This window comes from Girardinichthys multiradiatus, chromosome 14 (genome assembly GCF_021462225.1).
Source record: "Girardinichthys multiradiatus isolate DD_20200921_A chromosome 14, DD_fGirMul_XY1, whole genome shotgun sequence".
NCBI classification, from domain to species: Eukaryota; Metazoa; Chordata; class Actinopteri; order Cyprinodontiformes; family Goodeidae; genus Girardinichthys; species Girardinichthys multiradiatus.
In genome coordinates this window covers 11,526,059-11,646,747 of record NC_061807.1, presented here as the reverse complement: position 1 = coordinate 11,646,747, position 120,689 = coordinate 11,526,059, and the positions used below count along the sequence as shown (strand labels likewise).

General features: G+C 41.4%; 6 protein-coding genes across 20 annotated transcripts; 4 read left to right on the top strand and 2 right to left on the bottom strand.

Annotated features, from left to right (window-relative positions):
• Positions 1-9,027: 9,027 nt before the first annotated feature.
• On the bottom strand, positions 9,028-16,926 carry LOC124880259 (cyclin-dependent kinase-like 2). 10 transcript variants are annotated; one of them, XM_047385237.1, is made up of 12 exons: positions 16,773-16,926; positions 15,923-16,102; positions 15,597-15,791; positions 15,209-15,393; positions 15,011-15,123; positions 14,798-14,937; positions 14,164-14,252; positions 12,188-14,059; positions 11,630-11,684; positions 11,452-11,548; positions 11,277-11,353; positions 9,028-9,513 (listed from the first exon to the last, which is right to left on the bottom strand). In XM_047385237.1, exons 2-12 carry the CDS (start codon positions 16,088-16,090, stop codon positions 9,265-9,267), a joined length of 3,240 nt encoding a protein of 1,079 aa, XP_047241193.1. In that variant the 5' UTR covers positions 16,091-16,102; positions 16,773-16,926; the 3' UTR covers positions 9,028-9,264. The 10 variants fall into 10 exon arrangements, 7 of the variants coding, with proteins under 7 accessions (XP_047241193.1, XP_047241195.1, XP_047241199.1 ...); XM_047385239.1 differs by having other exon boundaries at positions 16,785-16,923; XM_047385240.1 differs by lacking the exon at positions 11,277-11,353 and having other exon boundaries at positions 9,321-9,513.
• A 522-nt stretch (positions 16,927-17,448) lies between these two features.
• On the bottom strand, positions 17,449-35,262 carry txk (TXK tyrosine kinase). Its single transcript, XM_047386200.1, has 16 exons — positions 35,117-35,262; positions 25,855-25,903; positions 24,096-24,177; positions 23,895-24,020; positions 23,060-23,124; positions 22,696-22,755; positions 22,551-22,605; positions 22,299-22,378; positions 22,100-22,224; positions 21,938-22,012; positions 21,452-21,623; positions 21,149-21,365; positions 20,753-20,817; positions 18,694-18,812; positions 18,455-18,612; positions 17,449-17,853 (listed from the first exon to the last, which is right to left on the bottom strand). The coding sequence occupies exons 1-16, from the start codon at positions 35,127-35,129 to the stop codon at positions 17,782-17,784; spliced, it is 1,533 nt and encodes a 510-aa protein (XP_047242156.1). The 5' UTR covers positions 35,130-35,262; the 3' UTR covers positions 17,449-17,781.
• A 4,163-nt stretch (positions 35,263-39,425) lies between these two features.
• On the top strand, positions 39,426-79,789 carry tec (tec protein tyrosine kinase). 5 transcript variants are annotated; one of them, XM_047386195.1, is made up of 19 exons: positions 39,426-39,596; positions 52,947-52,999; positions 53,135-53,331; positions 55,891-55,995; positions 56,594-56,675; positions 58,371-58,499; positions 58,783-58,826; positions 58,905-59,137; positions 67,137-67,202; positions 68,746-68,800; positions 69,077-69,159; positions 72,399-72,532; positions 73,763-73,837; positions 74,117-74,288; positions 74,595-74,811; positions 74,925-74,989; positions 75,089-75,207; positions 76,874-77,031; positions 79,367-79,789. In XM_047386195.1, exons 3-19 carry the CDS (start codon positions 53,194-53,196, stop codon positions 79,448-79,450), a joined length of 1,959 nt encoding a protein of 652 aa, XP_047242151.1. In that variant the 5' UTR covers positions 39,426-39,596; positions 52,947-52,999; positions 53,135-53,193; the 3' UTR covers positions 79,451-79,789. The 5 variants fall into 5 exon arrangements, with proteins under 5 accessions (XP_047242151.1, XP_047242154.1, XP_047242152.1 ...); XM_047386198.1 differs by having other exon boundaries at positions 52,947-53,038; XM_047386197.1 differs by lacking the exon at positions 39,426-39,596 and adding an exon at positions 41,932-42,030.
• A 3,650-nt stretch (positions 79,790-83,439) lies between these two features.
• On the top strand, positions 83,440-89,631 carry LOC124880949 (endonuclease domain-containing 1 protein-like). 2 transcript variants are annotated; one of them, XM_047386405.1, is made up of 4 exons: positions 83,440-83,636; positions 87,251-87,641; positions 87,824-87,917; positions 88,017-89,631. In XM_047386405.1, the coding sequence occupies exons 2-4, from the start codon at positions 87,309-87,311 to the stop codon at positions 88,529-88,531; spliced, it is 942 nt and encodes a 313-aa protein (XP_047242361.1). In that variant the 5' UTR covers positions 83,440-83,636; positions 87,251-87,308; the 3' UTR covers positions 88,532-89,631. The 2 variants fall into 2 exon arrangements, with proteins under 2 accessions (XP_047242361.1, XP_047242360.1); XM_047386404.1 differs by having other exon boundaries at positions 87,824-89,631.
• Positions 89,632-105,656: 16,025 nt separating this feature from the next.
• LOC124880153 (tripartite motif-containing protein 16-like) lies at positions 105,657-107,968 on the top strand. The gene has a single exon (XM_047385095.1). It carries the CDS (start codon positions 105,669-105,671, stop codon positions 107,370-107,372), a length of 1,704 nt encoding a protein of 567 aa, XP_047241051.1. The 5' UTR covers positions 105,657-105,668; the 3' UTR covers positions 107,373-107,968.
• A 9,340-nt stretch (positions 107,969-117,308) lies between these two features.
• On the top strand, positions 117,309-119,105 carry LOC124880155 (tripartite motif-containing protein 16-like). Its single transcript, XM_047385097.1, has one exon. The coding sequence runs from the start codon at positions 117,309-117,311 to the stop codon at positions 118,974-118,976; it is 1,668 nt and encodes a 555-aa protein (XP_047241053.1). The 3' UTR covers positions 118,977-119,105.
• Positions 119,106-120,689: the final 1,584 nt, after the last annotated feature.

Here is a 120,689-nt window from a genome sequence, read left to right as displayed (position 1 = left end):
CAGACCAGGAAGCAGGGTCATAGTTTAACACTCCTCTGCAGATTCTGTACTGCTACCCACCCATTACCCTATTAAGACAGTGTCTCACCCACGGCCAAAATTGAATAGATTAAAAAATAATCTAAAATGAGGAAATTAGGAAAATCTAATAAAAATAAGCACAACTCAGACTAAAAAGAAAAATAAAACAATTGAATGTGGCCTACTGAACATAAGATGTCTCTCTTCAAAGACTTTGCTAGTTAGTGACCTGATGTGTGACAATCAGATTGATTTATTTTGCGTCACAGAAACCTGGCTGCAGCAAGAGGATTATGTTAGTATAAATGAGTCAACTCCTACTAATTATTTAAATTTTCACATTCCTCAAAATACTGGGTGAGGAGGAGGAGTAGCAACCATCTTTCAGTCGGATTTATTGATTAGTCCCAGACCAATCAATATCTACAATTCTTTTGAATATTTAATTCTTAGTTTTCCTCATCCAAATTGCAAAGCACTAAAACCACTTCTGTTTGTTGTTTTGTACCATCCACCAGGCCCTTACTCTCAATTTTTAGATCCGTTTTCAGACCTTTTATCTGATTTAGTGTTAAATACAGATCAGGTTATTATAGTGGGGGATTTTAATATTCATGTTGACACTGAAAGTGATTGGTTGAAGCTTAAATATAGCCTTTAATGCTATCTTAGACTCAATTGACTTTCCTCAAAACATTAACAAACCTACCCACCTTTGTCTTCATTCTCTGGACCTTGTGCTGACATATGACATTGAGTATAAAGACATAATATTTTCTCATAACCCTGTCCTGTCTGACCATTTTTTAATAACCTTTGAGTTTAATTTAACCAAGTACTCCACACCTGAAAGAAAATTTTATTATAGTAGATCATTTTCAGACAATGCTGTAACAACCTTTAAAGTATCTGTTCCACTTTTGATTAACTTATTATCACAGAAAAACACAGTGGAGGGCAATAATTTTGTTTCTTCCCCTTCAAAAATTGATTCTCTTGTTCATAGTGTTACTTCAGCATTGGGTGGTGCATTAGACAATGCAGCCCCCTTGAAAAAGAAGGTAATTATTCATATGAGGCAGGCTCCCTGGCTTAATTCAGAGATGCGTACTTTAAAGCACAATGTTAGAAAATTGGAGAGAAAATGGCTCTCTACACACCTAGAGGATTCCTACTTAATCTGGAAAAATAGCCTACTGTTGTATAAAAAGAACCTTCGCCAAGCTAGAACAGCTTATGTCTCATCATTAATAGAAGAGAACAAGAATAATAATGGGTTTCTCTTTAGTACAGTTGCTAAACTTACACAGAGTCATAGCTCTGTTGAGCCATCCATTCCCTTAGCTCTCAGCAGTCATGACTTTATGGGATTCTTCCAAAATAAAATTGATTCTATTAAAAAAAAATTTTTTGACATACTCCGGAAGATGATTACTTCATCCTCAGCAAGTGAGACAACATTGTAAGTAACTATAGAACATGATCTGTGTTTGGACTGTTTTGATCCTGTGAATTATCAGAAATATTAGCTTCATCTAAACCTTCAACTTGTATGTTAGACCCAATCCCAACCAAATTATTTAAGGAAGTGTTCCCTCTGATTACCAGCCCCATTTTAGGTATGATTAATTTATCCTTAGTAAATGGATATATAGCACAAGCTTTTAAGGTAGCTGTAATTAAACCTTTACTTAAGAAACCTTGCTTGATCGAGATGACTTAATAAATTACAGACCTATATCCAATCTTCCATTCTTATCTAAAATTCTTGAGAAAATAGTTGCTAATCAAATGTGTGAGCATTTATACAGCAATGACCTGTTTGAAGAGTTTCAGTCAGGCTTCAGAGCTCATCATAGCACTGAAACAACTCTGCTGAAAGTCACTAATGATATTCTTATGGCCTCAGATAATGGACTTGTGTCTGTTCTGGTTCTGTTAGATCTCAGTGCTGCATTTGATACAGTTGACCATAATATTCTCTTAAAAAGGCTGGAATATGCTGTAGGGATCAGAGGAACAGCGCTAGGCTGGTTTAAATCTTATCTGTCTGACAGATTCCAGTTTGTTCATGTAAGTGATAAATCATCTTTAAACTCCAGGGTTAATTGTGGAGTACCACAGGGTTCAGTACGTGGGCCAATTCTCTTTACTATATATATGCTTCCAATAGGTCAAATTATCAGGCAGCATAGAATAAATTTTCACTGTTACGCTGATGACACTCAGCTTTATTTATCCATGAATCCTGATGAGCCCAACCAGTTAAATAGACTACAAGCATGTCTTGAAGACATAAAAACTTTAAATTATCTGCTTCTAAATTCAGACAAGACAGAAGCTGTCGTTTTTGGACCGGAGTCTTTAAAAAATAAACTGCTTAGTCAATCACTTAACCTGGATGGCATTAAACTGACCTCCGGTAAAAAACCTTGGTGTTATTTTTGACCAGGACATGTCATTTAAATCCTATATTAAACAGGTTTCTAGGATTTCCTTCTTTCATCTCCGGAACATTGCCAAAATTAGAAATATACTGTCCAGGAGTGACGCTGAAAAACTAGTCCATGAATTTGTTACTTCAAGACTGGACTATTGTAATTAGTTACTATCAGGATGTCCACAAAATGCAGTTAAAAGCCTTCAGTTGATTCAAAATGCTGCAGCAAGAGTTCTGATGAAAATTAAAAAGAGAGATCATATTTCTCATACTTTAGCTTCCCTTCATTGACTCCCTGTTAAATCCAGAATAGAATTTAAAATTCTCCTCCTCACATATAAAGCCCTTAATGATTTAGCTCCATCATACATCAGAGATCTGATTGTTCCATATGTTCCTAACAGGGCACTTCGTTCTCAGACTGCAGGTTTACTGGTGGTTCCTAGAGTCTCTAGAAGTAGAATGGGAGGCAAAACCTTTAGTTATCAGGCTCCTCTTCTGTGGAACCAGCTCCCAGTTTTAGTCTGTGAGGCAGACACCCTGTCTACTTTTAAGGCTAGGCTTAAAACTTTCCATTTTGATAAAGCTTATAGTTAGAGTGGCTTAGGTTATCCTGAGTTATCTTCCTTATTTTTTACCTCCATCTTCTTCCCTCCCTGTTGGATGGAGTAAGGGGGAGTCAGGTTTAGCCTAAACCGGCTCAGTTATGGTTGAGGTGCAAACACACCCTCCATTTCTGCTACCTGTATGACCCCCTCTCTTTTCCAATGGTTATGGTCAATCTGACAGAGAGAGGTATCCCAATCCTTGTGGTTTTTAGTATAACAATGACCATCAGTGGGCTGTAGACGGACAAACTGTCTACTTTTAAGGTTAGGCTTAAAACTTTCCTTTTTAATATAGCTTATATTTAGAGTGGCTTAGGTTATCCTGAGCTATCTCTGTAGTTATGCTGCCATAGGCTTAGGCTGATGGAGGACATAATGTCCACTTTTACCACTTTCACCCTCTTCACTACATTCTCACACTACTCTCCAATTTTGCATTATTTGCTGTTATTTCAGCTTTTAACTTTGTTCTCTTTATTCTCTTCCTAGAAGCTACACCTGGCTTGACTATGTGAGACCTTTCTGGAGAGGGGCATCGTCCAAGCTTCCGCTGGCAACAACGTAATGCTCACCCTCTACCGACGATACACATGATCCTGTCTTTCAGTGTTTAACCCTTTCTCTCTCCTAGACATGGCAATTGACTGAGCTTTTACTGTAACTAATTATATGTGCTCTCTTTCAGACTCTAACCTTGAAAACTGGCTCAGAGTTTATCTGTTCTTTCTTTCTAGGTGAAACGACTAAAGGAGTTACATCCATTAACATTTACTTTTCCTTCCCATAGAAAGGACTCCTGGATCAGTGCTTCTTTGTTCTCTTTGTGTCTCTGCTCTGTTCTTTCGAACCCCCAGTCGGTCGTGACAGATGGCCGCTCACACTGAGCCTGGTTCTGGTTCTGCTGGAGGTTTCTTCCTGTTAAAAGGGAGTTTTTCCTCTCCGCTGTTGCTACATGCATGCTCAGTATGAGGGATTGCTGCAAAGTCAATGCCAGTGACTGTCCACTGTCTCTACATTATCATCTGGGAGGAGGGAATGCTGCAAGTCACTGACTGGATGCGATCTGCTGGGTTTCCTTAGATAGAAAAACCTTTTATCCAATTTGAATAAATAACTGAATCTGACTGCACTGTTCAATGGTTAGGATTAATTGGAATTTATGTACCTGACTTTTGTGAAATACCTTGAGACAACATGTGTTGTGAATTGGCGCTATATAAATAAACTGAATTGAAATTGAATTGAACTTTTTATTTTGTAATTTTTGCTAACTGTGTGTGAAATGCCCCTTACCTGCATGGACCTGAAGATGGATTGATGACTGGAGACCAGGTAGTTTTCCAATCTGTTATTGTCCAGTTTGTGAGCCTGTGTGAACTGTAGCCTCAGTTTTCCTGTTCTCATCTGACAGGGACCACACTTCAGTAAGTGGTCTGCACTGCGTCTAGATGCAGTTGCTGCCATGTGATTGGCTGATACACTATTAGTGTTACACTAGCAATTGAACCGATCTACCTAATGAAGTGGCCGGTGAATGTTTATGTTCTGGACCATGCTAAGAAAAAGGGGCATTCAGGTTCTCCCAAACCCAGGCCAGGATTACATCTTTTCCAGGTCAAGAACATGTTTTTCAGGGACCTCCATGTATTTTTCAACAGGACAGTGAAACTCTGCTGACTTTATATAAGCGCTGTTGCAGAAGAAGGGGGGCCGGATACTGGTCCGGTTAGTCTTGGACAGTCTTAACCTGTCTCCAACAAGGACTGTGGGAGAACCTACAAAGAACTAAAACAATGTTGGACATCTTAATAAATGTTTGCAGGCAGAATGGGATAGAATTAAACCAAATTAAATCAAACAGATATGAAATATTAAGGATTCCTGTTGCTTGGAGGTAAAAAAAAAAAAAAAGAACCACTTGTCAGAGAAATGTGGTGCAGACTGGATTGTAGACAATAGGATTCACCACCAGGAAGCTCAAATCGTCTATCTGGCTTTCACACGTGACGTGTTTTGGAAAGCACCTCTCTGAAGATCGAACAAAGCTTCTGGGTTTAATGCTCAGCTAATCTGGGCTGGAATATAATTACACAATCCTGCTGCTGCTGCTGCTGGGAAGTTTAGCAAGAAAATAAAAACTTTAAGGAAAGAAACATTTGGGGATTTTCAACCCTCTTACCATCTCAGATGATGTCAAGTTGAAGGAAACTCTTAAAAAACGTTTTCAAACCCATCGTTTTTCTTCACTAAAGGTGAATATTTTATCTATCTGAAAAAATACGTTTAGGTTCATGTTTGTTTATTAAACATCCAACTGGATGAATGTAATTTGCATCTTTTATGATGTGTATTAAAGCAGAAACTGACAAGTTACAATAAAATATGGTTAAAATATCTCATTAAAAGTGACTGATAAAAACAAGTAAAAGCTAAAGAAAAATTGTGAAACATTCCAGTGATTAAGTGGAGGATTTGATGTTCCTCTCTTGGAGCTTCCTGGGAAAGCAGGGAGGATTCTCCAGGTTTTACTCTGTTGTAACTCTGAACCACAAACCCTTCCAGACCTGCTCTGAGTAAACGTTAAAGTCTAGACATTTCCCTACTCTTCTTCATTTCCACTCCCTCTCTGCCTTCTTCACTCTTCATCACCTTCTACTGTCACTCTGCAGTTCCTTCGTTCCTCTCCTCCTCTGATTTCTCCTTTCTTTCTCCTCCACAGTCATCATGTCTCTCTGTCTCTCTGCTTTAACCATCATTTTCCTGCTGTGTTTCAGCAGTGTTCAGAGCAACAACTGGATCCAGGGTGAGTACACATACACTCATCATAATTTTAATAACACTACTCTGAGAAATATGTTTGCCTTTAACTTAAAGAAACAGGGAAGCTGTTTCTCCATGATGGAAATCCAGCTGTAATTGAACCTTTTATCAAGACTGATGTGTTTATAGCAGCTTTGCAGACAACAAAAGATGGAGACAAAAGGAAAACACACCTCAGAGCTGTTGTTATAAAATATGCAGCACAGACTGACAGATCAGATTGCAGCAATGACACCTTCATACAAACAGAGCAGTGAACCTAGATAAAGAAGAAGTTATGGGTGAGTCCAGTGAAGCTATCTAGGGACACAAACTATTTAGTTGAATAGTTTTGATAGTTATTATCTGCAAGCATTTTTTAATAGTTGATGAAAAACAGGTGAAAAATCACAAATTACCCTAAATGTTGACTCATTGATATGTTTTGATACTTTATTTTTCCTATAATTGTTAAACTCAAAGCTTTGCATCTAAAAAAAGTCCATTAATCTATCTGGTTCTTCCCTGCTTATGGTGTTTGAGCTGCAAAGGTAACAGGTCCAGGAGGGATACCTGGACTTTGCTGTCCTCACCAACACTCTCCAGCTCGTTCTGTGGGATTCAAAGTATTGGGTTCAGCGCCTTGCCCAGGGGCACATTGACATGTGTCTGAGTAGGAAGATGGAAAGAAACCCAGAACTTTCAGACTGTATGAAGAATGCTCTTTTCCCATTAAGCCTCACACCCCAGAACAAGGAGTGGAAAAGGGTTATGAACAACCCCACCCCCTCCACCACCACACTCCATTCCAGACAAAAAATTAATCAGCTCTTGATCTAAACTTAAATGGTTGCCAAAGAAAAAACTTTCAACTAAAGAAGAAACAGAAAAGTTGTAGACAGCTGACCTGTGCTATTAGCTGCTTTTAATCATTTTATTGGTGGACAAAGAAACCAGCATACCTTTAATTTCTCTTCTACAGCTCTGTCTCACCCTTCGTTGTTGGGATTTGAGCTTCCAGAGATTGACGGTTCAGCTGTTGATAACACCTGCAAGATTTTTAACCCAGGTCCAACGAGCTCTACAACCAAACCAACCTCCAGGCCCATAACCAAGGAGGTAAGGAGATGGCCGACAGAAACAAAGGCTTGCTGAGTCTGGTGTTGTTATGATTCTTTGATGCAAATGAAAGCCCTCCAGGTACTGTTACAACACTCCTTGAGGGCCTGTACCTGTTGTACTGTCCGAACTTGATATAAAATAATCTTTATGGCAAACCATGTCACACTGCATAATTTAAGATTTAATTTTTAATTATATTTAGATGTTTCTTCCAAGTATTTTCTGAATTTGTTGTAGGTCATATCTGGTTGTGAGACAGCTAAACCGGCTGTTGGTGAGCCTGTCACACTGAATCACACACGAACTCTGATTCAAGGTTCTGACCAAAGATTTTCCTACGACTGCACAGAATAAACAAAATAAACACTGTTCTGATTTTTTTTTAAAGGATACGTTTCCATACATTGCATAAACAAATCCAGAAACGAACTTTAAATTCAGAAGTACTGATGAAAATGCTGAAATAAGAGTGGGCCAGTAGATAGTGAAAATAAATATAAAGCAAACAGTTTAAAATAGCTGCTTATCCTACTGTGTAATGTTAAAACCAAAACCGTTGTAGATTGTTGGTTTTGGAAGTGTAACTGTTTCAGTAAGGACTTTATAATTCTAGTTAAACACTAAAATGAAAACAGCATAAAGGCATCATTGTTGCTGGGGATCTTTGCATATGCTAGGCAATGGAAGTAGTGGTGGGGTATGCAACGCAGGCTGTGATGTTGGCATTTCTACCAAATCCAGCATTTATCAATAGTGTTAGCACATATAGATACACTATCTGTATGGCTGACATATTGGATCCAGCCAAATACACACATTTTCATTTATTGCTATGTGGGGTTGAATAACAATCAGGCTGTCCATGAAAACATTTTCAATGCCACCAAACATTCATCCATTTTCTATACCCGCCTCTTCCGTACAAGGTTGCAGGGGAGCTGGTGACGATCTCTAACGGTGTATGGGCAAGAGGCGGAGTACCTCCTGGACAGGTCACCAGTCCATTCCAGGGCAGCACAGACACACATACACAGGACAAACAACCCAATTAACGTACCCGGAGAGAACATGCAAACTCCATGCAGAAAGACCCCTGGCCTGGAGTCGAACCCGGGACCTTCTTGCTGTTACCAACTGTGCCACAGTGCGGCCGCCACCAAACATGTTGTCAAAAGAAAAATCAGATGTCCCTGATCTATGATTTCAAGATGGCCACCGTGGAATGAAGGATGGCCAACATTTCTTACTCTAACATCTTATCTACAGTAGCTCAGACAAACACAGTAACCCATTATAAACTACTGTTATGTTTGGTTTAAACATGTCTGTCACTATAACATGCCACTTTTCATTCTGGCTGGAAACAATCTCAAAACTCAAGTTTGAATCATTTGTTAGAAAAAGCATGAACTACTTTCCCAACCCCGATAAGGCCAGTTCATTCTGTAATAAATTGATAAATAAATACTCAGCAACAAATGTAATAGTTTATACTGTATGTCTGTGTTAGATCATCGCTAAGAGTAAACCTTTTTCATTTGTAAAACTTCACAGCAGGTGGTCATCTCAACCAAAAAGCAAGCGGTCCAATCGTCGCCAAGGAAGCCAGTACCAAAAGTACCAGTCAGGACATGGCCAGCTGATGGAGGACCAATATCAAACCACAACACCAACCAAGTTCTCAGACTACTCCACTCTGTTCTGGCCAATAGCAGAGGGCGTCTGGCTGGTTCTCAGCCAACGGAAGGCCTCAATGTGATGTCGAGTAGTGACGAGTCAGTGGCGGCGTGGAAAATTGGTGCCGTAACATCAGAAGACTCGAGTGATGAGTCGTAAAATTAAACCATGAGTACATTTCAGACTTTGTTTTAACTTTCCTTAATTCATTTCAAATTGATGCTAAAGAGGCAAACCAGTGGGAAAGTCGTCTATGTACCCGCCTGCTGTAATGAATTTGATTTATGCGTCAGAGTTTTTTAAGATTTACAGAGAAAGTTTCAGTTTTAGAACATGTAACCAACGAAACAAACCCAAAAATGTTGTTTCACAGCTTGTTTATTCTTGATTCCTTCAGAAAATACTTGCAGTAACCATTTTTTTTTCAACATTTACAGTTTGATTCCAAGTGTAGTGTTTTACCATACAAATACCAAAAAAAATCATTCACTAACAATGTTTAATACTCAGTGGTTGTTTAAAGCTCTATGTAGATTATCATAGGTTTGTTTGGTTAGAAACAATAACTATATATTTGTTTACATTAGCACAGTTAAGCTAAATCAGTGTAAACATAAGAAAACAATTTAAGAATCTGAATTCAGTATTTGTGGTATAGTTCAACAGTTTTTTTTTCACCAAAATGAAATAATAAAAAATCAGGATATTTTGAGGGTAGGAAATGTTACTGCTTTTACTCCAGCTGTTTTGGTGTATTTGTGTTGAAGTTTTGTCCCTATTGTCCGTCTGATGAGACTGGAGTCTTTTCTGTTCTCTGTTCCTTGGTAGCACCTTTGTTCTGTTTGGCTGAGAAGACATTAAACGTTTTATTAACGTTCTGGAAATGTTTGATGTACAGCTGGTATCGTGAATTAAGCACCTTATAAAACACTAGTGGACATTTTATCTTGTTAGGCTCAAACTACATGTGCTGTCTAATAGTGTGCCTTTAAGATAAATTGTGCCTTTTTAAGATCTGCATCTATGTTTTTTTTGTTTACATTTTATTAAATATTATGAAATAAAAACATTAAAGTCATGTTTTTTAACCAATGTATCCAAAGCTGGAGACTCTATCTGAATATATATGTACAGAGGAAACCAGAGTTACATACACTGAGTGAAAAGACACATAACCTTTTTCTTCTTAGTTTGACATTAAATCAGACTAAATGTTTTATGTCAGTTTGATTTACTAAAAGATTATTTCCATTTTCTAAATGCCAGAATAGTAAGTTTGTTTTTTTTTACTTTTTTCAAAATCAAAGGTTTGGATGTATTTCAGTAGTATTTGGTAGTACTGTTGCCTTGCAGCCAAAAGGTCCTGGGTTCGATTCCCGGCCTGGGGTCTTTCTGCATGGAGTTTGCATGTTCTCCCCGTGCATGTGTGGGTTCTCACCAGGCACTCTGGCTTCCTCCCACAGTCCAAAGACATGCCTGTTAGGTTAATTGGTCAATCTAAATTGCCCTTAGGTGTATGAATGAGTGTGTGTGTGGTTGTTTGTGTGTTGCCCTGCGATGGACTGGTGACCTGTCCAGGGTGTACCCCGCCTCTCGCCCATAGACTGCTGGAGATAGGCACCAGCTCCCCCGCGACCCACTATGGAATAAGCGGTAGAAAATGACTGACTGACTGACCTTTTAAACTGTATGAATTGGGCCAAGCATTTTTGGCATCTTTGCCAAAGCTTCTAACAACACTTTACTGGAATTTTGGTCAATTCCTCCTGACAGAACTGGTGTAACTGGTCAGGTTTGTAGGCTGCCTTGCTCACCAGAATTTTTCTATGGCACTGAAATTAGGACTATGTGATGAACTCTCGAAGATATTGAGTTTGTTGTCTTTAAGCAGCTGGTAAGGGTCATTGTCTATTTGGACCCCAGATTTGAGCCCAAGCGATAACTGTCTGCCAGATGTCTTGAGATGTTGCTTCAAGAGTTCCACATAATGTATGAGGCCATTTAGTTAGTATTAATTGGAATGTATGTACCTGACTGTTGTGAAGTGCCTTGAGACAACATGTGTTGTGAATTGGCGCTATATAAATAAACTGAATTGAATTGAATTTATTTAATGAAGTGCCCCAGACCCTCCTGCAGCAAACCAACCACGCAACATGATGCTGCCACCCCTGCACTTCCCAGTTGGGATGGTGGTCTCAGGTTTCCAACCTCCCCACGTTTTCCTCTAAATGTAACGGTGATCGTTATGGCCAAACACTTCAAGTTCAGTTTCATCAGACGACAGGACTTTCTTCAGAGATTAACGTCTCTATCCTTATGTGCATTTGCAAGAACACTCTCTTACCAGGTTAAACTGGCATCTTCCCAGCATCTTTTGCTTTTGTTTTGGGGTTGATATGCAGCTTTCACACCTAAACACGTTCATCCCTGGTGCTCATATTGTGGTAGTCTCCTTCCTGAACAGTGTGATGGCTGGGTATCCCTATCCTGTTTCTACTTGCATATAACTGTTGAATGTCACTGTCTGGCACCAGGAAATGAGGCTTACAAGCCATGACATTCATTGCTTGAAGACAAAGTAATCTTATTCTATGTAAACTACTGACCTTGAAGAAAGTGTTTAAGAATCTCTCATTATTTTGGCTTTTAGCAGATAGCAATAATTTGGGTAATCCGAACTGACCTAAAACAGAAAAGGTTTTGTCAGATTTAATGTCAGAAAGATGGTTATGTGTCTTTTCATACAGTGTATGAAAACACTTTGTATAAATGTGTCCATACCTTCTTTTCCACTGAGCTCCGGCAGCACTGAGCTTCTTACATCTGGGAAATGGACACTGTTTTTAGACCTTTCATTTATAAAACTGTTTCCTGATGCCTGAAACAATGGAAACAGTTCATATGAATCATGATCAATAACCTATTCTGCTGTCAGCCAGACATCAGTGGAAATTATTACCTGAAAGGCGAAGGACCTTGTAGCATGGTTCAGTCCAAATGGTTGGTCTATCTTTCTGGAGAAGATAAATGTGAAGACCAAAAAAAAATGACAAAAACACAAAATGATCAACAAACAAATGCAGTGTAAGAAAAGAGCTGCACATACCTACAGTACAAGTATAGTTTGGTAACATATAAAATAACATCTAAAAGATTAAATCAAATCTCATAATTGGCCAAATACCTACCACCCTATTCCCTCTATCCATTCTCTGGTTTGTCCTCTCGGGTCTCATACAGTAGTTAAGTGCTGCAGGAGTTTATAGCTACAATGACTGAACCTCTTTTATGCTTTTCTGCATAAATAAAAACATACTAAGCTGTATTGCTGTGACTGTCTCTGTCCATGTTGCCAAAGTAAGATTTATAGATTTAACTGTTGGACAAAGACTTCTAATTATTTAGACATTTACATATTTAAACATACGGTAGTCATAATTTCAAACAAATCAACTTCTTAGAGGTGAACCAGTCTTACTTAGGTCAGTATTTCAAATGCAAGCACAGTAAGAACTACCGAAGACTGTTGGTCCCGGTATGAGAACCTCCTCCCTGGATAAGGTGGTCACTGGGAGCAGGGCTGTTGCTACTGGAGAGAAAGATGGTAGGGGCAAGGGTCCTGAAAGATGGAGGGAGGTGTAGACAATTGGCAGCAGGAGCTGGAGGAGGAGAAGGTGTACATGATTGGAGTACACTGTAATTAAATTCATCAATGTCTGCAGTGTCTTTTTCATGAAGAATGAGGCTTCTCGTCAAAGCTTTGTGGTCTCCAGACATTACTGAAGTTAAATAAGTGGACATATGTGTGCTATTTATTTCTAGTTTGTTGCTTTTCTTCTTTGCATCTGGAGTAAAAGTAATATTTTGAGTCTTGGGGTTCACCGAGGACCTCAGGTGGTCACTAAAAGATTGACCCGTTGTTGGATGCTGACTGTGGTGAGAAAGGTTCAAGGTTTTTACATCAAATCTGAACTCTTGGCTGCTATTGTTCCCTCTGTCATTAGCTGACCTTTCAGGAGGCTTTAAGGTTTTATTAATGCACACAGAAATGGGTAAGTCCTCTTGGTTCTCTTTCACTGACACCGTTTGAGCTTTTTCCACTGATAAGTTTTCATCCAACACAGGGGTTGAGGTCAATTTTACTTCTTCAGTGATCACGTTGCTTTGCCAAAAAGCAAAATAAGGCTCTGATGATTCACGATCCCCATCTAAAATATGGGACAACACTATAGGTTTTGTGGGAGTTTCTGTCATTGGATTCAGCTTTGGGTATCTGTGATACTTCCTCATTTCATGGTTCTCTGTAGGTTCCTTGTCTTTCGAAGGTGTCTTTGTAGAATAGGTTGTTTTGGGCACTGTTGAATGTGAGATTCCTCGAGGCAGGGCAGATAGGTTGTAGGCAGCACTGGGTTCTCTGACAGTCATAAATGTCTGACTGGAAAGATCTACAGCAGCCCTTGAATGACTGATGGAGGTGTTGTCGTGATTTTGTTGGACACTAGTTGAGATAATTTGGGATTTCCTGGGGTTTTTGGGTTGGACCTTTGGACATTCAGAGCTGTTTTGCTTTGCATCACCATCCAATATGTCCGTCTGAACCTTTAAAGCCAAACTTGTCTTCCCTGACCTTGTCACATCAAGCATTGTCGGGACAGTATAGTCATTGAAGGATAGTAATGGAAATGTAGGTTCTACACTTGCATCAGATTCCAAAACTGTCTTTGGAGATGAATTTAAACTCTGACCATCAGTGATGGCAATCTTAGACAGTTTAGAAATGTTTAAGCTAAGGTTGCTTAAGCTCCTTACAAACTCTTTGCTTGGCTCAGATTTCAATAATTCCCCGATTAGAAGAATTTTCTCACTGTCCTGGTTACTGTAGTCTATGTCTTTTGCATTGTGAAGGTGGTCTTTTCTTGTATCTGGAGACACGCCCCATTCATGCTTAGGTGTTGCTGCTAGTGAGCTTTTCTTCTTTAAGCTTACTGCTGTCTTGGTAACATCTGCTGACTCAGAGATACAGATTTTAGTTGACTTTAAAACCTCTAACTCCTTTAATCCTGAACTACTTGTTTTTTCTGGTTTCATTGACAACTGTTCTGTGTGATTGATAGCCTTGTTGCTAAATGTTTTAGGTTGTTTGGTCATAAAAGATTCGGTTGTATTATGAATTGATTTAAACAGCTTGGGCGGTTGTTTTCCCTTTGTTTTTTCCATCTTTTCCTTGTTTCCTTTCTCTTCCATTTCTTCCAGTTGTTTCTTGTCTTTGCTTATGCAGTTTTTGTCCTCCCCTTTTCCGTCGTCTTGCAGTGTGGTTTTGGGTATTTTGGGAAGAGTAGAGTTCTCTCTGTGTTTTTTTTGGATTTTAGTGTTCAGCTCATCTAAAAATCTGTGCAGATAAAACGAAAGATGCAGAGGTTTTGAATATATAGAAGACAGACTGTAGCATTTGCGACCTATCTCATGAGGGAAAGGTAAAACACAAAAATATACCTGATGCTGAAAGATCCTTGGGTGAACAGAAGATGGTCTAACAGGTTTGAACACTGTGCTCGTCTTTTTGGGTCCATCTCTAGACACTTCTGTGCAACAAATGAAGGTACAAGTGATGCAAATAATATGGTGACTGAAAACAATGGCAAGAAAGACCTTTTACTGAATTCCTAATTTTTCCTTTTCCTACAACTCCTGCCAGCATTTACATATGGGGCCCATAATACAAGAATATGGGTTAAATAATGGGCATCAGATGGGATTGTTCACAGGTTACTAAATGGCCCAATATCTATTACCTGAAAGGGTTTAATTCAGATAGTTCTACATGGGTAAATAGTGACCCATGTGGGTCCTAAATGTATTGGGAAACTGGACCTGATGTTCTTAATGCCTATTTGAGACCAAACAACCATCCACACAGCATTTCCAACTGGTTTTGCTGATACATGTTGTATTAAGTCAAAGTCCTACGCACAAGAAGCAACATGTGGGCCCAATCCCAGTTATTATTGATCCAGCCTGAGTAGGTCCATATCCACATGGGGCCCACACATAAATGTTGCTAGGTTGGGACTTAAAATTTTTTGGTTAAGCACTTTGCAAGGACTTCACTAACCCAACTATGAAATACCTGTGCCAGGTCAAGGGCAGTTGGCGGGATTGTGGGGAAGCGTTGTTGCAGTGGGACTGTTTTTGAACACTCAGGCAGTTTAACTCCAGAAAAGATGGGATTTCTGTGAAATAACTCCTGGTGATGAGCCGTCAAGTTACCTGGAGCCAAGAAAAAATCATCCAAAAGGCGAAGAGAAAACAATATCTTGATAAGTTCACTGTAAGAGCTTACCAAAACATCTGACAATGTGGTATATCTGGTCAAGGTCGGAGTCTCCGGGAAACAAAGGTTGTCCAGTTAACATCTCTATTAACAGACAACCCAGGGCCCAAACATCCACCGGTCTACACACACAAGCACATATAGCAGTTATTGTTTGGTATTCATAACATCCATCAGGAAACTTGAGAGCAGTACAGAAATACCTACTTGCCGTACTTGATGTCTCCTACTAGCAGTTCAGGAGCTCTGTACCAACGAGTGGCTACGTAGTCGGTATATACGCCGCCTTCAGAGGGCGATGCAATGGTTCGGGCGAATCCAAAATCACACAGTTTGACCACACCCTCCTGAGAGATGAGGATGTTCTCAGGTTTGATGTCACGGTGGATGACCTAGAATGGGGGTAAGATATTCCAAATATGATGGCGACACCTATTTCCACATTATTTTAGTTCCTTTTTCTTTATTTATTAATTTGTAACTTTAAAGCTGTGAGTTTTGGCCAGGAATACTGGTCTGGACCTCTGAACATATGGAACTTTAATGATATTTGATATCCTTAGTGTTAAAAAGAAGTTTTGAAAGTATTCCTTACATTTTGCTGATGACAAAAGTTGGCAGCTCTAAGGATCTGAAATAAGTACTGCTGACAGGTGTTGAGGTCCAACCCGCTTGACTTCTGCTCCAGTTCATCCAGAAGAGTCCGGTCCACAAACTCAAACACCAGATACCAGCGACGACGTCGCTTCCACACCTCCAGAAGGTTCACCAGATTGTCGTGACGGAGTTGCTGTAAGGTTTTGAGGACAGCAGAGTTTTAGATGCGTATAGTTTCTGTTTATCATTATAATCAACAACGCTCAGTGTTTTTGCAGCCCTCCCTGTAATCAGTTATTCATTGACTGGCTGATTGACAGGTACCCTGAGCAGCTTGATTTCCCTGAGGGCGATCTTCTTCACTGTCTTGTCATTGTCTGAATCCACGAATTTCTTGATGGCGACGAGACGACCGGAGTCTCGGTGCCGGCACTTGAGCACGGTACCGTAACTACCCTCCCCAACTGGACCCAGTGACTCGTAGCGCTCCATTAGATTCCTATTCTGAAAGAACAGAAGAAATCTTTCATGTTATTGACTCTAGTGGCTCTTTCTTATCAAAATAAATAAAATTAGAAAACTTTTCCAAAATATATTGGATTTTAGCACCTTGAAAAAGCCATGGTTCACCCCTTATTTCACTCTATATCCTCCTTTAAAGCAGACTTTCTTTCTTGATCAATAGCTCTGCAGACATTCTGAAGATCATCTTTCACTCATATTTAGTTTATTAACCTAACTACATTCAGAGGAATGTTTTTTGTTGTTAGCCAATAACTTAACTCTGACCTTTGAATCATTTAACCATTAAGTCTTCTTAACTCTATAGAGCCAAGGTTGTATCGACTCATGACAGAAACAGACAATTTATTTATGTATGTGTGAGGTTTTATTTTTGATTAATGAACTGATTCTAGAAAATAAAGACTCAAAATTATACTAAAATAAGAAAAAGAAAAATCAAGTTTTGCAAATCTTACTTCTTTCAAAGCAACACAACGAACCCCCCCCCAACCTTAATAATAGTTAAAAAATGAATTTAGACAATAGAGATATAAAATAAGGCTAAATAGGTGAACATGTGTCCTAAAAACTACACTAAGTTCTGCAAACGGTACCATGACGTATTTGTGGACCAGAGCAGAAACAGAGGAAGAAACAGAAACAAACTCACAACGTCTCCGACCTGAGAGCTTGATCCCAGTTTGTCGCTTTAATCTGCTCCATCAACGTAAACACGGAGTATCGGTGTCCCCGACTGTGTGGGAACCTGGCAGCGTCACCTGAGACGGCCATCTAGCTGCGCGTGTTTCAACTGACGCGTTGCCGTGGTAACCCTCCTCGCGGTTGGTGACGTAGATCGAAGGAAAACGCTAGTTCTTCCTGCTGGACGGTGATAAAATGTGGCTGGATGTTTTTTTTTTTTGTTTGTTTGTTTTTCCCCTGTGTTGCAGCCAAGGAAGGACTTGGGTAAAAACGATAAAAAAAAAAAAATCTATTTTGGTTCAAATATTTACAAAAATAAAATAAAAATATGGTGATATTTTCATTTTTTTCTGCTTTGGAGTTGTAAAAGTTCAACTCCCCAAAAAATAATTTCTCCTAATTGTCCAGCAGATGGCAGTGCTGACCCAAAAGAATCTCAATATTTGAGTTCTTTCATTGAAACTGCTGCTTGAGAAGAAAAAACAGGTAAACTAATTTAAATAGAGGTAAATAAGGCTGGACCAGTCTGGAAACCCTGACTTGTTCCCTTATTGTTGGCTTCTGCAGAGTTTAGTGTTAATGATTCACAAAAAGGGTACAATAAAAATTTCGTAAACAAAAAAAGAAGAATCTCACATCATAAATACCCAAAATCACCATTTATTCGATCATTCAAGCTTTATAAACACACCACACACAACTTTGATATTAGTTTGAACTTCACAGTCTGTATATTAATATAAACAGAAGCTTCATATGTATAAAATCAACACAAACAAAAGGTTGAGTTTAAAATGTACAATCTCTTGTTGGTCTTACTATATATTTCAAAATAAATAAATGATTTAAAGCATCAGTACACGTAAACATTTTTTTATACAAAAAATATATTTATAACAATAAAACATGTTTTATTTGTACATAGGAGTTCAAAGAACAGTTTGATATTCAGAGGTAAAATAAATAACATCTTTGTGTTAATCTGGATTTTCTGCCAGTTTTCTGATTTCCTCCAGGATTTCTGTGAACGCCGGCCGACCCTGAGGTTTCTACAGCACCAAGCAGAGATGGGGAGAAGGCGATGTCAACAAAAATGTCAGACTGATCAACAGAAAATACACTTATCACTTTTCTATGCAATCTAGCAAAGTTTTGAATTGGATTTCAATATTTTGCAAGTCTGAAGAAACATTTTTATTTTTTAACTTTATAAATTTTATTTGTTTCTTTATTTCCTATCTTCCTTCCTTACCCCATGTCCTTCCTTTCTCCTTTGTGCCCTTTCTAATTTCTTTGCTTGTGTTCTAGCTGCCTTATGTCCTTTTTTCCTTCTTTCCTCGATTCCCTGTTTTTTCCTTTCCTTTTCTTCCTTGTGTCCTACCTCCTTTCTTTTCTTGAGTCCTTAATTCCTTTTCTTCTTTTATTTCATTCCTGGTGTGTCCGACCTTCCTTCCTTGCTTCCAGGTTTTTCTAGGTTGTACATTTAAAGCTTGTTCGCTGTAGAACTATTTCCCATTAATATATAAAATAAAAAGTTCCCACTGTTTTAACCCTCTGGATTACAGTTGTGTCGTTTCCCACTTATTGTAAAGAAACCAGCAGTTTATAACACTAGTTTTGACGGTTAAAGGTAAATGTGTGGTGTGGTACCTCGTGCCAGCAGCGGTACATGATGGTGTACAGCGGTTGAGAGGCGCGGTGCGGTCGATACAGGCGGATCCCTTTGGTGATGTCGTTCACTACATCCAAGTTGGAGCGGTTCTCGAACGGCGTTTGACCCTGCGAGAAGATCTCCCACATCACCACACCTGAAAATACACACGTCAGAAACCTCTGATGTTCTAACAACACAGGAATCAGCTGCAGCTTCTAGTGTCAAGGTCTCTCACCAAAGGACCAGACGTCTGATTTACTGCTGTATTTACTGTAGTGGAGAACCTCAGGAGGAGACCACTTCACTGGGAACTTGGCACCATTGGAGCTGGTGTACTGGTTGTCCAGAACATATCTGCAATCATTTTAAAAGGGATGCTAATAATTTAGGTCTTAAAGTACTTCAGGAGGACATTTCTTCTTCAGAGAGGATTTAAATACTTAAAACTGATTAGATCTAAAGGTTCTGGAGAAGTTTATAATTATGTTTCTGATCAGAAAGCCTCAACATCACAATGAAAATAAACACAGGATAAAACAAATTTTTTATTTGTTCTGAACTATTCACGCATAATATCATCAAAACAATAATGTACTCGTACTCGTCGTCTTCCGCTTATCCAGGACCGGGTCGCGGGGGCAGCAGACTCAACAGAGACGCCCAGACGTCCCTCTCCCCAGACACCTCCTCCAGTTCCTCCAGGGGGAGCCCAAGGCGTTCCCAGGCCAGCCGAGAGACATAGTCCCTCCAGCGTGTCCTGGGCCGTCCCCTGGCCTCCTCCCGGTGGGACGTGCCTGGAACACCTCCCGAGGAAGGCGTCCAGGAGGCATCCGGTATAGATGCCCGAGCCACCTCAACTGGCTCCTCTCGATGTGGAGGAGCAGCAGCTCTACTCCGAGCCTCTCCCGGATGGCCGAGCTCCTCACCCTATCTCTAAGGGAGTGCCCGGCCACCCTACGGAGGAAACTCATTTCAGTCGCTTGTATCCGGGATCTCGTTCTTTCGGTCATGACCCAAAGTTCATGGCCATAGGTGAGGGTAGGAACGTAGACCGACCAGTAAATTGAGAGCTTTGCTTTTCGGCTCAGCTCTCTCTTCACCACAACGGACCGGCACAGCGCCCCCATTACTGTGGCAGCCGCACCGATCCGTCTGTCGATCTCCCGCTCCATTCTTCCCTCACTCGTGAACAAGACCCCGAGATACTTAAACTCCTCCACTTGAGGCAGGAACTCCCCTCCAACCTGAAGAGGACAAGCCACCCTTTTCCAGTCGAGTACCATGGCCTCGGACTTGGAGGAGCTGATCCTCATCCCAGCCGCTTCACACTCGGCTGCGAACCGCCACAGCGCATGCTGTAGATCTTGGCTAGAGGGGGCCAGCAGGACCACGTCATCTGCAAAAAGAAGAGACGAAATCCACTGGTCCCCAAACCCGCCCCCCTCCGGCCCTTGGCTGCGTCTAGAAATCCTGTCCATAAAAGTTATGAACAGGACCGGTGACAAAGGGCAGCCCTGCCAGAGTCCAACATGCACTGGGAACAGGTCCGACTTAGTGCCGGCAATGCGGACCAAACTCCTGCTCCGCTCGTACAGGGACCGGATGGCCCCTAGTAAAGGGCCCCCGATTCCATACTCCTGGAGCACCCCCCACAGGGCATCACAAGGGACACAGTCGAATGCCTTCTCCAGGTCCACAAAACACATGTGAACCGGTTGGGCAAACTCCCATGAACCCTCGAGTACCCTGTAGAGGGTATAGAGCTGGTCCAGTGTTCCACGGCCGGGACGAAAACCACACTGCTCCTCCTGAAGCCGAGGTTCGACTATCGGTCGGACTCTCCTCTCCAATACCCTGGCGTAGGCCTTACCAGGGAGGCTGAGGAGTGTGATCCCCCTGTAGTTGGAACACACCCTCCAGTCCCCCTTCTTATGAAGGGGGACCACCTCCCCAGTCTGCCAGTCCAGAGGCACTGTCCCCGACCGCCACGCAATGTTGAAGAGACGTGTCAACCATGACAGCCCTACAACATCCAGAGACTTGAGGTACTCAGGGCGGATCTCATCCACCCCCGAAGCCTTGCCACCGCGGAGCTTTTTAACCACCTCGGTGACTTCAGCCTGGGTGATGAAAGAGTCCAACCCCGAGTCCCCAGCCTCTGTTTCCACCACGGAATGCGTGATGGCAGCAATAATGTCCAAAGGGTTATTCATTTGAAAAACATTTGCTAATTTCTATCATTACCAATTATTTTGGTTTGTTTGTTAACTATTTATGTAAAGTGTCGGCTGTACCTGGTCATCCCGAAGTCGCTGACCTTCACCACGTTGTGCTCGTTGACCAGACAGTTCCTGGCCGCCTGAATAACACAGAATAAACACACATAATGAGCAAATATAAAACAGAACTTAAAGATTAACTGGACCCAGAGGCCAAGGCTAACAGCTAGTATGAGGAGGTCCAAGACCAAATTGGACCCTATACCAAAGCAACAAAACGCTGTTTTATTAATCTGTTGCCATGTTTTTAGACAGAATCCATTGAATTTGTTCCAAGAGAAATTAGAGAAGGAAGATATTGTACATTTTTTAATTTATCTTACTCAGTTGCACATTTCTACACCTTTGCTCTATGACTTCAGAGTTTAATCAACTAAAACAAGACCCTGTGTTCTGGTCGTGGAGACTCACCAGGTCTCTGTGGATGAAGTTGTGAGCTTCCAGGTACTCCATCCCCTCACAGACATCCTGGCACATGGACAGAAGCCACGCGTCCTTCAGAGTCCTGCCCATCTGCCGCAGGTAATTCAGCAGGCAGCCATTGTCCATGCACTCAGCCACGATCAGCAGGGGGCGCTGATTTAAGCAAACACCATACAACTGAACCAGTTTGGGGTGGCACAGCCTCCTGGAACAGATGACACAGAAAGGGTTACAGGAAATGCATTCCCAGCTTCTCGTTGCCTTTTTCTCGTCTTGATTCTCCTCCCCTACATCATAACTTTGGCCTCCTCGATGAAGTCCTCCTCATACATGGATCCCTCTCTGATGGCCTTGATGGCCACTTTCTGCTGGTCCCTCCACTTGCCGAGTTTTACCACTCCAAACTGGCCACTGCCCAGTTCCTTCATGAAGGTCAGCTCACTGGGATTGATCTCCCACTTCTCTGGAAGAAGAAAATCAGGAGAAAAGAAGAGAAAGCATGCAAGGTACAATAAGAAAAGAATAACAGCAATCCATTGAATGATGAACAAACAGATTTTAACCAAAAATGTACCAGAAACACAATTTAGAGCTCAAGAGAACATACAGTTCTAACATATAACCTACAGTTCTGTTCTAACATGTAGACATTAACTACTTTAAATACCGGTTCCAAAAGTTTAATGTTGTGGAAAACTGAAATCTGGAAATGTCCCTTGATATTTTTGGTCAAATGATGCATGCCGCAGCTTGAAATAAACGTTTGCACGTATTTACCTGAGCTGAATCCTGCTGTGGCTGGTACACACCTTCCCATTGGTCCCACAGAATACCGTAACCGGGTCACAAGACCTACAAACCCATGCATGATTACAGCAGAAGCATGAAATGCAACAGTGGAGATGACACATGTACATGATGACCAGGGCGTTTACCTACCTGCTGCATTGTGCTCATGGTAGTGTATAACATCTGGTATGGAGCTGAAGGTGTGTTTTTCAGCCAGGTAGAACTGTCCAGTATCCGTTATTTTAATCTGGTAATGTCTAATATCTCCATTTGGACTACACACAAAAATATTTGGTTGAATACTTTCAGTGGATGTAAAGTTTATAAAAGTGCCCAACACCTGACTCACCTTATTGTCTTTGTATAAACAGAAACAGTATAGGTTCCTTGTTTACTGGACTCCCGCACAATAAAACCACCTTCTTTGTCCTGGAAAATATAAGGAAACAATAATTAATCCTTAGAAATAATAGTAAAACATCTTTAACTCACTATAGATAAGATGCACATTCAAGCTATATCAGAAGTTAATGTCTTATATTTTATATGCATCTTATATGTGGAAATATGTTTCTGTTCAGTTAGAATGATGAATAAATACCTGCTGTTTCAGCAGCTGTTCAGCTTCTGTTCTGGTTATGTTCTTGCAGTACCACCTTTATGGCGCACAATAAAAAAAAAATAAAAAATCAAGGGTTTTATTTCTGTGTTCCTAAACTGAGTTAAATAAAGGACTAGAGACTTACGAGTTTGCCTCAATTCTGTTTTTCTCTGTTACGTAGTTACTGGGAATGAAGCCTTTATTCCTGAGCAAAACAATACAAGGAAATAATCAGCAGTGTCCAGAACAATGACATTTCAGAAACGAGCAGTTATTTCTTTGTCAGCATATTTGTTACTGATTGTCTCAATGATTTAATTTTTAAACTATTTCTTTTGTTGAATCTATGAAAAGTCCCCCCAAAAAACCTTTGAAAGTCTGAAGAACAGCCCATTGAGAACACGTTACATGAATAAAACAGAGTTTAGCTTTTTGGAATAAAAATATAAATCAATCACTGGTGCTTCTGGACTTTGCTGCAGAAGCTCTGCAGGTTTGATTGGACCTACCCGTGTCTGTCCTCCGCCCTCCACCACAGCTGGTCCTGCTTGTGGAGGATGACATACTCCTCCCCCTGTAGACCCAAAACATTTCCATTAACACACAGGGTTCTTGTCATCTTGTCCCTTCCACATAAAAAGCCAAAATTTGTAGTTTTGGTTTTTGCATACTAGGCTTTTTGAGTACAAAAGGATGCATCGTTCTGAAGGCGGTTTTCTATCACCCACGTGTCGATTTGTCCCTGCGAAGACGAGGTTTCACACCTGCATCAACAACCCGCTTCAGTATGACTGCTGGTCAGTTCGTCCTTTGAGCATTTCTTACCTTTGAAATACCCAACTTTCTGTGACACAAAATGAGGCGAGACATTTGGTACCGACCATACGTCACTTCGTAGCCAAAAGGAGGATGTTTAAAACCTGCTTTCGTAGCTGACCATTTAAAGCAGTTTACTGTAAACTACTTATAGTCTACAGTAAGAAAATGTGCTTTTCTGACTAGTAAATATCAACAAGCAGAAACTCAGAGATATTTTGGTTTGATCAGGTGTTATACTGTCATATTTTGTGAATTAACTGGCCCAAGTGGTGATGGCAACCAAAATATATAGAAATACAATGTAATGCAAAGTTTTCAGATAACAATATACAATTAAATTAAAAGTGACATTTATGACAATTTTTCTTCAGAATTTATAAAAAAAAATACTTGACAGCAATGGAAAATAATGTTATTCAACATGAAATGGTATGAAAATGCTTGTTTGCGGGTACAAAATGGAATAGGAAGGGATGACATGTGAACACAAAACAGGTGCATGTTTTGACCTGGAGCAGCGTGTACCTGTTTAATAGTGAGGTCAGTGTCCTCCTTGGCAGTGAAGTCGTACATTGCAATGACGTTCAGCGAGCCCTCACCTTCGCCGTTCTCTGGTGGAGGTAGAGGAAGCTTTTTCCTGGACCGGTCGACCTGACCAAAAGATAACAAAAATCAGTATCTGGCACTTAATGAAACAAGGATATGAAGCAATGCACTGTTTCTTACCCGTCTGGCATTTCCGGGGTATCGTCTGCCTTGGAAGCACAGAGAAGTTCTGCCCTCCAACTCCATGCGTGTGCTGATCTCCCTGAAATCAGCAAAACAGTCTTAAGTCTCAGTTAAGTTTTGGGGTGTCCAAAATATGGGCGGAGTCAATCATTTAACTCCGCTTATCACTCACACTCAAGCGTTCCAGCTGCTGACAGAAATTTTATTTAACAATCTTAAATGTATGCGCTGTATAGGTCAACACATACGGATGAGCGAGCAGGTGGAACAACTGAGTGATGGTCATAAGCAGGGTCATACATTAGACTCCACCCACATTCCTTTTAAAAACACAAACCCAAATATTTGCTAAATTATCGCAAATTGTGAAAATCGAGCTTCAGTAAATGGCACATATAGTTGACCTTTTCTGTTGTAAAGGAAACCTACATTAATCTAAATATTTTTAGAGTTTTTACTTAAAGGAATCTTACAAATAAAAAAAGAAATGAACAGAATAACAAAGTGCAGCAAAATAACTTTCTCTTAATGAATTTCTTGTGTCTAATTTAGTGGCTAAAAATGGGATCTTGACTTTTTACGCCTGCTTTTCTATAATGTTATCTTGGTGCATGCATCTTTGCAAACTTAACATGCATTGGACACTGCTCACTTACCACATGGCTCTGAGGTTTACCACTAACTAAAAATTCTGACATGACCTCCCTTTGTGAGCTTCAGAAGGATGGTCTGCCTTTTCCTGTGCATGTTTAGAAATTTACAAAACCTAATAAACTGGAAAGCAATAAATATCCTCATTTACTTCTTTGTCGTCTTTCTCTGGAAACAATTCAAGTATGACCTGAATAATGAGTTCCTCTTACTATTCAGAACAGTACCAGCAGTAATAACCCAATAGTTGTTTTATATGGCTTCATCAGTCTCGTACTTAACAACAGTGTAAAAGACTTCTTCATAACATTGTCCAAACATTTGTTTCTGCACAGCTGTTACATCCTGCCACAGCATTTCAACTTAAGTTGAGGTCTGGACTTTGACTGGGCCAAAGTAACACCTTGATTAATTTCTTTTTGGTCATTTTGTGCTTTGTTAGATCTCCTGCTGTATTTAGAACCTTTGTCATGTTGATGACCTATTTTTGGACTAAGCTTGAGCTCCTGGACCTCAAATTTGACACTAGAAGACATACAGAAGAGTACAGAAGGGGACGGTTGACTCAGTGACTGCAAGATTCCCAAGTCCAGAGGCTGCAAAACAAGCCCAACTCACCATCCCTCCACCAGTGTGCTTAGATGAAGTTTGGGTCTTTTCTTTGCAATTTCGCTGATCATGCCAGACTTTGGAGCAAATTTACTGGAATGTTCACTTTAAAGACAGACTGACGTGTTTCCACTTGTGAATAATATGTTTCACTGTACAATGGTGGGCTTCAAATTGTTTGAAAATAACCTTATGACCCTTCCCAGATTGATGATCAGTACCAGTTGCTTCTCTAAGGCCATTTCAGATGTCTTGTGATGACACTTCAGAAAAGCAGGCTGCTAAAACGTCTGCTTTCATAGAGATGTTTGCAATGATTCATAATCATTTCAAAACAGCAGCGGGTCTGCATTGACAGATGTTATTTTTTCTTTTTCCAATGACAGTAGACATATCTAATTGTAATATTATAAAAAGACTGTTCTGCCCTTTTCTTTCTTATGATAAATGCGATTTAACATTGGAAGGTTATGAAGAATGATGTTCTTGTCTTTACCTGGTTTGAACAGCACAGCAGCAGCAGAACACAGAGTGGGTGGAGTGATCTGAAGAAGGAAATCGACAGAAGAGTTACAGCTGACCTTGTTAGCATTTTTATGAGACAGAAGACAAAAACTCCAAAAAGGTACCCACCAAAATGCCTGGAAAACATTTTACTGTCATTATGAAGTGAGATAAAACTATTGTTAAATCAGTTTGAGAAATTTTAACCAGAGATGTCCTGTTGAGATAAAAAAGCTCATCTTCATTCTGGTCCTGGTGATGGCAAAGATGCAAATAAAAACAGAAGTTAACTAAAGTTTGTTGATGAAAATTTTAGTGCCTTGCCTAAATTCCTTGGTTTATTAATGAAACTCTGCAGGACCTGATAAAAGTATTCACACCCCTTCTGTGTTGTTCTGTTACAGACTTGATCTATGGCGAGGGTCAGGACAGATGGTTCTGTCTAGTCTTGGATAGATGGCTCCTCAGCCTTCTCCAGAGCCCTTATATGAGATGACATGTATGCCACACTGTGTAAAGTTCAATTTCCGTTGTCAACATGTCTAGGAGAGAATTACAACAGGTTTCACCTCGTCTCCCTTAGCTGTGAGTCTGGATCTCAAGAAGATTACCTTGACAGCTGTTGAAGCTGATATGAGAACTTTTGCTTTCTCTAGTCCGAATGATTTGGCCGCACTCATCAGGTATGGCTCGGTTTGAAGTTACTGCAGTGATGTGGGCACCACCACATTCATTTAACCACCAAAAGATAACATTGAACAAGGTAATGAAAATCTGCAAACACCAGCTGTTTTAGTTAATGTCTTTCTGTCTCTGTGGTTTTAAGTGGGAGGTCTCAGTCAGGAAGTGTAGTTTCCTTTTCTGTAGAATTAACACTCTTTGCTTTGTGCGAATCCATTTGTGTGTTTCTGTGGGTGAGTGAAAGAGATGGTGCATGTGGCCGGGTCATTTTCTCAGCCAGTGTTTGTGTGTGACTGCAGACATTACTTCCTGTGTTAATTTGAGTGAAAAAACTAGTGCAAATGGAAAAGTATCATGTGATTCTAAAGACAAACCTCCAGAGTAAAAGCAAGTCTTGAGGGGAGGATACATGTCCCAAAGTAAACATCATGCTTTATCCCAGCAGCAGATGTTCTGACTCAATGAGGAGTGACAGACTGGTTTGGTGGTTTTTAGTGAACCCGCATCTCATTAATGCACTTTATCTGCTGTTTGTGTTATCAAGCATCTCTTCAGATTTAACACTTTGCTAAATTCCTCTAAAATATAATATAACAACCTATTTAAAATGTTTTTAAACCTCCTTCTTATTCAGGAATTAACTTTATTGATCCATAAAGTGCAAAAGTATTTCATCTCCTTGAACTTTTAAATATTTTGTCACATCACAACAACAAAATTCCAAGTATTTTGTTGTGACTGTACAGGTCCTTCTCAAAATATTAGCATATTGTGATAAAGTTCATTATTTTCCATAATGTCATGATGAAAATTTAACATTCATATATTTTAGATTCATTGCACACTAACTGAAATATTTCAGGTCTTTTATTGTCTTAATACGGATGATTTTGGCATACAGCTCATGAAAACCCAAAATTCCTATCTCACAAAATTAGCATATTTCATCCGACCAATAAAAGAAAAGTGTTTTTAATACAAAAAACGTCAACCTTCAAATAATCATGTACAGTTATGCACTCAATACTTGGTCGGGAATCCTTTGGCAGAAATGACTGCTTCAATGCGGCGTGGCATGGAGGCAATCAGCCTGTGGCACTGCTGAGGTCTTATGGAGGCCCAGGATGCTTCGATAGCGGCCTTTAGCTCATCCAGAGTGTTGGGTCTTGAGTCTCTCAACGTTCTCTTCACAATATCCCACAGATTCTCTATGGGGTTCAGGTCAGGAGAGTTGGCAGGCCAATTGAGCACAGTGATACCATGGTCAGTAAACCATTTACCAGTGGTTTTGGCACTGTGAGCAGGTGCCAGGTCGTGCTGAAAAATGAAATCTTCATCTCCATAAAGCTTTTCAGCAGATGGAAGCATGAAGTGCTCCAAAATCTCCTGATAGCTAGCTGCATTGACCCGGCCCTTGATAAAACACTATGGACCAACACCAGCAGCTGACACGGCACCCCAGACCATCACTGACTGTGGGTACTTGACACTGGACTTCTGGCATTTTGGCATTTCCTTCTCCCCAGTCTTCCTCCAGACTCTGGCACCTTGATTTCCAAATGACATGCAGAATTTGCTTTCATCCAAAAAAAGTACTTTGGACCACTGAGCAACAGTCCAGTGCTGCTTCTCTGTAGCCCAGGTCAGGCGCTTCTGCCGCTGTTTCTGGTTCAAAAGTGGCTTGACCTGGGGAATGCGGCACCTGTAGCCCATTTCCTGCACACGCCTGTGCACGGTGGCTCTGGATGTTTCTACTCCAGACTCAGTCCACTGCTTCCGCAGGTCCCCCAAGGTCCGGAATCGGCCCTTCTCCAAAATCTTCCTCAGGGTCCGGTCACCTCTTCTCGTTGTGCAGCCTTTTCTGCCACACTTTTTCCTTCCCACAGACTTCCCACTGAGGTGCCTTGATACAGCACTCTGGGAACAGCCTATTCGTTCAGAAATTTCTTTCTGTGTCTTACCCTCTTGCTTGAGGGTGTCAATAGTGGCCTTCTGGACAGCAGTCAGGTCGGCAGTCTTACCCATGATTGGGGTTTTGAGTGATGAACCAGGCTGGGAGTTTAAAGGCCTCAGGAATCTTTTGCAGGTGTTTAGAGTTAACTCGTTGATTCAGATGATTAGGTTCATAGCTCGTTTAGAGACCCTTTTAATGATATGCTAATTTTATGAGATAGGAATTTTGGGTTTTCATGAGCTGTATGCCAAAATCATCCGTATTAAGACAATAAAAGACCTGAAATATTTCAGTTAGTGTGCAATGAATCTAAAATATATGAATGTTAAATTTTCATCATGACATTATGGAAAATAATGAACTTTATCACAATATGCTAATATTTTGAGAAGGACCTGTATATGATAGACCAACAGTAGTGAACACAACAGGCAGTTCAGGGAGAAGGTTCTGGAGAAGTTTAAAGCAGGGTTGGGTTCTAAAACAATATACCAACCTTTGAACATTTCACAGAGTTCTGTTCAGTCCATCATCTGAACATGGAAAGAGGGTGGGCCATTGACAGATCTACCAATATATAGCTGTCAACCTAAACTGACAGGCTAAACAAGAAGAACGTCAAGCAGTAAAGCCACCAAGAGGTTAATAGTAACTCTGGAGGAGCTATGGAGGTCCAAAATTCAGGTGGGATAATCTATTTACAGGAGAGCCATTAGTCATACTCTCCATAAACCTAGCTTTTATGGAAAACTGGTAAGAAGAAAGCCATTGTTGAAAAGAAAAAGCCATGGTGGACACTATAAACATGTGGAAGAAGGTTCTCTGAATAGATGAGACCAAAGTAAAACTTTTTATCCTACAAGCAAAATGATATATATGGTAGAAATCTTAACACCCTGAACACACCATCCCCAAATCACACACACTTCCCTGTCCTACACAGGGACAGAAAGCTGTCCCTGACCCTCAAGGATGGATGGATGGAGCTAAGCAGAGGGCAACCATGGAAAAAACCTGTTTGAAGCAGCAAAAATCTTTAGACTGAAATGGAGGTTCACCTTCCAGCAAGGACCATCACCCTAAAGACATAGCAGAGCTGCAATTGAATAGTCTAGATTAAAGCATCTTTATGTGTTAGAATGACCTAAATTCAATTGATAATCTTTGATTCGACTTGTAAATTCCTGTTCACAGACACGCTCCATCCAATATGACTCAGTTTGAGTTATTCTGCAAAGAAGAATGGGCAAACAACTTCCATCTTTGGATGTGCAAAGCTGGTAGACAGATACCTCAGAAGACCTACAGCTGTAATTGCAGAAACATTGCTTCTAGAAAGTATTGACTCAAACGCACAAACTCTGTAAAACACCATGTAACATTTAACAGAATTAACTTGTTCTAATTTCCTATGTGAGGTTTAGCAACTTTCTGACAGATGCAGAAGCACCACAGGGGTTGGTTTTGCCCTATTTTTGTTTGTCTCAGTAAAATACATACATAAATTTGCTATTGTAGCGTTACAAAAAAGATACATTTTAAAAAGAGATATTTTTCCTGTTTCAAGGTGCTCTAAGGACCAATAATGTTGAAGTAACTAATTTTATTTCTAAGGAGCAGCTTCTTTCAGAACAGACAGAGGAGGGAAAACATCAGCTTTCTTATCAGACAGTCTAACAGTTAATCAGAACAATAAGTTAAAGTCACCAAACACATGGGGATGCATTGTGGCGACATTAGACAACATACAAGACCTAAATGGCTTTTTAACAGATTAAAAAGTTTGGTAGTTGTATGAGGAAATTACTATATTTGTTGGGTATCATCAACCAAAACAATGTTTGTTGTTGGCCTAAATGTCTGTTTGTTGTTTTTGTTTTAAATATGTAAAACATTGAGGTGCTGGGTTCTTTGGGAACACCAAAGTGTCGATTATGGTTTTATGTGTGCACAGATGTGCCACAAATCCATGTTAATCATTTGAACATGCTGCTTGCATATCTGCAATGAAGTCATTTCTCTTTTTAAATGTTTTTATTGTAAAGCAAATATGAATGACTAGTACTGCATGGGCTGCAATTGCTTCCTTTATTATGCTTTCATAACACGTCTTTCCCCCATCTCCTCAGGTGCTTTCTCACACACACACACACACACACACACACACTAACAGACACACACAATACCTCTCATGTGTCTAAGTATCCAAATATACGGTGAGAGGCCTCCAAATTTGCTCAAGATCCTCCAGTAGGTCATTTAAAGTGTGATGGATCCTTTTTAGATGAAGAGTATCTGTCATTACTGAAATCCAAGCCTTCAAAGAGGGCACTTTCTTCCCTTCCATAGGAGGAGGATCAGCCTCTTTAAGCTCAACTAACTATGTCAGGCATTAATACAGCAGAACACAATTATAAAGTAATTCTTTAGTTCAGAAATCATTATGCATCTCTGACCTTAATTCTTTTTCAGTAACGTAAAGTTTGGCAATGCCAGACCACCATATATCTTCTGTTTGCAAGGATGAGTATTTTCTATCCTATGACTCTTAAAATTCCTAATAAAAATGTAGAAGAACAGAGTATAGTTTCTAAATAAATGTGGTGAGATACATCGGGAAACTTGTTAACAGATATGAGTTGGATGAGACAGTTCATCTTAACAGAACGTGGGAGTGACTTACAAAACTTCAACCTTGTTTTTAAGTGTAACCAGGATTCTCACAAAAAATTGCTTCATACAATAACTTGTATGCAATCGTGACTTTAATCCCCAAATGTGTGAATTTGTCTGAGGTTATTCTTGGGGGCTAAGAGTTAAGTGCAGTTTATCACACCTGATTGGTATGAATTTGCCCTTGTCCCAATTTACTTGATGCCTCAAGATTAACTAAAAAAATGCATTGTTTCCAGCACTGTAGAACTGGAGTCTGCTGGTCTGGTTGCAATTAGCAGAAAACCATCAGCGTACAATTAAATCTAATTGGAGGCATATTCTGTGTTGTAGCCATGTGTATTCTTTCAGGTGTTCCTATTGTTTCCGCCAGCAACTCTAATGGGAGAGCAAACAATAAAAGGCTCAATGCACATCCTTTTCTAGACCCAAAAAAACTCAAAATGTTCTGAAACTGTTTCATTTGTAATTATCCTGGCACATGGGTTACTATGTAACAAATGAATCAAGGCTATAAACTTAGATCCAACACTGAATTTAATTAACACTGTGTATAAATATAAGCATTAAACGCAATCACGGGCCTTTTCTGTGTCGAGGCTCAATATAATTAAGTCCTTACCTAGATCCCTAGATTATGTCCAGAAGGCGACTCAAGTTATCAGATACCTTGTTACCTGATACAGTCTCTGTGAGAATTTTGAAGTCGAAATTAAACCGAAGCTTTCAAATCCAACAATAAATTATTTCATCCTCAGAATGAAAAACTGCAATGTTATTGAATAAATACATTTACAATCATTTCATTCAGTCTTATTATTCAACTATTAAGCAACGAAGGACAATAATCATTCTCAGCCGATTCCTATTAGACTCATAATCGTAAAAGAAAGAGTTTAGAAGCATGCTGTAAATACTATCGCTGCTCTGTCAGATCCCATGTTGTTTGTTTACCTAAGCATGCATTGGTTCAAAACACAAAGCCAACAACAGAATATGATCTTTTTTGGTCAAAACCTACAAAACGCTCTTCTTATCTTACGTAAAGTTACAACAAATAGCACAACATATCAATCTTGGTATTCCCTTTGAATAAGAGGTTCAGGTGCTCAGTCAGCTTCATTTTCCCTTTGTTGTGGCTCATAGATGTTCTGCTGCACCCTCATATGTGTCCTGACGAAAGCATTAACATTGTGTATTGCTCCCAGTCTGCCACTGTTGAAATCGTTATGGGATTCTTACTGTAACTGTTCTCCTTGCTACCTGAACTGCAAGCAGCCATTACACTAGGCTGTCTTCCCCTCACTGCCCCCTCTTGGTAACGTTGGGTGAGTGTTCTGTCATTTCCATAACACTGTCATGTATTTTGTAATTTTGTACACAAAACGTTTGGAAAGTGGTGCATATAGGTAAAGATAAAATTAAAGCCATTAATGCCTGACTGTGTTTGTCATTTTAAACGTAATATTGATTTTGTCTTACAATTATCAGACTTATGCATATTATGATTTGTATTATTTCTCCATTTTAATTAAAAACACTGACACAACATTGCTTCTCTGTAACATTTATCGATCAGCCATTAATTATAACATTTATCGTGACCGAATACTGGCTAGGTCTTCCTTTTCCAATCAAAACAACCCTGATCTCGCAAAGAACAGACTCCATAAGCCTTCTGTACGCCTGCTGTGGTATGCTAGAAAGACATCAGCAGAAGATATGTTTAGTTCTGGGAAGATCAATCTGAATCCTCCATGGATTGCACTTGTTTTAGCCAGAACATCCCAAAGAAATTCAGTTGTTCAAATACTCAGAGAAATTGGATGCCCAGACAACAACTTTGATCATTCTTTGACCATTTTGCAGTGAGATGGAAAACATTATTCTGGCTAAGCAGACAATCAGGTAATACTGGTTCAATGAAAAGTTGTAATTTGTCTACAAGAACTAGCTGATAGATGGGTCCAGAGGTTTTCCAGCAGAACACTTTGCAAAGTATTTCATAGCCTTCACCAGATTCCCTTCTTCTCCATCATAATGTGTTTCATAACATTGCAATGGCTTTCTCAGGACACTCTAAATAATAATTTATTTTTGTAATTTCAATCTGACCAGAGCACCTTTCTCCACCTTTGCTTCCCTCAATGATTGGTTTGTGGAAAACTGCAAACAGGACTTCTTATTGCTTTCTGCCAACAATGGTTTTCTTCTAGCAACTCTATCAACTCCTATCAACAGAGTCTCCTACCTGAGCTGTGGATCTATGCAGATCATTTAGAGTTGCTATGATCCTCTTAGCTTCTTTTCTGATTAACGTTCTCCACGCCTGTCAGGTTAGTTGGACATTGCTTTGTTTTGTGACACTTGTGGAATGTAAACTGGTAAAAATTGACCTTAATTGGTTTTATTCAACATTTCTACAGGCTTTCTAAAGATCTTTTCTGCCTTTTCACCCATTTTCAGTCCAATTATTCGCCAAAGAATGTGTCGACTCTAAGCATTTTGTGCGGCAAAAGACAAAAGAAGGAATACTATTTAAAAAATAATTCCAATAGGGCTAATACAAAAAAAGAGACAAAATGAGGACAAAAGCTAAAGGATCAGGTCATGTCATGTCTATTGCAATCATGAAATAAATCCAGAAAATACCTGACATAAGATTCGAGAGAAGCTTTATCCTTCTTTAGATAATCTATTGTATGGCACCTTTTCATCTTACAGGTTTTTATAGGCTGTGAGAAAAAAAAAAACAGATACTGGATACTGAAGTGAGCTTCCTCCCCAGACTGGCTGGGCTCATGCTGAGCCCCTGCCCATATGTAACAAAATTATTTTTTTGAGGTGGCTCATGGATCTGAACACAATGACCCCTAGACACAAAGTTTTTTTGGAACTGCCTAGCATGGATGAGGCCGTGGGGCAAACCCCAGAACTAACTGGAGGGACTGTATGTTCCTCATGGCCTCTAAACACTTTGGGATCCCAAAGACTTAGCTGGAGAGTGGATTTGTGGATTGATGGTTGGATGGACAGAGGGATGGATAAGCATAAAGTTTCACTGTAAACTTGGTTCTTTAACATTTCTTTAAAAGTATCAGATTCTGGACTGAAAACGGGCAAAATGCAGCCAAAATCCAATGAAAAACATTTAAAAACTTTCAGAAAGTCTTGAGAAATTTTGATGAAAACCACTTTTCTAGCAAGTATTTTAACTAGATTTCCTGCCATTTGTAATCCGCTGTTTGAAGTTTTCTCTTATATGTGCAGAGAGCTGCAGCAGCCTCAGGTGAAACCTTTGCATGTTTGTGGACTGTTTACTTTGGTTAATGAGTAAACATCTGAAAATTTTATTTTGAGTTACATGCCACCAGCCTGGATAATTTGCATGCCTATAAGATGTAAAAAAAACCCCACCTTTGATTCAGCTATGGTCTCTAAAGCCAGCCCGACAGTGCGAGAACTGAAACTTCAGCCGCTAGGTATTTCTCTGCAGACCAGTGGTGCTAAAATGCACACAGGTGCCTCTGCCTTTCTGATGCTTTAACTCTATATTTTCAGGGCGTCTGCAGTAGTGCATGCACAGGTGAAACAATGCACAAAGTTAAGTGTTTTGTTTTGATTCATCACATGGTGAAATGACGTCTGAAGCCTAACAGTCTGATTTGGCTGATTTAGCAGTTTTAGTACCAAAATGAAAATCTGAGTTTTTAAGATTAAACAAAGACTACAGAGACTCTACTGAGTGTTTTAGAAATCCATGACAGCATATCCTGTGGGGTTAACTGTACTAACCAAAAACGCTACAAGGTCTTACATACTTTCCTCCTCTGATTCTCATCTTTCTCTTCTGGTTCTCCAGATTGTTATAACACAGTTTCCTGCTTTGTACCGCAGTTTTGAAGTTCAAGAGGACAAACTTGAAGATTTTAGAGCGTCTACTTACTTGAGTGAATCATCTTTCCTTTCAGTCTTCACTCTCTTCGGTTCTCCTCTTCCTCCTCCCGTGTATCTCCCTCAGCTCCAGTTTTTGTTCTGCAGCTTGAGGTCGGCTTCGATTTCTCAGCACTGACGGAGCTGCTGTGATGCTGCAGGTAGGAAACGGCTGAGGCATTGAGGCAGAGTCTGAGACAAAAGAAAGGCAGGTGGGTGGAGGAAGTAAAGTAGGTGAAGTAGGGAAGACAAAGAAAGATGATCTGAGGAGGACAGAAAGAGGATGTTTAATTGCTGGTGCTGATGTCTGATTTGGCAACATTAGCAGAATGTAAAATGTCTGCTTTATACTAAGTTATTGGCCAGTATTTAAGAAGTGTTAGAAAGGAACAATGGAGAGGAAGTGAAACTATGACGCGAACAAAACCACAAAGCATCCGTCTCAGAGTGAATCCAGGAAGAGGTGCTCACATACAGTAATCATCACGCAACACTGAAATTTAGCCTTTTCTATCTGACCATTTGACTTTAAATTACTGTTTAAAGTAAGGAGGTTCCTGATTATCATCCAAACTCACCTAAACTCTGAACCACTAAAAATGCTTAGCTAAACTTTAGGTGATGTAAAACAATCTCAATGTTTATAAAAACAAGACTAAATTCAGGTTTACAATACACGTTTTCTCTGAAAAAGGCCATGCTGCCACTGTGTTTGTTTGATTTAATCTGAGTTACGAGAGCAAAGCAGGTGTAAATGGATGAGAAGGTATGAGTTCATCTGGTGTTGTTTGATTGGTGTCTATCAGTAAGAAAATGACATGACCTCTTTAGAACCTCCTGAAATGGATGAAAGTAATGACCCATGGAACGATGAAGACTATAATAAATTGAATTGTTGTTAAATCAAATTAGAAACATGTAAATTTGTAAGTTGATCTTTATTGGGACACATAATAGTACTGCTTGACTGTTACCTGTAATTTTAGTTTGAATAGCTGTTACCTTGGCCATCAGCTGCTCTTACTTTGACCGTTCTTTTAGCTTGTTTCTCTGTAGCTGTTAATTAGACTGTTAGCTTTTAGCTTGACTCTATGTTGCTGTTAGTCTAATTTTTGTTAGCCGTTATCTTGAATCTGTGTTCTGTTAGCTTGACACGTTGTACCAACTCTGCTAGCTGTTAGCTTGACTCTAAATAGCTGTTAGTCTGAGTGTTAGTTTTACACTGTCATCTGTTAGCATGAATATGTTGTTAGCCTGACTCTTAGTCACTGATAATATTCTGTTAGTGGTTAGCTCCACTCCTAAGTAGCTGTTAGATTCACTAGGTTAGCAGTAGTTGTACTCTATCATCTGTTAGCTTGATTGTGTTTAGCTACTAATTAAACTTTGATAATTGTTTGTGTTATCTGTTAGTTTTGCCGCTTTTCCATTGCTTGTAGACAGACTGGGGCTTTTGAAAAGAGCGGGGCTTTTGAAAGCCCGGGACGGATTTTGATACAAATTTACCCAGGTAATTTCCATTTCTATTAATTTGTCACAAAAAGTACTTTAAAGATGTTTTTAAGCATGAAAGTAGACCTCAACACTTCATCTGTGCTGTCAGTTCATCAAGAATGAGCCTACTTTGAAATGTTCTTTCTGGTTTTCGGAGCAGCGAAGCTCTGCTTACAGGCTGGTCTGGCTGCAAAGGTAAGCTAAGCTAACTGGGCGGTTGGACTGGGACTTCCTTATTAAGCGCTGCCTGATCTCGGCCCAGCACTCTTGGATTTCCTGCACCTGTTATCTGTTTGCGGTGGCTGCAAGTGAATATAAAAGCATTTAGTAGGTATGTGGTAAATGACTGCAAATACCAGAATATAAAATGTAATATTTGTCACCTGAAAGTTTTTATATTTAAGTTAATGTAGGGATTAATTCTAAACCGTTTCACCACAGTTCTGGAGGTAAAATGAAAAAGGTGGAAAAGGGTGTCTTGATTATATTAGTTTGACTCCGAGTAGCCATTAATTTGACTTAGTTGTCAGCTTCACTGAGTCGTTGTTTGTTTGACATTTTGTAGCTGTTTGTTTGAGACTAATTGGACTCTGTTAGTATTAAGCTTGACTCTTAGTAGCAGTTATTTAGACTGTTAACTTGACTCTCCCATCTGCATTACTGAATGGTTCTCAAACCTGAAATCACACTAACTTCTCCTTTCTGCAGATAGAAGAATGACTGCTCATAATTACTCCACAGAGCACTACATAAAACATACAAATGATCAAAAGCTGAGTTCAACCTTTAAAAGAATAACTAATATTCATAGCTTTTCGTGACTGTTGATGTATCTTATAGACATGCACAGAATCCACACCTACATATTACCTGCCCACAAATAATAGTGGTTGGTAAATACTAAATAGGGTGACCTAGTGTCTACAGACAGAAAAGTTGATGTTGATGTAGGCTCATCCCGCAAGAACAGAAGTGAAACCCACTGCAGACTTGTGAGAGAAGTCAAAGCAAAGGGAAGCAGGGTTTTCTGTTGGTCTGGATGGACAGACGCAAAAGTTGGCTAAGATTTTTCCACAAAAAAGATCTGTACATCTTACCACTGAGCTGTTGGTGTTCAGATGTAAATGGTTTTATATAAACTTAATGAGGTAGTTGTTACAACTCTGAGTTCATTAAATATATGTCCGCCTCTTAATCAAAGAATGCTTTTCTGGAACTTAGTTTCTCAAGCTTTCCTCACATTTCTTATATGTCAAACATATTTTATTGTCCCCACTTTCTGCCTTCTCCTCTACATAAAAAACTTTCAACATCATTATCTTCAAAGCTGTCAGGTCAGAAACATCTGTAATGTCTCAGTGCTGATATTTCCAAAGAATTTATGCCTTTTAGTTATAATCTGTCATGACCAATTCAAGTGCTCTCCCTCCAAAAATAAGCTTTCTGATTTTTAAATGTATCAATAGCAAAAGACTAGCTTCGAACACAGCATCTGATTCCTGTATTTACATTCGGTTCTTCCGCCCCGGAAACATCAGACCAAAAAGAGGCAAAAATGCTTTCATGTGGTTTGTAGTGGCACATTTCGGTTCTCTTGGAGTTTTCTCTGTGTGAAAAGAAACTGAACCACCTGGAAAAGTTACTCATCAACTGATTCGGACCAGAGTAGCCATAGGTGTGAAAACTCTCCAAGACATAGGAGTCAAACTCCAGTCCTCGAGGGCTGATGTTCTCCAACTTTTAAATATTTATCTGCTTCAAAACAACTGGATCAAATGTTTAAGTAATTAGCAGGGCTCTGAAGAATGTGACTAAATGTTGAGGATGCAATTTAACCATTTGATTCAGGTGTGGACCTACCGAAGGTTTTAAGCCCTGCAGGCCACACTTGCTTTAGTTAAGGTCAGGGTTCAAGATTCAACAATAAGAAAGAGATTGGGTAAAAATGTCATCCATGGCAGTGCTCCAAGGCCAAAACCACTACGAACACAAAGATCCAAAGGCTCGGCTCACTTTTGTCAAAAAACATCTTGATGGTCCCCAAGAATTTAAGGGAAATATTCTGCAGAACATTTTGGGTGGTACATGTCCCTTTGCATGTGGCATAAAGTTTTCACAGCATTTCAGAAAAAAACCCATCATACAAACAGACAAAAATGGTGGTGGTAGTATAATGGTCTGGGGTTGTTTGCTGCTTTAGGACCTGAATGACATGTCATATTTGATGGAGCCATGCATTGCGTTCTATATCAAAAAATTCTGAAGGAGAATGTCAAACCATCGTTTATTTATGCAGCAAGACAGTGATCCAAAATACATCCACCAGTACATATTCCATCTAAATGGCTCCGAAAAACAAAATGCAAGTTTTGGAGTGACCTAGTCAAAGTCTGGACTTTAATTCAAATGAGTTGCAGAGGAATGACCTTGAACAGGTGGTTTATGCTTGAAAACTCCCCAATGTGGCTGAATTAAAACGATTAGGCAAAGAGCAGTAGTACATTAATTCCTAGTTAACACAAATACTTGATGGCACTGAAGTGCTGGCACAACCTGGTCTTAGGTTTAGTCCACAATTAGCTTTTCACATGGTGTGAATAGTTTATTTTCCATAAATAAATAAAATCATCACTTGAAAACAGCTTTTCAGTTTTGACAGATTTTATCATTAATTTGATGACACGAAACAGTTAACTGTGCAACAAAAACAAAAACTGAAGAAACCTGAAGAGGTTTTAACGCTTTTCACACGGTAGAGCTACAGTAGCTACATGTAGGTATTATATATTTTCCGCTTTCACATCCTGGCCTGAAACCCTTTCTTCTTGCTCGGTCTGTGCGTGTTTGCGGTGGCGCAGAGGAGGACGTTTTTTGAGCGTGCGGTGCTTGTCCGCCCCCTAACCTCCCTCATTTCCTCAATCCTTTTTCCAACTGTCAGCGACGTGAGCGCCAGACGCTCGGCTGTAATCTGAGGACGAGCTGGAACATGACGCTTCAAGGTAGGACCAAACTTCTTCATGTTTCAGGGTCTGTGACAGCGGGACAGGATGGTCCTGCTGCAAATGAACTCTGCCGCTGAGAAAATTAAACCTAACGAGTCTTGACTGCAGAGCTGCTGTTCAGCCCGGGATTTAAAAACACCAAATCTGATTAATTTGAGACAGAAATCTGAAAAGAAAATAATCTGTCAGCGACACCTCGGTACAGAGCCTAGAAGATGAGGTTTAATGGACCTTCTGTTTGCGTGTCTGCTCCACGCAGAACCCCATCGTGTAAATAAGGCTGCATGTAAACTAAAACACCTGAGAACAGGTGCTCTTCAGTACAGTTGCGTTCAAATGCAACACGTTTCGGCCAATTAACTGCAAAACCTGTAAATTAGTTCTTCAATTATATATTTTAATATATTCTTGTAACCATTAAAAGCTTCAAAGGCTTAGATGGTTTTAAATTAAAAAGAGGATCAACAATTAGTTTCATATGCGGTGACGCAATGCTCAGATAAAGCGCTGTGACGAGGAAACAACCGTGCACCGCAATTATAGCTTAATCTCTACAAATTCATCACGATCAAGAACCTGATGATAATGGTGTATTTCTTTTCATTACTAACTGTACACCGATAATCTTCTCAGCTGGGTGGATTTCCACTGCAGCATATTACAGAAATGTCATGTATACAAACAATAACAAAACATTTATTTGTTGACTCACTCAAGGAAATGAGGTTGGAGCTGTTAAGTACTTTAATTATTCTAAGGTCGATACTATGACTTGAGTTCAAGTGCAAGGGGTTTGTGTTTACTCGTTGCATTCACAGTTTGATTCTGATTCGGCCCAGTCCATGATGGCAGGGGGTCAAGACTATGAGTAATGTTCCACATATGGGTAGAAGGACATTGAAGCAATGTCTGCCTGAAATGAAAGAAATGGAGCTGGCAAATCAGCTTAATAATTCTACTGCAGATTCGAAGAAAGTAACCAAGTCGCTGTTTATGTGAGGACCGTACAGGATATGTTCCTGATGCCTCCGCTCTCCATAAGTGTCAGAGGCTGCACATCTGCTTAGAACCTGTAACCCACAGAAAAGTCCAGGACCTGAGAAAAGTCTCTGGAAATGTTTTAAAAATTGTGCTTCACAATTGGCACCAGTTTTAGCAGACATTACATTACACCCATCATCGTGCCTGTGCCCTAAACCCCCAGACCACTGACATCTCTGGTGATAAGCACATAGTTAAAAGAGCCATTCTCTCTCAAAACACAGCATCTACTAGACCGCCTACAGTTTACATATAAACCTTCCAGAGAGGTCAAAGATGCTGTCCTGACCATGCTGCACTTACTCTACTCCCATCTTGAAAGACCAAAGACTAATGCTTAGATGTCATTTGTGGACCTCTGGTCAGACTTTAACACCATTCTAGGATTTCAACAGAGACAGAAGTCTTTTACATGACAAGCATGAGGGCTGTAAGCCAGTCCTGGTCTTCTTTACTGACGGAGAACCGACTGAGATTGTCTCAAGCTACAAATATCTGGGCGTGGTTTCGGACTGTCCCTTGATGTGGAATTGTGGGCTGACTACATCCGCACCAAGGCTCAGCAGAAACTGGCCATGTTAAAGAAACCAGTGTCTTTTAGAGTGATTAATTCAGTGCTTTTAATGTTTTATTCTTCTTTTGTTGAGAATATTTTAACCATTAGTAGTAAATGTTGGTTTGGCAGTGTCACAGAGGCTCAGAAGAAGGCTTTAAGAAGTCAAGTGACCACAGCCAGCAAGCTGTTGGGGATCACCTTGCCGAGCCTGGAAAAAATATACATGGACAGAGTGACGAAGAAGGCAAAAAAGATTGTAGCAGAAAATAAACACCCCCTAAACTCTTTATTTGAGCTCCCTTTGGGGCGATGGTACCGCCTTCCTCTATTCTCAAGAAGCAGGACAACATTTTCTTTCATAGCGCAAGCGATTAAACTGTTAAACAGTACAAAACACCACAGTGTTACTGGGAAACTCAGATGTCTTGCAGGTTTACGTCATTGTGTATGATGCTGTCTTTTTATGTAAAGCCTGCAGGCAATTCTGCTAACTAAAAGCCATCATCATCATCTTTCAGATTTGTTCCCATGTTTGCTCGTCACTGGTAGATACCATGTTCTATTTCATCCCTACTGACCGCCAGTGGCGGTGCTTCAAGCACTGAATGATCATTCTTGCGCATGCGCAGGTTGAGAAATTAATAACAACATGGTCACATGTGACCTACTGGTGGCTCACGTGAGTCTACATTGTCACATGACACCGGGAGCCCAGTCCCTTCTTTCTTCTCGCGCGCAGGTTGATGAATGCAGGTGTTGACTTGTGTTTGTTTGTTCCTCGTTCCTCTTGCCCTCCAGAGGCTGCGCAAGCTGCCTTTTCTTCCAGGGTTTCTGGTAAGTTTTTTCGGCTCGCCGGTAGCGTTTTCTGCTCGTGCTGAGTCCGTTCATTCATTTATACGTTGCTATCTCTGATTGTCTGACTCGCCGGTAGCGTTTTCTGCTCGTGCTGAGTCTATTTACTTTCTTCGGCAGTGGTTTGCTGCTTGCTTTGATTTGGCTCGCCAGTGGCGTTTTCTGCTCGTGCTGAGTCCGTTTAGTTTTGGCAGTAGTTTACTGCTCGCTTTTGTTTATTCCTGTTTGTCCAACCAACCGGTGGCGTTTCTGCTCGTGCTGAGTCCTACGGCTTGTTGCTGTAACAGAGTCTTGACGGCGTTAATTCTGCCCGTTCGATCCCATCTGTCCATGGACAATCTTTGTTGTGCGTCCTGTTCGGCTCCCCTACAGCCGGAGGACGGTCATGACATGTGCCCTCCCTGCCTTGGTGTTGACCATCTCAGGGAGGCGCTTTCAGATCATGCCTGCTCTAATTGCAGCGTTCTGCCCCGAGTGGTGCGGTTGGCTGGGCTGTCCTCGGTGGAACAGCCTGTTGACTGGACGGTCTCTGTCCAGCAGGATCCGTTGCCGCTTGGACAAGGTGCGGCCTCCACGAAACGGTCTGCTGAGGATGTGCCCTTGGCGTCTGGGAGGAGAATCAAGCGGCGAGGGCCCCAGGACTGTCCTCTAGAGTGGACCAACTTTCTACGGAGCACACCTTCAGTCTCTCCGGGGGGATGGTGACCTCAGTGAGCCTTCCCCTCCTGAACAGGCCGGGTCCGCTCATTGCGAGGATGATGTTATTTCAGTTGCGGCCTCGGGCACCCTCTTTCGAGAGGCCTTTCCAGAATTGGGCTCCTGGACCTCAGGTTCGGTCTCCGGTGCCTCCCTGGGAGGTGAGGGGGAACCGGTGTCTGCAGCTATTAAAACGGCTCTGGGCCGTTTGCAGCTGGACGTTCCTCTGGCCCAGCCTGCTCCATCTAGCGCCTTCTTTAGGCGCCGTGATGCAGAGGCTGCCTTTGTTGTTCCTCCCTCAGCAGAATATGTCCAAGAGCTGCATGCTTGCTAGATGGACACAAGGGCCTTTTCCCGCCCGACAGCGGATGGCAGGGCCCTGGCTGCCATGCACGAGGCACCCAAGTTCGGGTTGGGCTGCATGCCCCCTGTCGAGTCTGCCATTGCCTCCCTCATCGTTCCTCCCGATGAGGCGTTGAGGACTAATGCCCGTTGTCCACGACCGCAATGCCGTGTCACAGACGATTTACTGTGTAGGGCCTATGACTCGGGTGCCCGGATGGGCCGCATAGGGAACTCACTCTCCCATCTGATTTTGGGCCTCTCCTCCTCCTTGTAGTCGGTTCCCTTGGACCAGTCAACTCAGGGCTTGTTGAACGCCTCTCTACAGGCTTTCACCTTGATTATGCGTGAGCTTGGGCGCATGCTCGGCGCCAGGTGTGGCTGGTGCAATCGCCCCTGACCGAGCCTTGCAGGAGAACGCTGAGGGCTCTTCCTGTGGTTCCGGGGGAACGCTTTGGTTCCGCCACGCTGGAGGCCTTGGAGCATACAGCCCAGGCCTCAAGAACACGGCAGCAGCTGGCGGGTCTCCATAGACCTCCCCGCCGGCCAGTTGCTGCTGGGGCAGCTAGGGACTCGTTCCGGGGTTCCCTCACCCCTCCTGTCCTTTCTTGGGGTCCACAAGCACGGCTCCTAGACCGAGACCGACTAGGGCCCAAGGGGACCATGCCCAGGGTTTGCGCCCAGTTCGGTCTGCTCATCCCGGTTGGCATTTCCCCAGACCCTCTTGGGGCCAGGGGGCCCGCCGGTGATGTTCTGGAGCCGGCGCTGGGGTTTTTCTCCCCGGGCCAGCTCAGTTATTGGGCTGTTCACGCCCCGGACTCGTGGGTGTTGTCCACTCTGTCACGGGGTACCATCTTCAGTTCCGCCGCCGGCCCCCTATCTCCAGCCGGGCCAAGATGACAGTCATCTGCGACCCGATGAAGGCTCGGGCCCTGGACCGGGAGATCTGCACCTCGCTGGCCAAGGGTGCGATTGTTCCGGTGGAACCCCTGCTGGATCCCGGGGTTTTTTATTCAGTTTATTTTCTGGTTCCCAAGACGACCGGCGGTCTTCGTCCAATTCTGGACCTCCGGGGTCTGAACACTTTTCTCAAGGTTCTGCCTTTCCATATGTTGACCACCTGGGAGGTTCTGCAGGCAATCTCCCCGAGAGACTGGTTCACGGCTATCGACCTGAAGAACGCCTATTTTCGTGTCCCCATTGCTCCGGACCATTGGCGTTTTCTCCGCTTTACCTTTCACGGGAGGCACTTCCTGTTCCGAGTTCTTCCCTTTGGTCTTTCCCTTTCTCCTCGGGTGTTCACCCGGCGTGTGGCAGCGGCCCTTTCCCCCCTGCAGGCACGGGGACTGCGGATCCGGCCCTATTTGGACGACTGGCTCATTTGTGCTGCAACCCGCGATCAGGCGATCCGAGACACCCGGACGGTGCTCGCCCACATACGTCAGCTGGGTTTGAGGGTGAACCTGGAGAAGAGCAGCCTGACCCCCTCCCAGGTGACTATTTTCTTAGGTCTATTTTCTTAGGTTCTAGATTCTGTTTCCATGACCGCCTGTGCTCCTCGGCGCATCGGCAATATCCTGGCCGTGCTTCCGAGCTTCCGTCTTGGCAGGGCTCCACGGTTTGTGGAGTGGCTGCGTCTTCTGGGCATGCTCATTGCTGCGTCCAGCGTGGTGCTTTTGGGGCTTCTTTCGTTGCGGCCCCTGCAGATGTGGCTGAACGGGGTCAGCCTGGACCCCTCCCGGTGTACTCACCGGCTCCGATGACTTCGGGTTGTTCCTTGGTGCCTACAGTCTCTGTCCCAGTGGCAGAGCGGGTCCTACATCATGGCGGGTGTCCCGCTCGGCCCCCTTCCGTGTCGGAGGGAAGTCATCCATACGGAGGCTTCCTCCAAGGGTTGGGGAGCGACCTGGCAAGACCGTGCGGCTCAAGGAGTGTGGTCCCCGCGGCAGTGCGGGGTCCATATCAATGTTCTGGAGCTGATGGCTGTGTTCCTGGCGCTCCGTGCTTTCCTCCCAGGGCTGCTAGGACGACATGTGTTGGTCCGGTCGGACAACACCACGGTTGTCTTCCATATAAATCACCAAGGGGAGTCCAGGTCTCTGAGACTTCTGTCCCTGGCCCGGCGGCTCCTGGTCTGGGCAGCGCCATGCCTTGCCAGCCTCAGGGCAGCCTATATTCCGGGTCCACGGAATGTCTCCACGGACTTTCTGTCTCGGCAGGTGCCACTTCCAGGGGAATGGCGTCTTCACCCGGAGGTGGTGGATCACATTTGGGCCACCTTCGGCAGGGCGGAGGTGGACCTGTTTGCCTCCAGAGATGCAGTTCACTGTCCCCTCTGGTTTTCCCTGATGGACAATGCCAGTCCTCTGGGCTACGACGCACTGGCGCACGAGTGGCCCCGGACCCTTCTCTACGCCTTTCCCCCGTTTCCCCTGATCCCCCAGACGCTTCTGAGGGTTCTTCAGGACAGGCACGAGCTTCTGCTGGTAGCCCCCTTTTGGCCAGGGAGGACCTGGTTTCCTCTGCTGCGCAGGCTCTGCTCCAGCTTGCCGATGCGCCTCCCCTCCAGGAGAGACCTCCTCTTCCAGATGGGTGGCCGGATTCTCCACCCCGATCCAGGCTGCCTGAAACTCTGGCTTTGGTCTCTACAGGTGCAGGCTCTGCCTTCTCCCATTATGGAGGCAGGGTTGGACAGACCATGACTGGTGGATGGGCACCGTCGACGCGGGCTTCCTATGGTGCTAAATGGGCGGTCTTTGCCGGCTGGTGCCGTGGTAGGGGACTGGAACCTGTTCGCTGTCCTGTTTCCCATTTGCTGTCCTTCCTTCAGAAGTTGCTGGATCTAGGGCGATCCCCTTCCACCTTGAAGGTGTATGTAGCAGCCATTTCCTGTTGGCATGTTGGGTTTGGTGGTTGCTCTGTTGGCCGGCATGGAGATGTTGCGCTGTTCCTGAAGGGTGCCAGGCGCTTGTGTCCGCCCAGGTGCCCTGTGGCCCCTACGTGGGATTTGTCGCTAGTGCTTGCGGCTCTTCAGTACCCCCCCCCCCATTGAGCCCGTTACAGGGGCGGATCTCAAGTGGCTCTCCCTGAAAACCGCCTTCCTGTTGGCCATTGCTTCTGGCAAACGGGTGGGGGAATTGCATGCTCTGTCTGTGTCTGAACCATGTTGTCGGTGGAACCCGGTTGGCTCCGGTGTCACACTGTGGACTAATGCTTCCTTTGTGCCAAAGGTGCCTGCAGTGGCTGGCAGTGTGCTGCCGCTCCGGCTTTCCCGATTTAATCCTGGTGCCCCCTCTGAGCCTCTTTGCCCTGTCCGAGCGCTTGAGGCGTATGTCCGCTCCACGGCACCCATTCGTCGGACTGACTGTCTCTTCGTTTGTTATGCTGGCTCTCGGAAAGGTCAGGCCCTTTCTAGACAGCGGTTGGCACATTGGATTGTGGAGATGATCTCTGTGGCTTACTCCTTGCAGGATCAGCCCCTGCCGAGTGCCGCAACCCCTGCAGGGAATACTGGAGCAACCGCCTTCTGCGTCCCGCTGAGGTTAGTGGTGTTGCTGTGTTCCTTGGGGCCTCCGTAGGATCCCTTGGGACCCTGTTGGTATGCGTCATCCAGTGCTTGAAGCACCGCCTCTGGTGGTCAGTAGGGATGAAATAGAACGAAAGTTACGTATGTAACTACGGTTCTATGAATCCAGGATGACCACCAGAGCGCTCGGTCCCTCGGTCTCCGCGTGCTCGCGAGAAGATTGTCGGGACTGGGCTCCCGGTGTCATGTGACTATATAGACTCACGTGAGCCACCGGTAGGTCACATGTGACCATGTTGTTATTAATTTCTCGATCTGCGCATGCGCAAGAAGTGCTTGAAGCACCGCCTCTGTTGGTCATCCGGGATTCATAGAACTGTAGTTACATACGTAACTTTCATTCTGCCTGTATTGGTCTGTTGTTTGCCAATACAGCGGCAGGGCGTGCACATTTAAAACATATGCAGCTCTGTGAAAACATATTTGAACCCTTAGATATTCTTCTGTTTTTGTTTTTTTATCTGATCTAAATATTTTAGATCATCAATCACATTTAAAACCAGACCTTAATAACCGTAGTAAAAAGAAAATGTAGTTTTTAAATAATGGATTCAACAATTAAGGGAAACGAAATCCAAACGAGTCCTCCCCGAGTTAAAGAGAGAGAGCAGGGGGAAATATCCTCCATGGGTGAGCTCCAAGGCCAAACACACAAAGGTCCATCTCACATTTGCCAGAAAACATCTTGAAGATCACCAAGAGCTTTTGGGAAATATTCTGTAGACGAAAGTGGACCTTTGGGAAATTGTGCCTCCTGTGAAATTTGGTGTACAACAAGGAGCATTTTGGAAATAAACAGTATACTGACAATGAAGCACGGTGGTGGTAGTATGATGGTCTGGTGCTGCTTTGCTGCTTCTGGACCAGGACAACTTGCTGTAACGGATAGACCATGAATTCTGCTCTCTACTAGAACGTCCTGAAAGGAGAATTTCTGGCTCTCTGTTTGTGACTCTTAAGCTGAAGGACACTTTAGTTGTGGAGCAGGACAATGATCTAAAGGTCACCAGCAAATCCACCTCAGGATGTCTCAATAACAACAATATCAAGGTTTTGGAGTGGCCTAGTCAAAGACTGGACCTAAATTTGATTTAGATGCTGTGGAGTGCCCTTAGGCAAGGCTGTTCATGCTCAAAATCCATCCAATGTGGCTGGATTGAGACAATTTTGCAAAGCAGAGTGGACCGATATTCCTCCACAGCCATGTTCTTGCAATCAGTTGATGGAAGTTGTTGCTGGCAACTTTGGCGTAGTCAATTTTCAGGTTTAGAGGGCATTTAGCTTTCCACATAGTTGTTGCTGTTAATGAATGAAATCATCATTTAAAAACCGCATGGCCTTTGAATGATTCACAACGCACATTGTTTGACATGACTGTGGCTCAGTAGGAAGAAAAGTCATTTTGTAATCTGAAAGTTGTGGGTTTGATTTCAGCTTCCTCCTGCCGCATGTTTGTGTGCCCCTTAGCAAGGCACACAAACCTCAAGTTGCCTACCGATCTTGTATCGGTGAATGAATGTCAGCCCGTTTGTGAGGGTCACTGGGTGGCTTAGTGTAATACGCTCTGAGAAAAGCGCTTTATAAATTCAGCCCATTTAACATTTATATAATAATACTGATGGGGATTAAGATTTCAGCTTTGCAATAGAATGCATGTGTTCTGCAAAAGGTAACAGTGTGTTTCCCGTTTCAGCTGAATGACTTTTAAAAAATCATACATTGGCTTTAGGAAATAATGTTAATGAGGTTTCAGTTGTAAACCCTGGAGAAATTCTCCAAATGCTCCACTTAGTCATGAATAAAGTTTTTTACACACGAGTGAATTTCTGTCTGTCTGCATAACTTGGCGTAGCCGTCTGCCCTGACCCCAAAGACATTTTAAGCCAGTCCAAAACTATTGTTTTAAAGGCTGTGCTGTTGTTTTAAAAAAGAGATGATTATCTAAACTCATTATCATTGCTCATTTCGCGATATAACACGGCAACATGCCGTTAAATTTTGAGCATTTGGAGGAGTTTTTAATACAAAACCAGCTTCTCCTGTTAGAGATAATTGGATATTCAGTCATCAGACTATTGGGTTAAATTCTTAACCACATTCATGCTTCATGTCATCATTATTTGTCAGGTAACACAGTTTACTAGCTTGCTGTATGTCCCAGCAACAGGACATACTTTTCCGTGCACCAAACCTGTCTCTAATGTCTCTGATCCTATTTTCTGGCTTTGCTGTTTCCACCTCCCTGTTGAGCTAATCAGGCCCATGTTATGGTTCCGAGCACCAGTCTGATTTTGATTTATTATTGTGGGAGTAAGATTTGAATTTTTTTAGCTGTCACTTTAAATCCATTCTGATTCATTTCCTCTCAGTAAACATCAGCTCTAAAAAAGAAATAACTTCTGCTTATTTGTTTGTGTTAAGGAGCTTAAAATGGTCCGTGGTTTCATAAGATGTGTTTTTTTAGTTGTTTATTTGTACCTGTTTTTGAAAATGAATCTTTTCAGCAAGAATGGGTGTTGTACAGATGTTGCTTAACATGAAGGGCTGATAATTCCTAGAAGGAATCTAGCTTCTATCTTATCAGTGGCGCTGATGGATGTTGGGATCACATGGGAGCAGTTGAGCTAGAGGCTGAAAGGTCATTTGATTAAGTTCTGCTTTCTGCTTTAGTTTGTTTAGGATAAAATAATTAGCTGCATGTTTCACTTAATCAAACTAATCTTCCTGTAAAACAGGAATGTGGACCAAACAAAAAAGTATGTCCATATTCTGTGCAGTACATGCACTCAATCCTCTTGCATGAATTACTGTGCTGGAGTCCATGCCTTGTGAATATCAGCCAAGCTCTTGAATGGACTTTGCTCTACAATCCTCAAGGGTGCAGTTATCACTGTTGCTTGTGCACATTTTTCTACCACATTTTGTCTTCCACTAGACTTCCCATTAATATGCTTGAATACAGCACCCTACACTCACCGGCCACTTTATTAGGTACACCTGTCCAACTGCTCGTTAACGCAAGTTTCTAATCAGCCAATCATATGGGAGCAACTCAATGCATTTAGGCATGTAGACATGGTCAAGACGATCTGCTGCATGGTCAAGACGATCTGCTGCAGTTCAAACTGAGCATCAGAATGGGGAAGAAAGGTGATTTAAGTGACTTTGAACGTGGCATGGTTGTTGGTGCCAGATGGGCTGGTCTGAGTATTTCAGAAACTGCTGATCTACTGGGATTTTCACGCACTACCATCTCTAGGGTTTACAGTGAATGGTCAGAAAAAGAGAAAATATCCAGTGAGCGGCAGTTCTGTGGGCACAAATCTCTTGTAGATACCAGAGGTCAGAGGAGAATGGCCAGACTGGTTCGAGCTGATAGAAAGGCAACAGTAACTGAAATAACCACTCGTTACAACCAAGGCATGCAGAAGAGCATCTCTGAACGCACAACACGTTGAACCTTGAGGTGGATGGGCTATAGCAGCAGAAGACCACAACGGATGCCACTCCTGTTAGCTAAGAACAGGAAACTGAGGCTACAATTTGCACAGGCTCTCCAAAATTGGACAATAAAAGATTGGAAAAACGTTGCCTGGTCTGATGAGTCTCGATTTCTGCTGCGACATTCGGATGGTAGGGTCAGAATTTGGCGTCAACAACATGAAAGCATGGATCCATCCTGCCTTGTATCTACGGTTCAGGCTGGTGGTGGTGGTGTAATGGTGTGGGGGATATTTTCTTGGCACACTTTGGGCCCTTTAGTACCAATTGAGCATCGTGTCAACACCACAGCCTACCTGAGTATTGTTGCTGACCATGTCCATCCCTTTATGACCACAGTGTACCCATCTTCTGATGGTTACTTCCAGCAGGATAACGCACCATGTCATAAAGCATGAATCATCTCAGACTGGTTTCTTGAACATGACAATGAGTTCACTGTACTCAAATGGCCTCCACAGTCACCAGATCTCAATCCAATAGAGCACCTTTGGGACGTGGTGGAGCGGGAGATTCGCATCATGGATGTGCAGCCGACGAATCTGCAGCATCTGCGTGATGCTATCATGTCAATATGGACCAAACTCTCTGAGGAATGTTTCCAGCACCTTGTTGAATCTATGCCATGAAGGATTAAGGCAGTTTTGAAGGCAATAGGGGTCCAACCCGGTACTAGGAAGGTGTACCTAATAAAGGGGCCGGTGAGTGTATAACAGACAGCTTCTTGGGCAATATGTTTTTGTGGCCTACCTTCCTTGTTGAGGATGTTAATGACTGTCTGCTGGACAACTGTCAGTGTTCCCATCATTTTGTAGGACATAACATAACAATAATGTACATTTCTGTTATAATATGTTGATTATGTATACTTTTGTGAATTTCGGTTTTTCATCAGCTCCAAACCCTGATCATTAAAATTAACAGGAATAAGCACTTTAGCAAATCTATTTGTTTCACTTTTTCAACTGAATAATTGAAACAAATGAATTTTCCAGTGGCATTCTAATCATTAAGATACACCTGTGCTTTCTGTTACATCAAAGCAAAAAGCGGAAAGATTTCTTTACTTTCAAAAGACACTTCAAACTAAAGTATAGGCTTGTTCTACACATCTTGGTATGACTTATGTAAGGAGCGATGCTGAAAGATGGGACTGAGCTATGTCCACAACACTGAGCTTTCTTGTGCAAAAGGCTGAGTTATAACAACTAGAAAGAGCCCCACATAATAAAATACCACTTACATAACACTAGTTCTGCTGGATCTGGGGTAAGTATGTGAGAACTGACAATAACAGAGTGTTTTCTCAGGTTCCATCTGTAAAACACCTCCTACACAGCTGGGCTCTTCTGCCCAGGCAGGTTCACAACCATTCACCATATAAAGGATGTGACTAAAACGGTTCACATCTTGATCTAGTAAGGAAATATCCCACAAGTGACAACTACCCTCACAGGATGGATGGCTGTTAGGGTGACTCATGAAATTAATCACCATATTAGTGCAATTTATATATATTTTTTGCTCAATGACATTTTGTAAGCCTGGAGCTTTCAGTTCACAACCACAACGGAAAAAGCTTTAGCTGAAAACTGACAAATTGTCTTTCATTAAATTCACATTGGGCATTTCTTACTTTCAGTTACTTCACTTAATTTTAAATTCTGGAGAATTTGGGAAGGAAAATATTTTGTAAACTTCATGAGCACGGTATCTTTTTCCAATATTTTGATAATGTTGGAATTGCTGGATTCACATTTTCTATAGAATAGTTATATTTCACATGTCAGGAGTTTATAATGATCGCGAAATGTTCCACGAAATGTAACTTTGTTTGAGAAAATTGGACAGAATGAAAGCGGATAAATGTCCCTTGTTAAGTTACAGCAGTTATTTACAACACAGGCGGACGTGAGGACCGGTGCTTGAACAGAAACTGAAACAGAACCCCAGAAACGGCCTGGGTCAACTTTTAGGAATACTTATAGTCTGTACTATATTTGGACTGATTCAGGAGATGGTTTCTATTTCTGTTGAAGGTTTTCTTTCTTCTCTTTCTGTGTGGGAAGAACTTCCTCTTGATGGCTTTTCTGGTAACATTGCTCTAGAAATGTATTTAGCCTGGCCTACTTTTCTGCCTTTTGTAGAACTAATTGCAGAGAAACACCTATTTTATTCAGTTTAATTCAGTTAATAATACAGAGCACAATTCACAATAAATGTCAGCCCAGGGCACATTACAGACAAACCAGTTCAATTTATATACAGAAATGTATAATCAAATCACTTCAATTACATGGACAGATTCAATTAAGTGCATTCAGTCTTAGTTATAAAACAATGCAGTCAAATGCAGTTTTGGCCAATTGATCCGGGGTTCTACCTAAGGGAACCCCAGATTGCATCGAGTCATTAACTTAGCAGCAATCCTTCCTCCTGAACAAGCATGTGGAGATGGTGGAAGGGAACGCCAACTAAACAGCAAGAAACCTCCAGCAGAACCCAGCTCAGTATGAGCTAGGATTTTTTCATCACTGCCTAAATTACAGGGCCTTGCAAAAGTACTCATAGTACTAATCAGCCACAAACGTCAGTTGTATTCGACTGGGATTTTATGTGAAAGACAAACACAGAGTAGTCTATATTTTCCATAAAGTTGATGGAAAAGGATACATGGTTTCAAAACATAAAAAGTCTAAAAGCCTACAATCCATCTGTAATAGAGCCATTTTAACCTTCAACTTTGTAAAACTGCCTTTCACTGGAATTACAGATGCAAGTCTTCATGATTCTACAAGCTCTCCACATCATTCCAGTTCAGTCCAGGTCAGATTGGGTGGAGAGTGACTGAAAACATTTGTAAAGGCAATGTATAGTCCATTCTCTTTAGGCCAGTTTTAGCAGATAAAGAAAATCACTGTTGCCCAACTTTTAAAGTTACATCTCTTTTATTTTTTTTAGCCCAGATCCATCCCTTTGTGCTGTAGGACTGATGAACGAATGCTGCAGGTGGAGCCAGAATGAGTGCCATTCCACTACTGCAGGAGACGCTGATCAAGCGTTCGCAGCAGAAGAAAAGGACATCGCCACTGAACTACAAGGAACGGGTGTTTGTCCTCACCAAGACCAGACTAACGTACTACGAAGGAAAACCACAGGTCACTTTTAATACCTTTTCAAATGTGCCTGCAATATGGTAACAGCTTGTCATCTCAGAGTCAGCTTTTTGGCCCAGTTGGTGCACACAAACAAGGAATCTGACTTCAGTTCCACTTTGTCCTCAGTTTAGACATTTTAGATATAAATATATACATTGGTGAGAAATAAAAATGTTTTTGTAAATAAATACATGTGTGTGTATATATATATATATATATTTATATATATATATATATATGTGTATATATGTATATATACATATATATATATATATATATATATATATATATATATACACACACACACACACACACACGAGTCCCGGACCCAGCAACCTTTGCCGAATGTCTTCTCCTCTCTTTGCCCCTCCTTCCTGTCTACCTACTATCAAAATAAAGGCCTCTAGTGCCAAAAAAAAAAAGAAAAGTTCCTCTTGCTGGCAACAGAGGCTCCATCAACACATTGAACCTTATAGATTAAGAATAGGACGTCATCGAAGGTCATGTACATGTAAAAGTAGACAGACAAATATTTTAGTAGTGTAATTCATCAATATATCAGTTGAAACATGCAAAAAGCAGCTCAGCAATTACAAGAAGGGTTTGATTGTTGTCATGTCATTAAAGACTTTCCCATTGTTTATTAAGAAGGGTATAATTCATTTTTGACATAATTCATAATTAATTTTTGATATAAAGTTAAACTGCTGCTATTGTTAAAAAAATACTACATATTATTGATTGCTTGTTTGTTCCGAAAGACGTCATTTGGCATTTTATTACAAAGTCGATCTGAGTTGATTAAATTGTTGTTTCTCACTTCTGCCAAAAAAGTTAAAGAAGGAATTTAGTATCAAAGGTTAGCATCACAATTCTAACCATAATTTACTATTTAAAATATTATATTATAATATTATCATAGATAATAGCTTAAATTACAGGTGAGTCAAAGTTATTCATACCTCTGGTAGATTAAAATAAAATATTATTTACATATATAATATAATAATGTAATTATTATTTTATAATTAATTATATTTAATGAATTTTATTATTTTATATAATTATATTTTATGTAATTTATTTTGCTAGGGGTATGAATACTTTTGGAGTTAACTATTTGTGCAGTCAATTTTTGTTTACACAAATATATCTATGAGTATAACATTTAGTGGGCTCTAGATGGACAAACTTTATCAGTTTATTATTTTACTTAGTGCCTCTACACGTGGCCCGTTCTGCGGTGGCCGGGCTCTGGCACTCGGTGGTTTGGTCTGGCCTCCCTGGCGGCCCCGCGCCGTTCCGGACCCTTTGTGGGGTGCCTTGAGACGACATTGTTGTAAATAAGCGCTATATAAATAAATAAACTGAAACTGAAACTATCTGTGTAGTTATGCTGCTATAGGCTTAGGCTGCTGGAGGACATAATGACCACTTTCACCCTCTTCGCTACATTCTTATACTACTCTCCAATTTTGCATTATTTGCTGTTATTTCAACCTTTAACCTTGTTCTCTCTCTTTTCTCTTCCTAGAAGCTACACCTGGCCTGGCTCTGTGTCTGCCTGGGACACCTTTCTGGAGAGGGGCATCGTCCAAGCTTCTGCTGGCAACAACTTAATGCTCACCCTCTACCAATGATCCACATAGCCCTGTCTTTCAGTGTTTAACCCTTTCTCTCTCCTAGATATAGCTACTGACTGAGCTTCTACTGTAACTAACTCTATGTGCTCTCTTTCAGACTCTAACCTTGAAAACTGGCTCAGAGTTGATCTGTTCTTTCTTTCTAGGTGAAACAACTAAAGGAGCTACATCCATTAACATTTACTTTTCCTTCCCATAGAAAGGACTCCTGGATCAGTGCTTCTTTGTTCTCTTTGTGTCTCTGCTCTGTTCTCTCAAACCCCCAGTCGGTCGTGGCAGATGGCTGCTCACACTGAGCCTGGTTCTGCTGGAGCTTTCTCACTGTTAAAAGGGAGTTTTTCCTCTCCACTGTCGCTACATGCATGCTCAGTATGAGGGATTGCTGCAAAGTCACTGACTGGATGCAATCTGCTGGGTTTCCTTAGACAGAAAAACTTTTTATCCAATTTGAATAAATAACTGAATCTGACTGCACTGTTCAATGATTAGGATTAATTGGAATGTATGAACCTGACTGTTGTGAAGTGCCTTGAGACGACATGTGTTGTGAATTGGTGCTATAACAATAAACTGAAGAAATAATTGTGATATTTTCATGTACATGGCCAGTTGAAACGATGGTTAGGTTCTGAATGCTCATTTAGTACTTTATAGTTAGTTTACAGTTCATGTACAGTCTGGTTTGAGAGAAATCCTGTTTTACACCCACACGTCTCTACAGTCTGATAACCAAATCAAAAACTGTGCTAGAGGAACTGACAGTTGTTTTAAGGTATCATGTAGAAAAAAAAACTGTGAAACAGGCATTTGCTTCTTACTCATAGATAAGCTCCAGATCATAAACCAGAGCGGCTGTAAAACGAAAGTTCTAGTGTGGAAAAAAAAGCTGTTTCTGACGCACTTTTTCCATCAACAGAAGAAGTTCAAGAGGGGCTCTGTTGAGCTGAGCCGCATCAAATGTGTGGAGTTCGTGAGGAATGGATGTGACATTATCCCCTGCCAGAACAAATACGCCTTTCAGGTATAAAAAATAAACATAAACCTTATATTGTACTCAGTCACGTTTGGTTGAAACTGCTGGTTAACACCTTAAAGAAGGTTTAAACAAAGGCCTCATGCATCTGCGTTCAGATATACATCTGTGAATGTGCACCGGCTGCTGGCAGTGCACCTGTTTTAAAGTACAGATCTCTTTACAAAGAACAGAAGAGAGGAACTAAACTACATTCACTCCCACGCATTTCTTATGTAGTGACAACTGACAATAAAATATTCTTTTTCCATCCTTTACAGCTTTGTCACGTTGTTAGTGATTTATTGCCAGCTAACCTTAAACATGCTGAACTGTTTTAACTGGATTTTTAAAACTATTTTAACAGTTTTTTGCTAGCTGTTTGTTGCCGTGTCGTCTTGTCCAGCATTTTAAACTTGTTGCTGATTCAAAGTAATTTCCATTTTATTGGTAATTTTCAACTCTTTTGAAAACAGCCCTGCACTTCATATAAAAATGACCTTTAATTTGGTTTCAGAAGCCTGTGCAACACATTAGAAAGCTTACATTTGCCACACTATTTTTACCAGCCAAATCATCATAAATGTTTTTCTTTGTTTTTCTTTAGGTTGTGTACGATACCAACACCCTGTATATTTTTGCTCCGAGTCAGAGAAGCAGAACTCTGTGGGTCCTGATGCTCAAACATGGTGGGTCTCTGCTGGGGTTTGGTGAATAAAGAGAGCACATGGAAGTGAAAGTGTAACAGATGAGTCATATGAAAAACCAAGAAGTCTCCAGGGTTATTACATGGTACAAACAGTTGTCATCCCGACCTCACCCCAGTGTTTCTGTGTCCGAAAACCACAAATCCAGGAACATTGTGAGGCCTGATGCCAGGGAGCAAGGTTCCTGCATCACCTGGAAAGTTCTGGAAGTTGATTTAAGTATTTTCCAGGTTCAGAAAAGTCTGGAAAAAGAAGAGTCTACTGCAGTAGTCCTCACATGAAATATAATATCTAAACAAATAATACACCCAAGCTTCCTCTGCGATTGTGATTTTGCACATATGGATATTGAGATGTTGATCCACCAATGTTTATGTGCCTCCTCCTTTCACTCTGGTTTTTGTAGGTTCCATATTAACGGGCTTGACCATCATAGAAACATTTGCCATAATGTTTCTTTTTTGTATTTATGCTAAATGTGGCCAAGAAAGGACTCATAACTTCTGAAAGAGGGAAAGGATCTGCAGGCACCTTAGAGCTGCAACTGTTTCTGCCGTCATTATAGGAGGGGTTAAAGGGCAATTTCTAAACAATTACAAGTACATCATAAAAGAATATGGCAGCACATCTTAAGTTTGCAAAGCTGCGTCTAAATGAACCACAAGAAATCTGGAACATTGTCCTCTGGACACATCAGGCTAAAGTCAACTGCCAGGCTGCTGTTGTAAATCAGTAATTGTTCCTAATCTCTGCTGCTTGGTTAAATATAAGTGAACAAGTCGAGATGTTTGTCCTTAATGCACAGCATCATGTTGGGAAAAAAAACCAAATATAGCATTTTAGGACAAGCACAGTAGTAGAGGGGTAATGGTTTGGGGTGGTTTAGCACCTCCTGGACCTTTTGCTGCCCAACAGCAAAGGTTGGCCTGAACTGGGTCAGAAACAGGAAGATGAACACACCAGATAATCTACAACAGAATGGCTGAAAAAGAGTCAAAGTGTTGCAACGGCCTAGTCAAGTCTAGATCTTAACCTAATGCATTTTCTTAATCTTATTGTTTTTACCTCGCTTTAGACCGGATAAGGACCAGATGATGTTTCTTTAATGAAGTCCTGATAAGCAGAACTTTGGAGCAGAGAGCGGATGTTCTTATGTTTTACTCTCAAGCTCTCGATCTGAACTGCAAACAAATTTTCACACGTTGAACCACACATGGGAGGCTGGTTTTCTCTCGACAGCCCCCTCTGTTTCCACTGCTCTGTGCAACTTTGTTTCTTCTCTACTCAAAGACCAAACTTGGCAGGAAATCGACCCTCAATCTGCAGACTGATCTGGATTGATTTTAAACAAAGATCCGCTGCAAGTGGTCAGCTTATCAGTTTCTGGATCAAAAGCTAAGAATGAAAATCATTTTTGTTAAATCATTAAAATGCGTGATTTAAAAAGGCTGACATCAGCTGAGCATCTGCACAAACTTATTGTTTTTGGCGAGACTTAATACAGAGATTTGTTTCTTATGAATTTAACGTGAAAATACTGAATTATCCTCTAATTGCTCTAAAGATTCAGCACATTCAAGCAGGGAAAAATGATTCTTCCTTAAAGAGCTAGTGAGGAAACTATATAATAGTGCTTTTATGTTGATTTATTTATTTTTTTTCTCTTTGTGCATCCAGAGATCCAACACAATGCAGGAGTTCTGATGAAGTTCCACCCCCAGTTCTGGCTTGAGGGGCTGTGGCTCTGCTGTCGCCAGACAGAGAAACAGGCGATAGGCTGCGAGGAGTACAATCTGTTTGGAGACGGTAAGACACACCTACATGTTCACTGGGCTGAGACTGACAGTCAGTGCTCTCTGTCCTACATCATGCAGCACTATCAGCTAGAATATGATTGAAAAGTCAAATTAAGTTATGCAGTAATGAAATTCAAAGAGTGAAATGTGTCTACGTAGATTCTTTAAGCATGGAGGAATGCATTTCATGTTCTTATTTCTGTTCATTTTGTTGATGATGAAAATTAATGAAGATGAAACGGAAAATGTTGCAGTTTTTAACTTCACCCACTGTTTCTGTTCCTCCTTTCTAGTCTCCAGAAAACCTTTGCCCCCGATTCCTGGAGCGGAGAATAATGTGAGTATTCAGCAGCAAACCAACTCAGCCAAGCACATCAGAGACGCTGAGACAAATACTCTGTCCCCCCTCCTGCAGCGCCGGCCTCGGCCTCCTCCCGTCCCACAGGGTGCCGAGGACGCCGAGGACGTGGACGAGGACGACGACGTAGACGACGACGAGGAGGAAGAGGAGGAGGAAGAGGAAGTGGTGGTGGCCCTGTACGACTTCCCGGGATTGGAGTCCCACGACCTGAAACTGGTCAGAGGATGCGAGTACGTTATTCTGGAGAAGTGTGATGCCAACTGGTACAAGGCCCGCAACCAGTACGGGTCAGTATTCAGACACTGGAGACACTTTTATTTTATGGTTTTTGATTCAGACAAAATGTTTTAATTCTAAAACACTCAGATTGTCTTAGAAATCCTGAACATGTTTGATACATCCATGGAAAAACTAAGTACACCCCATGATTCAACAGCAATAACTTTTATTACTTGATTTCTCATCAGCATCTGATGGCGTTCTGGTGGAATTCTGGTCCACTTTGCTTCAAATTGTTGCTTCAGTTCTTGTCATTTTGCAAACATGACAAACACACTACCAGGTGTTTGTACTGATCTGCTGTCCTTGTGTTTCTCCAGACATGCTGCTCTGCATTATTAACTGTTAGGTATTATTTAGTCAACTCAGAGGTAAGAACGATACAGTCAGAGTTACTTGCAGCAAGGGTAGCCCACTTTGCAGTGAAACTACAAAGTTTTGACACCCTATCTCTTTATTTATATACACAGTTCAACAGACAGTTCAGACAGGGTGTGTGTGAGACGGAAAGGAGGCTGGTTCACACAGAGACAATGATCTCACACACACAGGGAGGAAGGCATAGTGCAGGTGCCTTGCAACACAAAGTTTTTACATGAGTGATAACAAGTTTTTGCACCCATCCAACAGTCCCTCCTTTTATCACAAGTAAAAACATTTAATATAAAAACGAGTAAGAAAAATACTTTGTATGAGCGAAAACCCACGGACGGTAAACAGATTATATTTTGTGGGAAATACTCATACGGCCCCGCCGCCCTCGGCGACCATTAAAAGTTAAATGTTGATTAATACTTGAAATCATAAAAATAAAAGAATAATACTTGAAATCATAAAAATAAAAGAATTAAAAAATCTGCCCTGTTTATGTCATCATTGTACTTTTTCTCATTTCACTTAAGCAACAACTTCTTCCGATTTTCTGCTGTAAGGTTATTTTATGAAATACAATGTATGAGTACACTCAGGCTTTGATGTGATTTATTTACAACATGTCATCATAATCGTCCCCTTCATTTTCGTGCATTTCTACCTGGTTCAGTGTTGCATATGCCACCATGAACAATACCAGAAATTCTGTAGGAATGGATGTGCGTCATGTTCTTCCGTCAGTGTTCTGAGATGGGTCCCGTCTGATGTCCATCTCTTCTGGTTCGGTATCACCTCCTGTGGATCCTGCTTTAGATAGAGAAAGAGTCCTGCTACCAGAATTAAGCTCAGGCTTATCAGTCCTGTCCACAAGTTACAGAGAGCCATTTTATAATTGGGCGCAGATCAGCTGTTTTCTTCACCGGTTTGAGACGCTGGGCCATCTTTGAACCCGGACTTCCTCTGCTACCCCGTCGGTTGATCTGGCTCCTGTAATGGCAAAACTGGCTTACAGTGGCTTTTATGGATCCAGGAAGGCCTCTCTGCTATTTTCAGAGCTGTGGGCGTTGTCAGGAGTATTTGAAACGGCCCTTTCCACCAAGGAGTGCTCCAATCCTTCCGGTGGAGTGTCTTAATCAGGACCAGGTCTCCAGGCCTCATTCTGTGGGATAGGAGCAGAGATTATCGGCAGACCACTGGACATTTGTTCTTCTTTTGTCTGCAACATTTTATTCATCCACTCAGCTAATGAAGGTTCCTGTTGTGCTTTCTCTATTTCATTCATGTCAGAGGGCAGAGAAAACGGTCTGCCATGTACTATTTCTTTGAGAATACAAATTCACATCAGCAACTTGGTGTCACGTGATCTCAGACTCAGAACACAGTGGGTGGAGTTATACAATGATGTACAGTAGGTGGCAAATGGAGTAAGACCAGTTTGATTTGGAGTTATTCTCATCCATAATTTAACCAGGGATAGGCATTCGGGCCATGGCCTCCCTGTTTCTTCCATTGTTTTCCTTAATCTTTAACTGAAACCCTAATGCATTAGAACTTAGTTCTATTAATTTATTTACAAGATGAGTTCCATTATCTGACCTTATAATCTGTGGGATACCATATGTGGGGAAGAAATGTGTCACTAGGTTCATCTATTACAACTAGGCAATATTTCTTCCCCAGTGTTTGCAACAAATTATGCATGATCTGCAAAAATGATTTGCATAGTCAGAAAAATTTATAGTGTAGCATTAATGCTTTACCAGATGTGACATATTCCCCCCTTGACACGTGGGTCTTCCCAATGTGTCACTGTAGCTGCTGTGTTGTATAAATGTTTTGGGAGGATTGGTTTATCTTCTATCTGATAGATGTCATCTTTTTTCTGTGCTCCTCTCTTTAGCCAGGCCTTTATTTCTGTCTTGGGTGCTGACTGTTGGGCGTCTTTCAGCACGTCTGTGTCTATAAATAGCAGATCTGACATTTTCTCTTTAATAGGTTGAAATGAGTTAGTTCTGTCCCTGATGATGTTTTAAAACCTCTATTTTGCCAAATCTTAGCATGGTGATGTACTGATCTGAAAACGTATTGGCTGTCTGTGTATATAGTAAGTATTTGTCCCTCATGTAATTCACATGCTCTTACTACAGCATATAATTCTGCTGTTTGGGCTGAGCATGTATTGGGTAGAGATTTAGCTTCTATTATCCTATCGATGGTTGTTATTGCATAACCAACTCTATTCTTTCCATATTCATCTTTAGATGCTGAGCCATCTACAAACACAACACATGAATCTGGTATAAGGGTTTGAGAAATGTCTTGTCTGGGTTTGGTGTCTTCTTCAACTTTTGCTTTATAAGAATGTGGTTTTCCATCTTCTGCAGTAGGTATTAGAGTACTTGGATTTAAAGGGCACATCTTTTTAGAGTTATGTTTGGCTGTGATAATAATAGCGATGTCAGTGTGATATGCCTTGCATGTAGCGTCAGGTGCTTCTCTTAATATTCCTGACTTCAACATATCTTGTATTACTGGCTTAGTACCTTCTTCAGCTTCTGGCTTTAAGGGGTATTGACGGACTAATGGCCTTTTTTCAGATATTAGTTTAACCTTGTATGGTGGGAACCCCTTTATAAGTCCTACATCAGTTGATGATTGGGACCACAGTTCAGGTGGGACAGCAGCTAGGGCAGGATGCATGTTGCTCTCTTTGCTCTCAGCTAAGCCCTGTATTTGTCCCTCTGCCTCATCTAAATGTATCCTTGGATGGACTTTGACTATCCACGCCAGAATGAGCTTCCAGATTCCTGTATTAGGATCCACTTTTGACAGTGTCAGTGCTGTTCCTGCAGAGGTTTAAAGCCTCTGTTTTTCCAAATTCTTATTATTCTTTTTTATTATATTTTATAAAGTAAGTCCTTATTACATTTAAAAATGAGATCAATATTTTTGGTAGTTGCTATTATTATAAATAATGCTTGGTTTAGTTCTTATTAAAAATAAAAAATAAAAACTCACTCACTGATGAACACAAAAAAATGAAGGGCATATTATATCTTATAATCTTAGTTTATCTTACCCAGTTTTATAGATACAACATACAGTTTCAGTCAGCTTTGTATTTAGTTCAAGTAACTAAAGTTTGTTTCAATTAACTAAAGTTTTATCTATTTCAGTCCAGTTCAGTAATTCTGTTAAGGTTAATTTCATCTTATGTTAAGTTTGAGTCTAATTCAATCATTTTGAACCTGACTGGAAAACGTCTAAACATCTGTTAAAATCTTTTTGTTTTACCATAGACAACTGACCTAATATTATTATGGTAATGTTGAGGACTCTAATTTTTACATAACATGAAACAGACATTTATTTCACAAAAACAGAAAGTCAAACACAGACATTTGGCCACATGAAAGTTTAAATAACCTGTTTGTAAAAGAATTAGGAAAAATTGAAGACAGATCTATGAACTTTCCTATGGTTATCAGTATTTTTAATAGAGGTAGAACCTTTGCCATCTTTATATGATTTTTCGGAAAAGATTCTGGAAACCTTATTAAGATATAAATTTGGCAAAGATCATCAGAACATCAGACCTTTATTAGCGCTTTTAAGGTCCCTCAAAGATGCATTACAATGAAATCAGTCATTCCCATTCACACACATTCACACACTACTTACTTATTTTTCTGTCAGAGTAATTTTTATTTGCAAAAATTTGAACATAATTTGACTTCTATTATTCTTAAAATGCACATTGTTTCCTCATAACCCCTTTTGTTTCCACAAGGTCTGTTTTGAACGCTTCAATTTTTTTTTTTTTATTCACCAAGAATCAATAAGGTGGTCTTAGTGGGTCCACCTTAAAGGTGTTATCTGTTGGGTGTCATGTTATCATTGTCAGGTCAGTGAGGTTCATAAGTCAGTCAGAACCTTGGTCATTTGGTCTGTGCTCATAATGTTTCATAGATCCAGTCTATGATTAATCAGCAAAACGTCCACCTATAGGAGAAAAACTGATTGTTAATGAATGAGCTGCATTTCCTAGGAACACTGTCTTCCTTCTGGATGAGCATCACCTGTTGAAAAACTTTCATCATTGTTTGTTTCACATATTCAATCAGATCTTTATATTATACCAGTAGGTGAAGTTGTTAGTATCTCATGTAGACTGACATATACTGTTGCATTTGGAGAAGATCTCAGATTAAATAAATTTAGTTAGAGCTTCAATCCAAGTTCATTTTGTGTCTGCAGACTTTAGCCAATTTTTCTTTTCTTTCTTTTTTTTTTTATACATAAAGAGCAAGATTCAAAACATTTTCAAAAGGCAGATTGTGGCAGAATGTAGACAAAACTGCTTATTGATTGACAAAATAACATTCAAGCACACAATCACCATATTAAAAGGCTCTACTTCTAGAGAATCACTAAACTTCTGGGGTCCGGTTTTGGCCCGCGGACCTTGAGTTTGACACATGCAGGGTAGAGTTACAATTTTTTCAGACCTTTCAGCAGAGACAGGCTTCTGCTGTTTGCAGAAGTTTTATCTTTGTTTTCAGGCAGCTGCATCTCTTTATCAAGGTCGTTTCACAGAGCTGAAATTTAACTTCTCTCAAAGAGGAAAAATCAAGAATGCACAAAATCTGAGCCAAATATGGAATTATTTCCCTGTAAAATGAATCTTTTGCATTTTATCATGATATTGTTGGTAGTATAACACCATAGAATGATTTTTAAAGCACCTGTTTCTCACTAATGCTTGCCTACAAAATCTTTTACTCTCAGATTACTTCTTTAACAACTCTAGTCATTGTTCACTGGGTTGTCCAGTTGGACAGTTTCCATGTTGTCCACATTGTCACCTCCTCTTTTAACTTCCTTTACCACGTCCTCTAAAACCACCTCTTAGTCTTTATAATTTGGGGCTACCTTGGTATTCTAAACTGGGATGGGTGGCGGTCCGCCCCCCTTTATTTGTTTTCAGTTAAGCTGAAAGTTTTTTCTCTGTGCTTTTCTTAAAGCATCAGTATTATGGCTATGTCAGTTAAAAGCTGCTCTTATTGTTGTTCTTTTAATTAAACTTTTTGTTTTAATCTGTTTATCAACTGTGTGCACTCAGGGACTGAAAAGTCCCCTTTGAAATTATAATCTGGCAAGGTTTTTTATTGTCTCTTGAATCTTTTGAATGCATAATCTCCAGTTTAAGATCCCCGTGTAGTTTTAGGATTTCAGTGATAATTAAGTTACCTGAAAATCCGTATTTTTATGCCATCGTGCACATATTTCTGTTAAATCAGAGCTTTTTCTCTGTTCTTCCCCCATTGTTCTTTGTTATTTTTCTCTTTTTAGTTTTCATTATTGCTAATTTTAGATCCCCTTGTAATTTTAAGACATCCTTTGTATCTAATTTGCCCAAAAACCCATGTTTTTTATTTTTTATTCCATCTATGACAGATCATACCTGCTCCTTTTACATAGTTCTCCATAAACTTTACCTCCCCTTCTAAGTCAATTAGTTTACTTTGTTTCTTCCCCATTATGTTTTATGTTAGTTTAATTATAGTATAAATGTCCCAGATAAAAGGTCACTGGCATGAGACTTTAAGGAGAGGACATTAACACGGCCTTCTACTGCAACTAATTCGCAGCGGTGTTAATTTTCTGGAATGAAATCCGACCTGAATCTCCAAAGTCACCAGTACGTAGTTTTAATCTGGGCAAAAGAAAACACAGGACTAGCAGAATCCTGCTATGATTCTATTAAAATGCTTAGTCCTCCATACACACACAACACAGTCACACAGTTAGTTTCAGGTACCTTGTAATTTTTCTAAGTTAACTTGGTGTTATTTTATGAGCTCAATTTACTCCGTTCTTTTTACTTTTATAGCGCTTATTCTATTCCCTCGCAGGGGAATAACCCTTAGTCGTTTTATTTGGCCCCCTTCTTGGCGGGGCCCTACCTTAATTTGTCACTATTCCTTTCACGGTGGAATAAAACCATCCGAATGCAGCGTCCTTACCGGCGACGCACTACCAACGACTGTTAAGTACTTTTCCTATGAACTGTATTTTAAAACTGTCTCACCTCGGAGTTGACTTCTTGGTGACTCTCTGGACCCTGTGAGAGTCACCCCGCGCCGAGGAAGGCATAACCCACTGGCCAGGGAATTCACACACACCGGGACTTTCAGCCACTCCGGCTAATGGAGGCTGTGCAGCGGTGCTTCGCTCGACGTCAGGCTTCCCCCACGGATCCCAGAGTCACTGTTAAAGCAAAGAGAAATAAGGTTATTGAATTAATCCGGCTACGAAGGACCAATAAATGTTAGGTATTATTTAGTCAACTCAGAGGTAAGAACGATACAGTCAGAGTTACTTGTGACAAGGGTAGCCCACTTTGCAGTGAAACTACAAAGTTTTTGACACCCTATCTCTTTATTTATATACACAGTTCAACAGACAGTTCAGACAGGGTGTGTGTGTGAGACGGAAAGGAGGCTGGTTCACACAGAGATAACAATGATCTCACACACACAGGGAGGAAGGCATAGTGCAGGTGCCTTCCAACCCAAGGTTTTTACATGAGTGATAACAAGTTTTTGCACCCATCCAACATTAACAAACACCTCCACTTTGGTCTCATTAGTCCAAAGGACATCGTTCTAGAAGACTAACGGTTCATTCGGATGCAATTAGCAAATCTAACTCATGCAGCTAAGAGGATTTCTGCTTCAACCCTTCCACCCAATGTTTACTTGTTCAGTCTTTTTCCATTTGTCCTGTGATGAAGGTTAATGAGCTAACTGAGCTCTGTAGCATCTCAGATGGAGCTCTTGGGGTTTATTTGACAGTTTCTCTGAGCCTTGCTCAATCAGACCTTGGGGAGAATATGATAGGACGTTTATCCCTGGGAGATAAAACACTATCCATCTGTTAGTAATCTTCCTCTGTGGAGAACAATGGACTTTAGATTGTTTGGAAATTGCCTTATAACTCTTTCCAGACTGATTAGCAGCAGCAGTTGCCTCTCTGAGGTCATTGCTAATGTCCGACGGCTTAAACAGTAGGTAAGAATACGTGAGCCGTGTTTATTTCTGTATGGAATAGACCGTCATGCATTGCGGCTTAAAGCCTGCAGATTTTGACAGAGCAGTTTGACTCTGAAGTGTTTGCTGATATTCTGAAAGTATCTCAGCATTACTCTGTACACATCTCAGCCTCTGCTGCTGAACTGCAGGATTTATGAAACTGTTTGTTTCTAGGAACATTATTTCTGCATATGTTTCCACACATGTCACACAAATAGGTATTTTGAGACTCTTGCTTGTCATAATTACTGCCTTATTTGTTTAGAGGCGCTATAGGGGTGACGTAAGAGCTGCAGGAATGGAACTCATATTTATATTATGGAGGCAGATGACGCGAACTAACAGATTTCAGCATTTTTCTTCCACACTCACTCAGTATCGGTAAGAATCAAGACTTGTCCTGGAAATCTCAGTAGGAAGACGTCTGGTTAAATTCAACCACAGATAAATTCTGTGCTGTCATTTAAAGGTTTAAGGAAGAAAAACTGTGATTGTATGTTTTCTAAACTAGATTTTGTGTCTCCTGGTTTGTGTTTCACAGCGAGGAAGGTTACATCCCAAGTAACTATGTAACAGAGAAGACGTCTGGAAACCTGGTGCAGTATGTGTAAGTGGGTTAATCGTTTCCTGGTACAAAGTTAAAGTATGCTGCTGATTCCATCTAATAGTCTCTGCATTCTTGATTAGTCATTAACTTTAGAAACTCACACTGATTAGAGCTGCAATAACAGTGGGCTGTAAGGCCCATCAGAACCTCTTATTTAATGCATGTAAAAGTTCACCTAAATGACAACTTGTCCAGTCAGACTGTAGCTATTTTAGTGGAACTTGCCATTATTTTGAGCTGATATAGATATATATAGATAATATAAAAGCCTGCAGACAAACCAAGGCAGAAATTTTAAACACCCAGCTGCACCTAACCAGTGTGTATTAGACCGTCGGCTGTTTAGCGTTTTATCCAGGTAGGTTTGGCAGATGTAAGGATGACCAGGTAGAAAACGCCTTGTGACCACTGTTAAGCACAGTGGAGGATCTGTGATGCCGTGGGCTGGGTTCTCTGGGAACCTTGCTAGTGCAGGACATCATGAACCGGAACATTTTGAATGGACATCTGGTGGACTGTAAATGGGTCATCACTGGGTCTTTCAGCAGAACATTTTGGGCAAATCGACACATAAATGATTCACCAGACACAAAATCATCCTTCCGCCGTGAACGCCTGGATCAACATGACCTAAATTCCTCAAATAAGTAACAGCAGGGTTGCCAATAATTTTGACACAGGTGTTTCTTATTAAAATCAATTATTTCCTAGTGCTGGCTTTTTTCCCTACTCCTTAAAGGTCCTTCTTGAAGGTTTTTCTTTAAGTTTCAGTGAGATTAAATTCCTGGTTTTATTTTTTATTTAACTGATCAGGATAAAAATGTTCTTCAGTTAAACATTCAGTTAAACCCCATACAGACTTAAATATACCAGTTGCCTTTTGATGGTTAAGAAAATATAAACACCTTGCTTTGTATTTACACAAACGTCTGCTAGCATCAGGCAGTTAACATTTAAGCTAGCAGAACAGTCTTTAAGTTCATGAACATGTTTGCCAGTAGATGGCAGTAACTGCTTTGATAAGTTGGTGCCTTCATGGCACTTTTCAGGTTTGGCCCTTCACACCAAAAGCGTGCCTATATCTATTTATTTAAATATTGGCTCCACCCTGTTGCCTACTGCTGTGCTAAATCTAGATCTTAGAATTTCCCCCTGCTGAACTCATTTATTTACAATGAACAAGTCCTTCCTCTTTGTTGCCGGTTAGTTTGGTTAATCTCAGGTTAATTTTTTTTTTTTTTTATGACAGTGCAGATAAAATATTGTTTTTAAATATATTGGTTTTAGTGTAAAAACTACAAATATGAACCTTCGTGTGTCTCAATCACACGGAGACGGTTTTTTGCTTTAGTATCACTCTTTACACTTATTTTGAATTTAAAAGTGCATCATGCATTCATTTTATTAAAAAACTTTTATTAACAAATGTAAATTAATCTATCTGATTAACTGCTTTGTTGTCTCTCAGTGGAACGGCAACATAGCAGTCCTATTTTGACCCATGACCTTGAAGTTTAATGCTGTGGAGCTGTTTTTGTTTCAGATGGTTCAGTAAAGATGTAAACAGAAACATGGCCGAGGAGCTGCTGAGGAAGGAGGTTAGTCTTGCTTCTTGGTATTCAGTTTCTACTTCTTTGCCTCTAATTCTTCTCTTTTCTTTTCAAGCTGACGCTGTTCTCATACACAAAAACACCCGACCTTCTTGCAGAACTCGTCTTTAGTCAGTCGGGTGTCAAGCAGCTACGATTTAAATCTCATTAGTTAAACTTCGGATTGTTTAGCTGTTGAACAGTGTGATGCAACTGGTTTTAAATTAAATAAATGGATACAAAACGTAAAGCTCTTGTTATGTGTGTCTTTGTCGCCCCCTGCAGGATAAAGAAGGAGCCTTCATTGTGAGAGACTCCAGCCATCCTTTAACCTACACTGTGTCTCTTTACACCAAAACCAGATCAGGGTAATTATCTATATTGGTCTTTTAAACTTTAGCAGAGGCACAAACTCTTAGCCTTATTAAGGACTGGGTTTATACTGGTTTTCTCTGGTTTAGATTTGCCTTGTTTGAGCCGGTTGTGCTGTATTTCAAAATGGATTTTGGACAAGTCTTCTTTTGATTAATTTGAAATGTTTTTGGCTTTTTAGGTCATTTTTTGGTGTTTGCCTTTGGAGTTGTGATTCGACTGGATTTGTTTTTTACAGTCTTGCTTATGTACTTAATAGTTTTTTTCTTTTGTAATTGTTTTAAAACTCTTTTTTAAACATTTGTATTTAGTCTGTTTGATTACTGGATTTGGACTATTATGGGATGGTTTTTACATTTTGTTTTTTCTGATATTGTTTTTGGAGCACATCTAAGAACCTTTCCTGTTTCTTCTCTTTGTTTTCTTTATAAATTGACTCCACCAGTTTGAGATGGGAATTGTTTTTAAATTTATTATAAAAGTAATAATCATCATCACAACCCTTGAACATTTTTACAGTTTGTCACGTGGAAACCATAAAGTTTAATGTATTTTATCGGGATTTTTATGTGTTGGATCAAAACAGAGTGATGCACAGTATTGAAGTAGAAGGAAAAATAATACATGGTTTTCAACATTCTTAGCAAGAGTATTTATATTCAAAGGTGGTTCTACAAAGTTCATACTTAGTAGAACCACATTTTGCTGCAGTTACGGCTGCATGTCTTTTGGGATTTTGTCTCAACCAGATTGCATATCTAAAGACTGAGATTTTCAAAATTATTATTCACAAAACAGCTCCATTTCAGTTGGTTTGGGCAGCGAACATCTGTTAAAACCAGTTCTCAACTTTCCCACAAATTCCCATCTGGATTTAGGTCTGGACTTTGACTAGGCCACTCTAACACATGGCTGTGCTTTGACCTAAACCATCACATTTTAGCTCTGTCTGTATATTTCAGGTCTTTGTCCTGCTGGAAGGTGAACCTGTGTTTCACTCAGCCTTTAACAGGTTCTCTCCTAGGAGTGTCCTCTACATAGCTACATCCAAAGAAAACAACCCCACAGCATGATGCTGCCACCACTTTGTTTTACAATTAGGGATATATTCAGAATGATGCGCAGTAATAGTTTTCCTTGACATGTCTTCGTAGGTCTGCAGGTGGTTCATCCTCTCTTCATGTTCAGATGATGGATTGAACAGAGCTCTGTGAGGTGTTCAAAGCTTGAGATGTTGTTGTAGAACCTAACCCAGCTTTAGACTTCTCAAAATCTTCCTTCCTGACCTGTCTGTGTTCCTGTGTCTGCGTGATGCTGTTTGTTCACTAATGTTCTCTAACAAACCTCTGAGGGCTTCACAGAACAGCTGCATTTATACTGAGATTATGTTTCACACAGGTGGACTCTGTTTGAAAATGAAATGACTTCTAAATCTATCTATTTGGAGTGGATTTTATTTGAGGATGTCAAAGCAAAGGCGGGTGATCTATCATTCACTTTTTCCTTCACAATTACAGGGGTTGGACAATAAAACTGAAACACCTGGTTTTAGACCACAATAATTTATTAGTATGATGTAGGGCCTCCTTTTGCAGCCAATACAGCATCAATTCGTCTTGGAATGACATATACAAGTCCTGCACAGTGGTCAAAGGGATTTTAAGCCATTCTTCTTGCAGGATAGTGGCCAGGTCACTACATGATACTGGTGGAGGAAAACGTTTCCTGACTCGCTCCTCCAAAACACCCCAAAGTGACTCAATAATATTTAGATCTGGTGACTGTGCAGGCCATGGGAGATGTTCAACTTCACTTTCATGTTCATCAAACCAATCTTTCACCAGTCTTGCTGTGTGTATTGGTGCATTGTCATCCTGATACACGGCACCGCCTTCAGGATACAATGTTTGAACCATTGGATGCACATGGTCCTCGAGAATGGTTCGGTAGTCCTTGGCAGTGACGCACCCATCTAGCACAAGTATTGGGCCAAGGGAATGCCATGATATGGCAGCCCAAACCATCACTGATCCACCCCCATGCTTCACTCTGGGCATGCAACAGTCTGGGTGGTACGCTTCTTTGGGGCTTCTCCACACCGTAACTCTCCTGGATGTGGGGAAAACAGTAAAGGTGGACTCATCAGAGAACAATACATGTTTCACATTGTCCACAGCCCAAGATTTGCGCTCCTTGCACCATTGAAACCAACGTCTGGCATTGGCATGAGTGACCAAAGGTTTGGCTATAGCAGCCCGGCCGTGTATATTGACCCTGTGGAGCTCCTGATGGACAGTTCTGGTGGAAACAGGAGAGTTGAGGTGCACATTTAATTCTGCCGTGGTTTTATGTTTTTTGGATACAATCCGGGTTAGCACCCGAACATCCCTTTCAGACAGCTTCCTCTTGCATCCACAGTTAACCCTGTTGGATGTGGTTCGTCCTTCTTGGTGGTATGCTGACATTACCCTGGATACCGTGGCTCTTGATACATCACAAAGACTTGCTGTCTTGGTCACAGATGCGCCAGCAAGATGTGCAGCAACAATTTGTCCTCTTTTGAACTCTGGTATGTCACCCATAACGTTGTGTGCATTTCAATATTTTGAGCAAAACTGTGCTCTTACCCTGCTAATTGAACCTTCACACTCTGCTCTTACTGGTGCAATGTGCAATCAATGAAGACTGGCTACCAGGCTGGTCCAATTTAGCCATGAAACCTCCCACACTAAAATGACAGGTGTTTCAGTTTCATTGTCCAAACCCCTGTATATCTACTTTATGTTGGTCTGTGACAAAATGTGAAAAAGATAAAGAATATGAATACTTTGTTACAGCATTGTTTTGGGGATTTTTGATTAGATGCTTGAAATTAAATTTATAGTTATGTTTTGTCAGATGATAGCAATATGTATATATAAGCAAAAGGAACTACTGTGTGAAGTAACTTTCCTCTGTGTACATATTTTTTTTATTCACAGAATACAGCAAAATCTTTTTATTAATTTCAAATTACATTAAACCTTTGTCAATTTACCAAATATAGTTTAAAACCAGTATTTCAAAGGGATTAATTAATCTTTATGTTGTGTTAAAGTAAATAAACGGTTTACTCCTTTAAGTTAACTTCAACAGTTCATCACAACGTTTTGGTGTTATTAACATAAAAGTTACTGAAAATGTGTACTTTGCTGCAAGGAGAAGCCTCTCATCCATTGTTTTATTCTGTTTTTAGGGTAGGAGGTCCAATTATTAAACATTATCACATTAAGGAGACTCAAGGCACACCCATACAGTTTTATCTGGCTGAGAAACACCTGTTCAACTCCATTCCTGAACTCATCGAGTACCACAGACACAATGGAGCAGGTAACAACACCCATAGTATCAATATTCCTAACAAAATACCACTCAAACTGTGGTTATGAAGGGATATTTTCCTCATGAAATGTTCTTGTTTTTGCTGGTTTATGCTCATAAGAGGTTGCTTTAGGAAGCTGCTCTAACTTTGTAGAACCAGATCAGTTTGAATTCTGACACAGTTTAATTTGAGAATCACATAAAGGTGATAAAGGTGGACCAAAAGGAGGCAACAATTAAAATATTTTGGACATTTTCTTGAACTTTCACAATGTCTTGGCCTGCATCTGCACAAAATGTCAAAACTGTGATGACAGTAGACTGACATCAGTATTAATTGGATCTGGGTGTTTAAGCTTGTCCACAACTAAGTCAGCTAAATCAATTATAATTTTTTTTTATAGTGGTACACAGGTTCCTGATCAGAACTGAACCATTTCAAGTTCTATACATCTAGCTTAGGTCAGTCGATGTACCCCTTTTGCCAAGAACCCCCAGCCCACGTCTTAGCCTATGTTACCATACTAACTAATAGTAGAAACAGTTTCTTCCTCCAGGCTTTTTCTTTGATGAACACTTGACAGACAGTTCCACCAGAGTTCACTTGTGTATATATGTATTTTAAATATGTTTTATATTTATTGTAAAATATAGCTCCATTTATATTGGGAAAAAAATCTTCACTGAGAGCAAATGTACCGAAGTCAAATTCATTGTTTGTGTGCACTAATTTGGCAATTAAGCTAATTCTGATATTTAGCATGTGTTACCATACAAGCCAATAATATCTCAGCCATTGTTTCCATATTAGCTTATTATATATTTTAGTGTATTAGCCTGTGATATGCTTTCCTATACTCTCAAAGCCTGTGCTATCAGCTTACACAGTACTATCTTATGCTCACGCTGTGTTAATCTATACCATATTTTTTTATATTCAATGCCCTTTAGCCTGTACTATGCTTGCTGTCCAATGCTGTATTAGCCATTGTTATCTTTACTTATCTAAACCAATGCTATGCTAACCCATTATGTTCATTGTTACTAAACACTGGCATTACATTTAAGTTTATATGTTATATTATTTTACTTTTTGTGAATACCTTATGGTCTATTTAACTAAACACTAAAAGGTAAACATTGAAAACATGATTTACTGTGAATTAAAGAGAAGCTGTTATTCTTAATATTTGAATAACAGCTAATAAGTCACATCTGTTGGAATTGGGTCTTTTTCAGGTCTTGCTGCCAGGTTGAGATATCCTGTAAGAAAGCAAGACAAGTCGGCTCCGTCAACAGCGGGCTTCAGCTATGGTGTGTACTAACCCAACCAGAGTATTTGTTAAGGTTTATGTGGTACTAATGACCTTTATTTGAGATTTTAGTAGACAAAGAAGGGCTCAGAGCAGCAAGAAAAAGGGTGAACACATGCAGTAAACGGCCTTGACCAGGAACTGCACCCAGGATAGTCCTGTCAAGAACTGTTAGCCACTGTTTATTTGGTGCCTACAATGCAAAAAGAACCCCCAGATTATTTTTACCTTCACCTGCAGCTCTGCTTTTCATCTTACCCTTGAGCTGTTGTCTGTGCAGAGATGTGGGAGATCAACCCAAACGAGCTGACCTTCATGAAGGAGCTGGGCATCGGTCAGTATGGCCAAGTGAGGCTTGGCATGTGGAGGGCTCAGCACAAGGTGGCCATCAAGGCCATCAAGGAAGGAGCAATGTACGAGGAGGACTTCATTGAAGAGGCCAAACTCATGATGTAAGAAAGAGTAAACTGCAATGTAAAAAGCAAAATTGGAAAACCACAAAAACTACTTTTTCGTAGAGGAAGGAAGAGAAAAACTGGAGAAAGTTAACATATTCTTAAATTATGTCATCTAGTGGTATGTTAAAGGAACTGCCAATAAAAAAACTATTATGAAATGCTAATATTCTGGTTTGTTCAAAAATGGAGAACCTAAAACAAGCAGTTTTGAATAGTTTAAACTGGCAAATATTTGAACCTTTGCCTTTAAAACCTGCATTTTCTTAAGACGAGCTGGTCATTCTTGTGCACACTCTCCAGGAAACTGTCCCACCCCAAACTGGTGCAGCTGTATGGTGTATGCAGCCAGCAGAAGCCCATCTACATTGTCACAGAGTTCATGCAGCAAGGCTGCCTGGTGAACTTCCTCAGGCAGAAGCGAGGCAGTTTCAGCCTGGGGTCCATGCTGAGTATGTGCCTGGATGTCAGCGAGGGTATGGAGTACCTCGAGACAAACAGTTTTATCCACAGAGACCTGGTACTGTTCATCCTTCATTGATTCTGATTCGGTATTTGCACCACTGCAGCTTTTTACCTCCGAGATGTATCAGTTCTGTCAGACATTTATGAATTGATCTTTGTTTTCTGAAGGCTGCTAGGAACTGTCTGGTGAATGATGCTCAGGTGGTAAAGGTTTCTGACTTCGGGATGGCCAGGTATGAGTCCATGTTCAGTATGATTATAGTTAGGTTTTTTTCTTTTTTTTTTACATCTTAGAATACCTTAAACAAATCCATGAAATGCTGCCTTTCCAGATACGTCTTAGACAACCAGTACACCAGCACAAAAGGCGCTAAGTTTCCTGTGAAGTGGTCTCCTCCAGAGGTCTTTAACTACTGCAAATTCAGCAGCAAGTCGGATGTCTGGTCGTTTGGTGAGATTGTTTTAGCCATGCATCACACACTACAGACTTGGTTTCTTACTCGAACCAATACGTATAGAGTTCTATGAAGATCATCAAACTAATTTTTATGTCAGAGAAACATAACCTGGAAAAATACAAAAAGCAGTTTTCAAATGATGGTTTCATCACGAAAAAAGCTATCCAAATCATCCTGGCCACAATGTGGTAAACAGAACCGAATTACTGGTTGTGCCAAAATGTAATCATTTGAGGTATGTCCAGGGGTGAAAGTAGTTTTAAATTCTTGCCGGTACTTAGGGGCGGAGCTAGAGGGGGGGGCTGAGGAAGCACTGGGTGTATACATATATATATATATATATATATAGATATAGATATATAGGTATATATCTATCTATATATATATATATAGATAGATATATAGATATCTATAGATATATATATATATATATATATATATAGTCAGTCAGTCATTTTCTACCGCTTATTCCATAGTGGGTCGCGGGGAGCTGGTGCCTATCTCCAGCAGTCTATGGGCAAGAGACGGGGTACACCCTGGACAGGTCGCCAGTCCATCGCAGGGCAACACACAAACAACCAAGCACACACTCATTCATACACCTAAGGGCAATTTAGAGTTACCAATTAACCTAACAGGCATGTTTTATATAGATATATACATATATATACGTGTGTGTGTGTATATATAAAATGTGTCGTTATATTTACATCTGTCTGTCTGTCTGTCTGTAAAATGATGATATATTAGTTTATCTAATAACAACACACTAGCTCAACAAATGTAGATCGACTTCTCCGAAACACGATGTTTGAGCTTTCAGGGTTACCGTAGTTCCCCTGTGGCGCGAGCACAGCGCGACGGTTCCGAGCCTGCAACAAGCACACGCCTTTTTTGCCGCGTGAGCGGCAAGGAGACGCTGGGGAAACCGTATCTGATGTGGAAACGCGAATCGACGTAACAACGGCTCACTTTCACCCTGGGTATATCTACTTTGCAGAACTGTTTTAATTCAAACATACTGGGTGGTTTTCGAACCTGAACTGCCAGTTTACAGTCATGCCATTGCATCTCAGTTAGATGTTGTCCACGCTTTTACAAGGTCACTAAAAAAAAATCCTCTTGTTTTCTTTTTGTTTGGTTTTTGTATTCATCCTGAGGTGGATTTGCTGGTGTGCTATTGATCATTGTCCTGCTGCATAACAAAAGTCTGAAAATCTCCATCAGGATATCCTGGTGTAGAGCAACCAATTCTTGGTTCCATGAGCTGTGACAATTTAGCCAGATCAGCAGTAAAAAAATATAAATAAAATAAAAATAAACAGTAAAGTAACCCCAGACCATCACTCTACCACCTCCATGTTTCACTGTCAGCATGCTGTTTTAGTTATACGATGAAGGTCTTTTTTTGATATGCTTTTTTACACAAGCCCAGGTAGGGCTTATTTTGTTTTTTTTCCCCTCATTAAATCAAACCATTATTTGAAAACAGCTTTTTTGTGTTTACTTGGGTTATCTTTGTCTAATATAAAAAATATTTTGATGAGCTAAAACAAGAAAATGTTACAACAAAGAAAAAACAAGAAATCTGTAAGGGTGTAAACACTTTCTCTGTTCATCTCTGCTGAAGACATAACCTGTTTGTATTTGTGTGTCCAGGTGTGTTGATGTGGGAGGTGTTCACTGAGGGCCAAATGCCATTTGATCAAAGTCTTAATCACGAAGTTGTTACCATGGTAACTAATGGTCATCGGCTGTACAGGCCTAAAAAGGCCACGCCCGCCTTGTATGACATCATGCAGCTCTGTTGGAACAATGTAAGTGGGGGGGGAGGGGGGGTCTGTCTTTCAGTCGCTTATTTTCAGTTAGTTTGGTAGGGGTGCATTTATGGAAAAGTAAGATATTGGCCTGTTCCCTAATTTACAAAACATTTTATGCATTTGTCATTAGCTCTTGATTTTGTGCCCTGTACCGCCTCAGTGTCTGATTTACACAGCAAATAACAGAAATAATGCGCTGGTGCAAACATGATCACAAAGTTCAGCAGGTGTGGGAACACTAAACGTGATTTTGCTACTAAGACATTGGGGCTGGAAAAGGGATTTAAAGTAATTTATCCCAGCAAGGTGTAAGCCACACTGTTAAGAACATCTGGCGAATCAGGTAGCAAATACGTTTGGGATGTTGTTCCTGAGTGATCTGGATGTGTTTGTTAAAGACGATGGAGGGATTCCTTTCTTCAGCTCATCCTTTTTGAGATAAAAAATGCACAGAATGAAGTTCAAATGTATAAAAGTTTAACACGTAGTCAACACAAATATGTGCTGAAGTAATTAATGTGATATATTTGCTGAGTTTCAAATAATTCTGAATATTGTCACCCACAATGTGACCAGTAAGCAGACTAGAATGTCCTTAGTTTCTCCCAAATGCGCTGCCTGATGAGGACGGGTCTTATTTAGGTCATTCACTGAGTTATTTTTACTGGTTATTAACCTTTGAACCTTTGGTCTATTTTATCAATGCTTGACTTTAAATGTAAATCAGTAACAACGGATGTTTTTTTTAATCGTTTGCTTGTAAATGATGGAAATTCTTTTTAACTTGAACAGAAGATGAATTGTTCCTGTTTTCTTTGCTCTATGTTGGTTTTTGTCAAAATTACCACCAGCTTTAAGTTGACAGTAAATATTTCACATGATGTGTTGCAACTTTATTAGTGCCAGATGCTTTTTGTTTTGTTTTTTTACTCTTGCTGTAGTTTACATAAACAAGCCTAAAAATGTGCATTTTTTCTCATTAACATCCTACATCCAACACATATTATATTCTGAATAAACTGCAGAATCACATGGAGAAACTCACAATTTGAGGTGCAGATCTTTCATTGCAAAACCTTTGTGAATTAATGAGTGTTTTGCAGGTACAGTCCTTTAATAGATTGGGCCCTTTTATTTAAATTTGTTGTTTATTTGTATTTATTTTGTATTTTGTATGTGTTTTATATCATGTTTTCCACTACTCTATGTGTTTCGAAACCAACATCTTTTCTCAATCTGAGTCACATGCCAAATGTTTTAATCACGCTTAAAGTCATGGAAACTTCCCTTTTTAGAAATCGCTTTATTAGAAAATATCAGTGAACAAACATTATTGAAACTCTAGTTCCTGGAAAGTCTTGGTTCTGCTTTTTAGGGCGCAGCTAGTTGATTCCCGGCCTCCCATCTGATGAGTTCAAGTTCATGCAGAAATTCTAGTTGGAGTCATTAAAACAATTTTAATTAATTGAGGAACTGACTACCTCCAACACTTAGAACCTCTTCAGTACCAGTTTCTTCCACATAAATATGTGTGGCTCATATTTCAACTTGTACCTTAATTGAAACCTTTAATTATATTGAAAGCTTTTAATTATGCTTTAATCAATTCCACACTGTTCAGCAATATGACAGCAAGAAAAAAAGTTTTATATAAGGTTAAATTTGATTTGATCATCATCGGTGGTGACGTTCAACTGTTCACTACCTCACCTTGCCTTTCTCCCATGTATTTGAATCGGCAATGCACAAATTCAGCAATTTTGACCATAATTATGTTGAAATCATACAGAAAATAAATGTATACAAAAGTCAAGTGCCTCACCTGCTTCCCCTGACTGAACATCACTGATCAGAACACCACCCCGACTGTGAAGTACGGCGGTGGCAGCATCATGTTGTGGGGATGTTTTACTACTGGAGGGACTGCTGGACTTCATAAAATAAATGTCATGAAGAACGTACCTTATGTGGAAACACTGATGCAACGTCTCAAAGCATCATTCAGGAAGCTGAAGCTTGGGGAGAAATGGATCTCTTTAAATATATGACGACCCTATTTGCAAGCAGAGCTGAAAATGTGTGGGTGAGCAAGAAGGCCTTGAAACCCGACCCAGTTACACCAGTACTGTCAGGAGGAATGGGCCAAAAAAACCGCAAACTACTGTGGGAAGCTTGTTGGTTGAGACCCAAAACATTACAAATCTGATTTAATGCTTCATGTCAGAGTTGATAAATATGTTGATTTTTCTCTCAGACGTTTTAAACTTTTTAGATTTAACTCTTGTCTTTTTAGGAAGGGTTTCTGATCTGTTATTTTTCTGTGTGTCTGCAGAGGCCAGAGGAGCGTCCATCCTTCTCTGAGCTTTGTTTGAGGCTCTCCGACGTCTTGGAGGAAGACGTTCTTCCATTCACCTGATCACCCAGACTCCTCGTCCTCGCTGCAGAAAATAACCTGCTCTTCATGTTTGTCTTAACACGCCATTTGTGATGGTGCTGTGGTATTTGTTTCACCACAAAAGGAAGGACAGTATTCTGCAAAGTAACGCTGCTTATTGCATCAGCAACTGACAGCTGAACCGACAAGCCGAACACATCTGCTTATCTTATCTGCTGGATCTGTTTTAGGACGACTAACATGAACTGACGCCATTCAGTAAACGCTCAACAAGCTCTCATCAAGGACACACTGACTGTGGAAGTTAAACCGTGCATACTAACATGTTTAAAAGAAATAAATATTTTTATGAAGCCTAAATTTTTACCTTACACTACACACGTGTTTTAATATACAGGTCCTTCTCAAAATATTAGCATATTGTGATAAAGTTCATTATTTTCCATAATGTAATGATGAAAATTTAACATTCATATATTTTAGATTCATTGCACACTAACTGAAATATTTCAGGTCTTTTATTGTCTTAATACGGATGATTTTGGCATACAGCTCATGAAAACCCAAAAGTCCTATCTCACAAAATTAGCATATTTCATCCAACCAAAAAAAGAAAAGTGTTTTTAATACAAAAAACGTCAACCTTCACATAATCATGTACAGTTATGCACTCAATACTTGGTCGGGAATCCTTTTGCAGAAATGACTGCTTCAATGCGGCGTGGCATGGAGGCAATCAGCCTGTGGCACTGCTGAGGTCTTATGGAGGCCCAGGATGCTTCGATAGCGGCCTTTAGCTCATCCAGAGTGTTGGGTCTTGATTCTCTCAACGTTCTCTTCACAATATCCCACAGATTCTCTATGGGGTTCAGGTCAGGAGAGTTGGCAGGCCAATTGAGCACAGTGATACCATGGTCAGTAAACCATTTACCAGTGGTTTTGGCACTGTGAGCAGGTGCCAGGTCGTGCTGAAAAATGAAATCTTCATCTCCATAAAGCTTTTCAGCAGATGGAAGCATGAAGTGCTCCAAAATCTCCTGATAGCTAGCTGCATTGACCCTGCCCTTGATAAAACACAGTGGACCAACACCAGCAGCTGACACGGCACCCCAGACCATCACTGACTGTGGGTACTTGACACTGGACTTCTGGCATTTTGGCATTTCCTTCTCCCCAGTCTTCCTCCAGACTCTGGCACCTTGATTTCCGAATGACATGCAGAATTTGCTTTCATCCGAAAAAAGTACTTTGGACCACTGAGCAACAGTCCAGTGCTGCTTCTCTGTAGCCCAGGTCAGACGTTTCTGCCGCTGTTTCTGGTTCAAAAGTGGCTTGACCTGGGGAATGCGGCACCTGTAGCCCATTTCCTGCACACGCCTGTGCACGGTGGCTCTGGATGTTTCTACTCCAGACTCAGTCCACTGCTTCCGCAGGTCCCCCAAGGTCTGGAATCGGTCATTCTCCACAATCTTCCTCAGGGTCCGGTCACCTCTTCTCGTTGTGCAGCGTTTTCTGCCACACTTTTTCCTTCCCACAGACTTCCCACTGAGGTGCCTTGATACAGCACTCTGGGAACAGCTATTCATTCAGAAATGTCTTTCTGTGTCTTACCCTCTTGCTTGAGGGTGTCAATAGTGGCCTTCTGGACAGCAGTCAGGTCGGCAGTCTTACCCATGATTGGGGTTTTGAGTGATGAACCAGGCTGGGAGTTTTAAAGGCCCCAGGAATCTTTTGCAGGTGTTTAGAGTTAACTCGTTGATTCAGATGATTAGGTTCATAGCTCATTTAGAGACCCTTTTAATGATATGCTAATTTTGTGAGATAGGAATTTTGGGTTTTCATGAGCTGTATGCCAAAATCATCCGTATTAAGACAATAAAAGACCTGAAATATTTCAGTTAGTGTGCAATGAATCTAAAATATATGAATGTTAAATTTTCATCATGACATTATGGAAAATAATGAACTTTATCACAATATGCTAATATTTTGAGAAGGACCTGTAAATCCATCTCTTCCTTAGCAAGTTTTTGCTGCATCATAACAAAAAAAACCTCCTAAATTGGGACAATTTAGGGATTTAACCTGTTCATCGGTTGGGTTCCAGAGACAGATGTGGGCTTGGATTATTATTTCCAAATGATCCAGCCAAATTCAGATACTCTAAATATCTTTGGATAAAAGTGTTTTATGATACATTATCACATAAATACTTAAGTGAAATATTTAGACATGTTTTACAACTTTTCAACATGAAAACGAGAATGAGATCTTGGTCAGAAACGGGACAAAAAAAAGGATATCTGTCATCTGAGGGATAAATCAGGGTAGAGCTGCTCCTCTGAATCAAAGGGTTCTGCTCAGGATCTTCAGGTGTTGGATCACAATGCTTCCTAAACCTTACCTTTGGAGGTCTTCCAGGCACGTCTCACTGCCGCAGCTAACCCCGAGGCAGACCTGTAACTTCCTTGAAGGACCTTTTGAGTACGTCTCAATAAATCCGAAAATCATTGAAAATTAATTTCAGATATGCAGTTGAAAACGTGACACTCTTATAGATTCAATGCACATAGAGTGGTATATGTAGGGCATTTATTCATTGCTATCCACAAAAGTAAGAATATTACATTTGACCAATAAATTGGTCAAAAAAAGGATTTTTAATGTGAAATGATGTTTTTGCATGTTTTTGGCCTACAGGGAACACTGGTGATTTCTCAGCAGACAGCAGTTGATTTCCTCCACATAGAGTGTAAGCCATTAAAGGTCACTGGTAAAAAAAACTTTTGTTGCTCACAGTGTTGTATCCAAGTGTAATGGAAAGCTTAGTGGAAGGAAAAACTAACAAGGATGACTGCAGCCTCAAAGCGTTGTGAAGTGAAGCCCACTTAGGAGCTTGTGGGATATTCATAAGGAGTGGCCTGCAGCTGAAGTTGGGGCTTCAGGAACCACTACACACAGACGTATCCAGGACATGGACCACAAGTGTTGGACTCCTTGTGGTAAATAACTCCTGAACGAGAGACTGCCAAAAGCCCCTTACCTGGGTTAAGGAGAAAAATAATTAGTTACTGAGCAGTCCAACATCATCTTCTGAGATTAAAGTATTTAAACATTTTTTTGCATTTTATTTGAGAATTAAGATCCCAGAGTCTGGAAGAAGAGTGGAGAGGCACATAATTCATGCTAATTGAAGACCAGAGTGAAGTTTCCACAGTCCGTGATAATGTGGAGATTACATGGTGCAATGTCATCTGCTGTCATGGCAGCCATCTACCAGAACATTTTAAACCACTTCATGCTTCCTTCTGCTGACAAGTTGTATGGAGATGCTGATTTCATTTTCCAGCAGGATGTGGTATGGGCCCATACTGTCAAAGGTACCAAAAGCTGGTTCAATGCCTATGGTGTTGCTGTACTTGACTGACCAGCAAACTGGCCTGACCCAAATCCCAGAGAGAATCCATGGAGTATTGTCAAGATGAAGATTACCTGACGGCAACTTTCAAAGCAACCTGGACTTCCTGAACACCTCAGCAGAACCACAGGCTGATTGCCTCCATGCCACGCCACATGGATGCAGCAATTCTTGCAAAAAGGAACCCCAATCAAGTATATAACGCAGATACGTGAACTTATTTTGTGGCCCACATTTCTATTTTAAAAATCTTATTTTATTGGTGTTAGTTTCTTAGAAGCTAAATTTGTGGTTTTCCTTATCTGTAGATTATAATCATCAAACTGGATAAAAATAAAAATTACACGCTGTGTATTGAATGTATATAACATACAATATAATATCTGAGTTTCAAGTTTATGAATCACATTTTTAAAATACATTAACATGAGCGATCTAGGTGATTTAGATGCATCTGTTTATTTTTATTACCATGGGAACATCTTGTGAGACTGACCTCAGCAGTGTCACATGGGTTAAATCCACAAACCGACCTCTGACATCTGTTACCCAGACACTTTACATAAACATAAAAACTAAGGAAAGGACATCTTTGACCCACCCTTTTCAAAGAAAATTAAACCTTGAAGAAAGTTAATTTCCTCAGCTGGTTCTCTGCTCTCTCAAACAGCTGATTATACCTTTTTTGCCTAGTCACCAAACCACAATTTCCTTGCAAGTTTCAGGAAGTCTGATTTATTGCTTCACTGAAAGCAGAGCAGACAGTTTGACAGAGAGTCCTGAAACCTGGTGAGTTATTTTCAGGTTATAGTTTTCTTATCTTTTTGAATTAATGTCATTCCAACAACATGAAGATGAGAACAATAATTGTAATTTCTGCATTTCTTGTGTTTTCCACTTTACCACGCAGCATCTCATCCTCTATTGACATTCCTTGTGGAAAAGCTAGCATGTGTAGTTTCACCAGAGTGATTAATTGTTTTCTTTTCTTTTTTGTGCAGATAGTGCTAATCCACATTAAAATGGCCACTTTATTAGGTGTGCCTTGTTTGTCCCAGTTTTGACTCTTCAAGGAATAGTTTCAGTTTTGTGTTTGAAACTTCTCTAGGAGATTATGGTCCATGGTGACATGATAGCACCATGCAGATGCTCTAAATTCACTCACTGCACATCCGTGATGTGAGCCTTCTGTTTCACAACTTCCCAAAGAGGATCTGTTGTACTGGGATCTGAATACTGTGGAGGTCCATAGAGTACAATGAAGTCAGTGATGTTTAAGAAATCAGTTTGAGATTATCATGATGCGTTATGCTGCTGGATGGAAACATTGTGCTCATACAGTAAAGGGATTGACATATTATTCAGGAACGTTGTTGATTTTACACTTCGCCCTATGAACATTGTGTATTATAGCACCGCCACCAGTCTGACCAGCTAATGAAGCAGACTTGTTGGATCAGGCGATGTGTTTCCGACCTAGTATTGTTCGGTTTTGTTGGGCCTGAGTGAACTGTCGCCTTCCTGTTCTCAGCAGATAGGAGTGGCACCCTTGTATGGTCTTCTGCTGTTGTGGTTTATCTGCTTAGAGGTTCAACATGTGCATTCAGGCATGGTATTCTGCCTACTTTACTTTTAATGACAGGTTATTTGAGGTATTTTTGCTTCTTTTGCAATAGTATATATATAATAATATATTAAAAAGTCTTGTAAAAATCCCATTTTTATATCCCACTAAATTTATATAGTCAGTCATTTTCTATCGCTTATTCCATAGTGGGTCACGGGGAAGCTGGTGCATATCTCCAGCAGTTTATGGGCAAGAGGCAGGGTACACCTTGGACAGGTCACCTGTCCATCACAGGGCAACACACATACAACCACACTCATTTACACATCTAAGGGCAATTTAGAGTGACCAATTAACCTAACAGGCATGTCTTTGGACTGTGGGAGGAAGCTGGAGTACCTGGTGAGAACCCACGCATGCACGGGGAGAACATGCAAACTCCATGCAGAAAGACCCCAGGCCAGGAATTGAACCAAGGACCTTTTTGCTGCAAGGCAACAGTGCTACCAACTGCGCCACTGTGCAGCCCTAAATTTAAACGTTTACCCAATGTTTGTGCGCACAAACTTGGACAATAATGTTGATTCTGATTCTGTCATCTTGAACCAGTCGCTCCATTTTCCTCTGACATCAACGAGACGTTTTAACCCACACAGCGGCAGCTCACTGCATTTTTTCCTGTTGTGCATGAACATCCCAGCAGATCAGCAGTTTGTGAAATAGTCAGACCATCCCCACTTGGCACCAACAGCGGTGCAACATTCAAAAACCCTGTAATTTTCTTTCAGGTGTAGCTAAAAAAGTGGTCGTTGAGAGTAAATGATCAGAGCTGCCCTCTGCTCAGCGGAGCTTTAATTCAATTCAATTCAATTCAGTTTTATTTATATAGCGCCAATTCACAACACATGTTGTCTCAAGGCACTTCACAACAGTCAGGTTCATACATTCCAATTAATCCTAACCATTGAACAGTGCAGTCAGAGTTAGTTATTTATTCAAATTGGATAAAAAGTTTTTCTATCTAAGGAAACCCAGCAGATTGCATCCAGTCAGTGACTTGCAGCATTCCCTCCTCCCGGATGAGCATGTAGAGACAGTGGACAGTCACTGGCGTTGACTTTGCAGCAATCCCTCATACTGAGCATGTATGTAGCGACAGTGGAGAGGAAAAACTCCCTTTTAACAGGAAGAAACCTCCAGCAGAACCAGGCTCAGTTTGAGCGGCCATCTGCCACGACTGACTGGGGGTTTGAGAGAACAGAGCAGAGACACAAAAAGAACACAGAAGCACTGATCCAGGAGTACTTTCTATGGGAAGGAAAAGTAAATGTTGATGGATGTAACTCCTTTAGTCGTTTCACCTAGAAAGAAAGAACAGATAAACTCTGAGCCAGTTTTCAAGGTTAGAGTCTGAAAGAGAGCACAGTAAAAGCTCAGTCAGTAGCCATGTCTAGGAGAGAGAAAGGGTTAAACACTAAAAGACAGGGCCATGTGGATCATCGGTAGAGGGTGAGCATTAAGTTGTTGCCAGCAGAAGCTCAGACAATTACCCTCTCCAGAAAGGTGTCACAGGTAGATACAAAGTCAGGCCAGGTGTAGCTTCTAGTAAGAGAATAGAGAGAACAAAGTTAAAAGCTGAAATAACAGCAAATAATGCAAAATTGGAGAGTAGTGTGAGAATGTAGCGAAGAGGGTGAAAGTAGTCATTATGTCCTCCAGCAGCATAAGCCTATAGCAGCATAACTACACAGATAGTTTCAGTTCAGATTATTTAGTTAAACGGTGCTTATTTACAACAATGTCGTCTCAAGGAACCCCACAAAGCATCCCACTGATGGTCATTGTTATACTAAAAACTACAAGCATTGGGATACCTTTCTCTGTCAGACTGATTATAACCATTGGAAAAGAGAAGGGGTCACACAGGTAGCAGAAATGGAGGGTGTGTTTGCACCTCAACCATAACTGAGCCGGTTTAGGCTAAACCTGACTCCCCCTTACTCCAACCAACAGTGAGGGAAGAAGATGGAGGTAGAAAATAAGGAAGATAACTCAGGATAACTTAGCCACTCTAACTATAAGCTTTATCAAAAAGGAAAGTTTTAAGCCTAGCCTTAAAAGTAGACAGGGTGTCTGCTTCACGGACCAAAACTGGGAGCTGGTTCCACAGGAGAGGAGCCTGATAACTAAAGGATCTGCCTCCCATTCTACTTCTAGAGACTCTAGAACCACCAGTAAACCTGCAGTCTGAGAACGAAGTGCTCTGTTAGGAACATATGGAACAATCAGATCTCTGATGTTTGATGGAGCTAGATCATTAAGGGCTTTATATGTGAGGAGGATAATTTTAAATTCTATTCTGGATTTAACAGGGAGCCAATGAAGGGAAGCTAAAATAGGAGAAATATGATCTCTCTTTTTAATTTTCAGCAGAACTCTTGCTGCAGCATTTTGAATCAGCTGAAGGCTTTTAACTGCATTTTGTGGACATCCTGATAGTAAAGAATTACAATAGTTCAGCCTTGAAGTAACAAATGCATGGACTAGTTTTTCAGCATCACTCCTGGATAGGATTTAAAATGGAAGAACCTCCATACTTAGAGTCAGATTTGGCATGCAGATGCAGAGTCTGTGGAGGTGCTGCTGTAACATTTAGTAACAAAGAAAAAGCAGAACAATCTGTGTGGTCAGAGCTAAATGGTTGGCTATCAATAACAGATGCCTTTGCTGCTGTGAATATTTATTTTTCATTATTGCATAAAATGCAACCAGAAGATGCTGTTTTAATGTGGACAAACTAGCGTTCTTAACTGTTTTTGATGTTTGACGTCTACAGAACAGATCTAGATTCGGTCACTGCCATCTCCTCTGATCTGATCTGAGAAACTCCTAAGATGACGTCTCAGCAAGCGTGGGGTTTCCTGCCCATAACAGCTCTTCTCCTCTCCCTTCTGTCCGTCCACACGTTTGCCGAGGTGGTGAAGTCAATGTCAGACTGTGACCGCTTTCTTCTTCACCAAACTCCACCACACATTCCAGGCATCCTGGAGGATGGGAAGATCCTTAATCAGAACCGATACAAACCCATTTGCCAGACCTACAAGAACCAGAGGAGATTTGTGACACTCTACGATGTCCAGAACAAGATTCCAGTGTTTTCTGCTTTCAGGTTTGTTGGATCAATCCCCGGGAAGAGGCCCAAAAGTTTCTGGAGGGTGGAACCACAGGTAGGCTTACAGAAGGAAAGATAACTTTATATATCAATAAAAAAGAGAAGGAAACGTAAACTTCAGAATGAAAAGAGACAAGAGGCTGATTTACACAATAGTGATGTCTGTTCTTTGCCTTTTGAATTTATATCTGGTTTCCTTTTTAAAGACACCTTTCTCAACTGTTCTGCTTTTCACAGCTGGAGAGTGAAACTCTACAGAACAACATGGTGCCTAGAGACAAGAACAAGACCTACAACTACCAGGCTGGTGACATCGATTACAGATTCAACGGTACATTTGATAGGGGTCATATATTTCCCAGCTCCTACGCCTTAACCACATCAGACAAACTGTCAACTTTCACCCTGACAAACATTGTTCCCCAAGCAGAGTCCTTCAACAAGGGCAGCTGGAACAAAATGGAGAGGTGCACCAAATGTGTCATGGAAAAGTACTGCATCAACAGCAGTGGCGGTACTGAAGGCTTTGTGGTGACTGGAGCACAACCCAGCTTAAACAGCAAACTTAACAATAGGGTCAACATTCCCTCCACACTCTGGTCGGCCTTCTGCTGCTACAGCGCCACCGCGAAGGCGTGGATAGCGAGCTCGCACTGGGGCGACAACGTTCAAGATGAGTCTAAAGACAAATATCTGGAAACTAAGACCCTGGAAGAACTTCACCACCGACTGAAGATGTCCAACTCTGAGTTTATAGTATTTCCTGGAACACAATGTCCTCTCCAAACAACCGTCACTAAGTTTTACCCAGAAATGATAAACTGCCACTGTCCACCGACTACCAGTGACCCTTTATTTTCATTATCTATCGCATATCCACCCTCTCATCTTACTTTCATCTTCACCTTGTTCATATACTCATATCATCACTGTTTATTCTGCTAAGCAAGACAAATAGATTGAACTGTGACTGTGAAAATCTGTAGCCAATCAGTGCATACCTTTTTCTTTGCTGTGGCAACTTTCTATATTCTTCAAACTGAGCTGCAATTACTATCCTTTTTCAGTAGATGGCACCATCTGAGAAAGTAAAATTTGGTGCAGCCTCTTAATAAATGAATAGATTTATCATGATTTAATTTGAACCATTCAGCAGTACCCCCATCAGATCCAGTGACATAAAAAAGCTGAATGAACTTTAAAGCCACCTGGCTCTGCAGCCTCTGAAGCTCATTATGCTAGCAGACATGGTTCATAAAATAATAAAAAAAAAATGGTCAATGATGAGCATCCTCTTCAAAATAACTCAACAAAAGAATGTCTTCAATCAGATCTGCTGCAAAACGGACCACTACAGCAGATCCTTTCGGTCCAAAACTAGAACTATCTGCATAATTCGCTGAAGAAACTTGAATAATGAGAGATTCTACAACTAATTACCATCTGACATTAAGTAAATAATAATGAATGGAATTCATCAGTCATGATATTAAGGTTACATCATCCCAATTAGAGCTAAGCATCCCTGCTGACTTGGGGCATGAACAAAGAACACCTAAAGGTAACCTGGAGGCTCTGGTATTGACATATTAGTCTCACATCATGTAGGACCGGTGGATTTTGAGGCAGAATATGTGGAGTGGGATAAATATATTAGAACCCTTTAACTGAATTTTACCAAACTCTGGAAATCTGGACCCAAGTCTGTCGTACAGCAATACAGAGACGCACGCACGGGACAAATAACCGTGCACACTCACACCTAAAGGTAGCTCAAAGTAGCCAGTTGACCTAACAGTCATGTTTTTGCATTGTGGGAGGACGCCGGAGTACCTGGAGAGAACCCATAGAGAGGTCCAACTGGGATTTAAACCCAGGACGTTGTTACAGCATGGCAACAGTGCTCACCCACGCAACACCATGCACCCGAGCTAACGTTCAACAAAATTCTTCCGACACAAACTTCTTCAAGTGATTGGATTTAGTTCCATGATGTGTTTTACTGTTCTGTATTGAATTAAAAATAAAGACAGAAGAGAAACAAATGTACTGAAGATTAATAACATAAACTATATTTATACTGTTACTAATATAAACTTTAATGATGTATTCACAGTAAATAAACTTTACTAAATTGTTGTTGTTGAATCATTTTTCTTATTTCTACGCTTGAGCAGAAACAGGAAGGGGCAGCACCCAAACAAACTCCAACATCAACAAAACAACATACCAGATGAGAATGTAGCTGTATAAGGTGTATAAGTATTATTATACCTCTTCTGAGGAAAAATAAACCTCCACACAAATGTAATTAATAACACTGGATCAGCATAGATCCAATTTCTAGGAAAACAAAAAGATGTCCTAATACAATGGCTGAGATAAGAAACTAGGTTTAAATCATGTTAGATTGTAATTCATGTCGTGACTTTGGTCAAACATGACAGGTTGTTTAAGCTTTAAAAGGCAGGTAAAAAAAATTTTTACAAACAAAACCCCAGAAAGAAAACATTTCTGGTGTTCCACAAGGCTCAGTCATGGTACTTTACTCTTTAAATTTTAAATGCTACCACTCCCAAAAATACTACCATATAAAAATTATGTATCTCCATGAGGATGTTTATTGCACCATGGTCCAGATCTCCACAAGACATGGTCTATGATCCTTTATTCTTTACATGCTACCAATTTTAAGAACACTGGTAAAGGATGATAATGTCTCCTACAATTACTGTTTACAAAGATGATGCACATTTTCACATTTTTAAAAAGTTTAAAGTCTGATGATCTAACATCTATTCACAACTCATCTATTTTAACAAGGATAATTACTGGAGCTCCAGAAACATATTTAGGGCTGAACACAGTCAAAAACAAAATGTTTGCTGTTTTTGTTTCATACATTTTACCAAAAAGATGCATGTTGCACTATATAAATATAGATTTTTTTAAGAAAGCGCATAAAAAAGTAATATGGTTACTTCATTAACTTAACTTGGTCCGGCCATATGCTACAAGTCTTACATGTGTATTTGCTTACAGATCATCAGATGCTACGTTTTAACTTCTCCCCCAATCAGATCCACTTCTGAGGACGTTTCGAGTTACGATGGTCTTCTCCCAGGAACAACCTCCAAGCCAGAGGTTCAACTAAAACTGTTTGAGTTCAGAGGCAACTTGAATAGTTTTATATCCCAGCAGGCCAACAGTCCATCAGTTTGTATGTGACATGGCTATGTGTGTTATATGTGCTGCTATAATGAGCTTAGATAAATCAAATAGCAATCAATACCGTACTGTTTAATTTGTATTGTATTGCACCGACTACGCCAAAACAAATTCCTTGTATGTCCAAAAACGTACTTGGCAATAAAGCTTTTCTGATTCTGATTCTGATTCTGATCACAGCTAGGTTTGTTTAACTTATATTTCCAAAGAACTATTTGTTGAGTCATCAAGATAAGGGCTGTCTTTTTAAACACCTTGTCATATATTACAGAAACCTAAACTATCGCTTCAAGTGCAAATTAATATTTCAGCTGTGCCAGCACCATATGATTTATCCAGCTAAACAAAGAACTTGTTTGATTGAGGTCGATGAACTCTGCAGCGTCTCCATCAGAGTACAAAAGGAGTTCAGCATGTAGAGGCTGAGTGAATGTGGTCTGGACTCTGTAGAGGAGAGTCATGGTTCTAGAGACACTGTAGAAAGACAGAATACCTGCTCTGTGGTCCAGGTACACTCCTACTCTCAAGAAGCAAGGACCTGAAAGTGGAGTTTTAACATTGTTGTGCCAGAATGTGTAGCTGTTCCGGTCACAACATAAAGCCCAAGATTTGTCATTGCATCCAAGCAAACATTCATTTAAGCGTCCTGCTCTTTTGATATTCTTGTATGTGACACGAACTCCCCCACGTTTGGCCTCCACCTCCCAGTAACAACGTCCAGTAAGACTCTGTGTATTCAGCACCTGATGCCAGGCAGTGAATCTGTCTGGGTTACTGGGATAATGCTGTTCTTCCTTCATATATGTTGCTTTTGGTTTTTCCTGAGACAGCAGAAGATGCGAGTGAGCTGTGTTTGCATCCAGAGTGATTGTCTTAGAGTATTTTAAGAATCCAGCTCTGGTCGTCGGTTCTGGTTCTGACAGTAAAACATCTCCTTCAGTGACTCTCAGTGAGATGTTTGTCCATGTGTCTCTCAGGATGTCCTGTAGTTTATCTCTGAGCTCTGACACAGCTGCTGTCACATCCTCAAAGTATCTCATAGGACGAATATTGATGCTGGGTGAGTGTGTAGACTCATCCAGCATCATCCAGACTCTCTCATTCATCATTGTTCTTGGGTATTTTAACAGTGCAAACCTCTCCAATGAAGTCCGCAAATAAAAACTGCACATTAAGTGTTCCACCAGGGATAAAAACACTCTGGACCACTGCTATACAACTTTAAAGGATGCATATCATGTCACCAGGGCTGCTTTGGGAGTTTTCTATGACTACTGTTATGAATAACCTTTATTAATATGCTCATAGCTGTTTTTCCCATTTATACCAAAGTGAAGTAAAGTATAAGTTCTAATGTTTCCCTTTTGTTACAATAGGATAAGAATTCTCAAAAACATACAGTACAAGGATAAATGGCCCAAGGTTTGTCATAAATGACCTGAGGCTGGGGTACTGGGGCTGATAGTGGAGCAACCGGTATAACTGGTTTGATTAGAAACCTACAGCACACTTAGATTAAAGATGGACACCCGCTACTACACAATCTAACAGATAAATACCACAATGGTGACACATAGTCTACTGATAATCACTGAGGGAGGGCACATCCATTGCATTGGAGAGCCAGATATAAAAACTATATGTGACCTTCTATCGAGGCTCTTCGTCATCCTCTAACAGACGGAGACGGTCCGAGACGGGAGCCTCAGCACTGATCTCTGTAATCATTCCTCTGCCTTAATTTAGATTAAAACAGCAAAAAGTTAGAAACTGGTTGAGAGTCGTTCCTTTAAGAGTCAGTGTTAGATAAAGTGTGTGATCGTTTCTGGGGTCCAAGTACCGGAGGAACTTCGAGGCGTCTGACCACCAAGAGGGTGCGGTAGCCCACACACTACTCTCTGGTCCATCTCACCCCAGCCTACAGGCGGAAACAAAAATCTTCCAAACCTGTGGTTCAGATTGTTTAAAAGTGGACTGATGAGTCAAAGCAGATGTTACAGGGCTGCTTTGACTGCACAGACTGGACTGTTTTAGTAACTTCAGCCACTGAGTTAAACCAAAGTACAGAGGTGGTGACATCATAGCTCAGTATCTTTGAGGACATGTGTGTCCAGACCAAGACCTTCTGCATATACAATAACAATAAATCTTGGTTCACTTCTCATCTGAGGCAGCTGCGCAGGGATAAGGAAGAGGCTCGCAACAGTGGGGATGGGGCTCTGTATAAGCAGGCCTGGAATGATCTGACCAAGGAGATCAAAGCACCGAAGAGAAGCTACAGTGAGAAGCCAAGGAAAAGTTCCTCAAATGGAGACTCTTCTGCTGTTTAGAATGGCTTGAAAAACCTGACTGCCTACAGGAGACCTTCCCCCCACCCTGAGCGGATATAAGGAGGTAGTTCCCCTTTGTCTCAACAGATCTGTCTAAGCTCTGCTCAGTAATACGTCTGATGTTGAAAACCCGTCTCCCTTATAAGGCTAAATTAATAAAGCTGATTGAATGGTTATCATTGTTCTCTTTCTTTAGAAAAATAAAATTTTTCTTCAACACTCCTCCCACATAGACACTGTTCGGAAGAAGGCCCAGATGAAACTACTTCCTGAGGCAACTCAAGAAGTACAACCTTCCACAGGAGGTTCTGGTCATCACTGCCATAATTCAGTCTGTCCTGTCTTCGTCCATCTCAATGTGGTTTGGATCCACAAAACAGGACAGGTCCAGAATGCAACGAACGATCAGGTCTCCAGAGAGAATCATCAGGGCTGACCTTCCATCAATCGAGGACTTATACGGGTCTAGGGTCAGGAAAAGATCAGCTAAAATCTCTGCAGACCCCTCACAACCTGCACAAAAACTGTTTAGGATTTTACCTCCAGGTTGGCACTACAGAGCGCTGTCTGCTAAAACCAGCTGCCTCAGAGACAGTTTGTTCCCTCAGGCTGTTTCTCTGATGAACACTTCACAGTAGGAGTTTCAGAACAACACCATGCATACCTGGACTGATCTATCATAAAATTCTACTGTAAAGTCAATTGTGTATATATGTACATTTAAAAAGATAATCTTTATTTCCACTATTATATATACTAAAAAAAAAAAAGACTTCACTGAGAGCAAAGTGCACTGGTTGATTATCCAACCAAATGCTTTATTAACTACTCTTCTCCCAGCAGGATTTTAAAGGTGACTGTATGGGTGGTTTTGATTGTGGCCCCACAGACTAACCCAGTTATTCAATGACAGCTGAATCCTTCTTAATGCTAATGGCATTACACCCACCTCTACCTGTAAAACTGAAGTTGGAGTTGTTTTAGCTGCACCTGTAACGCATATCAGCTTCTTCTACTTTATGTGTTTTATGGCGGATGGTAGACCGACTGTAAGGCATATTACCACCACCTACGGGACTGGGGGATGAAGAGAAAATTAGCCCAAAGGAAATATAAATTATTTCAAAAAGATTTACATTCTTTAACAAATGACATAACTAATTTCAAACCAGATGGAATTAAAAAACACTCAAAACAAAAGACTGGCTCAGCACTGCTTTAGGCAGTCTCCTTCCCTGTTCACTGCATTCCATAAAAACATCCTGGTCAGCATATTCTGGCTTGGTTTTGTTAGCACTTGAAGTGATCTGTTTTTTGGCCAGAGAACTCACACTGCCCATTGTCATCAATGGAAAAGATGATTTGAACTTCTGTTAAGAAAAATTTTACTTTGGTTATTAACCGAACAGCGAGTTTAGCTAAACTGAAAAGAAGACCACACTTAGATCAAAAAACAATCACACCAAGTTTGATTAAATGCAAGCTACAGTATATTGAATAAATCAGAAAAAAAGTAGATTAACAATAAATGTATATATCCAAATTACATTTTTTGCTCCGCTTTAATCAATATCAAACCACGTGAATGAGCCAGCTCCACGAACAAAAAGATGCCTGATCATTACATTACACAATCTTTTATATTCTAAAGTAGGCGTGTGGCTAGGTTTAGGAGCTATCACACTCATTGTTGGTGTTTAGTGTCTGGGCCTGCACTCTGACACATAAAGCTGTCATCAGATCTTCATCAGATGTTCCAGGGCCTGCCCCCGTTTCTCCCCAGCAACAACTCCTATAGATAACCTTCAGCTTATCTGCAGCAGAGTCATGCTTTTTCTATTACTCTGACTGTAGATGAATTTCTACAACTACCCGTGTCTATTTATCCTTATACACTTATAAAATGTATGGTTATCAGTAGAAGTTAAGCCTAAATCGATCAAATAACAAATGGGAAAATGCCTTTGCGACATCTGTGCATGTGGAATTTAGCCAGAGGGACCTAGGGGTTAACCTGGGGTCATATAAGCAGAAACGAGTCCATTAAGCATGAACTAGGGAAACAGATGCATTCAAGGAGAAAATACTGCAGATCAGAAAGTCAGCACACTTGTGCACACTTGTGCAACTCTGTGGATATTTGGGTTTTAGGAGGGCGTTTGGCAATAAATATTCATGACTCTACGTGATATGAAAGCTTCAAAGTGTCAATGTAAAGCCTGATGGTTTTGTCTCATATTTCTCCTGTTGGACAGCAATAAATACCTCTACTCACTAAGAATCACAAAATTACTGAGAGGCCACTATTACATCTATTTATGACTTAAAAAATATGATCAAAAGTAAATAATATGCCGAAACCTACCAACAATAAAAGCTAGAATAAGCTTTAGCTAAAAAAAAACGATTTACTCTGACACTCCCTCCTTCTCTTTGCCCCTCCCTTGCTTCCACCACACCTCCTTTCAACTCATCTGGGATCTGAGGCCACTATCTTTTCTTTAGTCCTTTTTCTCATTTAGTTCTATTAGGTTCACCTGCTCCCTCTGCCTTCCTGCCTCCTTGTCTCACCTGTTCTTAGTTCCTCTGATTACCTGCCTTTGTTCTCCCTCAGTATATTAGTTGATTTTGTTTCTTTGTCCTTTGCTGGTTCCTGTGATCACATTACCTGATTTTGCTGTGTTTGCTACGTTCCTACAGTACAACGCAGAAGTTTCGATTGTACTCATGCCTTGCACCTGCGGTGAGTTCTGCTATGTTTTGCTTGTTCATGACTTGTGAATAAAGCTTGAGATCATGATGAAGATGCTGCTGCCAAGCTCTTGCCTGCGCTTCAGTCCACCCCCAAAACCACAACGTGACAGAAAACAAAGTAAAATAAATTCAACAGAGCTGCGTAAACAAGCTGCAAGCTTAAACGGTGCAATTCCAGAACAGTCTTGTGTCGATGTATGTATATGTGCATATGCATATGTTGTTGTATGTCTGCATATAATGTATGAATGGATATAGTTCTATATGGATATATATAGCTGCTGCCATACCCACCACCCACTGCTCACAGACCAAAAGTTTGGACACACCTTCTCATTCAAAGAGTTGTCTTTATTTTCATGACTATGAATATTGTAGCTTCACACTGAAGGCATTAAAACTATGAATTAACACATGTGGAATTATATACTGAACAAAAAAGTGTGAAACAACTGAAAATATGTCTTATATTCTAGGTTCTTCAAAGTAGCCACCTTTTGCTTTGATTACTGCTCCACACACTCTTAGCATTCTGTTGATGAGCTTCAAGAGGTAGTCACCTGAAATGGTTTTCCAACAGCCTTGAAGGAGTTCCCAGAGATGCTTAGCACTTGTTGGCCCTTTTGCCTTCACTCTGCGGTCCAGCTCACCCCAAACCATCTCGATTGGGTTTAGGTCCGGTGACTGTGGAGGCCAGGTCATCTGGCGCAGCACCCCATCACTCTCCTTCTTGGTCAAATAGCCCTTACACAGCCTGGAGGTGTGTTTGGGGTCATTGTTCTGTTGAAAAATAAATGTTGTAGTCACCTGAAATGGTATGGTTTAGTATATAATTCCACATGTGTTAATTCATAGTTTTGATGCGTTCAGTGTGAAGCTACAATATTCATAGTCATGAAAATAAAGAAAACTCTTTGAATGAGAAGGTGTGACCAAACCTTTGGTCTGTACTGTATGTCTCACCTTCAGTAAAACTGTATCCTTGTTTAATTTTTTTAGTTTTTATAATATCACATGTGTAATTCAGAAAAATAAAATAGTTAACTAATTAATAGTCCATCTGTGGTAAATTGGTATGATTTATTTCTTAATTATACTGCATCTTTAAACCCAGAGCTTTATGTTTAGAATCAGCATGGAACATATGAAGTACTTTTGCTCTTTCTACTACGTCTTACTGGAACCAGGAGATATTTTGCTGGTTTATTGAGCAACACTTTGTTCTGTCTACATGTAGAACTAGACTATAGGACTGGCTGCAGCAATGAGATCCGATATGTTGATCTAAAGGACCTTTTAATGTGTTCAGCTACGTTAGGATTAAATGCTTTTATTTTGACTGAAGTAAAGGACCAGATATTTTCACATTATGATGCAAATCCGGTTAGAAGAAGATTGCTACTGTTTTCTATATCAGATCATTTAACTTCACCTGTAGCTCAGGTGAAAGTTTCTCATCATGACCCTGAAGATGCTCATTAGAGTGAACCTCCACCTCATGTCTTGCTGGGTGAATCAGTGATTAGCTGTAACTTACAATTAGCCCATTCCGAGTCAGCATTCAGGTTTTACCGCTATCTTCTCCTGGGTTATACCGTTCGGCGTCCACCTGTTCTTGAACAGACACCCACCAGGCTCCCTCTCTTCGGTTGGCCCTGCAATTGCTCTAAAATGAGTCCTGTTCAAGGCGCTCAGTGTAACTTTTCAGGTAATGAAGGAGGCAGGTTAGGTGGAGCTGGACGTGATTATATGGAACACAATTGAAAAAATCTGATTGTTTTTAAATAAAATTGTAAAGTGAAATGCCATTTTGTGGCTGCATCTTTTTAAGACTTCTAAATTTTGTCTATCAAGAAGTCCGGGGCTATTCAGAAAATATCCGGGGCTTCCGCCCGGGCCTGAGTTATGTATGGAAAATGGGGTAATACTGTGTCTGATGCATTTAATGTTGGAGTCAGGCAGGGAAGTATACCGCCCCCTCCATAGAGTTCAGGCCTTCAACAATTAATAAGGTACTTAGACTTAGACATAAAGTATAATGCCAAAAAGAGCAACATTATGATTGTTAGAAGCAAGGCATTTGATAACCCTTGACGTCTCCTTGTCTGGTGCTGCTCTCAACATATGTAATAAGGTTAAATATTTGGGGCACTACATAAATGATGACCTGTCCGATCAGCGTGACATTTACAGTCAGTATTGTATGATGTATGCGCAAGCTAATATGCTGGTCAGAAAATCTGATATGTGTTCACCTTCTGCAAAAATAGCTCTTTTTAAAGCTTTCTGTACTCCAATATGCACTGCCCATCTATGGCGACAGTACAAAAGAGACAGCATGCAGAAACGTCATGTAGCATACAACGATGCTATGAGGCTACTCAAACTACCTAGATGGAGTAGTGCTAATCACCTGTTTGCAAGTGTTGGTATACCCACATGTCCTCCTGTGCTCAGGAACCTTATGTACAGGTGTATGTGTAGATTATCTGTGTCATGTAATGGCATAATTGTAATTTTAGTAAATCCTGCACTGAGTACAGTCAGATTTACCTCGAGATTGTGGAATCATTGGCATCATAATTTATTTGTGACTCAGTGAAAAATATCACGTGCAGTTGTCAGGGTTTGGACTTTGTTTGTGTTTAGTTACTTTTTATCTTAGATGTTTATATTTAGTGTTTGGGTAGTCGTAGTTGTTTTGGTTACTTCCTCTTACTCCTGATTGTTTATTTCCTCCTAGTGTTTGTTGTCACTCCCCTCGTTCATTGCTCCTTTGGTTATTGTTGCTTTCTTAGTTATGACTTAGTATGGTTTTCTCGTTGTCCAAACAATTAGAAAAACGCGCCTCTGCCCATCTCAGGGCCTTTCCAGTGAGTAACCCCAGAAACAAAGGAAATCTTTACTGAATCATGTGGAAACGATTGTGGGGATCGACTGAAAACAAGAGTACATTGGAGGAGGAATCCCCTTTCTCCCCGGAGAATTTTTCAGGATTTGGGGAAGTGACGTCACGAGAGTGCGGAATTGGCTGAGTGACCGGAGAGGCTGAAGCACCCTCTACGGCCGGGGCGGTGAAATTGCTCAAGGTCTGCTGAAACAAGGAGGCTAGTTGTTCGACTTGCGGATTGGTTTGTTTCTGCTGTTCAAAAAGAGAACAGAGGGAAGAGTCATGAGTTATGATTTGGTGGTGTTGTTCAGAAAGAGTTCTCCTGAATGCTTCTGCTGGATCGGGTTGGCCAGAGTGTTCTGTCATATTGTTTGGAACAGATTTGACCCACATGCAGAAAGCAATTCAGGAGACTGAGTTTAATGGTAATGAGTTTATTTACATGTTCTCCGCATCTATTGCCGATGCTGCTGCCCGTAGCTGCGGCCGTAAGGTCTGCGGTTCCTGTCGCGGCGGCAATCCCCAAACCCGGTGGTGGACACCGGCAGTAAGGGACACTGTCAAGCTGAAGAAGGAGTCCTACCGGCTGTGGTTGGCTTGTGGGACTCCTGAGGCGGCTGACAGGTACCGTGGGGCTAAGCGTGCCGCGGCCTGGGCGGTGGCAGAGGCAAAAACGCGGACCTGGGAGGAGTTCGGTGAGGCCATGGAGAAGGACTACCGGTTGGCCCCGAAGCGATTCTGGCAAACCGTCCGGCGCCTCAGGAGGGGGAAGCAGTGCTTCGCCAACACTGTTTACAGTGGGGGTGGGGAGCTGCTGACCTAGACTGGGGACATTATCGGGCGGTGGAAGGAGTATTTCGAGGATCTCCTCAATCCTGCCATCACGCATTCCCTGGTGGAAACAGAGGCTGGGGACTCAGGGTTGTACTCTTTCATCACCTGGGCTAAAGTCAACGAGGTGGTTAAAAAGCTCCGCGGTGGCAGGGCTTTGGGGTTGTATGAGATCCGCCTGGAGTACCTCAAGTCTTTGGATGTTATGGGGCTGTCATGGTTGACACGCCTCTTCAACATTGCGTGGCGGACGGGTACAGTGCCTTTGGATTGGCAGACTGGGGTGGTGGTCCCCCTAAATAAGAAGGGTGACCGGAGGGTGTGAGGTTGACCGGAGGGTGTGTTCCAACTACAGGGGGATCACACTCCTCAGCCTCCCTGGTAAGGCCTGCGTCAGGGTATAGGAGAGGAGTGTCCGGCCGATAGTCGAACCCCAGCTTCAGGAAGAGCAGTGTGGTTTTCGTCCCGGCGTGGAACACTGGACCAGCTCTATACCCTCTACAGGGTAATCGAGGGTTCATTGGAGTTTGCCCAACCGGTCCACATGGGTTTTGTGGACCTGAAGAAAGCATTCGACTGTATCCCTCGTGATGCCCTGTGGGGGGTGCTCCAGGAGTATGGAATCGGGGGCGCTTTACTAGGGGCCATCCGGTCTCTGTACAAGCGGAACAGGAGTTTGGTTCGCATTGCCGGCACTATGTCGGACCTGTTCCCGGTGCATGTTGGACTCCGGCAAGGCTGCCCTTTGTCACCGGTCCTGTTCATAACTTTTATGGACAGGATATCTAGGCGCAGCCAAGGGCCGGAGGGGGTCTGGTTTGGGGACCAGAGGATTTCATCTCTTCTTTTTGCAGATGACGTGGTCCTGCTGGCCCCATCTAGCCAAGACCTACAGCATGCGCTGGGGCAGTTTGCAGACGAGTGTGAAGCGGCTGGGATGAGGATAAGCTCCTCCAAGTCCGAGGCCATGGTACTCGACCGGAAAAGGGTGGCTTGTCCTCTTCAGGTTGGAGGGGAGTTCCTGCCTCAAGTGGAGGAGTTTAAGTATTTCGGGGTCTTGTTCACGAGTGAGGGAAGAATGGAGCGGGAGATTGACAGACGGATCGATGCGGCTGCCACAGTAATGGGGGCGCTGTGCCAGTCCGTTGTGGTGAAGAGAGAGCTGAGCCGAAAAACGAAGCTCTCGATTTACCAGTCGGTCTACGTTCCTACCCTCACCTATGACCATGAACTTTGGGTCATGACCGAAAGAACGAGATCCCGGATACAATCAGCCGAAATGAGCTACCTCCGTAGGGTGGCCGGGCACTCCCTTAGATATAGGGTGAGGAGCTCGGCCATCCGGGAGGGGCTCGGAGTAGAGCCGCTGCTCCTCCACATCGAGAGGAGCCAGTTGAGGTGACTCAGGCATCTAAACCCAATGCCTCCTGGACGCCTTCCTCGGGAGGTGTTCCAGGCATGTCCCACCGGGAGGAAGCCCAGGGGACGGCCCAGGACACGCTGGAGGGACTATGTCTCTCGGCTGGCCTGGGAACGCATTGGGATCCCCCCGGAGGAGCTGGAGGAGGTGTGTGGGGACGTCTGGGCGTCTCTGCTGAGTCTGCTGCCCCCGCGACCCGGTCCCGGATAAAGTGGAAGACGACGAGTATGATGACGAGTACGAGTTTATTTACAGTGTGATAAAATGTGCAGGGAACTGGAACCGGGATACCAACTGTAAAATAAACAGAACGGCAAGCAAGGGATAACTCTGGATCTAAATTCTTAAATAATAATTCTGCATTACTGGATTGATGGAGAGATCCGCCAGAGGGGGGTGGGGAGACCAAGGGGTTGTTTACCCGTGAGATAGGAGATGGTGAATACTGGTGTGCCAGGATGTTTAGTAGGCCCAAGAGTTTCTGAAGTTGGTGCAGTGGATGGAGGAGGGTGGACAGGGTTCGTAGAAGGAGATCCAAGGAACGAAGGAATCAGGAGACTGCCAGTTGGTGTGATCCAACGAAGTAATAAGAGGCTCGAGTCTTTGTTCATGGAGCTGGATAGCTTCTTTCCAGAAGACGGTAATCCAGGCAGGATTCAATGCAGAAGGCAAAATCAGGTTCAGGTAAACCTGCAAGGTAACAAATACCAAATTACCAAAAGTACAAGGCAAGGTCAAGACAAAGGTAATGTGGCTAAAGCTGTACCACTAAGGGCAACACTCTGTTGCTGGCAGCCTCCTCCTTAAATACTCCTCAGCAGGTAATCAGGGGGATAGAAAACACCTGTCACCTCTCCTCCAGGTTCCACACCATCTAGAGGCTAAGCACAGTAAACAGCACCAAACAAACAAACAAACAAACAGATATGGCACAGATCCTGACAGTTATAAGTCTGAGAGTTGCTGTAATAATTTTCTTTCTGTTTGGTTTAATTTCATAACAGCTGTCACCAGATGACCAGAATTGTTCTTCTCAGGTTAAAAGCACACAATTATTGTGAGCCAGTGTTGCAATTTTATGGTACTCCCAAACACTTAAACAAACAAAACTGCAATGTTAAAGCTTAACCAGAAATTAAACAAGGGAGTTTAATTCACAACTAGATTTTATTTCATCATGGTGCTTCAAAAGGAAACAGACATAATCTTCTTTAAATCAGGGCTATTAAAGTTTGGAGAGTTGGGGAATAACATTATTCTTAGGACCCCTCTTTTATAATTCAAATGCTGATAAATGTTCCATTATTTTAAATATAAGTAATCGGAAAGTTAGCACTGTTGCCTTGCAGCAAGAAGGTCCTGGGTCCGATTCCTGGCCGAGGGTCTTTCTGCATGGAGTTTGCATGTTCTCTCTGTGCATGCGTGGGTTTTCACCAGGTGCTCCGGCTTCCTGCCACAGTCCAAAGACATGCTGGTTAGGTTAATTGGTCTCTCTAAATTGCCCTTAGGTGTGTGCATGGTTGTTTGTGTGTTGCCCTGCGATGGACTGGCGACCTGTCCAGGCTCTTCCCTGCCTCCCGCCCGTAGACTGCTAGAAATTGGCATCAGCTTCCCCGTGACCCACTAATGAATGAGCGGTAGAAAATGACTGACTGACTAATCTGAAACTAATCTGTACCTTTGTACTCTTAGGTAACCTTTTAACCTTTAAACTATAAAAAGTAAAAAAAAAATTAACAATTTCAAGCTCATCCAGGTTGCCATGAAATCAGACATTTCTCCCTGGGAATGAGAGTGGAGTTTTGGGTCGCTCCATCTTTAGTGGTAAAAGAGGGGGCTTTAAAGGACTTTACCTGCCTATATGCCCCGTAGGCTTAGATCTATTATTTAATAGGTGTTGGGTTTACCCTTTGCACTTAATTAAGTGTTGTAACTTCATTGATTTATATTGAAATATTTCTAATGCAGCCACATCCTGTGGCCTATGGACCTCTGGCATCCAGGGACCACAGGTTGAGGACCACTACTTTGAACAATGATGCCAGCTTTCTGCAGAGATTAAAACAATAATTACACACTTTCAGACTTAAGAGTGTATTATTTCTGGCATAAAACAATAACAGGTTTAGGAGTGGCAGTCACTAGTTCACAGCTCTAAATTAGCCCCACGTCATTTTGATTTTAACCCAGAGTTCATAAGGAGCTTCAGACAACATTATAATAAAAAAACACAGTTCTGCTTTAGATTAAAGGAAAAGCGCGCTTCAATATTTGGTACTGTGGTGGGAAATAATTCCACAGTTCGTGAAGGAGGCCTTTTCTATGCAGAGTCTTGGAGATCAGATTAGTGTTTTTGGGGTACCACTGTTCAATTCGATTTATAAAAGGGTTTAAAATTACCGGGGACAATGGTGATTTGGGAGTTTTGACCTTAGAACTGATAGCGTAACGACACATCACTGTTCGGAGTGAGAAGCAGTTCACTGCAAAAGAACCCTTTCCGACTGACTGTGGTTGAGCTGGCTCTCCTAGAAGCACTTAGGAGGAAAGGGATTGGAGTGCCAGAAAGCTCTAAACTCCCGTGGAGACGTCTGAAGGTTTTAAAGGAATATTTTATGGTAAAAGAGTGCATCAATGAAAGGGTTAAAACATTCGATTTTCCAACAGGGGTCTCGTTGAGCCCTACAATATTAAAAAGGGTTGGAGAAGCAACAAAATAAAATAGGAAGAAACAAAGAGAAGAAAATGGAAATGATAGGTATGTGGACAATTCACTGATTGACTGACTGCCTGCTAATATTTCTGTTTGTGCAAAATCTGAACCATGAAATAAACCTTTTTTCCAGCCTAACACTCACACCTGCCCTCCCCACGACTTCACTCCACCAAAGACATTTCCTTCAGCATGTTCTGAAAAGGAGAGGTCCTCTCTGCCTGCTTGCTGCAGATGACAGTGTGAGAGTTTCCACCAGAACGAAACTGAGAAGAATTCTGGCCAAAATCCACTGATATGGGCAAAAATCCATGCTATTTGCCAGAGTCAGAAGAGCATTATACTGGACTCATGCTGAGAGCATATCTTATGCAGACAGAAGAGGAGCAGGCTGGAGCAAAGTTCCCTACCCCTCCTGGAGAAGATAAAGTGGACAAGGAAGGAACAAATGTCCCATGGACAGGCCTGGGTAAGGGTGCCTGGGTCTTATGACTGATAGGGGACTGTGTATCATGCCTTCATAGTCTGGAGCAGCCAAAAAAGAAACTGACGGGGGTAATGTACAAACACACACACATTTGTATATATCGTTTCTGTTTTCTGCAAATGAAGAAGGCTTCTTAACTGCAGCTCATGTGGTCTATCTGCATTTCCCAATGAAGAAACACTTCCCTGATGTTGACAGACATAACAAGGGTATTTTCTGAAATTTCTAGCACAACAGTACAAAGCTGTTCATGACTGAGGATCTCCTGTGACAGGAGACATCTCTCCCTATCTGGGTGCACGTTTTACCTGAACTCAAAGCAAAAAGACAGACTCTGTTTAGCTACTGCAAGTATGTATTTATCACAAGCTATATCATCATCACTACGTTCACCAATGTTTTTGAGGACGTAGAACCTTGTTCTTCCAATACTGTGCAGCCCTATTCTCGTGCACAGATAAAGTGTGGTCAGTGTTTCCTTCAATAGTAGTGGTAGTGTTGGCAGATATGTCTACAGCTGTTAGCATGATTGGGTTTAGAGTTTTGTAAGTTAATATTTCTTGACAGGAAGTTTAAATGCAGCTCATCACCTTTATATATAGATCATATGAATTAATCAGATCCAACAAATACATAAAGTTAAAGAGAAAACCTTCTTGATCATTGAGGAACTTATGATGATCCTAAAGGAAACACAAACATCCCTCTTCCATCTAGTTGAGGAGAACACCTTTTCCTTTCTAGGTGTCTCAAAGTCAGCTTTAAGTGCTTAGCTGTGAATTATAGTGATTATTATTTTATTATTATATTATTTTCCCTGATATTATAGCTGAGTGTTGTTGAACACATAGAGACTGTAGCGCAGTCAACAAGATCATCAGCTAGTAAATAAAGGAAGGTAATGGCTACCAGACCTTGTTTTTAGTCAGAAGTGGTGCTAAAGGTTTAAAGGTTGCTTTAATTGATGTTCAGTGTTTAGTTACAGGTGTAGCTTTACAAGCTGCAATTGGCTTAGTTTGAAAAGTTCCTCTATGTAGTTGCTGGTCTAACTGTATCTGCTGTTTGTTTACTTTTAGTGACACGAATGACGGTACAAGAAATTAGAGAAGCTAATTATTAATTACCTGGATTTACATTTAAACACAAACCTCAGGACTAAACCTGCTGGTGTAAAATAAATTAAACATTCAATTTCTGCTTCAAACTGCTCCTCTCCCTTTACTTACAATCATATGAGTCTGCCTTCCTCCTGCTATAACACACTGTAAGCTCAACTTTGATCAGTCTGATGTTTATTACCCACCCAACCCTTTAGATATCGCTGGGCAGAACAATAGAGGAAGAGATAAGAGTCTGACTGAAATAATCACGTGTTCATTATAAAGTTCAAAGTAATGAAACCTCTAATACAGAGAACCTCAGACTGCCGATGTTACTGACAGGTAAAATGGCTCAGAGAGGAGTTCAGCTGGAGAAATTCTCCTGTTCCATCTGTTTGGATCTACTGAAGGATCCATTGACTATTCCCTGTGGACACAGCTACTGTATGAACTGTATTAAAGACCACTGGGACGGAGAAGATCAGAAGAGAATCCACAGCTGCCCTCAATGCAGGAAAACGTTCAGGCGAAGGCCTGCCCTAGAGAAGAACATCATGCTAGCAGAGTTAGTGGAGGATTTTAAGAAGACTGGTCTTCAAGCTGCTCCAGCTGATCACTGCTATGCTGAACCTGAAGATGTGGCCTGTGATGTCTGCACTGGGAGGAAGATGAAAGCTGTCAAGTCCTGCTTAACCTGTCCTGCTTCCTACTGTAGGGATCACCTCCAACATCACTTTGATGCTTCACCATTACAGAAACACAAGTTGGTGGATCCCTCCAAGAACCTCCAGGAGAACGTCTGCTCTCGTCATGATGAGGTGATGAAGATCTTCTGTCGTACTGATCAGCAGTGTATCTGTTATCTCTGCCTAATGGATGAACATAAAGGTCATGAAACAGTCCCAGCAGCTGCAGAAAGGACTGAGAAGCAGAAGGAGCTCCAGGTGAGTCGACAACAAATCCAGCAGAGAATCCAGGACCAAGAGAAAGATCTGAAGCTGCTTCATCAGGAGGTAAAGGCAATCAATGTCTCCGCTAATAAAGCAGTGGAGGACGGCAAGAAGGTCTTCACTGAGCTGATCCATCTCATCCAGAAAAGAAGCTCTGATGTGAAGCAGCAGATCAGATCTCAGCAGGAAACTGAAGTAAGTCGAGTCAAAGATCTTCAGGAGAAGCTGGAGCAGGAGATCACTGAGCTGAAGAGGAAAGATGCTGAACTGGAGCAGCTCTCAAACACAGAGGATCACAACCAGTTTCTCCACAACTACCCCTCACTGTCAGCACTCAGTGAGTCTACACACTCATCCAGCATCAATATTCGTCCTCTGAGATACTTTGAGGATGTGACAGCAGCTGTGTCAGAGCTCAGAGATAAACTACAGGACCTCCTGAGAGACACATGGACAAACAGCCCATTAACAGTCAGTAAAGTTAAGGTTTTACTTTCTGATCCAGAAACAAAGCCAGAATCCAAGACCAGAGCTGGATTCTTAAAATATTCTCAAAGAATCACTCTGGATCCAAACACAGCAAACAGGAAACTATTATTATCTGAGGAGAACAGAAAAGTGACAGCGATGGAACGACAACAGTCTTATCCTGATCATCCAGACAGATTCACTGATATTTGCTTTCAGGTCTTGAGTAACGAGAGTCTGACTGGTCGTTGTTACTGGGAGGTGGAGTGGAGAGGAGGAGTTGAAGTAGCAGTTTCATACAAGAACATCAGCAGAGCAGGAGGGTCTGATAAATATAGGTTTGGATTCAATGACAAATCTTGGTCATTATGTTTTAACAAAAACAGTTACACATTTTATCACAACAACATTGAAATTCCAGTATCAGGTCCAGTTTCCTCCAGAATAGGAGTGTATCTGGATCACAGAGCAGGTATTCTGTCTTACTACAGCGTCTCAAGAACCATGACTCTCCTCCATAGAGTCCAGAACACATTCACTCAGCCTCTACATGCTGGGATTAGGCTTTATTATTATGAGAATGGAGCCTTTGCTGAATTTGTTAAACTGAAATAGTTAGACATATTCAGTCATTGTTGCTGAGAGCTCATTGTTGTGTTATTTCTTCACTGCTCAGAGATCAGCTGTCTTTATGGAGCTACTTTGTCATATTGTTGGTTGTTTTGTTGATGTTGGAGTTTGTTTGGGTGCTGCCCCTTCCTGTTTCTGTTCAGCCATGGAGGCTATCACTGCTCAGGAGGATTTTATTCACCTAAACTGATTACATTCACATTTATTGCTTTGTCAGACCAAATGTTGTTGTTGTTCAAATCCATGTACAGATGAGCTGATGGAAACTGTAATTATCATGATCATCATCAATCAGGACATCAGTCATTATTTTATCGGACAAACATCAGATTCTGGATCAAACTGATTGTAGAAATGAATTAAAAAGTGCAGAAAATTACTGAACACGAGTCTTTATCAGAGTTTACTGTTCTGTGTTTCAAATAAATTGACACATTGTCTTTACATTTTTATAGTTTACATTTTCTTTAGTGCAGACAAGTCTCTCCACTTACCTTTCATCCTCAGCATCCAGACCTGCCAGATTTCCAGTGTTTTTTCCCTCTCTCTCGTTTGCTATAAATAAATCTGATAAAACGTTATCTGAGTCTATAGTTGTTACTTGCTCCAGAGTCTACACACAATCATGACACATTCAAAGAGCCCGTTATAACATGCAGAGTATTTACTAGTGGTGCTGTCTCTTTTGAATCCAGTAAATGTTCTTCAATGTTAGACTTTTCCTAAAGTTGCCTATGTCTCCTAACAGGAACATAGGAAGGAAAATATGTATCTTGCTTATTAAATGCCTTACTAGAAGTTATTACTGCTGTAATAATCATGATCATCATCAATCAGGACATCAGTTATTATTTTATTGAACAAACATCAGATTCTGAATCAAACTGATGTTAGAAACAAATTAAAAAGAACAGACAATTACTGAACAAGGGCCTTAATCAGAGTTTACTATTCTATGTTTTGATCAGATATATGGAAACAAATATTGTTTTTACATTTTTATTGTTTACAACATTTTGTTTTGTGCAGACAAGGGATCACATCCTTAAAATGTATTATTACATCCAGCAATCTGTGGCTATAAATGTTTTGTTCATTGGAAACTTCAAAAAACTTTGTAGAAATCCTTAAAATCAGTTCAGGAGTTGATTCGATAGGATAAAGAACCTTTTTCAACTTAGCAATGATAATTTATGTACAAATCTTCCAACACCAAACCAGGCAGCTGATCATACGCAAAACCCGGGCAATTCAATTCAATTCAAGCTGAAGTATAAGGATACCCCGTTTCACATTTTTGAAGATTACTGCCCAGAGGTGTTACAGCAGCGCTTGGCTTACCGCGGAATACTGAAAGATCTTTATGATCTTGGACTCAAGCCTGCCCTGTGTTACCCAGCAAGACTGTGTATCATGACCGGAGATGGGAGACGGAAATTCCTGACTTCACCTGAAGACGCTAGGCGTTACATTGGCTCTCTTCATCCGTCTAGTTCAATCCCGCCAGTGGAGTAGTTTTCTAGACGGATCTAAGCTGTGCATTGTTTGGGTCTGGACTCTATAATACCGGGATTATTAACAGACTACTTATTCAAAGCCAGTATAATATATTGTGTCCTCACTAGGTTGCCTTGACCCGATGTTTGAGTACCTGTAGCTCTTCTATAGGCTGATTGGTTGAAATTGCAGTTGTCTGGTTTGAACTGGTCACCTTTTTACCAGTGACCAATTTTGTTTGGGGATGAGGAAAATGTTGGTCTATAATGAAGGTAGTCTGGCAGGGAGGTAGAAATGCCCTGCTGTGCAATGGACACATACAGTTTTGTTTTTGCCTTAAATGGGTTCTGGGTCCATACATGGGTGCTCTTGGTGGTGATGTGAATGTGATGTGTGTGTATGTCCTTTTTGTTCGTACCTTTGCCCTCTCTTTTTTTTTTTCTTTCCTTCAGTTGTCATCTTCTGATATGTCAAGCACCAGTTTCCTTTCATCCGGAATCAGAGTGCCATACCACATTGGACGCACCTCTTCGGAAATAGTAAGGTATGACCAACATAAGTAATGATTTCAGGGTCGTTTCATGGAATGTGAGGGGTTTGGGGAATGCCACCAAGACTGCTAAGGTTATAGCTCAGTTGCAACAACTTAAAGGGGACATATTTTTTCTACAAGAGACACACTTCCGAAATAGGGAGATAATGAAACTTAAATGAAAGGAAACTGGACATATATTTCATTCTAAATTTAATGCCAAGGCCAGAGAATCGGCCATACTTATTCGTAATAATATCATGTTTGAACAACACAATATAATAGCTGACTCAAAGGGCCATTTCGTAGTTGTAACTGACAAAAATTCTCTACTGATACTAACCAGTTTGTACGGTCCAAATTGGGTTGATGATTTTTTTGTGTCCAGACTTGCTGACCCATATTAAAGAAGTTGACATTTAGACATGCAACCAACCCAGATCCTAGTATTTATAGTGAACGTGTTAAACTGCAAACCGATTTTAATCTGAGTGTCTTTCAGGCGGCGCTACTTCAGTTAATCGAAACAAGGCAGCGCTTTTTTGAAATGGGGGACAAAGCTGGAAAGGTTTTAGCTTTACAAGCCCGAGCTGAGGCGACCTCCAAACTAATCCCATTAATCAAATCGGCTACAGGGAAGATTCTTTTTGACAAGATAAATGAAAGCTTTTTATCATTTTATTCAGAGTTATATACCTCCACCTCTCCCTCATCTTCACGTGAGATAGCATATCAACTTTCTGCAGATGATCTGATGAGAGGTCTAGGGGGGCCCATCACAATAATAGAGGTGCAAGAAACCATCAAATCCTTGAATTCAGGTAAATGCCCTGGCCCTGAGAGTTTTTCTTCAGAATGTTACACTCACCGGCCACTTTATTAGGTACACCTGTCCAACTGCTCGTTTACGCAAATTTCTAATCAGACAACCACAAGGCAGCAACTCAATGCATTTAGGTGTGTAGACATGGTCATGTGCTGCAGTTCAAACTGAGCATCAGAATGGGGAAGAAAGGTGATTTAAGTGACTTTGAAAGTGGCATGGTTGTTGGTGCCCGACGGGCTGGTCTGAGTGTTTCAGAAACTGCTGATCTACTGGGATTTTCACACACTACCATCTCTAGGGTTTACAGAGAATGGTCAGAAAAAGAGAAGATATCCAGTGAGCGGCAGTTCTGTGGGCACAAATGCCTTGTTGATGCCAGAGGTCAGAGGAGAATGGCCAGACTGGTTCGAGCTGATAGAAAGGCAACAGTAACTCAAATAACCACTCGTTATAACCAAGGCATGCAGAAGAAAATATCTGAATGCACAACACGTTGAACATTGAGGTGGATGGGCTACAGCAGCAGAAGACCACAGCGGGTGCCACTCCTGTCAGCTAATAACAGGAAACTCAGGCTACAATTCGCACAGGCTCACCAAAATTGGACAATGGAAGATTGGAAAAAGGTTATCTGGTCTGATGAGTCTCCATATCTGCTGCGACATTCAGATGGTAGGGTCAGAATTTGGTGTCAACAACATGAAAGCATGGATCCATCCTGCGTTGGATCCATCCTGTGGGGGATATTTTCTTGGCCCCTTAGTACTTTGGGCCCCTTAGTACCAATTGAGCATCATGTCAACGCCACAGCCTACCTGAGTATTATTGCTGACCATGTCCATCCCTTTGTGACCACAGAGTACCCATCTTCTGATGGTTACTTCCAGCAGGATAATGCGCCATGTCATAAAGAACGAATCATCTCATACTGGTTTCTTGAACATGACAATGAGTTCACTGTACTCAAATGGTCTCCACAGTCACCAGATCTCAATCCAATAGAGCACCTTCGGGATGTGGTGGAGCGGGAGATTCGCATCATGGATGTGCAGCCGACAAATCTGCAGCATCTGTGTGATGCTATCATGTCAATATGGACCAAACTCTCTGAGGAATGTTTCCAGTACCTTGTTGAATCTATACCACGAAGGATTAAGGCAGTCCTGAAGGCAAAAGGGGGTCCAACCCGGTACTAGCAAGGTGTACCTAATAAGGTGGCCGGTGAGTGTATAAGGCCAGTGTATGGCACTAGTTTCGACATATATGTAAAATGAGCCCTTTTCCAACTGCCAACTGCCTAGTACCTTATCAGAGGCGATAATATCCCTGATTCCTAAAAATGATAACGACCCCCTATTATATAGCAACTATAGACCCATTTCCCTCCTATTTCTATCTAAAATTCTTGCAGCCCGTCTTCAGCGAGTACTCCCCCCATCATTTCTTTAGATCAAACTGGCTTTATGACCGGGCGACATTCATTCCACAACACCAGACGGCTTCTTAATATTATCCATACGCCAGGTAGCTCATCAGCAGAAATAGTTTTGTCTCTCGACACAGAGGAGGTTTTTGACTGGGTTGAATGTTTTTTTTACATGAAGTAATAGACAGATGTGGCTTTAATAACGATTTTATCAGTTGGGTCAAGCTACTGTTGCCCTCCCCGGTGGCCTCAATCAAAACAAATAATATGTTGTCTCTTCCCTTTCTTCTTGGAAGGGGCGCTAGGCAGGGATGCCCCCTCTCTCCTCTATTATTTGCTATCGCAAAAGAGCCTCTTGCCGTCTGGTCGTGTGCCGAGGAGGAGTTTAGGGGCATTCTCAGATCAGGGGTGACCCGTAAGGTGTCCTTTTACGTGGATGACTTACTCTTGTGCATTTCTGATCCTAATACGTCGCTCCCAGTGCTGCTTGTCGTTCTAAAGAAATATAGTAAACTGTCTTGTTACAAGCTTAACTACCAAAAAAGACAATTATTTCCCATAAACACCCTGGCTAGAAACCTTCCTGGTTCAATTTAACCTTTTAAATGGACAGATGCAGGGTTTAGCTATTTAGAAATCCCTATCTGCCCCTCCATGACTAATATGTGGAATAAGAACCTTTCACCGTTTTTAGAATGCATGGAGTCTATGGCATGACAAAGGGAGCAGGACTGTAAAGGACCTTTATAGCAAACAAGTCTTTTCATCCTTTGCTGAACTGGAGGATGAGGAACAGTGGGTGGCTGCTACTAATTTAATTAATCAGTCTTCAATTTGTGCCAGACATGCTTTGATCCACTGCAAAATATTCTATAAAGTACATTACACAAATGCAAAATTGTTTAAAATCTACTCAACAGTTAGTGATGCTTGTAATAGATGTCGACAGTATCCAGCTAATCATGCTCACATGATGCCCTAAGTTGAGTGAGTTTTGGAGTAATGTCTTCAAGATGCTCAGTCAAGTTTATAATCAGACAATTCTCCTCAATCCGCTTTCAGCTATATTTGGCATCACTCCAGACCTGGACCTTTCACATTCTCTGAGACGAGCTCTAGCCTTCTCCATCCTGCTGCCTTGTAGACTTATTTTACTTAAGTGGAAACTAAGCATCCCACCCCTCCCATGACCATTGGGTGAGAGAAGTTCTTTATAAGCTGAGGCTGGAAAATCTCAGATTTTCACTAAATGTCATGATTTGGGGTTGTTTGGTTTTTGATTTCGGGTTTTTTCCTTATGTTTTTCACTGTTCAAGTTTTGAATCATGTTTCTGTTTATTTTCCTGGTCATGCTTTTGTTTTGACATCTTGTTCATGTTTTGTCGAGTTTGGTTTTCGGATCTGGTTATGCTTTTGCTTCATGTTTTTCTAGTTTGTGTTCAAGAGTCTCTGTTTTGCTCCAGTCACGTTTTGTTCTGTTAATTAAGTTTATTCGGTTCACCTGCTTCAAGTTAATCTGTCTCCTTGCTCCACCTGGTTTTCACGCCATATATTCACACCTGTTCTGTTAGTCGTCGCGGAAACATCTCTCATGCTCATGTCTTGTTCGCAAACCAAGTCTTGTCTTTTTGATCATGCCATGCCTGTCTTGCCTGCCCGTTTGTTTTGTTCCTGCCTCCTGCTGAGTGTGAGTTTTCGTAATTAAACCTTTTCTTCACTTACCATCATGCTGCCTGCTCGTCTGCATTCTGGGGTCCTAGATCAAGTAAATCGTGACAGAATGTTTCCGCCAACAACGGATCCCGCGGAGGAGCATCAGGCTAGCTCCATTGACCTCCTTACTTTCCTGTCTCGGGAGGCGGAGAAGTCGTTGTGCCGTTCTGCGGGGCTGTCAGTGCCGCAGTCGGCTTATGATGGATCCAGGTTGGCGATTCCAGTTCTGGGGACAGGTCCTCTTCGTCGCCGTTCTCCGCCTCCTCCCCTGGTTGTGCACTCTGGTCCGGCAGTGAGGCCCACGTCCTCCTCCCGCCGCAAGAAACGCCGACGTGCAGGGGTTCCTAGCCGGTCGGCTGGCGAGGAGGTGGTTTCCCAGCCAGCCTACGTGAGGGCTGCAGCAAGTAAGCCCGCATCTTCGTCTGCCACAGCACTGTCTACCAGGCTCGATGCACCTCCGCCCATGCCGTCTGCGCTCGCTCCAGCCCGATGTTCTGAGGCAACACCTGCCGAGCTGGAGCAGCGCTTCAGGTTCACTGCAAGCCAAATAAAGATCCTCAGGACGACTGGTCTCCTGTATTCCTCTCCTGAGCTGATGGAGAGGATAAGGCAGATAGAGATTGAGTATGAAACGTCAGTAAGGTTGTTTTACTGCCATCCTCCTTCACCCACACCAAGCCACAGGAGTGCTGCTGCAGAGCAGCCCACGTCAGGTCTCCAGAGCGTTGCTGCAGAGCAGCTCACGTCAGGTCTCCAGAGTGCTGCGGAGCAGCCCACGCCAGGACTCCAGGGAGCAGTTGCTGCTGCAGAGCAGCCCACACCAGGACTCCAGGGAGTTGCTGCTGCTGCAGAGCAGCCCACACCAGGACTCCAGGGAGCTGTTGCTACTGCAGAGCAGCCCACGCCAGGTCCACAGCCAGGTCTTCAGCCAGACACACCACAGCCTGACTCCAGGCCAGACACACCACAGCCTGGGATGACGCCTGACCCTAAGTCAGTCTCAACCCCCTCCACATGGCGCAGAGGACGTCGTAAGAGGGACGCCCCAGCTCAAGTCATCGGGGGCCCCGGCGACGCCTCTGCTCCCGCCACTGAGGGTCTGGCTGACGCCTCAGTCTCTGCTCACGCCTCTGAGGGTCTCGGCGATGCCTCAGCCTGTGCTCACGCCACTGAGGGTCTCGGCGACGCCTCAGCCTCTGCTCACGCCACTGAGGGTCTCGGCGACGCCTCAGCCTCTGCTCACGCCACTGAGGGTCTCGGTGACGCCTCAGCTCCTGCGCACGTCACTGAGGGTCCGGCCGACGCCTTTGAACCCAGAGACGAGGGTTCGCCAGGCTCTGCTTCAGCCTCTGAGGGTTCGCCAGGCTCTGCTTCAGCCTCTGAGGGTTCGCCAGGCTCTGCTTCAGCCTTTGAGGGTTCGCCAGGCTCTGCTTCAGCCTCTGAGGGTTCGCCAGGCTCTGCTTCAGCCTCTGAGGGTTCGCCAGGCTCCACGCCTCTGCAGTTCCACAGAGTTTCTGGGAGGTCCTCTACTCTGCTCAGTCGGCCTCCTGATCTACCTGCAGTTTCCCGTCGTAGGCCGCCACGGTCTCTACGCTTCTGTCGGCCTCCACGTCTTTGGTGCAGGTCGGGTCGCCCGCCTGAACTCTGTGCCTGTTGGGGACGACCTCCTGGTCGCCCGCCTGAACTCTGTGCCTGTTGGGGACGACCTCCTGGTCGCCCGCCTGAACTCTGTTTTTGATCTCTGTTTAATTTTTGTCTCGGACCTTGATGGTGATGTGTTCAGGGAGTTAGCGTTGGGGTAGAACAGCCTGCAATTATTTTTGTCCTTCCTCTTTGAGGTTACTGCCTTTTCATTGTTCCAATGATCAATGTTGTGTGTCAAACAGTTGAAAATTTAATAAAGAAAGGTGAACTAAAGTTATTTTCATGTTGAATCAGATTCTTAAGGGACAAAGATTACAGTCAATCTGATAGATACAATTGGTAAAAAAAAAAAAGTACACCCTCTTTTAGCTCAAAGGTTCTGTGTATCAGAACATAAAATGTGTTTAGCTTAAAGATAAAATCTGTTTGTTACATCAAATGGTGACATTTATGTTTTAACTTTATATTGCTTATTATTAAATAAAGTAAAATAAAAATACAGCATGTTTCACATTGTCATTATATACTAAAGAAAGAAAAAGCTCAACTGGAAAAGCAATGTATGGGAAATTAAGTACATCCCTGCTGCTTCCAGAGGATGTAAAAGGGAAAGAAGAAGCCAGGTGCTGCTGATCAAAAACACTGATCCATCAGGAAGTGTCACCACCTCTCCAGACGTTTGTTGGAAATCTGATCTATGTTGCCCCAAAAACAGTTTTTCTTGGACAAATTGTTCCCAGGGAAGAAAACTGTTTTCATAATCACTAAAGTTTTAAAACAAAGAAGTCAAAGGATGTTAGTGTGACCAGATTCAAGATTGTGAAGAAGAGGACACTTGGTACTGATCCTAACCTCCAGTCAGTTCTGCTCTGTTTGTAAAGAGCTCCATTCGTAAAAAGGTCCTGTCAATGAACCTGCAGTGACAGGTTGGCAGAGGACATCAGCCAGGTCAGCAGAGGCTGCTGCAGAGGCAGAAGGCAGAGAGGAGCAGTTCTGGCCCAGTCTGTATCCCAATGGTGCCAGCATCAGCTTGGAACCCCCAAAAACCTCTTCCATCTCCTCCAGGAGTAGGGGAGAAGGCAGGATTTCTATGTCTTCCCCATAAAGAGCTCTAGCCTCCTCGTCCTGCTGCTGGATACATCAGAACAACTCAGAGCCACGATTTTCTGCTTGGTCCTTTATCGGGTTGGTTCCTTCTGTCATAATGTGTTGTGGTTTGTTTGCCGGAACAAAGACATGTACATGGAGCCAGGTAGAAACAGGGAAGTAGCAGTAGGACCCAGCGGGGAAGAATGAAATCCAACAAGCTTTTATACAGAGGGAGGTGGAGTATGGACCTATGATACATGGAAGATAGTAATCAGGTGTGGAACAGGGTTGCAGGGAGACTCAGGAGAATGTGACTAATTACCACTAATGAGACCTGACAACAGAGGAAAACAGAGACGAGGAACCGAGCAAAAAGAAACTAGAATAAATAACAAAACAGATCTACAAGATAATATAAACAAACACATGAAACACAAGAATCTGGAAACTAACTAACTAAAGTTAACTACAGATCTGGAGGAACAGAAAAACACCTGACTGGGAAAAAGTAAACAAAACAAAAAAACACCAAATAGCAGATCATGACATCTTTAAAATTATCTGATGAAACAAAAACATCTTAATTTCCATGAATTTAAAGGGAAACTTTTGATTTCTGCATATTTAATCTGCTGATTAGAGTCAATCCATGATTGATGCATCTTTAGTATAACTGAGTTCAGCCCTTAGCTGTGATCCTCCCTAAAGGTGAAGAACATAGAGGTCTTACTGGAAATGATTGAGGTTGCTCAGTTTACATTATATCACCTATTTCTGTCATGCAGATAAGCCCACAAATATTCATACCTTTGGCAGGTTTAAATTTGAAATTAGGCTTGTTAAACAATAATATTTGATTGTCATTGGAGATGACAAGTAAGATATTAAAACAACATTAAACACTGTTGACCATTGTTTGAACATTATTTTGATCCACAGTCGCACATCCGACCACTGGGATCTGAGCACCACTAAGATCAGAACCTAGCGTCGTCCCTGTTTACCACATACGAGGAAGCAGAGACCTGAAAGGGTTAAACACGCTTTCTGGGAATGAGTCAGTCTGAAAACATGTCTTCTTCCTGCCAAGAAACAAAGTTGTTCCTGTTAATCCACATAATTGTACGGTGGGTGTAACTTATGTCTATCAGGGTTATCGTTGTTACTGAGAGGTAGATTTTACTGAGAGGTAAAATGGAGCAGAAAGGAGTTCAGCTGGACCATAAATCTATCTCTTGTTCCATCTGTTTGGATCTACTAAAGGATCCAGTGACTATTCCCTGTGGACACAGCTACTGTATGAACTGTATTAAATACTTCTGGAATGAACAAGATCAGAGGAGAATCCAAAGCTGTCCTCAGTGCAGGAAAACTTTCAGACGAAGGCCTGCCCTGGAGAAAAACATCATGTTATCAGCTTTAGTGGAAGATCTGAAGAGGACTGGTCTCCAAGCTGCTCTAGTTCATCACTGCTATGCTGGACCTGAAGATGTGGCCTGTGATGTCTGCACTGGGAGGAAGATGAAAGCTGTCAAGTCCTGTTTATCCTGCCCTGCTTCTTACTGTCAGAATCACCTCCAACCTCACTATGATGTTCCTGGACTGAAGAAACACAATCTGGTGGACCCCTCCAAGAAGCTCCAGGAGAACATCTGCTCTTGTCATGGTGAGGTGATGAAGATCTTCTGTCGTACTGATCAGCAGTGTATCTGTTATCTCTGCTCTATGGATGAACATAAAGGCCATGAAACTGTCCCAGCTGCAGCAGAAAGGACTGAAAAGCAGAAAGAGATCCAGGTGAGTCAACAACAAATCCAGCAGAGAATCCAGGAACGACAGAAAGATCTGAAGCTGCTTCAACAGGAGGTGGAGGTCATCAATGTCTCTGCTAATAAATCAGTGAAGGACAGTGAGAAGATCTTCACTGAGCTGATCCATCTCATCCAGAAAAGAAGCTCTGATGTGAAGCAGCAGATCAGATCCCAGCAGAAAACTGAAGTGAGTCGAGTCAAAGATCTTCAGGAGAAGCTGGAGCAGGAGATCACTGAGCTGAAGAGGAAAGATGGTGAGCTGAAGCAGCTCTCAAACACAGAGGATCACAACCAGTTTCTCCACAACTACCCCTCACTGTCAGCACTCAGTGGGTCTACACACTCATCCAGCATCAATATTCATCCTCTGAGATACTTTGAGGATGTGACAGCAGCTGTGTCAGAGCTCAGAGATAAACTACAGGACATCCTGGGAGACACATGGACAAACATCTCACTGACAATCACTGAGGTGGATGTTCTTCTGTCAGAACCAGAACCGAAGACCAGAGCTGGATTCCTAAAATATTCAAAAGAAATCACTCTGGATCCAAACACAGCAAACAGATATCTGTTATTATCTGAGGGGAACAGAAAGGTTACAAGAATGTACCAACAACAATCTTATCCTGATCATCCAGACAGATTCACTTATTGGTTTCAGGTCCTGAGTCGAGAGAGTCTGACTGGACGTTGTTACTGGGAGGTGGAGTGGAGAAGAGAAGGAGTTGCTGTAGCAGTTTCATACAAGAATATCAGCAGAACAGGAGATTCAGATACATGTTTATTTGGATACAATGACAAATCTTGGTCATTAGATTGTTACACAGAGAGATACACATTTTATCACAACAACATTAAAACCCCAGTACCAGATCCAGTTTCCTCCAGACTAGGAGTGTTCCTGGACCACAGAGCAGGTATTCTGTCTTTCTACAGCATCTCTGAAACCATGACTCTCCTCCACAAAGTCCAGACCACATTCACTCAGCCTCTATATGCTGGGATTTTTGTTAATAACGCAAACTCTACATTTGTTAACCTTAAATAGTCAGAACTGTTCTGAGGTCCAGTTGGTTAAAATGTTTATTTTAGTTCCAGTTTCTTTAGTCTCCATCATTGTTGCTGAGAGCTCATTGTTGTGTCATTTCTTCACTGCTCAGAGATCAGCTGTCTTTATGGAGCTACTTTGTCATCTTGTTTGTTGTTTTGTTGATGTTGAAGTTTGTTTGGGTGCTGCCCCTTCCTGTTTCTGTTCAGCCATGGAGGCTATCACTGCTCAGGAGGATTTTATTCACCTAAACTGATTACATTTACATTTATTACTTTGTAACACATTTTTTGACCAAATGTTGTTGTTCAAATCCATGTACAGATGAGCTGATGGAAACTGTAATTTTCATGATCATCATCAATCAGGACATCAGTCATTAATTTTTTGGACAAACATCAGATTCTGGATTAAACTGATGTTAGAAATAAATTTAAAAAGAGCAGAAAATTACTGAACAAGATTCAGAGTTTACTGTTCTATGTTTTGATCAGATATATGAACACAAGTATTGTCTTAAAATGTTTTTAGTTTACAACATTTGTTTTGTGCAGACAAGTGGTCACATCCTTAAAATGTATTATTACATCCAGCAATCTGTGGCTATAAACTTTTTGTTCATTGGAAACTTTTAAAAACTTTGTAGAAATCCTTAAAATTAGTTCATATGATTGAAATGTGATGGTTGTTCTCCTTCTCACATTTAACAATTATCTATCTTTCTTTATAGTGTTTCATATTTCGGTTTTTATTCTATTTTTATTTCTGCTATTAGTTTTAAAACTCATCAGGATTTTTAAATCTATGCTCTGAATTTCTGTGTCAACCTCTAGTGTCTCCTCATCGTCACCAGGAAGATAATTGTGGTTATTTAGTCCTTCAAACCATCAACTCCTCTTTTCACTTCACAGTTCTGTCGTTTTTTCACGCTTTACTTTGTTCAGCTCATTATTTCTTTTTTCTTTTTTTTGTCTTTGCTGTTGTTTGTTTGTTGGTTTTTCTTTGCCTCCTCTTTCTATCTCATGTAAAGCTCCTAGTGTTGCCTTTACTGTGTGTGAAAAGGGCTTTATAAATAAAGATTGATGGATTGAACAACAAAGTTTCTGTGTCATGAAGCCAGTTTACTTCTTTCCTCTGTAAATCACCATGGTAACTGATCCTGGAAACCTGACCTTGTGTGTGTGCTACAGTCACCTCTGTGCTTTAACAAATATTGCTGTCAGTTTTACACGAATCAACATCTTTAGTTGCTGTATATAATTTACAAGAAATTTTTATTTATTCATTTCTTGAACAAATAATTCAGCCAATTAAATTATCCATCCTGCCTCACACAACCTTAAAAATATATCTCTGCTCCGACCACTTATGGCCGCAGCAGAGTTTCAGAATATTCCTGCCTGATGGGTCCAGTTCAAGATCCTCTGAACCTTTTGAAGTTTCTTGTTAATCTGGAAGACGTCAGAGCTGTGAAGTCTGTTAAGCTGCGCATGTCGAACTCCGCAGCCCAGCCGGTTTATCCCCCTAAAATGGATGACTCCAACACCCCATCTAGGTTTGAAGGTAGTGATTAATCGCAGTCTTTGAAGCTACCGGGACTATCCATCATAGGGGCTGAAAATTAATGATCCATGAAGAACACCAAAAAAAAAACCAAATATACTGTCCCTGTGTTCTTGTTGACAGGAACGGGAGTTCACATTTTAGTTTGCT

Bases quoted from the DNA above. Each gene is read 5' to 3' on its own strand.
- LOC124880259 (XM_047385237.1), bottom strand. From the start codon at position 16,090: ATGGAGCGCTACGAGTCACTGGGTCCAGTTGGGGAGGGTAGTTACGGT. The intron at 15,124-15,208 runs GTAGGTATTTCT...TTGTGTGTGTAG, and splicing joins GGAGACATCAAGTACGGCAA to ACCGGTGGATGTTTGGGCCC. The intron at 14,060-14,163 runs GTATATTTTTGT...TTATCTGCACAG, and splicing joins CAAGGATCTTTCAGCATCAG to ATTTTTAGATGAGCTGAACA.
- txk (XM_047386200.1), bottom strand. The intron at 23,125-23,894 runs GTACACGCTGCT...TTGGGTCTACAG, and splicing joins CTGACCTCACTATTAAACAG to GGGGAGGAGTATGTCATCCT. The intron at 22,379-22,550 runs GTATTTATTCAT...TATATTTTCCAG, and splicing joins AACAGCTGCTGAAACAGCAG to GACAAAGAAGGTGGTTTTAT.
- tec (XM_047386195.1), top strand. From the start codon at position 53,194: ATGAGTGCCATTCCACTACTGCAGGAGACGCTGATCAAGCGTTCGCAG. The intron at 53,332-55,890 runs GTCACTTTTAAT...TTCCATCAACAG, and splicing joins ACTACGAAGGAAAACCACAG to AAGAAGTTCAAGAGGGGCTC. The intron at 74,289-74,594 runs GTAAGAAAGAGT...CACACTCTCCAG, and splicing joins GAAGAGGCCAAACTCATGAT to GAAACTGTCCCACCCCAAAC.
- LOC124880949 (XM_047386404.1), top strand. From the start codon at position 87,309: ATGACGTCTCAGCAAGCGTGGGGTTTCCTGCCCATAACAGCTCTTCTC. The intron at 87,642-87,823 runs GTAGGCTTACAG...TGCTTTTCACAG, and splicing joins TCTGGAGGGTGGAACCACAG to CTGGAGAGTGAAACTCTACA.
- LOC124880153 (XM_047385095.1), top strand. From the start codon at position 105,669: ATGTTACTGACAGGTAAAATGGCTCAGAGAGGAGTTCAGCTGGAGAAA.
- LOC124880155 (XM_047385097.1), top strand. From the start codon at position 117,309: ATGGAGCAGAAAGGAGTTCAGCTGGACCATAAATCTATCTCTTGTTCC.